This window comes from Passer montanus, unplaced genomic scaffold (genome assembly GCF_014805655.1).
Source record: "Passer montanus isolate IOZ18808 unplaced genomic scaffold, ASM1480565v1 scaffold34, whole genome shotgun sequence".
NCBI lineage: Eukaryota > Metazoa > Chordata > Aves > Passeriformes > Passeridae > Passer > Passer montanus.
In genome coordinates this window covers 6377331-6521509 of record NW_024368152.1, presented here as the reverse complement: position 1 = coordinate 6521509, position 144179 = coordinate 6377331, and the positions used below count along the sequence as shown (strand labels likewise).

The 144179-nt window shown below is 39.0% G+C and overlaps 2 protein-coding genes across 3 annotated transcripts; both read right to left on the bottom strand.

The window, feature by feature from the left end:
- Positions 1-68001: 68001 nt before the first annotated feature.
- On the bottom strand, positions 68002-131051 carry RNF144A (ring finger protein 144A). Of its 2 annotated transcripts, none has more exons than XM_039715570.1 (9): positions 130818-131051; positions 116727-116809; positions 95804-95949; positions 80402-80506; positions 80142-80202; positions 78927-79134; positions 77000-77147; positions 75679-75768; positions 68002-72764 (listed from the first exon to the last, which is right to left on the bottom strand). In XM_039715570.1, exons 3-9 carry the CDS (start codon positions 95936-95938, stop codon positions 72633-72635), a joined length of 879 nt encoding a protein of 292 aa, XP_039571504.1. In that variant the 5' UTR covers positions 95939-95949; positions 116727-116809; positions 130818-131051; the 3' UTR covers positions 68002-72632. The 2 variants fall into 2 exon arrangements, with proteins under 2 accessions (XP_039571504.1, XP_039571505.1); XM_039715571.1 differs by lacking the exon at positions 130818-131051 and adding an exon at positions 126279-126299.
- A 2395-nt stretch (positions 131052-133446) lies between these two features.
- On the bottom strand, positions 133447-140563 carry RSAD2 (radical S-adenosyl methionine domain containing 2). Its single transcript, XM_039715705.1, has 6 exons — positions 139999-140563; positions 139653-139814; positions 138946-139175; positions 137960-138109; positions 136190-136222; positions 133447-135630 (listed from the first exon to the last, which is right to left on the bottom strand). The coding sequence occupies exons 1-6, from the start codon at positions 140321-140323 to the stop codon at positions 135466-135468; spliced, it is 1065 nt and encodes a 354-aa protein (XP_039571639.1). The 5' UTR covers positions 140324-140563; the 3' UTR covers positions 133447-135465.
- Between the last annotated feature and the right edge of the window lie 3616 nt (positions 140564-144179).

Sequence of the window (144179 nt, the reverse complement as noted above, 5' to 3'; positions counted from 1 at the left end):
GAATGTTTCTGTTTGTGTCAGTAAGGGTTTGATATTTTTCTGTTTTAATTTTTATATTTTAATATATGTGTGAGAAAAAATTAGAGTCATGGACTACCATTTCAGTTCCTGCCATGCACCACTTGTCTGAGGGTGATCTGTCTTTAAAAAGGGAAGCAAAGCTATGTGTTTTGCTTGTGTAGGAAAAATTTTGTTTCTAAGTGTACCTATGCAGTCCCATTTGATATGCCCAGTGTACCTGAAACATCCATGTGAGACTATCTGATCCCACAAAAGATGTATAGAAGACTTCTGGACAAGCAGCTGAAGTCTGGGCAGGATTGTGTGAGGTGCTAAAGGAAATAGAATCACACTGATAATTTTCATCTGTTGAAAGAAAAGACTGAGACAAGCACAAAAACTGCACCACAGAAAACCATGAAAAATAGTAACAGAAAGTTGTATTTTCTCCCTTTAAGTCATGGAAAGGAAAAATTCAGCCAGAATCTTTTTAAAATACAGCAATGCAAATGATCAAAGGTTTTATTCATACAGGCACTCTCATGTTTAAATTTTAAGCCCATTTGAAGTCATCTTCTCATCAAGTTAAGCCCATGTACAGGGATTGCCAAGATCACTGTCTTTTCCTGCTGTAACTGCTGACAGCAGGGTTCCATTTGCGTGTACTAGCCCACTGCTGCCTGTCTAAATAGATGCAATTGTCAAATCCCTGTTCATAGTGTTTTTAAAGCAGCAGTGAACATTTAGGCAGGCACATGAACAATTGTGTGCTTACAGGTGAGCTCAAACTCTTTATAATGTGTTCCTAGGGCTGAGAAGAGAGGGGAGGAAAAAAAGGAGAGGTATAGACAGGGAAAACTGGGGCTCGTAATTTAATAATAGAATAACTGAGTCTTGATCTCTACAGCCTTTCATTCACCACCTGTATATGTCTTTTTCCAATTGGAAAAAGTCATTACCTGGTTTCAGAATTTGTGACATGTGGGATAACAACCAATGATAACTTTTTGAAAGTAAAACCAGCTCAGATGGTTTCTTGAGGTTTTGAGCTTTTGTACTGAATTGTATTTTTGCCTGACCTACATGAGGCAGTGCTGAAGAGGTTAAACAAAAGTTGCCCCTTTTTCAAAACTGTGTTAATTAAAAATGCAAAACCCAAAGAAATCGCAGCTGGATAAATAAAAACAGCCCAGATGGTATAGCAACAAACTTCTGGCAGGTCTTGAAGCAGACAGTATTCCTGCATATTTTATTTCCTAGCACAGGCTATCATCAGACGACACCAGTGATGGCTTGGGCACTGCATCAGAACAGGGGGCACTCAGCCTGTCCTGGTGCTAAAGGCAGCACAGTTTCAGAAACACCTGACTACACACCTGGTGTTTGTTCATTGCACAAAGCAAGTCCCCAGATTCCTACTGTAAGTCAACTGTATGTCTCATGACTGAGACCAAATTCCTTTTGGTGATGCTTATAAGTGTTCACATAGGTAAAGTCCTACCTTTCAATATGTCCATGTGTGTTTTATCAGCTCGATCTGAAACGGACTCTGCCAAGGAATGTAGACCTAGTTTGATGAGTTTTAGATCATGTTAATGTATGTAGAACTTTAGCAAATTTCAAATCAGGTTGCACTAACTTTTGAAAAGAAATTGAGTACTACCAATTCCCTATAGATATGTCTGGCCAACTCCTCATATCCTGTAGAGTGGCTCTGCCTAGGTACGGGAGGGGAGAAATGGAGATGTGTTGTTACAGCTGTTGCCTCCTTGAGCTGCTAGCTTCATGAAATTCTAGACATTCAATATCTAAGAACATCTGGACAGAGCTTTTAGGTGAAAAAGAAGTTATATCTGGATAACATGGACACATGGTGACCAAGACCAGGCTCAGGACAGCAGGAATAACATTCATAATTATTTTATATGTTGTGTCTTTTTAAGAGCCTTCTTAATTGGTTAGTCCTGAGAAATCATTCAACGTATCTCATTTGGTTTTCCAACTCCCTGATAAGAAAGCAAATTTCAGAAGTGGAGTAGATATTACATGAATTCTTGTCTGAGAATTAAATGGTTGGGACAGAAAAAAAGTATGTTGGAGGTACAAGAGAGAGAGGAGGAGAAAATATCTTAGTAAGGTTAAAGATATTAGAATGTGTGCAGGAATATAAATTAAAAATAAGTGTGTTTAGAATGGTCATTATTCATCTTCTGGGTGGTCTACATCCTATATTCGTCTTTTCAAATGCACTCTGCTCTTAGTACATGTGGTAAATCCATGGCTAGCACTGCACCAAGTCATTGTGCTCATTACATGCCACCCAAGCTATGCAAAAGCAGCGTGGGAAATGTACAGTTTTTTGTTCTTTTGTTGGAACTGTGGGTTGGATTGTGCTCTCAGACCAGCCCCACTTCAGTGCATGGGTCTCTCTTGCAGCCCCTTGCAAGGGTTCCTCACGGCAGGCAGGGGTTTCTCTGCAGGCTGGAAGGTTTATCCTCCTGTTATGGGGAGCAGAGTGACCTGGGCTTGAGACTATTTCTCCAGCCTTGGGGCAGTCCTTCACAGCCTTTATTTACATTTGATATTTTTTTGAAGATCAGACTCTTTTACTGCCATATAAACTTTAAGCATATTGCTTTATCCACCACAGAAACTCTCTGTAAGATGCATAAGAGGCAGGAAACAATAGTTGCTTCTGGTCATGAGGCACAATGGATTTTTAGGGTTTATAATTAAATAAAGCTTTTGGTGAGGGAAAAGGTCCTGAAAGGCGACATGGCTGTTGCAGACACAAACTTTATTATTGCTATAGCAGAAATTAACGACATCCATTTTGTCTAGGAACTCTGAGATGGCCTTATTCCAAAGATGGCCTCCTGAGCGATTTGGATTAGACTTTGACTTCATGGCCAGATTTTCATGCAATGCAAGTTGTTGTTGTTTTTCTCCTTCTTTTTGTAATAATATATGTGCTGCTCTGGCAGATGTTCTATTTTCACAATTTTTTTTCAAAATCAACACTACTGAGTGATACTGAGATGCTTTGATGGTGTAATCCTGACTGAAAAAGCCTTCTGGCACATTGGATAAAGACTCGTGATATGCATGCTGCTGTGCTACAATAGATATACCACTGCTCAACCTCCTGTTCAGGTTGAGCCCCCACATACTTTTCTCACGTCTTCTCCCGAGCCTCCCATATGGTTTTGGGAACTGCTGAGCTTCATGGGCTGACTCCCACCTTCTGTGGGGCAAACACAGCAGATTGAAGATCCTACTCACACACAGATCCACCCCCCAAGCATGAGCACGAACAGAGACAAACCTGTATTTCAACAAAAAGAAAAAGCAGCTGGCAAGAACATGACAGAATTCTTCCTTCAATAGATTTCCTCCTGCTTTCTTTCCACCCACCCTTTTCTCTTTGGTTGCTTGTCCCTGGATCATTTCCTGCTCCAGGTGGTGTTTCCTTCTATGTAGAGAATTCGAAGACTGGAGTGCCAGCACCCTCACTCCCTGAAGTAATAGCCTGCTCAATGTGCACACATCTGTGTTACTGCCTGTATAGTTAATAGACTTGAGTGAAATTTCCATTCTCTGGCAGATAGATTGGTGGGACTGAATGCTCATCCTGAAAGGGTTTGTTTGCTCTACTTTGATGTGGTAGGATCAGGACTCTCAGTGAGAGGCAGGTGACACATGCTATGTGTTCTAACTAGACATTAATTCCCATGGCAGTGATGACAATGGTTCGTCTCTGGACTGGAAAACTATTAATAGAGACTGGACTCAGTATTGAGCTTAGTCTTTGTCTGAGGCAGAGAACAATGAATTATCACTCAGTTCAGACTGAACATAGATTTCTAATTAACAAGTCATTCACAACTGAATTTTCATTGTAGTATATATGTTTTTATTGCACATATATTTTATATATAGATATATGTATAATACTAGTCTGAGGTATTTCATTATTTCTCTTTTCTTTTCCAATTCTTTACTTTTTTCTTTGGTCCTAATTCTGTTTACTGATATTTGGTTTTGCCTACTAGAATGACATTGACTTTGTTCCTCGAGAAATGTATAACAGTATGCACATAGTGCACTTTTGGAGGAATTTATCAATGGACACAAAAAAGCTGGAAAGGATTTTGCTGACATTTTTCAGATGTAAATAAGGATCACCTGAATGACAGGGTTGAAAAACAGTCTGGGCCCTTGACAGAGGAAGGCAGGCCCTGAGCTCCTGAACCCCTCCCTAGGGGTGAAGGGCTGTGGTTTTTACCTGAACAAAAAGCTGGCACTCAGTTTGCCACTGCTCTTAGCTCCTTCTGTCATTGGGTCTGCTTGTGCATGGGAGTTGTAACTGCACTGGGAGCTAAAGGGGCAGTAAAGGTGGCATTTCAGGAGAGATCTGGGAGGCAGTTACTTGTAGAGGTCTGAGATTACCATTTCCAGAGTAGAATGACATTTTTTTTCCCAGATTGATACCCCTGATGAAGAGCCAGAGCTCCATGGTCAGATTACAAATCCTGGCTGCTCCTTGGAGTGTGCTGGAGTCCTGACTGCTTGTGTAATTTTTTCCTACCAATAGAATCTCTCCTGGGCACAACGATTCCTGTTTATGAAAAATTTAGAAAGGGCAAAGTATTTTCCACAGAGTAGTAGATATTCTTTAAAAACATCTGAAAAAATGTAATTTTACTCAGTGCTGGACTGAATTTTCATAAGCAATAGATTAATTTACTCAGGGAACCACTTTATGTATAAGTACATAAATTGCTGTACAAAATGCAGAAACAGGGTGCAATAATGCATCTTCAAATGTAATGCAAACAGTCCATTTGTAAACCTATTTCTTTAGCTCAAGAAATTAAATGTAAAATTAATTATTCAAGTTCAGAAATAGCATAAACACCACAGTGACACCAGCTAATTGTATGTTATATTTCACAAACATCAGCCAATTTAATATGACTTTCTCACACAAATCTATGTACTGTTTTCTATTGGAATCTCCATAAGTTATTGTGTTTTACCACTTGAGAAGATCTAGAGTTGTTAGAAAATTTTCACTGCTTCTATAAATGCATGAACAATGGGAACTGCTGCCTGCATTCGTTACCTGACAAATCTGAGCAGAGTTCAGTTCATAAGAAAGGGATCAGATTGGAGCTGAACACTCATATTTTCATTTGAAACAAATATAGCTGAAGGACGCAAAGAAGTTTCTGGAGATTTTCAGCACGTTGCAGCATAGGGCCTTTAATGAAATTACAGTGTAAGTATGTCCAGCCAAAAAGAAGGAGTAGTGCAGGTTTAGTAAGGGTAGTGCAATTAAAACTTTAAGACAAATTAGACTTATGCTTTTTTTTTGTATATGTTCTTCACAGGTCACATAAAAACAATTTCACAGTAAATAGAAATTGGTCTGCATAGCTCAAATATATTCAAAGCAGCATTTCACACATCATCCTTGGTAAGAAGTCAGAACAGATTGTGTTTATTCCTGTTATTTGCCTTCAGTTTGTCCAGATGTACTCTACAGGTAAATCTTACTCATTATCAAAGATCTATGAGTCACTGGAAATCACAGACTCATTCTCACCCTGACTTGCACATCATGCAGCCTCTTTAATTTATGAGCACTGCAGAAGAGGAGGATAGCTTCTGGACTGTCTCCTTTTTATGAGCCCTCTGACATCTCAATTTCAGCCTTGCAATGAATATCAAATATCTACTTGTCAAGGTATGTATAGTCTTAAGTCATAGCAAAGTTGGCCTTTGAATGTGTCATGCTGCTATTTTTCCGCCAGAATTTAGCTTGTCGTTGTGTCAACAAAAATAAGCTTAATAAAATTTGCATCTGACTAACTGAAGCAAAAGCTGGTTATGCTTTCAAGTCTGCAAAACAATGTCAGTACAGCTGCCCCCTTAAAGAGAGGTTATTGCCATCAATCAGCTATTGCAAGGGCCTGAGTCCCATAGAGGCCCAGTACTTATTATATTTCTCAGGCATGGTCAGGTCCATGGTCAGATTTCAGTTCCATGCCTGCCAAACTATTAAGGTACAATGCTTTGTTTCCCATAATGCAATCTTTGCCATCACTGGCAAATAGTCATGATTAAAAGTGCATCCATCTAGCTCTTACAAAGTTAAATTATCACATTAATCTGTTACTCTGCCTATATTTGAAATTGTGTACTTATTTTCTTTTGTGTGAGTCATCCTCTATTTAACAAAATGTACAAGAGACATAAAAGTGGTTTGGTAAGCAGTGACAGAAATCATCCTGTGACAAAGCTGTCTATGAGAGAGCTCAGTGCATGTAGAGATAAGCTCAAGTCCCACAGTGAGGATATGTGCTGAGATTGGAGGATGACTAGGACACAGCTTGAGCAAACACTTCATTAGCCATGAATAATAGACGAAGACACTGGACAAAACTGAGTGAAGTGTTTACAAGGAAAGAAAGAAAAAGAGCTGAACTGACAATACCTTGTGGTATTTGTAAAGAGCAAAACAGTGTGCAGAGCTGCACTAGAAACCTAACAGCAGCAAACTCCCCTGATAACCAGCAGCTCAGATACCTTCCTTCTCCAAGCTTACAGGGGATCAAATTTGACTCTCTAAAGATTAGTATAATGGGGCAGCTGACTAATGATTTGATTTTACTGACTTTCTGATGTCCTAACGTACTTTAAAAAAAAACACCAAAAACTTGAAGGGATAAGATCACAATGTAATTCTACAGTGGGACTTGTATTAACTTCATAGTTGTGGTAAGCAAAATAATTGTTCAGAGTTTTTATCTCTAGCTACAGTAATTAAATAATATTTATAATATAAGGAATTACGTAAGTATAATTAAGCATATAAATATATGTATAATATGTAATAAGATTATTCCTAGATCCTACTTGGATGTGTTTGCCATAAACTGTCAGAGTGTCAGAAAGCATGCAAGACTTTGTTAAGCATTTCAGGTATAAAGGAAGTAATCATAAGGGCAGATGATGAAAATAATTTTATTTTTCTTACCTTGTTTTTAACCCACAAAATAAATTTTCTCAATGGATGAGAATGGGATTTTCTAAAATGGGGACTTTTTAAAACAGTTGAGGGTGCATTTTAGGGCTCCTGGTTCACTTGGAAAGTAGACATCAGCCTTTGTGAGACTGTAAAGGGTGATATTTATCTCACTGGTACTTATCATGGGACATAGGATATGACAGGAACTTGGAGTACTTAATAAGAAATGTAATGAAATGAAACTCACATCACCCTTTGAAATGCTGTAGAGAACATTAATGCTCCTTAATTAGTCTGTTATCTTGTTGATGCCTAAGCCATTAGAGTAAAATCTGTGTCTTATATGCCCAGTAAATAAAAGGAAAAATAACTTCATTTAGTGGGTAAAAAAAAAATACATAAAAAAAAGGGAAAACAGAGGTCAAGAATGTTTTGAAAGCCCTGATTCTTGTAAGTACACTTACTGTGGTACAGACAGGGTAGATGTGAATTATTTATGGCCTGATGGTGCAGGATTGCATGTCATTTCATACACCATCAGCCTCAGAAAAATACTCTTAATTAAAAGAAAAAAAGAAAAGCAAGCCATGCCATTAATAAAAAACAAACAACAGAATTTGAAGAGTCCGTGCTGAAATCTGCAAAAGACCACTCAAATTAAAAGCTGGAAGTCTGTGTCCTTCATGTGTCCTGTTATAAGGCAACACATGAGTTGGGGAAGGTATGGAAATGGCAAACTGATAGACAGGAATGTGAAACAGGGATCTGGGGACAGGATATTCATAAAGGTCTGCCTAAATCTAGTCAGGATATTCGTCAGAGTCTTTAGGTGCTAGAGTGGTGTGTTCCTCTTGGAGCAGAACAAAGCATCTAAAGTTACTTTGCAGATGTAAACCTGAAATTGTCTTCTAAAGGGATAAACTTCTTGTTCTCCAAGGAGAAGTGAGAGGGCTCAGCCCAGCTACCCTAGGCCTTGGGAATCCCTGCAACACAACCTAATCACGTCTGCAATAACTGTGCCTCATGTTGAAGCCAGTGTTAAATGACCTTAGAAAACTACTTCAAATCCAAAAATTTAAAATAAAATCACTATGTGTCATCTAGATCATATTAAAAAGAACAGAGTTGCAGAGGACCCATATCCTTGTCTTTTTAGCTTGTCTATTGCACTGTTTTATTATTTTCTTGGTTGATAGCACTGCCTTTTACTAACCTTTTTTAACCTTTGCACACCAAATTTTTTTAACCTTTGGACAGGAAGTTCTCTAAACTGGGTGTCTTTTGTCCGCTTTTGGAAAGAATTTTGGAGGAAATTTAAGAAAAACTAGTTGAGTCTTGGCAAACTTTTGTAAAATGCATTATCTCAGAAAGTACCCTCATTGTAGACAGCAGTGTTTGGGTAGGGCTCAACTTTCATGACATATCAGAAAACATTTTATTGGGACACATCCTGGAACCACCTTTCCAAAGCTGCAGTTCTCTCATTCTCTACAGAGAATTTTGATTAAGCATCTTCCAGCAGACAGTGGGCACCATCCCAGGTTTTCCCCAAGGGTGCATTTCTGAACTGCCACCAAATGGGATGTATCATATCCAGGACTGTAGAAGTAAATATGGAGCAGGGAGTTTCTTCTCTTCCATGATCATCAGTTGTTGCTGTAATAATAAATAAAACAATCCAGGATATGCCCTTTATCTGAGAATAAATGGCTTTATACAGTTTGCATCTATGTGACTTAATGCTCTTTCCCCTGAAAAGAGTGGTCTTGCCTGTGTCTTTTATCCTTGGAACTAGTTATGCCCTAAGCCATTTATGGTGGTTCTCTGACAAAATATTATTTACTGTGAGTGAAACTTATGCAAGTGAGCATGAAAATCATTAAAAAATAGGAAAACTGTGGTTTCAGCAGTCCTCTGTGCTAGTCCTGGGTGGTTTCTCTTGTTAATCTGAATGCAGAGGACTAGGGGGAGTTTTCTGGGAGAAAAATGTCAATCATGAAAAGCTGTCTAGACTGAAAAATGGAATGGAAGATGTGACTGACCAGCCAAGAGTTTTAGGAGACGACAGACTGGAATCTGGACAGAGGGTGAAAAGGTTGAGGCTGCATGGAGGCAGGTCTGACAAGCTGATATGGCAGAGCTGAAAGAGCAAACTGCACTGGCCAGGAAAAGAAATTTACCAAATTTAATGAAATAATTTCTATTCTGGCCCAATATCTTCTGCTTGATCCATACTATAAATATTAGAGAAGTAGAAAAATTTGCTTTTAAACTTTATAACAATAGAAAACTAACTTATTGGAAGCAAGAAGTTCCAATGGATAACACGGATTTCAAAAAAATAAAACTTAAACTTGGATTTCAGATGACACACTGTACATTGTCACACATATTTCTGTTAACAGTAAAGAGGCATCTGCTGCCATTTTCTGCATGGGGGACACTTAAACATTGAAATCAAGTAATTTCTGAAGCTTCTCTTGAGCAGACTCAGTAGACTGATCTCCTCAATTTCACATCATAAACAGAATTTCTAGGTCTCATGCCTCTTCAGCTCCTTCCAATTCACTTTACATCAATTCCTCAGCACTACAGACACCAAAAGTTAATGGTGCATTCCCATGGGCTTTTAGCATGCCATGCAGTGCTGCTTCTTAACATTCCCAGCTCAGCCACAGCAGTGCTCACCCTGAAAGCAGCTTCTTGTTTTAGGGTCTGGGATTAAGCTCTTCTAAGTGCAGAGACACTGCCTTGGAGTGTTGCTTCATCTAAGACTTATGCATTATGGATTCTCCCTCTTCTCTCCACCACATTGTTCTTTGCAGAAATGTACTAAATGTATGAAATCCACTGGCAATTCAAGGGCTGCTCTCTGGTCCCTTTGGGTTTCACTTAAGGAAATGTTATGAACAAGCAATAAAAGACATTTGAACTTGTTTGGTGTGCTAGGTTTGTGTTTAATATCACATGAATTTTATACATGAAGTAGTAAATATCCTTCCTTATTCAAAGGGCAACATTACTGTTAAAACTGAAATATTCTACTTCTGTCAATTTTTATCACTAACTTTTTCAGGAAAAAATCCAAATATTAAAGTTTTAATCTGATAATTTTTGATGTAGAACTTTGACATTTTTCGACCACGAAAATATCCATGACATAATAATGTACTGTAAGCTCTCTTTATAGAATTTTCATTGGAAACCTCATGTTTTTTTCAGCAGAATTGTTCATAAAAATACTGACTAAAGCCTGGACACCTTACAGACATCTCATGCTCTGATATTGAGCCATTTTTCTTTTTTTCTGGATCATTTTATTGACCATGGAGAAAAAAAATAGAAAAAAAAAGAAAAATATAAATATATGTAAAAAATAAACCTGAAAAAATATGCAGTTTAACACCTCTTGTAGCAGAAGTAAAGTACTTTCTAATTCCTAGTATAGGACTGAAGTGTTCCACCATAACATCTCATGTAGCCCTCTTAAGTATGTGAAGAACTCTTAAAGACCTACTGATATTTAAACTATCAGTTTGTTTTAACTTCTGTCTTTGATACCTTGTTTTCTAAAGAATCCAATTTTGTCATCATGAATTATCCCTATGGCAAATATTTCACTATCACCCTTTGTCGTGAATGGATAAAACAAAATAGTTTAACTGCTCTGCTCTGACCTTATCTTTTTGTTTTATATTCAGAGTGATTTAGTGGTTCTACTGACTTTATGAAAAAATGACTTTTTTCTCCTTCATAGTTTTGTTTGCTTGATTTAATGGAAATATTTTCCTCTCTATACTGAAGAACACACACTGCCTCAAACAAACAGGTGCTAACAGGGATGATCAGTCACCTTCTTGAATGACAGTGTATGAAGGTCCAAGGATTGTGGCTACTTTTTTTTTCCTCACCACTTAGAGTAAGCATTTTTTAGTCATATTTTCTACTCCTGATGAAGTGTTGCTCACTGACATGTTACAATTTGGCAACATAATTCTTCACATTGTGTTATTTTTATTTGTGCATCTTTTTACTAATTGCAGGTTAAATACACAGTCTGATGGAGAGGAGGAAAATTCTTTAAGAAGTCTCAGAATTGCAGAAGGAAACCAGGAGGGAAGGCATCTGCAGGGGTTTCTAGTTTAACCACATCTCAAAGCAGGTCTTAAAACTCAGAGCCTTCCCCAGTCAGTTTTTTATTATCTCCAAGGACAAAGATTCTTCTGCTTCTCTAAGTTCCTGTTCCAGTATTTGTTCACCTTCAGAGTTAAAAATCTTCACAGCTTGTATTGAAGGTTGTGCCTGTTGATTCTCAGCCCTCAGCTGCACTTGACACTTTGTATGAAGACAAACCAGCTCAGGTACTTGCAGGATCAAAGAATCAGATTCTGTGATGAATTTGAGAGAAAACAAACAAACAAACAAACATCTTCTTACAAATACCCTGGGTCTCCTTTCAGACTGAATTAACCTATGATCTGGGCTGAATACATTCCAGTGCTGCCATTCCTCTATTAATATTGTCGCAGGCCAGTAGTTTAAGGCCAAGACATCACGATCTGCCAGAAAAAATTCCTTGCTGGAATTTTTTGCTGGGCACTTATTTTACCTAAAATATTCCCAATTTAAACAGGCTTATAGGTTGCCAATATCCAATCCATTAACACATAAAATGAATATTAGCTATTTAGATAACTAAAAAATTCTTAGAGTTGACTTCCAAATTCTGTCTATTTCATTGTATGAGCCATTCTGTTACAAAAAGGAAACCATTTTCTCAGTGTCTTGGAAATTTTACTTTTCAATTTGTGAGTAGTGGAGGGAAAAAAAAGACTGAGAGATCTCATTTCTGGGAGGCAGTTAGTAACCACAGGACATTTCTCCTGAAGGAATTATGAAGAATGGATGATAGCTACTTTGAGATACATCTCAACAAAGGAACTCTTCTAGGGAACACTGGTCTTGGCCTAGACCAGTTCTGGAAAAACAAATAAACAAACAAACAAACAAACATGAGCAAACAAAAAACCCCAACAAAACACCAAAACAAACAAAAAAAACAAAACAAAACAAACAAAAAAAACCCCAAGCCAAATAAAAATGTGCTGCAGAACAAAACCCAGAAAGAAAAAGACATTAAGGAATAATAGAAGTAAAAATGAATATGTGGGAGCCAGAATATGCACAGTGCCTGTGTGGGTGGACAAGCAAGTGGGGATATGCCAACAAGAAAAAGGCTGACATTTCCTATTCTGTAAACTTAAGATATAAACAAACTTTCTGAGGTCTGTTGAAGCTTAGCTTCTCTGACCTTGCTCCTACCAGTGGTGGGGCTAAAAGGGTAATATTTATGGTTTCATGTTCCTGTAAAGAGAAAAGAGAAATATGCTCTTACTGCAGCTCATTTAGTACTCAGTGGATGTTTCCACTCTTTTTACCATTATGATCATTGGAAAAAGATAATAGCAGGATCCTGCTGACTATTGCTAGATCTCATTTTAGGATTAGTGTACTTTGCTATACTCCATATTGAAGAATCTGGTCAACTCCATGAAGAGTTCTTCTGCTCTTCTACTTTCTACCTAAGCAATATCCCCTCAATATTCCCTTCCTCAAGCTCTATGCATTGTCCCATCCCTCCTCTCCATGTGCCTCAGGTCCAGCACACACTCAACCCTCCCTTTTCCAGTTTTTGTTTTGAGCCTGGTTCATCTCCAAAGTACCATTGGATTCATTTCTGCTGAGATCATCTGTCACCTCCTGCCCCCTCACAAGACATCAGTAAATTCTGGGACCATCTCCAACTGCTTATCTAGGAAATAAAATAATTAAGGGCTGCTTCAAGCCTAGGGGTGGCCTAATTTCTTCAGACATATCCTGCTCCCCATCCAGGATAAAGAGCTGAAGTTCCACAGACCGGCTTCTTAGCCCACCACCAGAAAACCTGAAGTAGACAGAAGAGCACACAAGGAACTATCCCTATTTACTGCCTCCATTCCCACCAGCCTCAGTGTGCTGCTCTAAACAATGTTGAATCCTTTAAATCATAATTACAAACTAGTCTGTTCCATACTCCACAGTGACAAGACTGGGATGAAGTAAGGACTTGTGACTGCAAGGTAGGGAAATAACTGACAATAATATCAACAAAGTATCCAAGCAATGTGTTATTTTTAAAGCAATTATTATAGCTGAGAATAACACGAACAATAATAACACTTATGATTGAAAAGACATATGAAACTTGTTCAGCTAAAGTTTTCGTTACAAACTTTTAAGTCATCTAGTTGGAAAGAGATTGAACATTTTAAAGCAACACTGGGATAATTCATATGTTAGTTCAGTAACCTGCGATGCCTCATGGAAACAATCCGACACTCAAAATTTAAGTTCAAAATATGGTAAAACCTACTGTTTTCTAGAGAACCTTTCTTACAGCTCCTGGACAGGAAAATTAATAGGTAGAAAGGTGAACAACAGCACATCATTCTCAGCTGAAAGCACACATGAAAGTCGACCAAGGGCTGAGAGCAGAATGGTGCAAGAGTGACCATGGAGATCACACCGTGCCTCAGGGATCCCGCTGCCTCCAGCCTCACTCCCACACCTCAAGAGAATCCAGAGGTTCCACAGCTGCACAGGGCTATGTGCAGGGTCAGAAGTTGTTTGGCTGAAATATCTGTATCAGCTGTCTGAACACCCACTCCTCCTCCGCCCTGGGACCAGTGATTGGATCAGATGGAAGAAATTTTTCTGCCAGATGTGACCCATGGGCCATGCTTTGAACTGTGCTGATTTAGTTTTACAGTGTTTAGAGCCTAGTTCTCTCCTCAGTAAAGACTAATGAAGATTTGGCTAGTAAGGTCAGACTCTGTGCTCCTGGTTTTTATAGCATACCTATCATTAGGAGTGTTTGGAAAGGAGGAATCTTACCATTATTTTTGTTATAATCCATAGTGGAAATTTTCTAAGTTTCAGATTTACAGACTCTCCACATTCTGTAACTAATTCTAGTAGCTTTAGGGAGTTCCCCAGCTGGGACAAATCCAGGCTCATCTCTGTCTGGAGCATATCCAGGCTCACTTCTACTGGGGGGCCTTGAAGTTTTCCAGCATCCCCAGCCATGATGCAGACCCATTTGGGACTCCTGCCTTCAGGCTGGCCATTCTGTAGTTTACAGAGTTCCCAGGACTTGGGTAGGCCTGCCAGAATCACAGTTTCTGCTGGAATCTTGCCTTGGATTTGGCAAAATTTTATCAAACCCAAGCTGTTTAGAGTGAAATATTTCACACTCAACCAACTGGAATTTTTCAGCAAACTTTGTTTCAGCAGGAAATTTCTGACCAATTCCATCTATTAAGAAAACATGAGGTCCTTAGGAAATGCTATACAGTGCCATCCAAGATACTGAAGTGTTAATTCCTACGAAGAATCTACTGTAACAATATAAGCATCTATTTGGTATCTGGATTTGTTTAATGATCATTGTATGTGCTGTTACAGTCTCCAGAAACAATTAATGTTCAGATGCAGTGGGCTGTTGATTCCTCAGATTTTGCAAAATGATGTTCTCTTGTCCTGGTGGCTGGCAGCTGCATTTGGAACCAAGGAAGCCTCCATTTCAAAGGAATCCACCTATGTGGGTGATACCATAAAGGACTGTGCTGCCATTCAGAAGGACCTCAAAAGGCTGGAGAGACGGGCAGAGAGGAACAGCTTGAAATTTAACAAAGGCAAATGCAGGGCCCTGCACCTGGGGAAAAATAACCTGGAGAAAAATACCCCCAGCACAGGCTGGGGCTGACCTGCTGGGATTCATCTCTGCAGAGAAGGACCTGAGGGTGCTGGTGGACAGCAAACTGTCTGTGATCAGCAGTGCCCTGGACCTGCTGGGATTCATCTCTGCAGAGAAGGACCTGGGGGTGCTGGTGGACACCGAACTGTGAGCAGCAGTGCCAACAAAGCCAATGGTGTCCTGGGGTGCATTAAGATGAGCATTTCTAGCATGCTTGGGGAGATGATCCTGCTCCTCTACACAGCCCCGGTGAGGAACATCTGGAGTGCTGTGTCCAGTTCTGGGCTCCTCAGGATAAGAGAGAGGTGGAGCACGTGCTGTGTCCAGTTCTGGGCTCCTCAGGATAAGAGAGACGTGGAGCTCTCTCCGTGGACTGGAGAGAGTCCAGTGGATGGTGACAAAGATGATTAAGGAACTGGAGCATCTCTCTTATACAGAAAGGCTTAGGGAGTTAGGGAGTGGGCTCTGATTAGCCCTGAGAAGAAACAGCTGAGAGGGGACCTTATCAAAAGTGTTGAAGGCAGGGTGTCAAGAGGGTGGAGACAAATGGTGGTGCCCAAGCAATAGAACAAGAGACAAGGAGCAGAAACAGGCAACCAGCAAAAGGACGAGGAAATGGCCTCAAGCTGCACCAGGGGAGGCTCAGGTTTGACATCAGGAAGAATTTTTTCACTGAAAGGGTGGTTAAGCCCTAGAATGGGATATCCAGGGAGGTGGTGGAGTCACCATCCTTGGAAGTGTTCAGCACATGACTGGATGTGGCACTTAATGCTATGGTTTACTTGCTGTGGTGGTATTCAATCAAAAGTTCAACTTGATGATTGTGGAGATCTTTTCTAACCCTAATGATCTGTGACTCTGAGATTCAATGGAAGTGATACACCTGAACATGAGTAATAACTCTTTACTGTGAGGTTGACTGAGCACTGAAACTGGCTACCCAGACAGGTGGAAGAGTCTCTTTCCCTGGAAATATTAAAAACACATCTGGAGACAATCCTGAGTAATGTGCACTAGGTGATACTGTTGGATCAGAGAGGTTGGACTAGATTGCCTCCAGTGGTCCCTTCCAACCTGACCCATTCTGTGATTCTGAGATGGGATGTTGAAAAACGTGCTTAGTAAACGAACGGGGATGATAGATCAAAGATGGATCAGAAGAGTTATAGGCAGGATAATAACTCCCTCAGCCACTCTCTAGGTGCTGTGCTCCTAGGGGCTTTGGAAGCTCGTCTGCCTGATGAGCAGTTTTACACACTTCTCATTCTCAATAAACTTCACATTCATAAAATGGACTATAACCATGTCCTCAATATCTACGATCTCATGATGACTGAAAACAACCAGCAATATTCAGGTAACAGAATAATAAGAAGAAAGAAGCTGTAGAGAAAACACTATCCCCAGTTTGATGCATTTTTAATCACTATTTTTTCAGTATGAGCACTGAATTTGCAGTATAAATAATGGGGAAAATATGGTCTGTACCTAAACCTTACATGTAGGATTCTTGCTAACATGATAGACATTGTAAAAATATGAAAACATAGTAATAATCTACAGCCTATGTTCTGACTGCATTAAAATCAAGCACTATTGTATAGTAAAAAAAAAATTTAAATACTATTCTTCTTTTATGGATGATGCAATATCTCTTGATATTTACAACACTTATAAAAGGCTAAACAACATACATTAACCATACAATTCGTCTCATCTTTCACCATTCCATTTATTTTATTGTTCCTATAAAACATAATTCTCTGGGCAGTTTAGATGAGTGAAGAGCTGACATACTGCTGGCCCCATATCTCTTCCTTCCATAGCTCCAGACAGATTTGTCTCTGGAGTGGTTGGTCTCAGTATTCCTAGACACTACAGGAAGTTTGTTTTTTTTTTTCAGTTTATCAATGTGCTTTTGTAGCAATCCTCAGAAAAAAAAATCAAAGGAAAACAAATGTTATTGGTTTGCAAAATCAGTTATCTGAATTTGAACTGAGATCTAATAAATGCCATTTATGTTTAGAGTTGGGTTAGAAGTCTAGAAAAGTAGTCAAAATGAAATTTACTACCTGAAGGGTGAGAAGGAATGTAGCAATCCCACATTCTGTTACAGGAAAGATGAAATGCATGAAACAATTGGGAAGGAAAATGAGTTCTGAGATTCCTGGGTTGGTTGGCAGAGGTTACTGTGTGAAGTGGGCAGCTGCTGGAGGTGTTGCTATCCTAGCTTTCCCAAGAAAAACAAGCAGTGGGACCCCAGTCTTTTGCAGTTTGTTGTCCTACATTTTTTCCCTATGCCTAAAGTCAGAAAAGACAGGAAAAAACCCAGCAATATTTAAATGAATAATGGAAAATAAAACATGCCAGATGACAGCAAACACAAGCAATAATGTTTAAAATAGCTGTGGTTATTTCCTCAGTAGAGATAGGACTAGAGTTATATTGCAGTGAACATACCTGGAAAAGTGCTGCATGCTCTTTGTGCCATGCACTGTGATTTCCAGAGAGTTCTTGTCTTTTTAGCTTTTTAGGCTGGTGAGACTTCAGCAGAGAAAAGGAATGATGAAATAGATTGTAACAACCTTTTTTTTTTTCTAAACCAAATTATTCTTTAAGGCCCTGTAAAATAATAGATTGTAACAACCTTTTTTTTTTTTTTTTTCTAAACCAATTTATTCTTTAAGGCCCTGTAAAATGGATTATTCCAGTACTAGGAGTCCATTCCTGACTCCATTTGTTTAGCTGTATAGGCATAATATGTGAATACAACTGTGTTGGAGATTAATTCAAATAATTTATCTGGTGGCTACTGCCAAAACTCTTTCTTTCATGATAAAAATAACCTAGAGAAACGTGACCACAGAATTTGAATGTTTAAAGGCAAAGCAGTCTGTTCTGGGTGGTCTTGCACCTTTGCAGGGCAATCATCAAAAAGCAAATATTTAAGATAAATATTTCAAAAATGATATGCGTATTTTAGTGACAAGTTTTCTTACAGATACCTGTGTATGCAACTGGTGTCACTGTTTTATGCACATTGATAATATTCTAGAAAAATAAAAGGGGTTTGCAGTGGATATACAAAAAAATATACTACAAGATAGCATGGTTCAAAAAAATGCAGCATAATTCAGTGTCTCTCCAGAAGTAATTTGTTCAGAAATTTTGAAGTAGTAAAACCTTGTACAAGTAAAGACTACTGCTACAAATTATCCCAGTGTCTCTTGTTAAGTCTGACATGGTTTTGGGCCAGCTGATTTAGACAATGCCTAACCAGACTTTCTAAGAATTTTACTGCATTTTTTTAAGTTTGCTTTGTTGCTGATGTTTTTTCCTTCAGTGAATGAGATAGTGCCATGCAAAAGTTCTGGTCATTGAAATGACAGAAGACCTTCAGATTATTTCAAAACCACATTTCATCCTTATCCAGCATTTTTGTTCAACATTCACAAATATCTCTCCTTTGACCAGAAGTATCCTGCAAGTTCATCTTCTAGACAGCCATGCCAGGTGTAAAAGAAAACCCTAAAGAGCTTTAAATGAGACTTCTGCCTTTATGGAGCATACCAAGGTCATGAAACTATATATCCTTTATTAAAACTCTTCTCTATTCCCATAGGGAAGAGCTTATCTTCTCTGGGCATGGGGGAATGGTGGAGAATTGAATATTTGTTGAGCCATGCTGAAAGCCTGGGTAGCTCTTGGTCTTTCAAAGAATTATCAAGATCTTTCCCCAGAATGGAGAAACAAAACCCAGAAACTCAAAATGAAACAAACACACCCCCCCCCCAAAAAAAAAAAAACACCCCCCCCCCCCAAAAAAAAAAAAAAACAAAACCAAAACCAAACAGCAACAAAAACCCAAACAGCAACAAAAAAAATTAATTTAAAACCACACTGAAAAAAAAAATAAAAAAAAACAAGGCAAAAAAGCCCAAAACAAACCAAAACCACACCAAAACTCTAATGGTTGTCTGGGACCCAGCTTAATGGATCCTCCATATGGTTAAATAAGGCATCCACAAGGCCAATATTCCAACAGGGCTACACATCAGCGCAGTTTGATGTGCTCTTAGGCTGCTGCAGAAATTACTGTGGATCAGGAATTCAGTCAGACATTTCCCTGGCCATCCTGTGGTATATCAGGTCTAGGCATTGACACAGAGGCCAGGTCTGCAGAATAAATTCTGGCTTACCATAGTTAGTTAGGTGTTGTGACGAAGTGTGACTGTCAGAATTGTGGCAATACAAAGTGCTAGCATAGACATGTTTTTCTAGCAAAAAGCTTTTCATGTGCCTAAACGGTGTCTTTAATTTAGAAAAGAGGGCACAAACTCAGTCAGCAAAATCATAGTTTTGCCAGTCTAAAATATATGGCTTCACATTCTTTCTGAGGATATATATCAGGTGGGATGGTAGGAAGCTTTCCAAAAGCAGACCTTTGCTTCATTTGTAAACATTTTTATTAGAAAATGAATATGTCTCAAAGATTTGGTTTGTGTCATTTCTCCAAAGTCAGGAAAATTCATTAGATCAACATTTGTTTGAAATTTGACTTTCCATCTCCTTCTACCTCATATATTATCTGTGAAATGTGGATTAGAGTATTCTCTTGCTTGACAGGAGTGTTGTACATATGTTTATTGAAAAAAAGGAGTTTCTCAGGTACCTTAAGCTCACCGAGCTTTTTTTGGAAATAGAAACACTTTTTTTTTTTCAAGTTCTATGGGAAAATACACTTTTTAACAAGTATTTTTTGACTCAGAGGCTTCCAAATTTCCAGCCATTTTAAGAAAAGAGAAGGATGGTGGGTTCAGGAATCTGACATGTCAAGATGATGTATCATTTTTTACTTATTATAAACAATGAAAAGAAAAGAAAAATCTGTTCCAAACTTGGATAAAGATTCAAAGAACACAATGTTACCTTCATTTAGCTACCATCCCAGGGAAAATCTGAAACTCCATTGCTTTCTGACTACAGCTTGACTAAATATTAACAGAAGAAAGCATACCTAAAATAGTTAGAAAAGTTTCTATAATTTATTCGTAAGATGCATCAAAATCAGGAAAACAGATATTTGAAAATCATGGCACATGAAGAAAGAATGTGTTTGCACCGTAAAATAAGAACAAAGAAATGGTAAATCAAGACTTGGTCTTGCCTCTGGCAAACACCAGAGTTTCTGAAATCCAGACCAGGTCCTGGGCTTTAGGTGGTTACACAGATAGCAGCATCATTATGCTCCTGCCACATGAAAGGTTGTGCAACTGGGAGATTAGAGATGCAGTTGACCACATAAGTACTTTCTCAAGTCCTATTTTATTGGTGTTTTAAGCTGAAGACACTGAACAGATTAGGTATTGATAAAGAAATACCCCACCACTAACCAATTAATACCTTGCCTGCTGCAGTGTAGGTAGCAGTCACTCCTGCTCAGCCTCAGCCAGCTGCAGTAGTCACGGCTCATCCCATGAGCCATGGCAGTGCTGCAGTGTGTATTCTTACCCTGACCCTTTTAAAAGGCAAAACATGCTTGCTTATTTTTGGTTTAAGCTGTATAATCTGGCCATACTCCAACTCAGTTAAAAAGTGTATGCAGTAAGATTTAGGGTGACTAAGCTAATCAACATTACCTAGTAAGACAATGAATTTGCTCATGGACTCATCCTTTATTTCTGTTATATTGGTTTCTATAGTCACAAAATTTCCACCAGGCATTCTGTAGACTGGTGGGTAGGAACACTTGTGTTTACTGTGGTGTAAGAGTTAGACACCAGAATACAAAGAGCCTAAGTCCAGCTCAGGCAATTCTGTTCCTTTCATTAATATCAACATGTTTTTCATGAACATCTAGGAAGGATAAGACACCAGGGCATGGACTGAATTATTTATAAACATTGACATTATATTCAGCATATAAATTCTCAAGTCAGATTTTCTATTTCAGACATTTTATTTCCTGACAATTATCAGACTGAATTTGTCTCTTTAGGGACTTATTCACACCTTTGGTCTCTTATAATTTTAAAGTGCACATAAAGGTATTTCCATTTGCATCAATTTAATTTACAGATGTTGCCTTACAGTAGCATTAAGTGTTCCTATTTTGTTTAATATCAAAATCATGGGGTTTCACACTAAGAGAATCAAATATTCCTTGTGAATATATTCCTTCCCAGTCCTTTCATGAAAATGAAATAGTAAAAATGGTGATTGAAGAGAACAGATTCAAGACCATGTTACGAACTGTCACGTTATATTTCCTGAACTATGTTTCATTGGATGACCTTCAGGACTATTAGCAAAGTGATTTCAAAAGTTTTCAGATTGCTTTAGTGGATATGCCATTCAACTGATGTTAACATTTTAATATATTGAATTTATTGTGATATAAACACCCTAGAGTTTTTTCTCATGAAAAAAACTAAAGAACAGATAATCAAATTATGTTGGCATGCTGCCACTTTCAGTACCATGACCATGTTATGTCAAGGCATTTGGATGACAGTAGATCTTTTAATGCAAGGTAGCTTTCTGTTTATAGCTACAGTAAAAAATATGTTTTGAGGAAGGAAGGAACAAAGTTCTGTAGCACTTAAGCAAGAGCAATAGACCACTGACAGTAGTGTGCCTTTGGATACACAGTGAATTATCCTTGGCCAAGGGCCAAACACCCATCCAGCTTCTCCCTCATTCCCCTTCCTTAGCAGAACAGGAACAAAAATAGGATGAAAAAGCTTATGGTTTGAGATAGTCAGGAAGACCCCTTACCCACTATTTTGGTGGACAAAACAAATTGTTCTCTGAGAAATTAATTTTATTTATTAATTACAAGTGAATTGGGTAGTAAATAACAAAACCCTCAAAATTTAGAACACTGCTTTTCCTCCCCCTTTTTCTAGGCTCATCTCTACTTCACTAGTATTTTAATTCCCTTTAATTCTTTTATATTTTTTATCTTTTCCTTCTGCTTTATTTTTAAATGACATATTTTTCTTTCTTGCTTCTTACCCTACACTTATTATATTTTTAAATAGACAGCAGTGTAACCTTACTTCTGCAATCGTTTTAGACAGAATTATTTTATACCATTCTTATTTTCCCTCAGGCATCAAAAATACCAAAACAGAGAAAAGTGCTTGTTCTGTGAAACTTTTTGTTGTTATTTCTAGAGCTGGTCTAAAAATAGAAATAATTTTCAGTGAAAAAATATTTCTGAAGAGTATTCTGCTTTTTAAAGATTCAAACCCTTTTCCAAAACACCATAAAAGTGATAAAAATAGCAAATAAATTCAATGCAAAATGTGACAGATTAGTGTTGTTAAAATTCAGTGAAACCTCTCTGACATGCAGAAGTAATCTCTGTGAAACACCGCTGTGAAATACTGCTTCCAAAGCTATTCTGAATATATTTTATATCTACTGCAGAATTTAATTTGTATCCCCAAAACATTGGTAAGTTCAGCGGGATTGTTCTTATACCACAGCAATTTCAGTTTCAGTAAAGAACAGATATTTTTTAGTCTGATGAACTTATCCATGTGAGCTTGCATCACTTGATAATTGATGCTTAAAAGGAGGTTTGTAACACTATGGACAATTGTCCATAGAAATTGGTTCATTTACTTCTGGAGTATCCTATCAATTGTACATTACAGTGAAATTTTTATTATCTATAACTTTGCTTTCAAAGTTACCCCAGCTACTTCATTTTTTCCATTGCTACCCTATATCTAGAATTATTTTCTTATATTTAATGGCAAATCCTGCTATGTTAACCAGTTTTAGGAAATATTTTGAGGTTTTCTATCACTGCAGTGACACCTGGTGTTGAAAGCAAAGTTGTTAATAGCTCAAAGGTATAGGAGAATCCATTTCATAACATGTATTGTCTTAAACCCACTCATGTGTCTGACTTTTCAGAGCCTTCTAACTTGAAAGAGAAGGAAAGGGAGAGGGGGTAGGAGCAGAAAAGCAAGGGGGGAGGAGGGAAGAGCAGAAAGGGAAAGGAAGGAAGGAAGGAAGGAAGGAAGGAAGATAGCATTTTCACAGGTGTTAAATTATACTTATCAGTTGCTGCATGGATAAGATTTCTCCCCAACAAATAATAAAAAGAATTTGGTTTAAATCTGGTGTCCCTTGGTCATGGTCTAATATAGAAAAATATTGTCAAATAACTCTACTACACTAAAGACTGATTCAGACATTAGCACGGTTGCCAGGGTTAATTTTTCAACCTCACAATAGCAACTTCTCAAATTGATTTGATTTAGAAAAGCCCAAGGTGTCTGTGATAATAAATCAAACAGAGAAGTGAAATATCGCTGTATACTTTTCTTTTTCCTGAAGAGAAACACTGACTTTAAAAAAAAGGGAAATTAAAGCATTCCTTTATATGTCTGTGTATGTTGTATATACATATGTTTCTGTTTCAACTGAAGAAATGCAGTTCTGCGATTGAATATAGAGAAATGCTTCAATAAAGTCTAAGTGTAATATACAATCAATGGATTTAAATCCATATATACAGTTTTCTCTGTAACAGAATTCCTCTGTGCTAGCATACATAAAATATGAGCATCTCTAATAAACAGCAGCTGGAGTATATAGCAAGCTGGATCTTTGTGTGGAATATCTTTAAGGTGTTTTTGGCACAACTTCCAGGACTGTCTTGACCAACACTTTCCCAGATGTGTAGGATTATGGGATATATCTTCTGGAATCTCTCAGGAAAGCACTTTAATTCACAGCCACACCTGGGCTGAATATTGCAATCAGCTCCCATTTTCCACTTACAATTTTCCTTCCTCGTTCATTTTAATTTCTCTGTTTTCTCCCTTATCACTTAATATATTTTCCTCATTATTGGCATCTGGGCTGTGTGTTCTAACACAAACACCGAAAGACCAAATCAAGATTAAAAAAAAAAAGAGCAAAAATATTCCCATTTCAGATGGAAGAGCAGATGGAGCTCTTGGCACTTCAGAGGATTCAAATTGACCCTCTGCACTAAGCTCAGGGAAGACAGACTGTCACTGCTGACTGGAAAACACTAAAGAGACCTGTTTTCCCATTGAATATACAGTAGCATTTTCTAATTCTTTAGCTTTAAGCTGTGCATGGCCATGAAAGAGCAGCTGAGGGTTTTTTGGTTTTTTTGTTAGATTAGACTCTTTCATATCTCACGGATGCTCTTCTCTTACTTTTTATGTTGAAATGATTGTCCTGAATTTTGAGATGAAAATTTCATTCTACATTTTTTATCAAGTGCCTGAGAGAGGCTGTGATTAAGTGGTGACTACACCCTGCTCCTCCCCATGCTTTCTTGATAGTTTTAGAAGTCGCATCACAATCATCCAAGGATTAAAACACTCTGAACAGAAAGGGCTAAAAGCTCAGGTGGTGCAAAAGAATTCAGCTCTGCACAGAGCAGTCTATTATCTGGCCTGAAATCTCAAAGCTGGCCTATGAACATTCAGGGAATAATTATCTTTCCCAGGTACTATGTACTATGATGGTTGCCTATTGTCAGTATTAACACACTGAGCTTTTAATGAGCTTTTTGAATACTTTATGCTATTCCATTGGTTATAGCAGTGTTTTATTACACTGATGCAAAATACTCAGTATAAAATGTAATAATTTATTAATTTTTTTCTAAATTATATAACTGCAATTTGAACATCTTTTTTTTTTCTTTTCTTTTTTTTTTTTTTTTTTGTTTTTTTTTTTTTTTTTTCCCCTGAGGAGAAGAACAGAGTTATACTTTGGCTAAAATTTTTCTGAAGAAATAAGGCAAACATAAGCAGTATAAATCTTAATGTAATATATATCCCCTTTAAAGGCATCAAAGTCTCAGCTAAATTTAGAAGCTGGAAAACAGACACAAATCAGATCCTTTCAAAATGCTCAGGTAACAGATTATGACAGAGCCTGAGACTTCTTGGAGATATCTCCTACTTTGGTATCTTCACATTATTCCTTATTTGATAAAACTGTGTCCATTATATCAAATATGCCAGTACCTGAAGGGAACTTACAGGAAATATGGGCAAGACTATTGACAAGGGCATCTAGTGACAGGACAAGGGGGGATGGCTTCAAACTGAAGGACAATAGGTTTAGATGAGATACTAGGAAAAAATTCTTTACTGTGAGGATATAAGACACTGGAACAAGTTGCCCAAGGATGCCACATCTCTTGAGTGTTCAAGAGCATGTTGGATGGGGCTCTGAGCAACCTGGTCTAGTGGAAGATGTCCCAGACCATGGCAAGGGAGTTGGAACTAGATATCTCCATGGTTTTAGTGGAAGATGTCCCAGACCATGGCAAGGGAGTTGGAACTAGATATTTCCATGGTTCCCTTCCAACCCAAACCATCCGATGATTCTATGATTATTTTTGTGCAGTCACATTCAGGAAAAAATCTGTCCAAGAAGTAAACAGGTGTTTTGAAATTATTTATGTGAACAGAATGTTATCTTTGGTGCTTGACCAGACTGCCTTTGTTTCCCTAAGCCAGAGGAATGGGCAGGGGAGTAAGCTCCTCTACAGGTTCTGAAAAAGTAGCATGCTGTCAATATTTTAGAAAGGATATTCCATGATTTGAGCTAGATCCTGAACTGGGTGCAAGTTACTGTATTCAAGATACTACTTTTCTGCGGAATTTTTATGAAAAATTTTAAGGAGAAGGTAGTCTCCGAAAGACATGATAAGGCTCCTCTCCTCCCTCCATGGGAGAGAACGTTACCCAGGAGATGCCAAGAATCCTCTTTCCAGACACGGATCACAGAACCTTTCACTTTGTCCACTTTCTTTGTTTTCTGTAATGGAAGTCTAAATAATCACTGAGATTATTATCGCTGAGATTATTATCACTGAGAACTCTGACAAAAAGCCACCAATTCCACCTTATCTGCCATTTTTCATTATGCCATTGTGGATGTATTGCAAAGAGGTCTTATATTTGATGGCAGTACTTCCTCTGGCAGGAGCTGCAGAGCCACATCATACAGAGCCCCCGCCATGAAAGATGCCGATATAACCTAAAACGTGCTGAGATCCCTCATGATTTATTTAAATCCAAAATTAAAAGTCAGAGCTGTACAGAAATATCTCATCATATTTTGCTGAAACTAGGATAATAAAGAAAAATCCTTTGCTCTACAAAGTGCATAGCAAACTAAATGTGGCTCTTTTGCTAATGCAGTTTTAGTTGTCCCACTCTACCTCAATTTTTAAATTAATTCATTTTTTTCATGTAGCCTTATTTTTCTCTATAAAACTGGCAAAAACAGATTAGCTTCAAAAAGCATTTCTCTTTTAAATAGTTATTTTTCATTTTTAACGGCAAGTAGAAACATCTGAAATTATGAACATCATTCGCCACTCAAATACAGTTTTGTGCCAAGTTTTGGTAGAAAGAAAATTTTCAGCTGAGTGACAAACCAATAAATATGTAGGCTTAGAGTAGCTCTTCTGAGAAACTGAACTTCAAATAGTAACTTTATAATACTAACAAAAATGTGCTAATTTTTATGCTTATTTTTCTTACTTAGTTTGTTCCTGATGGTTAGGAAGTTGATTGTTCATTTTTCTACTGCCATTCACACCAGCTGCTATAAAGCAGATATAAAAATACTCCCAGTGCAGATCTTGACCGTAGATCACTGTACCTAGACCCAGCTGCAGATGGATGGAGCAGCTGGTCCAGAGAGGTGCTGTTCCTGACTCCCACACACACTTGGTCATGATGCATGAACAGCACAGTTGCTCCCCAGCCACAATTCCCATTCAGTCACAGATTTATGAAGTAATGAGCCGCCTACCAGCAAAAAACAAAACCAGCAGCTCTCCAGCACACTTTAAACAAACACCCAAGAATATTCCATAATTATAAATAACTGCAACACAGCCATCAGACGAATTACTAAAACTTTTTTACAAAACTTGTTAAATGGGAAACAAATAGAGTAGAGTGAGGAAAGAAGGAAATATGCCTATGTTGGGAGATGGCAACATAAAAATTGGCAATTATTTTTCAGGATATTTTATCTTTTTTTGTAACATCAGTGTGATGGTTGATGGGGCTGCTTTGCAATGATTTATTAATATTTCATGTAGTCTGGTTATTTAATAATTATAATGTAGACATGCCAGCTTACCCTGACTTCAGCTATAAGAGAAGCACAAAGAATGGTATGAGATAAGGTATGGATTCTGTAGTAAATGCCAATATTCTGCAAAGGGACAATAGGCAGTCTACATCTTGTGAGGATGCAAAGTCCTGGCTCCAAAGCAATTAACATTGTTTTTCACTAGCTTGGGTATAAGGGACCATCAAGGATTAGTGGCCAAATGGAAATAATCTCTCAGAAGGGAGGTGGGAATTTCTTGTGAGGTGTTCCTACACAGTCCCTTTTTGCGGCATGTGTGCAAAACAGACCTGTGCAATCCACAGTTTGAGATGATGGGGGTTTTGGTAAGGAGGGCATGGAGGGGGCTTGCTGCTCTAAAATTATTTTCTTCTTGCTGTTTTGCTTCCAGTTTTAAACTATTAATTCAAGAAAAATAGTTACTGCAGCTGCCAAAGCTGTGAAGTTTTTAAGTTCTTGGGCCGAGTATCTCCCAGCTGTATGCTGATACTGTGTAAAGAAATCATGCTGGTGGAAGATACACTTCTCTCCCCATGTCTAATTCTAGGGTTTCCTTGTGAAAAAAATCCAGGAACAAACAGAAGAAACTGAGTGCATAATCTGAGCACCAGTGTTCAGCCTTGACCTGGGCACTGCAGTTCCCAGAGATGAGCTGTGCTGCAGACACTGCTTCCTTTCATCAGCCACCATAGCCTCGAGTAGACAAGAACTACACTTGCACATTCAGTTTGATCTGATGGATGAGTGCAGTGAATCTGTAGAAAATAACTGTATATTACACATTAGACAAAGACCAGGAATATGAACCTGAGAGTTAAAGTTTTAAACCACTTATTTGTAAAAATATTTACATAACAAATATGTAGCCTGCAGTACACCTTTCAGAAACCTAATTTTACTTGACTTTGCTTAGTATTATTTAGCTGTAAAGAACCCCACCTCCTGTATACTATTTGTTCTTGCAGAAGCAATACTGAGGTGTATTATTTATTTTGTTTTCTACCAATTTTTCTGGAAAAAAACACCACTGACCTTAAGGCTTAAAAACAGAACAGTAACAATGGCTGATTTTATTTGATGTCAATTACCTTTGAAAGGGCAGGTTCAATTCTTTATGTCTCTCTTCTTCAATGAGCATAAGTAATTCAATGACTGGTCCTGTATCAGCAGGGAAATGGCTACATTATCTAATAGCCCTCTTCCATCTCTAACTTGTAAGATCCTATCAATGTCAATAGTTGAATTGTGTGACAAGGCTAACGTATTTACAGAAAACCCAAAAAAATGGAAAAAATAAAATCTAGACTGAGGAACTCTCCAATTTTACTAAGATAATATGTTGATTTCTTTTTACCAGGCAAAGATTTTTTTTCTTCTCAATAGCTCTCATTATTGACTTTGTCCTCTTTTTTTTCTTTTTTTTTTTTTGGAGACCTCTTATATGAATAGAATCCCAGAAGAAATTAACCATAGCCATATATAAACTGATCAGTTTAGCAATGCATGACAGCAAGGGCTTGTATGCACAGAGACTGAAGGGAATTTGGGACAAAAGTCCAAACTGTGACCTTCCCAGGTACTAACATTTAGGAATTGAGAGTATGCACTACCCTAGAGAAACCTGGAATGAAGTTCTTCTCTGATCTTTGCCTTCTCACACAGAATTAATTGTCCTTGCTCATTCCATTAACACTTTATTTCACTGATGTCTAGCCAATGCAGTAGCAGAGGAAACATAAGGGCTTTTAGGCAGCCTGGGCTACCTATACCTAGGCAGAAGAGAGTGATTTCATAAGGGGATTCCATTCTCCAATTTCTCCTCACAGCACAAAAGAGTTGAAACCAGCACGTTCATTTTAGAAGTAACAGTTGGAAAAGTCTACTTTTTGTAGCACTCACGTAAAGTGTACTCTTTGATATAAAGGAAGTTCCACCAATAACTCAACATGGTCATACAGAATTGTAAAACAAAAACAAATACAGAAAGACCTTCTTTGCTTGCTGGGAAGTTTAATTTTATTTCCAACAAGAATGGTTGCTCAGCAGAAATTGTATTTCCAAAGTCCACTTCCAATATCATGATGTGAATGAAATCTAAAATGTGATTAAAAATTCAGTTTGCTGTCCTGTGGCCTCTCTGATCTCAAGCACAGTGAAAGATATCCGTCCACAAACACAGCATACTTCATACTTCTTTTGTTGGTTTTCTGAAGTGTTAACTCAAACTCTGTGACTTTTTCCATAGTTTCATGTGCTGCTCTGAGTGCTAAAATGAACCTCAGCATAATTTTCTGTGAAGTTCTTTTGGAGTTTATTTTAGAGGCATGAATTTCAGAGTCATTTATTTTACAGGCCTTTCCCCTGGATCCATTTGGTCCAGAGGAAAGCTTGTTAGCATTATGGCATTTCTGAACCTGCCTTCCCACATCTCCTGAGCAATATGTGTGCTCTGCTTTTTGGGGTGCAGTGCCATTTTCCACTGCCTTTGAAGAATGCCTTTTTGTACTGTAGTGGCTCATCTGCCTAATAATAGGAAATTGCTATATAATCATTAACCGATCAATATCTGGTAAAGTAAACCTGAAATAAAGAAAACCAGATGCTGTTTTCTGTGTTTAATGAAAAAGGCTTATGCATCCTCATGCTGTATTGTCTGTTCTTTCTTGGGTTTGGACCTTCTGTACCAGACAGAGGTATTTGCCACATAATCCATGTATTTGAATGCTGTTTACAGATTACAGGCCCTGGCAAGTGTGCTGATGAGCACAACCTTTGAGGAAAGGGAAGCAGGACACCTGAGAGCTGCAGATCCTAGAATGCAACTGCTCACCTGCCCTGTCATCCCCTGGAGGCATATGAAAACTTCTACTCTTAACAAGAAGCCAGAACATTTCACTTTCTTCAAAATTTCACAACTAGGTGAAGAGGAATAAATATCACCCCATCACCAGTGCACTTTAATTATTTCATTCTGCTGTGGGAACAAAAATGCATCATTAAAAGTTTTCCAGACAGAAACAGTTTCTGACACATCCAGAGTGAATGGCAGCTCTTCATGGCTGAATACAATAACTACTTAACCCAAAGGGCTGATAGTAAATGTGAAATGGTGGGATGATTTCTGCATAAATGGGGAACACAAGCTAAAACTTTTTTCAGAGAGGGCAAATCACATTAGAGATAGCATTGACATGGCCAAAAATCAAGACGCAAGGATATTTTTAAAGGTATTTGACCCCATTTTACTGGTATAACTCACGTGATTTCCCTCTTAAGACAGATTTTATAACCTCATTGAAATAATTCTCCTATGGCAACCAAGGCTTCAACAGGGCCATTATTCTCTGTGTGTGACCCAGTCACCACTGGAGGGAAGGTATTACCCCAAAGAGGCAGGGATAGCAGCAGGAATAGAAGCTGTCACAGCCTTACTTCAGCACTGAGAGTGTTACTCTAGTGCAGGAGGGCACAAGGGATTCAATCCACTGCTATGACTTCCAGCAGTGAGCTGCAAAGTCATATAGATATTCTAAAATTAGTGCCTTTGCTATCAGAACTGTATTGAAAACCACACCTCCACCCTCTCCCTTATTGTCCTATAGGAAACCAACACCTTTCCTCTCAGGGGAAGTCTATCTACATGACTTTGACCCACCTTAAGATGAGTCAGATCAAAGGTTCATCCAGTTTAGTAACTTGACATACAGTGAGCAGCCAGGAAAGAATAAAAGGAAGTCACATGTAGAGGGATCCCTGCCTGGCTATGCCCCTCTAGTTTCTGATAATCTAGATGCATTGACTTTGATTAAATGAAATACACAACTTCTTTCTGTTGTAATGCAAAGTCATAGTTTTTATTTTCAGCTTTTTGTTTGCTGGCTAGTTTTTAATCTTCTGACAGTCAATTTCACTGTTTTCCCTCATTGTTCTTTGTCTTACTGTGGTCCACAGGTACAAGTGTGACAATTTTCCAACTATGCCAGCTGCTCTAATTAAAGATACAGTGTCTCTTCCTGTAAAATTTGCTTTGCATTGGCTGCTTTCTAGTCCTTGTATTCTAAGATATAATTACTCAATGTATTATGTATACGTATTAGTCAAAAAATCCATGGTTTTATACACCTTATCATATTTTCTTCCTACTGCTCTTCTCTGGATGAAGAGTCCAGGTCTAGCCTCAATTCTAATGGAAATGAGAAGAAGGATTTACTGGTATAGCAGCTGAGACTCTTTGTCAAGCTACTCAAGAACACTTCAACAAAGTACTTATTCTTGGAATATGTCAGTTAGTAGAAACTTAGTATTTTTCCAGGAACATTCCAGTCTTAAAAAATCTTTAGTAAGAGTTTTCTTTAGTCAGTTAGGTTTTCTGGCCAAACTGAAAGTAGAAATGAGGAAATAAGTGCACAACTATTAGCTGCTGGGATGTAACAAGGTGGAAATGTAAACATCATTCAATCTATCTTCAGAACCACAGTGCTTTTACAGAGTTAAAGAAATGATCACTGGATTAAGTAATTTGCAATAAGTCCAGGTCAAAGAAGGAACCAGCAGGATGGTATAATGAACCAACAAATTTTCACACTTCTGGTATTACTCTAAACACTCTGACACAATGCACTCCTTTCTCCATCACCCTACAGCTCTTTTACCAAAACTAGCAACATAAAGAGCTCTCAAATTGCAAAGTAAAAATAAATTATTATCCATTTTCATGTAGTTCTACACAGACTGTGTGTTGCTGCCCAAGAAACACAAAATTGCTCTGAAATTATGACAGAAAGGAAAATCATTCACCAGAACCGAGGAACTTGCCTTTGCCACTGAATAGTGGCTTAAGCTGCATTGGACACCAGGCTCCATCTTTGGTGAAATTTGCTCCAATATTTTGCCTTTAAAGAGAGCAGGGTAAGAACAAATCCATCATTTCTCATTTGAGAAGCTAAAGATGGAGGCATCTAAGGGTTATTTCTGGTGAAAGGCAGCTTTTGGATTGTATACCACAGTTCTCAGATACTCAGCATGTTGCTGCTTGTTTTGTATGAAGTCAGCTGTAGTACTAGTGAGCATCAAGAATGACATAGCTAACATTTCGTTTCTTGGCTCAGTTAACAATTGCAGAGTAGATGCTGCTGACTGTGAAAAGTAGGGAGTGAAGTATTTATGCATGGAACTCAGTCCTGAGTAGATGTTTTACTTAACTTTAAAAAGTTTCAAGATTTTCTTCTTTTGCCAGCTTTAATACTGATATAATTTCCAAACAACCAAGGCTGATCCTTCCAAGTGCTCAATTTCCTCAGCAGCAGCTGAATTCCACATTAAGCTGGTGTGTGAATACAGTGCCAACCAGAGCAATGCAAAGACACCACCTAGAGTTGTACAACAACATTAACAGTGCTCCAGCTCCTAACAGCAAGGCAGGCTGATACAACTCTTTCAGCCCTGGATGTGATGTGGGTAACCCCAGAGCAATGGGTAATTTCTTTAACCCACCAGCCTGAAGATATAGTGAAAAAGAAGTATTTTTTGAAAAAGCACCTCTTTTCTTTTTTTGGCTGCATGTAATTATCTTTCAGATTGGAATAGTTTTCTTTCCCATTCTACTGCTAGAAAGCAAGTGAGCTTTCAGTGAGGGTGAAGAAAAGTGGAAAAAAATCAGTGAAGAATCAGTGTTCTTTACTATTTAAGCACCATGTATGAATACAGCTCGGAAAAATGTATCTTTGACAGGTGGAAGAGATAGACTTACTTGTGTTGATATAGCTATATGAGAAAGGAGCTAAATGATCACTTTTCCCTGCCATTCAGTATCCATGCTGGGAAGAGAGCTTATTATCTCTATGACAATTACTCTCCTGTGCATTGCAATACAGGGAGTAGTTCAGCTAAAGCATGTTGTCTCTGCTGAGCTAAAAATGACAAATTTCACAAACTCATATTCAATGTCAGCTTCTCCTTTGTTCTTCAATTTTTGTGATCCACAAGATTAATCTCCTGGTTAAATCACTTAAAAGCTACGGTACTTACAGCTTTATTGTTTTCACATTATCCAGCACATCAAAATCCGAGCCAAAACACAACCACCCAGGCCAAATTTTTGAATGGGTGTGTCTAGGAACAAGTTTTTCTTTGTGAATAAGGAAGCATTTATATAAGGTTTTGATTAAGAGTGAATACTGTATAGCTAGTGACAAAAATACTAAATTTGTAGTGACTCTTTGAGCAAAATGTTTCCTGTTCTGTGCTGCATTGATGACTAAAGTGAGGAAATATGGTTTGTACTCTTATTTTATCTACACCATGTTTTGTTGTCCATAGTTTTTCATGTTGCAATGGGTTCACACAAATCCAGGGTCAGGGGAAGAAAGCTCTAGAGTGATGGATGTTAAAAATATACCATGAAGAACTGTCAAAGATAAAAAAAAATTAATGACATATGTAATAAAAAACCCTAAACCCCTCCAGAAAACAAATGAGAGAACAAGCAAACAAAAAAGCTCAAGGAAAGAACTGTGTAGAATGATTTTTTTTTATCAGAACTTTGTAAAATATACTTATATATACAAAAATATTTGTTCAAGCTGCTGAAAAGATTCATTTCTTCAAGACCCAGAGATTTAAGGGGTTTTTTGAGGATAATACAACTGATTTTCACTATGACATATATAAAACACTTATAATTCCAGTCTTAATTCAATTTTCTCAGTCTAGTTAAAAAATTTCTCTCTGTATTCTGAAATCAAATGTTTCCATAGAATTAGAGGCTCTGTAGAAGGCCAGGTAGATTAGATTCCCCAGATTCTCTTCGTCTAAAAAATCAGATATCTTCTCAAAGCAAGTGAACAAGCTAGTACATAAAAATTACCTTAAACTGACTTTTTTATTCAGTTTTTAGCTGCATTTTGCTGTATTTTGCTGCATTTTCTTTTGAGGTTTGTCCTACATTCTCTCCTGTATTTAAGAGCTCAGCAGCCCCAGCACTGCCTGCAGCTGCCAGATGGAGGAAAGTCCTGGTCCAAACCCTCTCTCTGCCCCAGACTTCTGCAGAGATCTGGCATTATTTTCTGTCTGTGACTCCAGTGGTTATCTCTGAAATGGAGCTGCCTTCATGCAGGGGTTTGCATGCACACACCCAACTTCCTCACGGGCACTCTGCAGCTCTCCAGAGGCTCTAGGAAACACGAGAGCACCAGGCAGCTTTCCTTCCCAGGCAGCATGTCTTTGTGCCAGTGTTCATGAGACCCCTGCACACAGCTGATCGGGTACCAACCCATCTGATCAAGGTTCTGGATGGCCCCTTGGGAAGGAAACACCACTGGCAAAAGGCTTCTTCCAGTTCTGCAGAGGAACAGGTTGATGCCTCCTGATTGCATGTGCTATTGCTTTTACAAAAGAAAGCAAAATGTGAAATTCCAGGCACTTCTGTGTTAGGAGAGACACAAAAGAAGCAGAAGGAATAAATGTAGCTGTAGGGGATACAGCTATCCTCTTTCCACTAAACATGTCTGCAGAAAAACACTTGAGATAAGCCTCATTATCTTTCTGTAGACACCTTGCTAACACAGGTGGGAGGCTCTTAGGTAACTAGCAGATGAAGGGTTTGCTCAAGGTCAAGCAGAATCTGTCAAAGGCACTGTTTAACCCAGGGAAAGAACATATATTGAAAGCCTCCCACAGATAATAAAACTCTTTTTCTCTTTTCAAAATGCAAATTTCCTCAGAGAATGAGTTTTTTTCTTTTTGTTCAGTTTTTCCATACAAGTCATCAACAAATATTTGATTTTTTTAATTGTGATTTTTTAAGACCCTGCATTTTTCATGTCTTTCCAGTGTTTTGTGTGGACAATATTGCATCTCTCTTAGCTGTAGTTGGTGCCAGTTGTGGAATCTGGAAATACTGATTTCCAGACCCTTGTACTTAAGTATTTCATTTTATGTTTCAGTATTTCAAAAATACTATGGCTAGGGAAAAAAAAGAAATAAAAGAAAGAAAAGGAAAGGAAAAAAAAGAGAAAAGAAAAAAAAGAAAGAAAACTCCCAAAATATAGCTCCAAGTGATCTGCACAAAGCAAACAGAAATGTAGATGCTGGATTGTGTCCAGGACTCCTGGTTTCCTGCGACACTTACAAGACAAAAGTTAGGGCAGAATGCTGCAAAAAGATACCATGCTTTTCCAGCACTGATAGGCTTTCCACATCTGCAATGCCACAGCTATAGAACTCCTTTTCAGACCAGAATTATCTCTCTTGCAGGCTGTACTGCCTGGATTTGCAGGGCCATAAATCAAGGCTGTAGTCTGGCAATCAGGAGAGGAAAGAGCTTTTAAACAAACATTTTTTTAAAAATGTATTTTTTTTAAAAAGTAATTACAATTAACTTTTAAATCTTTCTGATATTTTGTTTGGTAGTTTGAGAGTTTTTTCCCCCCTTCCCATATTACTTTTTTGTAGCAGGCAGTGGGTTTGTTCCATGAGAGCTGCTGGAATAGGGATTATAGGGGAAAGACAAGCGTGCCTTCAGAGATGACATTTTTAATTAATAGCTGAGGATAGTCTAGGAGCAAAGGTAGGCTAGAATGAAAATCTGGATTTAAATATTGTTGAGCTGGGACCAGCTCATGCAAAAACTTCAGGTATAGAACCTTCAGAAGCAGGTCAACCAATACAGCAGAACTGTTTTCAAATAATCTGGTTTGAGACAGATCTAAAATAAGCAGGTTGATCTTACATCTCATTCCTTGATCCTTGTGTTTCTTATCCCCGTATTAATGGCCAGGCGGTATTTCTGCTCTTCTTCCTTGATTATAATTTTTCTTGTGTAAAAAAAGTTAAGGGTTTCTCAGGAGGAGAAAAAATATATGTGCCTTTTAGGTAGGGTGCTCCTGCTTTTCTGACGGATTGAAGCGAAAAAAAATTTTTGTCATAGTTGGAAACCTGAACATGAATGCCAGCAGGAATGCAGTTGAAGTGCTACAGCACCATCTCCTGGAAGTTAGACATTTCTGTATTTCTAGACCCAATTTAATGCACAGTCACACAGAGGTGAAATTTACCTTGGGGCTAATTTAATACATTTCTCTTCACAAAAATGTTTTAACAAAACATGGAGTGAGTAAAAACAATTCCCATGTCCTACAATATTTTCAGGTAATTTTTTCTGTATATGGGTTTGCTGCCATCAGGCACTACTTAGTCCTTAAATTCAAACATTTGAAGCTAAATCATGAGAAAAGGGACTCATATAATTTGACAGTAAATTTAGTTAGGGATTGTCCTTCAACTAAAAATTTTTAGGTTGGTTTTTAGAAATTTATCTTGAGCTAATAATAAAAATATCAAGCTAATTCTTTTAAAAAGTATCTAATTCTGGGGGGAAAAAAGCACTAAAAGTAGTATTTAAATTTTTGAGAGTTTACATTATTGATTTCTGCTGTCCTAGAATCAGCTTTATAATTCAGTAGCATAATCTTCAAAAAAAAAGTGATAGTGTGTATGTATTTTAAAAAATTATGCAAGTGTTATATCCTTTTGCTATGAGGATTTTTGATGATTTCCTCCCAAATATCTACTGAATTTTTTTAGCTGATCACAGTACCTCCAGGCAAGTTTTTTACCAAACCCAGAGGTTTTCCTCCCTGTTAAGAGAACAATTTCCCACTGTGGCTGAGGCTATGACTCCCTGAGTAAATGTCCTGCTTTGTCACCTGTTCTGGCCTGGAGCCTGTCCCCGGTGTGAATGGCCCACAGCTGCTCCCAGGTCCTGGTCAGCATCTCCCGGAGCTCCTGCTGGGATGGGGCAGAGCAGGAGCTGCAGTCTAAGGAGCCCTGACTGAGGCAATCCACAAACAGGGTTTGGCAGGTCAGCTCTGTTTTCTCGTTCAGGTGTTTTGTGTTGGGACTAAATCTTCTCTTACCCTGTTTTTGTCCCATACGCATTTTTTCTACAGAGAGGTAGTCCCTGCTTTTGGAAAAGTGATGTCCAGCAATACCAACTCAGAGAGCCCTGGAAAGTGGTTTCCTTTGCTACAACTCAGTTCAGCAATACTGATAAGCATAACAGGCACTCATAGAGCTCAATAGGCTTCAAGCCAATTTGCACCACTCGTGCACCACTGCTCAGACATATTTTGGCTTTTTTTACACTGAATTCTTCCCTCTTTTCTGCCTGCTCTCTGCAAGAAGCCGTGTCTTGTTGAGACACATCCAGAAACAGCTTATGTTTCTGCCGTGTTCACATTTCTGTTTTAAATTTACAGTGTGAAATGTCTCAGCCGAGTTTGGCAGCCGGGGCAGCTCGCTGCATCCCCGGCGCTCCGCTCCCGGCGCCTCCAGGCTCCCCGGGGCGGCCCCAGCGCCGGGCTCCGAGCACGGCACGAACCCCGCAGCGGCTGCCAAAGCCGGGGACAAGCCCGGCTGCTCCCGGCTGCCATCGGCAGCTCCTCTGCTGTGCCGCACGTTCCCGCTGCGGAGCGAGGCAACGCGGCACCTGCCCTCCTGGAGCGCGTCCTCGCTGCTCTGGCTCACTTCCCTGTGCCAAACTGCAGCAATCCAATCTGGGTGCACCCCCTTGGGAGCATCAGATCCGCCCTGAATGGCGTGAGAGAGACCCCTCAGAGTGTCCCAGGAGGAAAGGCTTCAAATTCTGCACCGAGCACCGCTGATCCCATCTACTTTCACCGAGAGAGGATCCCAAACAAGGCACACTAAAGGTTAATGCAACAGTGCTTTCAGCGTGGAAAGTATACTCCTGTACGGATGAATCGTGAAAAAATCACATTTAGAGATAGCATTTAGCATAGGGCTTTTCCAAAATTATTCCACTCACGAGTGAATCATGGCTAAACACTGAACTGTTTCATATTACAAAAACAGAACCATAAAAAAAAATAAGATCTGTAGAAATTTCAAAACCCTACTGCTGTGAGTTCAGTTGTACTTTCTAATTATATCTTATCTATGCCTTGAATGTATAAATATATAATATAAATATATACATACTATACATCTAATCATCAATCAACCTCTTCCACAGATTCACTAAATTCTACTTTTTTTTAATTTCAGTAAGCTTCCACAGTGTCTGAACTGAATGTCTTCTGTATTTCTTCAATTCCCTTGTTGTTCAGAATATCCCTACTGGATGTGAAAAACAGATTATCCTTTTGATCTCTGCATTAGCTCTTTACATTCTTGAAGCTTTTGTTGTTCTCTTTTCTTTCAGGATTCTCTTCTTCAGGTTGCCCTGCCCTCCCCTCCCTTTTAGCTATATATGACAGCATTTCCTCATTACTCATGCTCTTTAGACCTCTAATTCAGCTTCCAGACTCTCCAGAAGGTCCACTTAATTCTTGCAGTGCAGTACTCAGAGCTGTGCTACTCAGCAATAGCTGTAATGGTCCAAATAAGTCCTGAACAGTAAGCAGAAAACTTCAGTTAGCAGTACTTATTTCTGCCTTGTTTCCTGTGGTTTGGGTTAGGTTTTCTTTTTAGATATAAAGATATCACCTTTCTTTTATGTTCTTGTGGTATTTTGTCATCAAGTGTACGTTCTGTTTTATTATATTGTTCAAAATTTCAAAACGGATAAAAGTGCACCCTTCACTTGGAAATCCAGTCTTTTTTGCATGTAAGTTCTTCAAAGTCAAAACACTCTCATCCTTGAAACACAGACTGGGGTCATGCCAAATGCATTCAAGATTGACTTTGCCACGAACGTTACGGTCCAACAAGAAGACAGAAACCAAATGGGCTGAGAATTTTGTTCCATTTGGAACAACAGCAAAACACAGTTGGCCTGAGCTTCTATCCATCACACCTGGTTCAGAGGACTTCTAAGCTAAAGAGTCATGCCGGCATCAGCTGTAGATTACATTTTTTTTTTATTATTCTTGTGAAATTTCAGGAGAAAGAATGTTGAAACACTGCATGTGTAACATATCAAAACCACCTGGACATATGTTGCTTCAACTATTGACATTACATCATGACAACTGAAATAGCATTGCATAAATCATTCCAATACCCTTCACGAGGGCCATCAATAATTTTTAAGTGTTCACAACCCTGAAGTGTAAGATAAAAAAGATAGTGTTGCTACTTTGGATGTAGGCATGCACTACACTTAACCACAGCATTTTTAATAAACTCTCCATAATGAGAAAGTACATAGTGACATGGTGATGGTCTTGATTTATACCTCAGTTACCTCTGACAATTTTAATATCTTATCTTAAAGCAACTTTACTTGTACTGCTTCTCATTCTCTACTTTCTCATAATTGTAAAATGGACTTACTTAAAGATAGAGTTTGAAAATTGCTTCCGGAGCAGAAATACATGAGAAACATGGAAACATGTTGCTTTTATTTTCACATCCATGTAATCAAGATTACGAAAATTAAAGTTTTCCTTTAAAGACTAAAGTTTTTCTTTAAACTTAAACAAGTAGTATTATTAACTTTTCAGCCCACTATTTGCCTATTTCAGGAATAGCAGAACAGGTATTACACAGTAAATGTTGTAAAAATCTTTCAATTTGAAACAGACTTGTAAAGGGCTTTGGACTATCTAATAGAAGATATCAGGAAGAATATTATCTTTTAGATATATAGTGAGGAACAATATTAAAATAAAAATTACATATCGTTTTATTTGTAGTTTATTTCCCCTTTCTCCTTTGACTTGAAATTCAGTTCCCAGTTGGAAACTTGTTCCCAAACCAGAGAGCCTTGCTGGCCATGGACAAACCCAAGAGCACACACAGATCCATAACTCCAGGTGCCGCATTTAGGCCACCACTGTGTCATCTGATTCAGGGAGGGAGGGGCTGGCCCTGCTTTATTCTGTGTGCAGCTGCAGGTTGCTGTGCCAAGCAGCAGGGACAGGTATTTCTCCTCAAAAGCCTAGTCTCTCTTATGGATTTAAGGGATCAGGAGATGGGAGAAAAGCAAAAAGGATGCTGGAAAAAGCACTGCAGCTAATGAGAGGAAAGGTGATGAAATTCATTGTGAGAGCTGAAAAGAAACATTATATATGTTTTATATCTATATAAACACAAATATATATCTATATATACACACAAACATATATATATATATATATATAACGGATGCTGGAAAAAGCACTGCAGCTAATGAGAGGAAAGGTGATGAAAGTCATTGTGAGAGCTGAAAAGAAACATTATATATGTTTTATATATATATATATATAAACACAAATACACACACACACACACACACACACAGACACATATATATAAAAAACACTAGGAGTTAGTGCTAGGGTTTGGAAAGAGCCCAAATATCCCAGATTCCACAAGGCTCCAAAGGGAGCAGAGATCTTGGGAAACCTTGAAAAATACATCTTCCAGGAACAGGTGTTCCATGCTGGCTCATCCCACCTCCCTCCCCTCCCAACCAGGTAACCCACACCTCCACCCTTCTGTGAGTGGGAAATGTATGAGAACTGTCCCTAGAGAAATGAAGCAGCAGAACGAATTGGATGGAGGAGGAGGAGGACAAAGAGCCTGTTAGTCACCTTGTGCTGAAGGTGACAGTGAGGAACAGGAATTTTTATTTGTATAGGCAGTAAATCCAGGCTGAATTCACAGGAAGGTCAGCTTTGAGTTATCTGCCCTGCAAATTTATGGCGGGGGGGGGAAGGGGTGGGGGGAGGGAACAAACTTGAACACTTAGGAAGAAAAAGTAAAACAAGGAAAGGTAAAGGTGAAAACTGCACATAACCAGATGACAGGAAAAGTGAAGCAAAAAAAAACTTGTAAGTAAATTACAAATTAGGGGTCAAAGTAAATGAAGAAAAACCAGAAGAGGATAAAATTGTAAAATTCAAAGGAAGGACAGTGCACCCCTGCTAAAAACAATGCTTCATTAGGACTGGTGAGAGTTTCAGGGAACCTGAAGAGTGTCAATGACACAAAGATGACATATTATGTCAAATTAAAGACACATTAAAAATTGCATTAAGCATAGAAGAAAAACTGAAATTTGAAAAAATATAGCTGCTGAAACAAGATAGAGAGCAGGTACAGGAGCAGTTGCTTTTAAAAGCTGAGATAATGCTGCCATTTTATCAGATTCAGGGAAATCCAGGGAAATTCCTGTTCCCTATCTCTTCCTGAGTAGAAAGCCAGAGATCTGATAGGACAGGCACAAGAAAAGTGAGGTTGTATCTGAAATTGTACTTAGAATGCAAATGTATATGAGAGAGAAGGCACCATATTGAGGGTGTGGTAAAAGTCTAAAGTTTAAGAAAACCAAAACAGCAACCATTTCTGGAGTTAAAATTCCACTTTTCCCCCCTGCTTCCTATGAATAACATTTAACTAGAATAATAACAGCTATTCTGGTCCTTTAACCAACTTTATGTTGAAACCACTGATAGCTCTGCAATAACCAAAGATTTTAAAACCCCTGTCAGACTTAAACAGAAGAAAATATAATAACTCTCATCACAAAGGAAAACATGTCAGCAGGAAAAAGAAAGCAGGAGAGTGAACTGCATCTTGTTCTGGAAAATCTCTCATACCATGGGCATAACTCTGCGTTGCTATAGAAAAATAGTCACACAACAAGCTGGAAAATAAGGTTTGCCACTTTTCTACCCTGTTTTTTGCAATCTCTCCACATCTTTCTCTATCATCACATCTCCAGCATTTAGTGATGGATGAAAGACCCATGAGGACTTTTTAGAAACTGAGATTTTAAGAACCTTTTAAAGTACTCTGCTGAGTTTAATGACTGAAATAATAATAGCCCTAATTTTATGCCACATTTTTAGTAATAGTTCTCAGAATATTTTCTTGAATAGATATGTTCATTTTTTTTCTATCAACAATTAAGTAACACCTGATTCACAGGTGGTTCTTCTTTAAAGGACTTTTCTTTTAAAGTATTATATATAATGACATAATATGAAAATACAATAGCAACTGACTAACTATCAGTTTGCTCTGAATGTAATTGAAATTAGTATAAAATATCCCATTAACTGCAATGGCTTATATCAGACTCAGTTGCAGCTTTCCTTTCAATCCCTTTTCATGTCCCCTGCAAAAAGCTATTGACCTTGACTTGTTTAGTTTGTGTCAAAAAAGGTGTCAACATAGGGGAGTTCTGCTGTTCCCCTGGAAATACTGGAGGGTGGAATGCTGCTGAGCTCAGTGGAGAAGTCAGTGCCAGAGATAAATGGGGCTCTGGTCAACCCATTGTACTTAAGCGTAGAGGTTTAATCCAGACTGTTGGTCTGGTCTTAACTTGTGGCTCAGAGGCAGCAGCTGTGGGGGTTAGCTACCATGGAGAAATGCTGATTAGTAAAATGTGACTAAAAACCTCTTCAGAATATCATCTGACATTTCGATTCAAATTTCAGTTTCATTTTTGAAGTATTAAATCAGGGACTTAATTAGAAGCCCCCTTTCCCATAGAAAGGTTGGGATCACTGAAACAGCAACAGATGGCAGCAAGAGAGAACTTCATAAGGAAATTGGAATAAACCAACAGTTTACATGCTATGGAAAAGAAGGCCATGTGACTTCTTCCTGCTAGAGCTGTCTCAGCAGCCAGCTCTTCCTCCACCTGCCCTCAGGGGAGCTATGACCAGACTAGGATGCCAACTGTAGATGTTTTTACCTGGGCCACAGTCTGGATTTTCAGGGAATGTGGTTTATAGCAGAATCCAGAAAGCCAGGAAGTGCAATTTCCTAGAAATCAAATGGAAGAACTACAGGAAGAGAGGATGGGCTGAGAAATATGAGGGAAAGCAAAAACTTCATAGATGTACTAGACATGGAAACTCCAAGAACAAAGAAACTGAGGTCTGCAGAAGCCCCAGCAAAAGGAACACATTTCTCCACAGGGAGAAAGTTGGCTGTGACCTACTCTTGCTGGCAGATGGAGCTTCAGCCTCAGTTGGCAATCTATTAGGCTTTAAAAAAAAGTAGTAAACTGTCTTGGCAATGAGAGGAAAACCAACTGCATTGCTGAAGGAAGAAAAACCACATGCTCTGACAGCTTAGTAGTTCATGACCCCTGCTCACAAAAGAAACTGAAGGGTGACAGTGGTTGGTGAGTCACTTCTCTGCGTAGCAGAGACATCAGTTTGTTGGTATGACCTAATGCTTATGGAGAGGCTTTGCCCAAACCAGAGCTACTGCACAAGCTTGCCAAGGCTCGTTCAGCCCTCTGACACCTCCTCCACATGGCTCAGTCACTTCAGAGCTAATGCCACTGCTCTAGGAACAAGCAAGGGAAAACCATAAAAACCAGCAGGGATCCTGAAGCGATGGCGAGAGAATTGGAGCCTCAGCTGGTGTTCTTATCAATCCCATCAGAGAGGGTAAAAGCCCAAGCAAGGACAGACACATCCTGGAGATAAATGTATGGCTGTACAGATGGTGAGGCTCAGAGTACTTGGGTTTCCTGAAGGGGGAGGCTGTATTCATAATAGGGTCATAAGAGGGATGAGAAGGAAATGACTGAATCAGTTGTAGATTTGTGTGAAGTATTTTGCCTTATATGATGCAGGATGCACATGTTCGCTCTGAGATCTGGAGAGGGGAGGGAGACAGACCTGTTAAAATTCCCCAGGGTAATAACAGAAGGAGGAAAGGGCATCTTTGAAAAAGAAATAAAACAGGATGCAGAGAATGCAAAGCAGGGTGTGTTTAAATTTATTTTAGTCTTTTCACAGTTAGGTATCAAATTTAAACTAGTCATGTAGGCTAGTATTGCAATCAGACCCTTTTACCTGCCCTAGGCTGTGATTTTATGATGGGAAGAGCTGACTCTGAAGGAGTTTGTTTCTCTACAAGGACTCTGAATGAAACCTAGATAACTGAATACCTAAGATAGCTAGAAAATCAGAATAAAATATTATCTCTTTCACAGATCTGAGTGGAATCCAAATCTCTTCTTGACTCAAATCTGATCAAAAAGGAAAACATAACTGAAAATAAGGAGGGGCAGGTCAATTGAGGGAGAATGAGCAGGGAAGTGGTAGAATTGATACATCTCAGAAATGAGGGAGGAGAGAACACTGGAAAAACAGGACAGTGAGCTTCAAGATATGAGACTTTCATAACTTAGTGAACTGAACCCATTAGGAAACACAACTATAGGAAAGAGTCTAAGGGAGTTGCAGCTGGCAGTTTCTTAAATAAGACACAAAAAAGATGAACGGCAAAGTAAGCATGAGGAAGAGCGGCCATTGCAGGGCTTGATTTAACATTTTTTTCAGCAGCATTGGAAACAGAAGAGAAATCTTTCACTACCTCACAAGTTCCTTTTTCTCTTGTTTCTCAATTTCCCATGAACGGTAATGAAAAATATTCTTTATATGTTCCTCAGATTCTCCTTGAAAGAAAATGAAAGAACATAATAGCAAGATGCTTTAGCTACCTCTTCAGTATTCCATTCTCAAGAAAGAAATTAATATAAAATACAAACTGGTCAAATTCTCTATGAGAAGCATGACAAATGACATAAATGTGAAGAGCCAATGGCAGAAAGAACAAAAAAAAAATCTCAGTATACTTTTCTCAAAAAAAAAAAAGAAAAAAAGAAAAAAGAAAAATAACAATATTAAAGCATTCCAATTCCACAATTTTTTTAAGTAGTAAGATCTACTCTTCTGCTTAATGGAAAGGGAAGGTTAATGACATGTTGCCAATGGATCTGAAGAGATTCATGCGTTTCTAGCTTTAGTCTTCACTAACTGAGATTAGATACCTCACACAATTAGCATCAATGTCAAAGGAGTATGAAGACCGCTGGCATAAAAAAAGAGCATCTTGGAGGCTATCTAAATATGTTAACTGCTTTCAAATAATTTAATACTCTCTTTAAATTCTCCTTAGGGAAATTAGGACACTGTCTAGGGCAATGCCAGAATATGTAGTCATGGAGGATAGCTGGGCTCCAGAAGACACAAGAGAAAAAGCAGAATGTAATGTGTATAAAAAGGAGAAAAGTAGTCCTCAGTCATTTACAAACCAGTGGAGCTTCACTTTCACTGTACAATGACCTGGGATAAATAAATATAAAGAAAAAGGTTATATAAGTATTTGACGCATAGATTAGTAAAGAAGAAACACTGTTGAATCCATTGAAAGACCTTTGATGGCAGAATAAAGGGGTATGTGGATAGGAAAGAAGAAATAATCAAGTATGACATGGTTGTGTTTCTTTAAGGTTTGACTGTCTTCTATCCCAATTCTATAAGCAGGTTGGGAATATATGGTTAAAAATATAAATGCAACATCAAGATGGGAAGATGCATGAGGATGGCTTCTACAAGGTTCTGTGGATAGTCTGGTAGTCTCTAGATGAACATTTAAATTATTTAAATATTAAATAATTTGGACAGGTTAACAGAAACATGTTTTTTGAAATCTGAGGCTGTACAATCCTGTAACGGTAAATGTAGTAGACAGCAACATTAGAACTCAAAATTACTTTGATAAATTGAATATATTCTTGATGTCAAGATGGCATTAGACATCAAGAATATATTGTTTGCAGGTGAGATGAAGTCTAAATGGCATTTAGATAAGTAAATAACATGCTATAAATGGGACACAATTTAACAAGGCTGTGTGCAAAACATGGCACTGTGAGAGATAAAAAAAGTGAAGTACAAATACATCACTAACTCAACTGGCTACAGGTAAAGCACTTGAGGCTACAGTGGATAACACAGCCCATACACTGATGATTCAAATAAAGTGTGACTTCAGACAGATCTCCATTCTAAATGTACTTCTGAAAAATAGGACACTTTTGGAGAGGGTCCAGAAGTCACTGATAGCTCTGATCAAAAATCTGAAACCTAGAAGACCTGGCAAGAAGATTTGAACTCATTGTGTTGGGATTTTTGTTGGGGTTTTTTTAAGTGCAAACAGAAGTGAGGGAGAGACTTAAAAGTAATTTTCAACTACACCAAAGTTTATTGAAAAGGGGGAAGGAAGTTTTGGCATTAGCTGTTCCGAATTTTATTCTCATGTACACTGGAGACAGAACAAATACTACTACATTGCAACAGAAGAAACTTTCACAGTTTTCTCACTGTAAGGAGAAGGAAATTCCAGATTGTTTTGTCAAAGATGATTACAGTATCCTCAAAGTCTGTTGGCCAAGTTAAGCAAATTTAGGTACTATACACAATAACAAGAGAGGGAGAGAAGGAGGAATTTTGCATTAGGTCTAGACATTTTGGGTTACTTCTTTTAGGCTTTTTCCTCCATACTTTCTTTGAATCTATATTCTTAGACAATAAAATTATTCAGAGCAATATTAACCTCTTTTTGGTGCTTCAATCCTGCTGCCAGTTTCTGGAAATTGTATCCATTTTGAGAAAGATGAATGTGGAGAAGAGAATACAATAGTCATGGCACTGGGATTACAAACTGCTCTGGAAGGGTGCAAGATCTGTGGTGGACATCACTGCTACTCTTTTGGGAAACTTCATCTCACTTGCAAACGAGACTCACTGCACAGCATAAAGTTATCCCAAAGGAACTGAGCCATCCATGGCCCTAGATTTAGGGAGGTATTTTTAGATACTCTGGGTTTAGTCTACAAATAATCTAAAATGCTTGGAAGACAAGTTTTATGACAGATTCATATTTTAGAGTATGGCACAAAATTAGTCCACTTGAGGGGTGAAAAAGACACAAACCATTCCTTATCACTCAGGTAGAGCATCATTGCTTATCTTCAGGTTATGTGCTAGAGACAAGAAGAATTTGTGTTGCTTTCTTGATTTAATAAAGGCTGATGTCTTGTTCTGTAGGAGGAATAAATAAACACAGGTGGTCTCCTTTATGATGAATAAAACCCCAAAACAACAACTTGAATTTCCTTTCTCATTATCATGAAACTGTCTTATATCTCTATGGTCTTTAATGCATATCTTAATCCTACAATTTCAACCTTACTTTCAAGTCAAATTTAATTTTTCTTATGCATGTATGGGAAGAATTAGTATTTTGTGGATATGTGCTCGAAGAAAAAGATATCTAAAAAAAAGTAAAAGAAAAAAAGGCCGAGAAGACATTTTATTTTTATAGACAATCTATAATTTTATAAAATTCTTTCTAACACCTAGCTGGCCTCATCCATTTCTATTTGTTCACTAGCTGAGGAGGAAAACTCAAATAAAAATAAGCCTTCAGCAACACTGTTAAGTAGAGGATTTTTTTTTTCTGATTTCACATAAAATATGGGAGTCATAAGCCTTATAGACCTACCTGGTGAATGCTTATTATCAATTCTACCTAAAGCAAATTTATCATTCAGGAACTAGTGAAAAAGAAAATCTGATCAATTGAAGACAGACAATTTTTTTAACATATATTTCATTATATATTGAAAGTTTAAAGAAACTGAATGTTAGAAAACTTTTCAGGGGACAAAGATTCTTATGTATTTGTCCTATAAAAACACATAAGGTTTAGTCTAGGGTGAGTTGGGAAATGATTGTGTTCATCCAGCTTTTACAATGTCATAAGAAAAATGCTCCACACCATTGTTGGTCATCGCAGATGAGAATGTCTTGCTTTTTGAGAGCGCTGTGTGATGAACACTGGTTCACTTAAATGTTGTTTCTTCCTCTAGAGGGCTGAAAAAACAGACTTCAGCTACTCTTCTCCCTGGTAAAGATTTTGAGTGTGAATAATCAATGCCAGTAAAACCAAGGTAACAGAACAAGCTAAGCTGAAAATTTATTTTGAAGTTTTCCTGCTCACAGGAGCAGCATAATGCTAAAGACCACAGATTAGTGTGACTGAGCAAAGTTTGTGCAGTTTACTACACAAAGGGAAATGAAAGGAAAACAGGAAAACATGAGGATGATAGAATTTTGTAGTATATCTATTGGATACAGTGCTCTGTACCAAAAAAAAAAAAAAAAAAAAGACAAGCATTACTTGGGCACTTGAGAGAGTGTGTGGAATAATAGGACAGTAAATCCATTCATTGGTGTCTCTCAGGCATTCAATGACCAATGTCAGTGTTTCTAGAAGTTTGTTGAATGCATTAAGCATAGGTTTCTTCCAGGTTTCTTGTATATCTGACTCAAAACTAAGGTAAAATTCTGAACAAATTAAGAAACTCTGGGCACCTCCACCCACAGAATCACATTCCCACAAAATGACAAAATTGTTGAAATTCAAAGGCATCTCTGGAGCTCACCTAGTACCTCCCGCTCAAAGCAGAGTCAGCTAAGAGCAGGTTTCCCAGGACAGTGTTCTTTCAGACATTAGGTGGACATGGCACAGCCTTTCAGGGCACTCTATTATGGTGTTAAACCAGCCTCACATTAAAAAAAGGTTTTTCCCGATGTTTAAATACAATAATCAGTATTTCAGCTTGTGACATTGCCTCTTGTAGTCTCACTAGATACCCCTGAGAAGAGTCTGCCTGTGTCTTTTGATCAGGTGTTTATACACATTGACAAGTTTCCCCCTAAAAATTGTCTTCTCTGGGATGAATCAAGCTTTACTCATATGTCAGATGCTCCTCTTCCTTCATCATCTTTGTGGTCTTTCCCTGGATCTGCTGCAGTATGAACATATCTGTCCTGGTCTGGTCCAGAGTGTACTTGTAGTCTAGAACTGAACAAAGCTCTCCACATATTCAGAGCTCAGTGGAGGGGAAGGGTGACTTTCCCTGACTTGCTGGTACTGCAGCCCCTGATTCAGGCCAGGACAATGTTGATTTTTGCTGTGAGGGCATATTGCTGGCTTATGGTCAACTTGGTGTACAAGGGTGTCCCCAGGGCTGCCTCTGCAGAGCTGCTTTCCTGCTGGCTGGCCCCTAGCGTGTCCTGAGGCACTGGGCCACTCCCTTGGCATTTCCCTTTGTTGAGCTTTATGAGATTCTTGCTGGACCATTTCTCAAGCTACCTGAGGTCTCTCATTGCAGGGCAAGCACCTGGATGTGTCAGTGTGTTAACCCTAACCCCACTCCTCACAGTTTGGTAATGACATGGATACAAGCTGACACCATGCACAGCACTGATGATTCTTCTTTACACACACAGAGAAACACACAAACATCCATATGATGCACTGGAATATATAAACAAGTGTGTAAGCATTGGACTGGATGAACATAGTAGCTTCCTTACAACTGAAGTACTCTATTACTCTATTTTATAGATAAAAATGTGTTATACATACACACACTGATAGTTATACATGAGGTGTACTAGAAAAATTCATGGGGTATGAGTAGCTTTTAGGCAGATGACTGTCATTTAGAGCACATTTTGGAATGTGTCAGTCTCATCCATAAGTCACAGATTTATGATGGTGGACAGTGAGCCACCCCAAATCTGATCACCAGAATGTGCCAAGCACAGCACAGGGGTGGCACACACCAACACTCTCCTGGATCTGCCAGCTCTTCAGAAGGGTGGAGATTGTTGTACCTACACAATATCAGGGTTCACTGAAGCACACACTGTCTGTTATCCTGCTGAATGAAATATGCCCACCTCGGCAGCAAATCATGGAGAAGATGGCATTAAAATGCCTCTTTGTCTCCACCCAGTGCAAAACTCCTTTTAAAAATTCTCTATGCTGCAAGAACTGTGCTAACTGTTATATTCAAAATTCAGAAGTTAGTTGCATTTTGATGAGCATTTTAAACAATTTAATTAAATGGTGCCTAAAGGAGAGCTGACATTCTTAAATGTCCTTTAATAGGACATTCCAACCAATGCCAAATCTAGAAAACAAGCTGTATTTAATGTCTTTAACAAAAGGCTTTGGATGTCATAGCCACAGCAGGAAGTAAAACCTGGATTTAGAGAGAAGCAAGCTGATGCTTAGATTGAAATAGATTTAGATATGAGATTTAGGCAGAGTGGACAGAAAAAGATGTAGATGAGTAGACACAGTGCAGAGATGGAGAGATGAAGAGATAGATACAGCAGATAGATTCTCATGAAATAGTCTTTCCGTGTTTGGTGTGCAGCTGCATAGCACCTGCCTGACATTTACAGCAGATAGCTTTTATTCATTTCATGGGATATTCATCAAAATGTGGTTGAGAGATGGAGAAAATTCCAAGTATGTGTCATCACTTTACTGGTTTGTGCAGCTGTTTCCTAAAGCACACAATGATGTTGTGTTGTTAAGGAAATACACTGTCACCCTGCTGAACAAATAAAGCATTTAGTTTATTGAGTAACATTACAATAATGATGGGAGATAATAGACTAAAAATACTGTTTATTCAGTAAGAATGGACAAAAACTTTACTGTCCATGAAAGAATCACTTCATGTACGGAAAATAAAAATTGTGTTATTTATTTAAGCTACCTTTTTAACAGTACTGGTGCAAAATACTTCCTGACATAAGCTTTGATCAAGGATAAGAACCAGCAAACATCCTTAGTGGCAGAACTCATCAGACTAGAGCTCAAACTGGAACCAGACAGGGCACTGTATCTATCACATGTAACAGCAAATATTATGCTGGAAAATACATAAAGCTGAGATAGATGAGAGATGGGGAGTGGGATGGGTGCTGTGTTTTTGTTGGGATATTGAATTAATAAATTTCTGATCATAACAAAGGCTCATGTTACTCTTTCCTGGGAATAAGCCTGTATTGATTTTACAACACTTTTTATAGGATGCTAAATATTTCTCAAAACCTGATGCTTTCAGAAATATTTATTTAACATATTTCTGATGAGGACGGTGTGTCAGCCAAATCACCTGAGACAGTTACACAGGACTAGGCTGTTAATTGTATGAGACTCTGTTACACAGGCAAATCTAGTCCAAAATCATAGCATTTTCTTCTGTCCTATTTTGTTTCTTTCAATTTTGCAACTGTTGCAGGAAAAGAAGGGGGAAAAAAAAGAAGAAAGAAAAAGAAAAAATAATAGAGAAAAAAAAGAAGAAAAAAAAGGAAAAAAGAAAAACAAGAAAAAGAAAGAAAGAAAAAAAAAGAAAAAGAAAAAGAAAAAGAAAAAGAAAAAGAGAAAAAAGACAAAAATAAGTCTGTCATAATATTTCTTTGAGAGAGGCAGTTGGGGCCAATTCTATTGTCACTGTTTCAACTGTAATAGATTTTTCATATGTTTCTTATGTTTGAGCTTATGTTTTGGGGCTCCTATTTGATTTAAGCAAACATTCATTAAAAAGTTCAGGGAAAAAGTACAAGTATTTTGTGTTTTGCATGCAAGACTGTCTGTTGGTCTAGACTGGATCAAAATCAGACTCAATTTCAAGCAAGCTCCCTTTCATATGCTTCACCTGCTTCATCCTGAAGCTGTCACCACCTTCCCACACATTTTCCCCTCTGGGATATTCCCCAGAGAACACCTCACCCCTCACTGCCCCTCAGCAGCTCAGCAGTGCTACTGCAGAGCCAGTGATAAACCACCCCTGGGCTGGGGAAAGCAATGAGGACAATCCTGGGGTACACACAACCCACTCCATGGCTGTGGGACAAAAGCAAAGGCAACATTTTATGGGCCCAGGATTGCCCAGCAAACCAGCATGAGCTCCCCTCACATGGCCAGAGGAGTGCAAAGACAGGGAGGACACAACACTGTGCCGTGCTAGACCTGTCTGCTGGAGCAAGGGACTGGAATGGTGCTGGGAGCCAAGAGAAATAAAAGAGGAAAGCTTCTACAAACGAGAGAGACTGAGGGAAATAGTGTTCCATAGATTTATGGGTCTTTTTACTAATTCATTGGAAATCTAAAAAGAAAAATTCTCTGTGAACAAGTAGCTGCAGAGGTCTGGATGCTGAACTACTGACGTAAGCCCTCAGGACAGTCCCTGCAATCAGCTATGGTGACACACAGTTACTGAGCCGGCCCAGGCCATCTGTGGTGGCAGCTGAAGCAGGAGCTGGGATGCACGGCTGTAATTCATGGAGAAAGTTTCAGAGCTCCCTGAGATCCCTCCCTGTTCTAGTTGTGGCAGCAACCACTGCAACCACAAGCTTTTCTGACTTGAGCACTCAGTAGCATCCTCTCAAGTAAAAGGAAAGTCAATTCAGTTCATAATGCAAACTGTCTCCTGAAGCCTCCCGGAGTTAAGTAAAGAACTCACAAGTGTTGGAACATTTTAGGCTTTGTCCTTTAGAACAAAGTTGTTAAACTATGACCTCATGGTGCCTCTATCTTGGCCTAGATCCCAAGGCAACTGAAGTCAACTCCTATTGACTTCAGTGGGCTTTGGAACAAGCCCTCTTCCACTTCAGCATAAGGCTATTTTAAATTAATCAAGACAGCCTCACTGGAATTTGTTTTGGCCTTTAAAAATGGAGTGTACTGTTGCTCTGGAACTGAAGGTCTCATCACGATGCTTGGCTATGATATCAGGATGGAAGCAGAGATAATAGCCCTTTTCTTGCATCAAGCTGCTCCTGCTGGAGCTGCTCTTTTCTTGTTTCTTGTTGCTAAAATAGCAGTGCTATTATTTGCTTTATTGGTCTCATCTTTGGGGATTTGGAAATCCCTTCTAGGGCAGGCAACCCGCATGCACACACACACATGCCCCCAGACCCTCCCACCCACACAGGCACACACCAGTCATGCATGCTCATTTGTGCTTGTATTTGTGCAGAGGTATTTTAACTTCTTTTAACTTCATTGTCTGCAATTCACTGGTTACATATTCAAAGTAATTTATTTTTACTTATGTATAATCCAGGACAGATTTCCCAGAAGAATCCATTATCATATTGCTATACACAAGCACTTTTTCCATTTCTTAAACATGTAACAAAACAACTATGTACTATTTTTTGTGCTCAAGGGATTTTTTTTTACTTTATTTCCATTAGTGTTCATAGTGTGTTGTCCTCCCTTAAATAATAAAAAAAATATCTAGTAACATATACAGAACATATTGATTAAAAAAAGGGAAAAAAGAAGGCAAAATTTGAGAGATTTCATTTTCTGCTATGCTACTAGAGAGCAGTCTCCTCCACAATCTAAAAAAGAAAACCAAATCAAATTGGGTTTTTCAGCCATATTTCTATCACATTATGATGTGTTACAAGCAGTGTTAATTTGTATTTCAGATTGTAATTAATGGTTGTTGTTGACTGTCATATGTATAAAAAAAGAAAATCTAATTTCATAAGTAAAACATAAAACTGAAGAATGATCTCTGACTTGATATTTCAAAATGTGAATAACTTCTTAGGTTATTATATTTTATAATATCTGTGTCATAAGAAATCAAGGAATTATAGAATATATTGAGTTGGAGGGGACCCACAAGATCATCAAGTCCAACTCATGTCCCCACACAGCACTATCCCCAAGAGTCACACCATGTGTCCCAGAGCATTGTCCAAATGCTTCTGGAGCTCTGTCAGGCTAGGTGCTGTGACCACTTCCCTGAGGAGCCTGTTCCAGTGCCCAAACACCCTCTGGGGAAGAACCTTTCCCTGATATTCAATCTAAACCTCTCCTGGTGCAGCTTTACCACATTGTATTTTTCTAAATCAGAATGAGAACAATCTTCAACATGCTACAATTTCTACCAAAATTAATTACAATTTTGAGCTGCCTCTGAACAGTGAGAAGGTCAGAAGACCTGTGTTTCAAGCCAAAAGGTTTTTATCTTCCTTGATATTAATAGAACTCATAAAAGGAAATATGACGAGCTTTCACTGAGCTTTGTGGATGTAAGTCACCACAGAAATGGAAAGTATTGTTATTAAAAAGAAAAACAGTGATTTCAGGCCCTGAGCCAAAATGAGCCAGGATATGGAAAGAGCCACATCCAAAGCCCTCTGGAGTTAATCAAAGTCTTTCCATTGCTTGCTGTGGAACTTTATTCAAATTGTGAATTTCTCATGGTGACATCTGTGCATCCTTCAGTGATGGATGTGGTGAAACAGTGCTGGAGACGATCACAGATAGATGCCATTACTGCAAAATGACAATTTCCTGGCTTTGTGTAGCATTTCTTCAGTTTTTCATGCCATTCTTTGGATGTCATCATTCATCTGTTTCCCATGACTCTTTTCTGTTTCCTACTTTGATTTAATTCTCTCCTTTTTTTTTTCTTTTCACAAGGTAAAGTAATGACATATACAATTGGATGTAAAACATCATTCTGGAATATGATAAGTCACACTCTATACTTTCTGTTTTACTCTGTAGCATTTGAAATACAATACAATACAGGTAAGGGTGGAAATGAAGTACAGTATTGCATTTGTGACTACCTGAGGAATAACACCATCACTTCTTTCTCATGTGAGATGAAATTACAACAAGTTTTCATGCCACTTCTCCATGTGTGAGTTCTGATGTCATCTTACATTAGAAATATGCAGGAAAAGTGAAAGTGCAGTTATTTCCTTGCTTTCCATTTCATAGGAAAACACATTGATATGATTTTGTTCCATTGCTTTGGGACTAGGGGAGAGTTTAGGTCCAGTTTAGGTCTCCTAAACATGTGCAAAGTTATGTGAGTTCAACTTGTTCAAGTCATAGCTAGCCCAAAGGAACCGAGAAAGTGTACAATACACACCTAGAAAACAGCACATTATCAATGTGTGGCGATGTTATCTCCACTTTGATCTACACCAACTGGGAGCAGGAGCAACTTGGGTTTGTGCATTGAGAATGTGTAGGTCTAGAAAGGGGCTCTAGATTGCAGAAACACCATGGTATGGCAGGCTTTTAAAGATGATTCCACTCCAGCAAAATAATAAGAAAACAAAGAGAGTAGAGATCTAGCCCATTGACTTCCCAAATAAGTCTGATGTGGAGAATATCACTGCCTGCTATTTCTTTCCCCTCATAAAAAGCTTTTTTTAAGCACTGCAGCTGATACCTGCAAAACACAGAAGTCTCATCCCCAACCAAAGTATTTCATTCTATTTTAAGTCTAGTCAGCCTGGTAGAGCTGGTGTGCCAAAGTGTCCCACTGTGTGGTTATCAAAAAGAAAATAAGGTTATTGAATGTGTCTGCATCATATCTTGCCATCTGGACAAGAAAACTTGGTTTGACACAGGCCTTTGAAACAAGGCTTTCCTTTACCATTGTTCTTTCCTGAATACCCTTTTCTCTGTCTTTTGTCTCTTGAGCTCTCTTCATTCCCAAATGTATGTTGAAACTATTTCAAAGTCAGATATTTTTCCGTCTTAGTGTCTTTTCTCAAAGCCTCTATACAACTCAGAAATCTGAAAATCTTTAGCCTGTTCTTGGGTTTCACTGGTTCTGCAATTATTAAACTTTTGTTTCACTTCATTGGCCTTTTTTGCAAGATAAAGCCACTGTTTACCCATCCACTACAGACAGAACATGCCTCAACCATTCAACATCTTGCTCTGAGAAAAGAAAAGCAGTTCAGGTATTGCAGGATAGCCTGACACAGTGGGAAAAGGTGATAGGAAATGATAACAAACCCCTGCCAGGAGAATTTTGAGATACTCTTTGATTTAGTCATGTAAGGTACCTATTTTTAAATTACTCCATAATTATTGATTCATAACTTGGAAAACTTATAGCTGACTTCCTGTACATGGAGAGGGCCTATGAGAGAGCTGGAGAGGCACTTTTCACAAGGGCATGTAGTGCTAGGACAAGGGGTAGGGGCTTCAAACTGAGAGTAGGTTTAGATTAGGTGTTAGGAAGAAATTATTTACTGTAAGAGTGGTGAGACACTGGAACTGGTTGCCCAGAGAAGCTGTGGATGCCCCATCCCTGAAAGTGTTCCAGGCCAAGGGGGGGGGGGCTCTGAGCAACCTGGTCTAGTGGACTATGTGCCTGCCCATGGCAGGGGGGTTGGAACAGGATGATCTTTAATGCCCTTTCCAACACAAACCACTCTATGACTCTGTGATTCTGTAAGATTACTGTTTGGGTTCTCAGGGGCTGCAAAGCTGCAGATGAAAAGAATTGGCTGAGGGGTGACCAGTCTTCAGGTGGAAACTCAACATCTATCTGGATTTTAAAAGAAATGCCCAAACAGAAGAGGGCTGATGATATCCCTTCCACTTGTCATACATATGTTCCCTGTGCAGGCAGGAGCTGGGGTGTACTCTCCAGACATCTCATTCGCTCAACTCAGATTCTGGTGAGGGATGTTGCAGAACCTTTCTCAAATGCCACATATACTTCAGTAGCCTTGTAGGCCACTAATTATAGAATCCCCAGACCAAGTGACTAAAATAGAAACTATTTTCTTTTTCATTTTGATCCCCAGAACCTTTCACTTTGAGTTAGGAAGGGACTTAGAGCACAAAATACAAGATTAAGAAAAAAAAAAAAAAAAAAAAAAAAAAAACAAAAAAACCCAACAATATTTCGTCCTAGGTCTTACTACTCCAGAAAAAATATCATTGGTCATGGCCTTCAGATTTAGGATATTATGCTTTCAAACAAAAGTGAATATAAGACACAAGCAAGACTCAATTTCAGCCAAAATACATTAAGAGGTAAGACATGCTAAAAATGCAATAATAGCAACAGTAAAAGGAATTTAGTTTGACCTGCATTTTTCTGAACTTCATTTTCATTATAAAATATTATTTTGGAATATCAGGCTGCCCAGCCTGCTTAACTAGTGTTAAGCAAGTCTTATAAAGTCACACCATACAAAGAATTATTATTTAGGATTTTTCAATAAGAAAACATCAAAGCATTCATCCTTCACTGGGATTTTTTTATTTTTGAACTGATGAATTGCTCTAAAAACAAAGATCAGTCAGAAACAATAAACCAGAGGGGACTATAGACTACATATAAGTATTCAAAGTGAAGACATATGGCTTCTGGCACCAGTGTTCTGCAGTTATGCTGGAAGAGAGAATGGAAAGAAGGAATATTACCCAAAATTGTATTGATTTAAAACATGAATGTCCTGATATGGATCTTCTAATATGTGTCTACACCTGGATTTATGAAGCAGTGAACTGCTATGTGGAAAAGGTACAACTGCAAACTTGGTAGATATGAACAACTATAAACAGAAGAGTCACCAAGATGGCCCCATATGTTTTAGGTGAGTTTAAGCAAGTGTCCCCCACAGATAACTCAGATGACTGTTTCTAATCACAGTTCAGAACAGGCACAAAAGCTTAACTATTTGCATTTTTACTCTTAATCAAATTCACTTTGAGTTTCCTATGTATGTTTGTATCAAGTTCACTGTTTTAATTTCTCCACTGTCAGGTACTTCCCTAAGGAATTCAATTGCTGAAATACAGAGCATGTGCAACATGCTGTTTGCATTTCCCCCCCCACCCAAAAATAACGCTTGAAAACAGCAAGTCTATCCTGTCAGCTCAGAAACTAAAAACAACCTCTGTAGCAGGCAGTCAGGAACATAACCCTCTAACCAGTTCCACAAAAACAAACATACAGAACTTCTCAGAAACAAATTTATCTCAGGAAGCTTAAGCAGCTAAAACTTATTCATCTCAGACTGTAATTTTACAGTGACTTCAGTGATACTTCCAAGGGGCTGCCAAATGTACATGTGGAAAAGTATCCCACAAACTCCACTGTTGATTCTTGGGAAGAGAAAAACCTTCTGTCAGGCTTGCCTGGGCTGTGGGAAACCACCCCTATGGTTCTTCAACAGCAGTGGACTGAGAGAGGGAACGTTTAAACTCATCTCACTTTTCTCAGATACCAACCTAGACACAAGTCTAAAACTTCCATAACTTGTGAGATAAGCCTCTTCTGGAGGGAACTGTTTCTTTCTGTTGGATGTAATGGGAGTCTTTGCTGTGTAGCTCTAATTCACAGACATCCAGTTTGGGTGAGACAAAAAACGTGAGAATCAGTGAGAAACTCAGTTTTGGGCTCCTCGTTACAGCTCTGTGAAAGGAATGAATGAATAATTTTGCAGAATTTAGTAATTAAGCCCACCAAATGTAAATGCTAGAAATTTGCATGTATGCATGTAAAAAGAAGAGAGATTTTGAAGAAATAAGGCTGTCTTGTAAATCTCTATTTCTTTTGGACACATTTTCACTTTTGCTATTTATATCCTAGCTCCCAGACTAAAGTGGGATGGAAACTTGCTGTGTTACTGCAAGGTTTTGTTGCATGTTTTGCCACCACTACTAGAGCCATCGCTGTTGTTTGATGTAGATTCCTTTACTGTTTTTAAAAATCAGAAGTTTCTCCAAGATACTTAATTATTTGGTAGTTTCATAGAAAAAAAAGTAAAACGAAGATAAGATGCTGAATAATATAAAACAAATTACTTCTGTATTTACCTTTTGCGTTGATTTCTCGAGTGTTCACAGTATTTGCTTCCAACACTGAATACAACAGAATGTTCTTAGAAAGAAGGGGTGGGAAAATCAGGGTCAGAAACTACAAAGGTGGAATACAAGTGTATTTCTTTGGAAAGGTGTCAGGTACTATCAGCAAGGCCAGCAAAGATTGCCACCTAAACTTCTAGTTTACAAAAGACAGCAGTTTCCAGCCCTGTCCCCTGAGGGGTTTGACCCTTTCATCAGTAGCACATTGTTTGGTTGAGAATGGTGTCTCTGGCTCCCACCAACTTCCTACTAGGATTGCTTAACCTCTAACTTGGGCAGGAAAAATACTGACTGGAAAAATACCCTTGAAAGGGTGCCAGTCTCTGATATCAGTCCACCTTCTGCCAAGGTCAAATTCCTCTCAATTTCCAAACTTTTTTCATTTAGTATTATTCCCTGTGTTTGAGAAGAATTTCCCATGGATGACTTTGGAACTGCTTCATCATTCTTTATACTGATCTAACTCTCATTAAATGTTAAGCCATAAGAAGCTAAAATTACAGTATTAGAAGGTTGGGCCCTTGAACTTGCCCAGTATGATGATGAAAAGTGACTCTCTTCAGTGACCCTGGAGTGCTGAAGGAAGGGAAGTCAGTCTGTGCTCAGCCAGGTGGGAGTGCTGCTGCCGTCAAGGGAAGTGTCCTGCCAGCAGTCCTGCCTTGAGAAGATATGCATAGCAGAAGTAAACTAACCTTGATATGCACTTTTCTACACAGACAGTCTATTAAACACAGGAGAATATTTTTTTACACAGGTATTCTATGTGTGTCTTTTCACATAAATGTTTTGCACTCTTGATTTGCACATGGTGTTTTTTTTCTCCTTTCACTTCTATTTGCATGATGGGCTTGTGCGGTGGTTTGGGGTTTTTTAATTACACTACTGCGTGTTTCCTTTCTTTTATTAAGTACAGCATCCTCTTGTACTCTGCTGGACAATTCTCCCCTTATACTTTAAGCTTTTGTCCTTGCCCCCACATGAATCTGCTTTGCCAAGTTTTCAGCTGACATAACATTGTTCATATCCAGGAAGTTACTGAGCTCCTACTGCTTTCCCACTTCTGTTTAATTATGGATTAAACAGACAGCCTCTCTTCAGCTGCCTGCAAGGTCTCACTCTTTTGCTAGCTGGGACCACGTTTTTCAGAAGTGGCAGTTTTGGGAGCATTATGAGAAAGGGTTTACAGGTACACATCAGGACTTTTGATTGCTGCTGACTTGTCAGTCAGTATGGAAAAAAGCTAGGTTTTATTATCACCATGTATAAAAGAAACAGAGTAATTTAAAACAATATCCAAAATAAATGGCAATAGTAATTTGTAGAACTCTCTGAAAACATGCTAGAGCAATTCAGATCTTAGAGATCCTCCCGTACAACCTGTAATCAGTGCTGGCTGCAGGCAGTGCAGATTCAAAACACTGAAAGAGAGCCACAGTAAGAGAGCCACAAGGAAAGCACTACTTCTCATAATAATGTAGACTAGTAAATCTGGTTGTTTCCTTGTCTCTTACCTACTCTCCTTTAGCCTCACAAACTTCTCCAGAAACCTCAAACAGAAGTGGTGTCACATACCAGAATAGTTTCATTCTGCATCTTGGGGAAGCATCTACACCCCCAAAATTTCTGTTGAACTGAGCAGTTTTCCGTTTTCAAAAAATATGAGTTCACCTCTTTGATGCTCCATATGTGGACCTGAAGAATCAGGAAATGTGCCTGACTTGTCTCTCCCATCTGGTAAGTGGATCAATTCCTCAACACTGCATGGAGGACATGTCAAGTCGTTGTTCAGTGCTTGTTGCTACTTCTCCCCCATGTTCTTTCTCAGTTGTTGCAATGAGTTAGCTGTTGTTCTGACAGAAATTAGTCACAATATTCAGAGGTTATTTATGCAATACCACTGATCCCTGATGCCAGTCTGGGAGGGCATTAGCCTCTGGAATTTCCAGTCATCAGCACATATTGTGCAATAGCTCCAGAAATTGTGTTGAGATCCCAAAGGTAAATAAGTGTGGAGAAACTTAAGATCAAAGTGTGCTCTGAGTAGCTCTCACTGCATGCAAAGGCTTGAACAACACTGATGTTCACAAGCTGCAGGACTGCTGAGAGCCTAACTTCTGTGGGTTATTAGCCCAGTTAAAGATCTAAGATCTCTTTTACTCTTCACTAAGTCAAGAACTAAATGCATTGTGACATTTGAATATAGGTTGTTGGTTTTTTTTCCCCTCCCAGATAGATATATTTTTGCATGCCAATAATAAAAGCATTTCCCTTTCTCATAAAAAAAAGAAAGAAAGGAAAAAAAAAAAGAGAGAATATTCTGTTTAGTCAAAGGTAGGTTGTTTCTGGGTACCTTATCAGACTGATTTGGCATAAAGAAACTAAGCTGCATGCAAAATATTTTGTACAAAACAAAGAATAAAATTCAACACTTTGTTGTCTCTACTATTTATTCCAAAATCCTACTTCTGGAGATTGTGCTGTATCTCAGATTTCATTTGTTTTGGGATTTTTATAAAACATTGGTTCAGATGATCATAGTGAATGAAAACTTGTAGACATGGATGTTTATCACTCAAAAGACAAAAAAGATGGGCATAGATAATCCAGAACCTCCATATTTTTATTAATGCCTTTAAACCTCCCATGATTTTCCAGAAGCTGCCTCATAAATGGGTCGCTCACACATCACATGGGAACTATTTCTGCATTATGCAGAACAGAGGCTGAAGGAATCTGCTGCAGGCTTTCTCAGTCTGCATTTGGTCCTTCACAGGATGTACAGGATGCCTGCAGGTGGAAGTGCAAAATAGACTTGCTGGTACAGATGTGCAGATTTGCCAGAGCTGGCAAACCAGAGATGGCTTTCCAGATGTAAGAATTCTATCTAATGGTTAAAAATTGAATTTGTTCCTCTCTATGTAAAAACTATACAATACATGACTCCTTGGCAATGCAGAGCAGAAAAGAAAAATTAATTTAGTACTTTGAATGAGGAAGTAAAACATTTGTTAGGCTGGAAAGTCTAACTGAATTTTTATTGAGTTCCCTTTGTGTATCATCAAGGGATCTTTCAGGTTAAGACATCACCATATCAAAGCAGGTACTGAGCATTTCTCAGGTGAAACACATTCTCATATCTGATTAATAAGTCATAAATAAAATCCTTTTAGGGAAATTGTTAACAGTAATAGTTGTAGAGCTGTTCCTGTTAAAAAGTGCATATTTTGTTTTACTCTTAAAATTTATTGAAGTTTAACAAGATCTGTTTCACTTAATCACTTACTACCTCTTCCTGCTTCTCTCTTCCAATATTCTTTGTCTCATCTCTCTGTAATAGTTCAATTTTCATTGGCAGCTTGCTACATATTCAAATTAGTGACCACAAGATCTTTACCAGATGAAGAAAAATCCGTAGTAGCAAAGAGCACCTCTGATATTGCTTTGTCAAAAATAAATTAGGAGGCCAGGCTAAATCAAACATAATATAAGTAGAGCCCATCTTGCCTGGATTATAATTAATTTTGAATTCCTCCTGTTGCCATGACACCATGCATGAAAAGAAATAAGCCAGGCATTGTGCAGTACTCAAGAGCTTGTTGAAATTTTGGGGTTTGCTTCTTATGTTTAAAATAGGAAGAAAATAGTGAAACAAAAGCCAGCAATAACACAAGAGATGTTTTTCTCTCTGTGAGGTGGGAGAGAGGTACATGCCACATATCTTTTGAAATTTTGCATGTTGAAGGGAATAATAATGAATTTGAGATATTTGCTTAAATTTCCTGATTCTACTCCTGACAAATCAAGTGATTATCACATTTTCTAATCTTTGTGGACTACCTTCATTTAATATTCCTCTGTGGCCACCCCCTCCCAGCTGCTTCAGGGGCAGCAATTAGCCTGTGCACCACACACAACCCACACACTCTTCACACAAACCTTATGTTGAGCCTTCAGTAGCTCTTCAGAGAAGCCCGGAGAGAACGAGTTGTTCAGGTGGAAAAACCTATTGTACACAAAGGACATACAGGATACTCTAGAGAGGAATTATTTTTTTCTGTTGCAACCTCATGTTGCACTGCTTTTACGGCTTTTAAAGAGATTATGATACTTTATTGTTAACAGAAAAAGATGTTCTTCTCCCTACTGACATCTTGAGTGCTCCTTGTATCCAGAAGCTTTGTTTGTAGTGCTTCACATGTGGTTGAACACTCAGATAGATAAAACTCTACAAAGCCCTTCCACTGGAGCATTGTTAGTTGTTTTATTGGCAAATCCCACCTGACACAGCCTCCTGAGCAAAAGGAATGTGACTGTTGCTTGAAGAAACACCACAATCATTTCCGTGGGACTGCTGCCCATATCTGTTTGGAGATGGCCATCTCTGAGCTGAGACAATCATGACCATTGCTAGGGAGTGCTCCATGGTGCTGTGAGCTGCATGAAAAGGGCAGGCAGGTAGCTCTCAGCTGCTTTGCTGGCACTGCACAGCAGCTAGAGCTCCTCTGCAAGCTCCATATTTGAGTTGGAGTAAGGAAAGTCATAGTCTATCCAGCTGAGAGCAGAGTTATAACCTTACTGAGCTGTGTTGACAGGCTGCACATCTGAGGTTGCTGTCAAAAACTTTACAGACTTCAAGTACTGCATGTCCTGAAGGGTCATTAAGGTATCCTGTGATTCAAAACAAACGTTGCTGCAACCTCGAGCATTTCTGTTTCCTTTCCCTCACAGCCACAGCTTTTCCCTGCAGCTTCTGGCCAGACGCTGTGGCTCAGACAGCATTTTCTCAGGCTTAATGTTAAAAGCTATGAAAGAGAGATGGCTGTGCCCAACAGAACTCTTTAGGTTTAAGGAGCCCTGGGATGTCTCTAGAAGGACAAAGGATGTTGCTTGCAGGTGCTGTAGCTTTTCACATTCAGTTTATTTCCACAGCACAATGACAGAGAAAATATCTGGGTTAATTCTCTCAGTCTTAGGGCACAGGAGAAGCTGAGTCAGAGGGTCAGCTCTCACACAAGGCACTCACATTTTAACTCAGTCACAACCTTCCTCTGCCTCCCTTACCAAGTCTTAGTTGTCAGGAAATGCTAGCACTTGACTGCAGAACCTGCAATGCAGCACATCCTGAGATCACAAGTGAAATGATAAAAATTGCTGGTAAGGATGATTGCACTGAGTACCAATGTACATTTTAGTCACAGAATAGGTAGAGGGGACAGAGAGAATGGTACAATTTCTCACAGCCTCTCCCTTCTGCTGTTCTGGATGTCTCTGCTTTCTGATTCCAGTTGTGGGAAACAGCAAGACAGCACACCCCCTCCCCAATTTGTATCTTTCAAGGGCTATTTTTCAATTCTCTGTACCTAGAAACACTACCCTGCTCCTGGGAAGCCAGGAAAAGCTGCAAGGAACGCTGAAAGGCTGGAGGCATCCTGCACTCTGAAGATTCTCAGTCTGTAGCCCCCTGATTGGTGTTGAAGGCTGGGAAAATTTGCTGAACATAATGCATGGATTTGTTGGGAGGAAAGTGTTAGTGGTCTGGTAAGAGACACTGTGTTACCCCAATCCCCTAATTGCTCTGCTTCACCTGAGAAAATTTCAATATTCTGAAAAAGAAAAACTGATTCAGCTCAAAAACATGCTCCAAACACATCCCTAACAGGCTGTAATTGGCATGAACTCCAGGAGTCCTTGGAATTCTGTCAGGAAGATGGTAGCAACCAGGACTGCACATTATATCTTTTTAAAAAAACTTAAAGTTTGTGTTAGTATTGGCAGGACCCTGAAACAAACCTCTAGTCTACAAAAAATATGAGAAACCAACTTTTCACTTTGCTCTACTCAGATGTACTTGGTGGCTGGGCAGGGGTAGGAAGACATATGAACTTTGGAATCCATATAAATAGAGAGGTAAAGGCAGAAGGACTCACAACAGCTTCCCCGTTACACCTAGCCTCCCGTGCCAAACATGTTGACTGCTGAATGGATGGCTGGAGTTATTGTTTAGACAGTTGCATTGTTTCTGCTGAACATCTGTATTAAGGAACACAGATACAACAGCAGGCGTGGGTAGGAAGAGAGAAAATAATTTGGATGAGCTACAATATCCGTCCATTATAAAATATAGAGAAGATGCAGTGTTTTAGCCAAATCTTACTCTTTTTGTAACCAAACTATTTTAGTGTTCCCCCCTCTTCTCCCAGTGAAATCAGTGTTTTTTGAACTTGGCATTTTGAAAGAGACCTCTGCTTTGCACGTCTCATTTTACATTTGTAGACTGGAACATCTCTATATCTGCTTTTGAAATTTCAACACTTGGGCTTTTTCCCTGTCGGAAAAGGTTTATACACCCTCAGAGAAGAGGAGCAATAATGTATGTTAATATCAGAGACTAGAACAGCCCCAGCAGTGTGAGCAGGCCCATCATAACATCGTTATTTTTAGCCCTATCTTTGCAATTAGCTCTGCAGAGGCTTTGAAACACAGACTTTACAAGCTGGAGGTAGAAATGTGGCTCCCGGGATTCCTCCCGAAGGCGGCCCCCGCGGAGCTGCGCTGGTCGGCGGCTGCTCCCTGCCGGCTGCCGGCGGCACCGCTCGCTGCCCGAACCCCTCCCGGGGGCTCTGCTGGGGCAGCGGCAAGGGTTTATCCTATTCCAGCTCAGGAATCCCTCAGACGACCTGTGCCCCTCGTAGCAGTTACATGGGACTTCAACAAAATGAGTCCACTAAGGCATGAAAACAAAGAAACGCTGCACTCTGCTCATCAGCCGAGGCAATTTTAAATGCAATTTTGCACAAGCTCATGCATTTCTCCTGCGGCCAACGCTTAAAATGACAGTGGCATTCCCAAAATACAGTAAGACCTCAGGATTTTGTGGCAGCCCAAGTATTTCTGTCACCCACCAAAACATCATTTTGAGGGAGAAAAGAGGAAAAATAAAATGTGTGCTTGTTTGTAACTGTTCTCAAGAATAACATACAGCAGTGAGATCTCAGGAATGGCTGAGCCAAAATCTTTAATTTAGACTGGTATGAGGAGGTCTGGCCTACAGAACCTGCTAAATGATTGCATTTCCTACAAAATTGTGCCATATAATTTCTTCTTCCTGTAGTCATCTATGAGTACACAGACCAGAAGACACATTTGACATTAAAGGAGATGCTGTGTATAAAAATAAACTACACGTCATCTAGACACAGATATATAGATCCAGATTTTACAATACTGCACTGAATTAGGACACCTACAATTTACTCCCAGGGTCTCTCTTTATTTGGCTTACAGTGTTTACTACATTTTTGGCTTTAAAACCCAAATGAAAAAAAAGCAAGGAACATGGAAATAAATTCACAGATAGCACACACAAGTTGACATTGTTCTCTCTGTGACACACCACAAAAGAACAGGAATTTTTTAAGTGCATTTCCATTGCTTGCATGTGTGAGTTGGTTTGTATGATTTACAGCATCTAAACATTTTGTATGAGGCACATGTGTTAAGTTATGGTCATCACACACAGAGCCATCTGGAAATACAAAGTAACCTGGTTCTGATTTGCTCCACCAAGTTCTGCTCTGGTGTCTGAAATCGGTCCTTGTGATAAGGCACTCTATGACTGCTGTCCTCAGTTTTAGCCATGTAAAAGTTACATGCCTGGACAAGTTTAGACTTCTGCAATCAAAGCATATGATTTGATTGCAGAAAAAGCATCTTCTTAGTTACATGCCTGGACAAGTTTAGACTTCTGCAATCAAAGCATATGGGAAAAAAATACCCCACACCTGAGAAGCAGCTTGAGGCTAAAAAAGGCGATTTGTCTAGACAACAACCTTAGTAAAAGCAGTATAGGATGGGAAGGGAGATGTCCCAAAAACTCAGGAGATGTGTCTTTGCATCAACTACCACCAGTTGAGGCTAGACACACATATGTCAAGACGCCTCATACTTAAGTGATATCAGATACTACAGGTTGAATCTTGGTTCCCAGAGCACAGAATCTGGGTAGCAAAAGCTTCCTTGTACCAAATAACCTTATCTGTCATTCTCAAAATCATTGGTTTCAATATATCGTTCATAAAATAAGTCCTGATATAGATGTAGTGCTGTCAGGTCAAGTACCTATGGCACAAAATCTCTTATGAGGAACTTCCCACCTGATCTTCAAATAAACAAAAAAAACCAAAAAAAACCCAAAAAAACCCCAACAACAACAACAAAAAAAAAAAAAGAAGAAAGGTGCCTTGTGGATGCTGTGGATGCAGTGCTCACAAGCTGATAGTGGCAATTTTTTCTAGCACTGTCCCCCATGTGTGTGTGCGTACACAATACCAATTCCATTAGTACCATTGCAACTACCAGAATGCTAGAAATGGCACAAGGATTTCATGCTATGCAATTCCCTTGTCTCAATCTTTCAGTTCTTACAGGACAGTTAATTACATGATTTTGAGCAGAACTCTTCCATCCAATGCCCAGATACACTTCAGGGGTTTTTCTGGGGCTGCAGCCCCCCCTAACAGAACTTACTAGTATGGATGTGATTCAGCTCTGGCATCTGAATGATCATGGACACTGTTTACTAGAACATGCATGTGCTCTAACTTTGCCACTTGAGAATTCAACTCAAATTTTCTAATTTTAGACAGATGATTGTTACTCCACCTAATTTCTGCAGTGCTTGATTCTCTGATGAAGACTTGCTGTGCAGAAACCCAGTCACACAGCTGAAAGGCACAGGTTAGAAAATCCTTCTATAGCAAGGGAGGCTGAACCTGGTAGAGAAATAGAGGGACTGCCCAGAAGCTAAAGGTCACAAAACCACACAGTTATTGCACATGACTGAGAAGTAATCCTACTCTCCAAGAGAAAACTGTAACACAAAACATCTGTTCATTGGAAGCAACACAATGTGGGAGCAGCAGAAGCAAGCAGAAAGATCATTATTAACAATACCTGCTCCTAGAAGAGGTCAAAACACCTTATGGCTTTTAGACACTGTTTTCTGCCCAATTAATTGAACAAAATATCTAACTTGCTCTTACCTCTATGGAGAAAAAATATGCTCCATGAAAATGAAAGAATTAGTTAGTAGCACCTACTACATGGCCTTTTCTAAAGCTGTCAAGTAGAAAGAACATATATCCATATTCTTTATGCACACCATTTTCTTGAAGAAATTGTGCCTGTGCTCTTTTTACAGGTAAGACAAATTGTATCCTAACAAATGAGAAATAAACTCTGGGAACTAAAGAAAAGTGCAAAGTGCTTGTTGATGGAGTCAAGAACATGAGAATTCATTACCAAGTGTAAGAGATTAAATTATGCTCAGCTATTCAGGAGACTGGGCTTTACTTTTAAGTTTCTCTTCCACACCAACAAGGGGGAGTACCAGCTGCTCACAGACACTTGCACCGGACCTAAACCCACGGAGCAAGAACATACACACACCTCAGAGTGATCCCTGGGGCAGCACGTTCACCTGCCAAGAGCAGCCATCCGTGGACTACAACTGGAGCCGGATTAAGGATCCAGCTGTGCATCAAATTAGTTCTAGAGATATTCAGATTCCCTCTTCTAGTTAAGCTGGGAGATGATGAATCAGAAACCACAATTATGTCCAGAATTGTGGCAGGAGGTCTCCAGGCCACAGGCTGTGCTTTCTCCAAAAGCCTGAGAGGCAGAGAAGCACAGGGAAAAGTCACTATGAAGAATCACAGGAAACACATTCATTTAAAATATCTATTGAAATTACAAATTAAACTCTCCAATATGATTCAAAGTACAAAACACCACATTAAAAGGCATTCAACAGCTCCTTTATACATCACAGTGTTAGTGGCACAAAATGCACTTACATTTCAAATACATCAACAGAACTATTTTTACACTGGTCAAATACATTATTTATACATATGCATGACTTCTTCATGCTTATCCCTATACAAGTTTAAAATACATCATAATAAAATGATCAAGAAAGGTTCAGTTATGTACCATGTACCTGTACCTAATGTTCCTGGAATTCTTGTAAGATATACACAAATCAAAGCAATAATGAAGACCACAGGGCTCTAAACACAAACAGCATGCCTTACTTAGTACAAGTGCATTAGCAATTAAGGGCTGATACAGGCTTTTTTGATGTCCTTAGTATCACTGTCATCAACAACTGTAATTTACTTGTTTTCCTCAGGCTTTTAGATTATGTACATGAAATGTACAAACTTTGGTTTTAAAAAAGCAAACCTGCAAAAAGGTTTATGCATGCTGCACCTCACTGGAATGATAATGGCCTGCATTAAAAATATTTATTCCTATACAGTAAAAGGTCTACAGATGAAATGCACAGAACTTCATTCAAATCTTTCCTGCCCATAACAATTTTTAAAATAAAACACTTCGTATTTTTCTCACCTATGGATATTTTATCCTGTCAGCTCCATAAATGAGAGGTATTCACTAATTTTGATTGTTTTCTGCATGTCAGGAGCTCAGCTGTAAACTGCGAGTTGATTCAGTCTGCTTTTATTTGGGATTTTTGCCTAATTTATGCACCAGAGTATCTGAAGAAAGATCGTGCTTCTTAGTATGTGGGGGAAAGTATCCTAAATTCTTGACATGCTAAAGTCAGTAGTAGGAGGCTTCAGGATGAATGCCAACATGAATAAAACTGAAATATTAACATAAAACTACAGTAATCTTTTATATATAATTGTTTATCATTCACAATCTTTTCAAGAGCCTCAAAACCAATGAATTTGTCCTCACAGCTCTCCTGAGGTAAACACTGGTCCATTCACTTAAAAGATGGTTAAATTGAGATAAAAGGCGGTAAGTGACTTGGCCAATGTCACAGGGCAAAACCCAACACTACCACCATGGAAGATGAAGTGGGCTGTGCTCCTGATCTCTCTCAGGACTGGCTCCAGCCCAGCTAATGGCAAGGCTAGGGAGATGCACAGCCTCTGGAGTGGGTTCACACTCCCGAGATGAGACACCACATGACACCCCAGAAGAACATGCAGATGATGTACTGGTACAAACTCCATTAAACAGCATTTATGAACAGATCATTCACTCAAGAGCTGGACTTGATCCTTGTGGGTCCTTTCAAATCAGAATATTCTATGATTCTGTGTGAATACAAACCCCCTAAATAATAGCATAACCATAAAAATGCAGCAGAAATCATGCTGTGATACTTATTTTTCTGGTGCAAATCCAAAAAGCCATAGCTGCTGTAACAGATTTTAATTTGAAAATACAAAGAAACAAACATTCTTTTTCCCATGGCAGGGGGTTTAAATGTCAGAGCTTAAAATTATGTATTTACAATTGAGTTTTTGGGGTATTAAATGTCACAGTATCAACATAAGCTGTAACATAAAAGCACCTTGATATATCACCATGAAAAGTTGCTACTTTGGAACCAAATCAGCATTAAAAATAATAACAGTAATAATAATAATATTAACAACCATAAAAACAAGCAAAAAAAATCCCCGAGAATACAGATGGAATGACATTTAGCAAACCTGAAAAGACTGGGTATTTGGTAAATATATGTAGGCATATAGTCTATTCCAACAGCTGGGATGTGAAACAAGAACTGTGTCATAAAAATCACCAGTAGCAATTCAAGTATGTTGAGATCAAAGATACACTGACACAGTTTTCTGATTGCATATAATGTTAGCTGTGAGTATCAATTATAAATTATAATTTTAAAATTTCTGTATTTGCAAAGAACTTATCTTTCTTTTTGCTTTTAAATCTGGAAATTCATTAATTCCAACATAGATTATTAACTGGCCGCACAGCACTTTGGAAAAGTCAAGCTTTGCTGTATTTCAACATACGTTCTCTAAGAAAGGCACAGAGAAAATAAACCTCCTCACACCAGGACACTCAATACTGTTCACAGGCCAGTGAATCTCTCCTGTTCACTATGATCCCAGTAGGAGAATTCGTCATCAGTCACAGCCACAATACAGCAAAACCCCTCAGTGCTCCAGCTAGAAATTTAATAACCCATGAAGTCTTTACATCCTATTGTCCAGGTTTTTCTCCAGTCAAACAGGAGTACAGGGCCAGGGAGGAAGGGCCATAGCTCAAGCTAACCTTCAGGAAGCTGTCCTTTGCAGAAGGGTTTCCACTAATTCTAGACAGTGAAGGTATGACTCAGGATAACTCAGGTGCATGGCTTGGGATCCCTCTGGGAAATGGACTGAGCTGATGCCAGAAGGAGAGAAGCAGCTCCCTGCCTGCTGAACTCAGCAGTGCTTCACACATGCCTGGAAGCTGGCAAACAGGGATCAAATGCACTACCAGGCTTCCCTACAGGTATTTTTGAACAATTAAGCAATTTTTAATAACCAAGATAGCCAAAATACTGAAGATACTCAGATAACAAAAGATCTGAACTGTGCATTGCCATAAACAATCTGAAGATATCATGAGTTCAGATTTGCTGGAAACAAGCTATCCTTTTTATTCACATTACAGAGAATGTGAATAACTCATTAAAATCAAACCAAGTAAGTGAATTGCAGACAATCTATGAGAGTTAAAATCTATGGTTTGATACAGTTTGAATTTGGTTAGCACTAAACTTGGAAGATAAGGGAGAAGAATAGTTTTATAAAAAGAAATTGGCCTTTTCAAAATTGTGCCCTACAATATTTTTATTTAACAAATACACAGTGTAAACCAAAAGCCAATAAAGAGTAATTTTTTGATGGCTGAGCTATGAAAACATTCCCAGCCTGTGACAGCAGCCAGAAGCAGATACATTTAAGGATCTTAAGACATTTTCAGTGTAAAGTTATCCTGGCTTCAAGATATTCATCCATGTCAATACATTGCTAATGGCAGAAATAAATGATGAAGAAAAAATGCAATAAAACTTCAGTCCTCAAGCCAATCAAAAGAATGTTTTCCTTCATATTACAGACATACACAAATGCTTCACATTTAATGGCAAGAAGTTATTAGTCAAATTCTTGTTGGCTTTAAAATAGAGCAAAATGTTTTTCAAAACAAAATTTCTAAAGAGAAACCTCAATGATGTAGTATGTTGAATAGCACACTTTACTACCCTGAAAACAGAGCACTGAATTATGAAAAACTATCAAGTGATTAGTTTTCAAATAAAAACTTATTTTGTCACAGTATTGTTATTAGCACAATACACCACATATTATACAATACTATCTCTGAAAATGGGCTAAGTAGTTTATAAATGCAAAGCACAACTTCCACAAATATCCCAGGCATTTTCATATTAACTACATGGATAACCATGATGTATTTTTGTATTTAAAAGGAAAGACTCATTGATAACTCAAAAGTCTGCTAAACAGTAAAGTTAGTCCTGTATTTTTTATTAATTGTCCTAAAGACAGAAGCAAGCTATTCTGAATTTCCAAAATAATTCAATAGCACAGCTATTTACACATTTGGTTTAAATAGGATTTTATATATATATATATCTATGTATCTATAAAAAAGATTAAGATACCTGGATTAAAAGTTACATAGCCCTATAAGTGTAGCAGAACCCTAAACAATAGCAAAAAATAATTCAGAAAAACACTAGTGGTCCAGGGGTAAGCAATACCATCACTGTATTTTTAAAAGAAACTTGATTAAATAGCAGGTTTGTGTCACCACTCAACCTTACAGCTTCATCAATTAATTTTAAAATGTAGCTTTTAATCAAACAAATTTCTTATAAGACTTTATAAAATTTGTGGAAGGCAACAGGACCAACTTTGTCTCTCTGATCCTCCCCAAATTTCAAGAAAGGCATAGGATGGCCTATATGCACCTTACTAATTTTGTTATACTTGGAAAAAATAGGTACTAAAAAGGACTTTGTGATGGCTTTAACAAAATCAGATGCGTAATAAAGTCACACAAAGTAGACTATCAGATTTAAATGACAGTCAACTCAAACATATGCAGGAATAAGACACCAAATTTGGAAGCAAACAGATATGCAGAAGTTTGTAGGCTTTCTCAGCTTGGTTTGCTGATGTCATTCAGTAGAGTCCCCAGTCCACCAGCAGGGCAGCACCAACCTTTTGCATTATTTTTAGCAGTATCATCTCTTAATTTCAGATAGCTACCCTGGTCTGTGGTCTCCCTTTAGCACAAAACTTGCCTTCTATTACTCTCCTTGTCTGTTATCAAGTCATCTGTACAACAGTAGTAACAACAGTTCCTGGAATCAAGACTGTGTCAACAAAAAGCAGAATGGGGCAAGTAAGGCTACAGCAATGTAAGTGCAAGAGGGAAACATAACAGCAACAGTGAAATCAAAACATGTTGTGATGAGTCCAATCTTCTCTCAGTCTAGGTAGGTAGAGGGTCATCATCTCCTTTATTACATTTGCACTTGCAGCACAGAACAAATGGTGTAGCAAGTAGAAGGAAAGGGGAGGCCACCAAAAGTAGAAGACCAAATCCTGCAAAAATGCCTACCACCTGTAAGAGAAAGGGATAGCATTGTATCAGGGACAGCATTGCCTAGATTCTGTGTCTGCTACACCATTGCATCATCTGTGTTCATCAAAAAGACCTCAGCAAATGCCACTGACCTTATCAGAGCCAGAACTCCCCATGTGTATACTACAGTCAGCTCCTGTGACCAGACGTGAGTGAAAGTAGTGTAAATGTTCATGTCTTATGGCTCCTGTCAGAACTGTGCCACAGAACTCTGCTTCACCACACAAGGAGATGCAGATGGCTATTTGCCTTTTTGAATTTTCTTATATCTCAAACAACTAATGAAGCAAATCACTACTTCTTTTCTTGATCAAACCTAAATACTAAATATTGAAATGAAGGCTAAAAAAGACTTCCACTTTCAGGTGCTCCCTTTTTTCTGAAGAAAGCTTCAAGAAGAATTAGTCAAGGTGTTGGAGGTATTCAGAGAGTCTGGGAAGAACCCCACAATGCCCCACCAGCATGCACTCAATCTTGGGAATTTCAATCACAGATTACTAACACCATGGACTATAGGAGGACGCTGCATAGGCAATGGCTTTTTGCAGTCAGACCTGAGCTCATGCTGCTGCTTCAGGGCACATGATCTAACTCTTAGTGCATCTTTTTCATTGACTTTCTCTTTCCCAGCATGAGACTTACTAACTGGTCAGTGTGACAAAGCAGTTAATTTCTACAGAGCTTAAATTTGGAAAATTATTTAAGAAACATTCAAGTTGAGCTTCATCGCCTGAGAAAGTTTCCCATTTGCCACGGGCAACTGTAAGAGTGATGCTGCAATGATATGCCCACAAATTATTTAAGAAAATAATTTAGATTTATTCATATGAGAGTGTCTGTGAATAATTTTGAATAATGATGGCAGGAGTGGAGTGCTAATGCAATAGCAAAACCTCACAGCAGAAGGCAAAATGAAATTAGAGGGCAGCACTCATTAAGGATTCTTCTAGTCAGGGCTAGATACGCCACTTCAATTAGCTGGCAAATATTAAATTAGCCACGGCACAGCACTTTTGCTGGCCCCGGATAACCGGGTGTCACGATCTGGCGCTCGGCTGTGGGGCTGGGCAGCCGCGGGAGATGGCGCTGTGGGACAGCGCTCCAGCGGGACCGGCATCCCGGCTGCTGCTCCCGGCCACGGGGAGCCCCTGCGGCCTCGCCCGAGCCATTCCAGCCCAGCAGCAACCCCTTTTCCAGCTTCAGAGGTGGGCACGTTTCATAACCCATTCTCTTTTTTCGGTGGTGCTGGCAATCTGATGCAACTTCTACAAATCTTTGCATTTGTTTCCCAGAAACTAAAGTTAAATTCTTGTCTTTAAAAAACAGGAGCTGCACCACTGCCACGGTGCTCTTTGCAACCCATACTGAGTGCACTGGTCAGACAGAGCCAAGCTAGAAGCTAGCAATTCCATGGACCAGACTGACTCTGGTAATTAATATAAAACATCTATTTACACCCTCCTTTCAACCTCAATATGCCATCAAAGAAATCAAGTTTCAGTTATTTTGTTTTGCTCTTTTTATTTTTTGGTGTGGTTTTGCATGTGTGTGTATGTGTGTTCTTTTTCTTTAAGTAAAGCTGTCTGCTGACTATTACTTAACTTACTTTTTCCTTGGTTCTTTTTTTTCTGAAGAAATTGCTGCCCTACTAGGCATCAAGCCATTTTCTCTGGCCAAAGCAAATATTTTTTTAAACCCACAAACAACAAACCAAAGACTCACCTCAATTTGCTTTGGATAAATCTAAGAAGAACCTTAACAACTTACTCAAAGCTAACATAAGGAAACAATTGCAGTGTTGATTTGGCTTCAGTGGGTTTAGCAGAATTACATCCTGACTAGTAGTGAATTATCACCTTCTTTCTCAATAATAGCCAGATCAAACATTCCATATATCAAGCATATTTGCACGAACTGCAGTGGCTTAGAACAGATGCTAAATATCAGATTAATCACCTCATACTACAGGTTTAACAAGTAAACTTCTTGTATCCACACACTTCCTGAGATACCATTGGCTAATCCAAGCAAAAGCCAGTCCACAGCTCAAGACACCCAGTGGTGTGGGTGAGAGGGGCAAGATCCTTCTCCTTTTATTTCAGTTTCGCTGTTTATCCAGACTTGATGATTATTCTATAAACTTGGAGTTTATGCTCACACAGAAAGAAATCTCAGCTTCAAGAAAAGTACCTCATCTCAAGCTAAGGTAGGTTTTTCTAGGCACACAGTTAATTTAGAAAGAGATGACTCAGATATGCAGATGTCCCCCTATCTCTGAAGTGACTGTAAAGGCGGTAGATTGGACCAAGTCACACATTAGCATTTATACTGCATGCATCAAAGTGCTGCAGAGAGCTCCTTTATTACTAGCATTCTTGCTGAGTCTAGCAACACTGAATCTAGACTACATAAGGTATTCCCACACTCTCTGCAATTGTCAGTTTGAATCTGTGTTTGAAACTACTGATAAACCTTCAGGGTTCTTTCTATCCAACCAACAGGAAAGAGTCAGATAGAGACCATAGCAAGATAATGTCTGTATTCAGGTTAATTCATTTCCAGTTCTGGATCCAGAGCTAAACATGCCTTGCAGGAAGAGCTTCCTTGTAAATAATACTGACAGTGGCAACCTAGTTTATCCTCCAAGTTCAGTGAGAACAATCTGAACTGGCATTGAACTGGCTCTGCAAACATACCTTTTCTGGTTCTCAGTGGCATTTTGCCAAGGAGAACCTTCTCTAGGAGAACTAATTGTTTACTCCAAGCTACTGCCCTCTTTTTATCTGCTACAAAAATCAGTTACCATTTGGCACAGAATTTATCCTAAGGAGTTAAAATGAGGAACTATGACATTAGCAGGCCTGTAGAGAGCTTTCAAAGATCTGAGCTTTACCTGTGTCCTGTGCCAGATAACAGATGCCCTGGAGTGCCCCAGCTTGTTTCGACAAGGTCCTTTGTCGTAATGTATAAGGAGAAAATCATCCTACAAATATTAAATGAGAAAGTAGGCAATAAACAGAAGTTCAAGTTACAAAACACTATATCCTGACAACTTAAACCCAGGAATCACACAGGAAGATAAAAGCAAGTGGATATGGCCATGTTCAACCTTTCGAAAGTGCTTTGTTTATAGTTAGGTGTCTTCACAAGCAGGTTTGTTTGGTGTGTGTTATAGATATATAACAAATTTTTCTCCCAAGCTGCATATTTAAATGCTAGCATGAAGTATAGCAAGAGAATCCAAGAAGGTAAGCTGACCACTGCATTTATTTTACACACATATAGCAAGGGCAAAGGAAAATCAGTACTTGTGCTGGAGTCTTCCCAAAGCTGGTTCCTTTATCTAGCTGAAGAACAGAATGACAGATTTTTGAGCTATTACATCCCTATCAATTCTGTCAGCCTCTCACAAACCAGACAAGATAGCAGGCCTAGTTCTAAGGCAACACTGCTTTTGCATCTGTGAGAGCGTGCGAGAAGCCTGTGACTTCAGGATTGTTAGTAAAGTATTCAAATGGAACAACCACAAGATTTGAATAGTTGGAGTAGCTCTCAGGAACCTAATTTCCTTTGCTATTGTTAACAAAGTTATAAAGTAAAACTGATGACATGGAAACAGATGTTGTGTATTGTATATACTCTGATCCGTGGGCATGATAACAGGCTGATTTTAAAAAGTATAAACATATGAGAGTAGCAGCTTATAGACCAATAAATTCCTGCTGTTGGGAGAACATTGTATTCTTTCTCCTATGTCAGATCTATTTCTTGTCCCACAGAATACAATGAATGGTAAACAAATTAGACTGCTAGTGACATACCACATCTAGTTTGTTAAACATCCTCAGACTAAGAGCATTGCTAATCTCATACTGTAATGCCTTCAAGAAAGCCAACATTGAAAAGTCAGCAATGGAAAAAAAAAAGCAACACCCTTCCCCATGTTAGGTGCCATGTAAAGATTGTAAACAAATTACTGTCATAAGATTTTACTTTTCAATAATTATTTACTGACTCAGACCAAATGCTAAATTCACACAGGTCAGACAAGTAAAACAGAGGATACAAATCCTATCAAATTCTCAGCACCAGCTCTGGTGTGTTATGGCCAGAAGCTAGTGAGCTATTTATTTAATTGATTAAAGAGACAGCTGGATAGCAAAGCAATGAACTTTTAAGCTTCTGAGAGCCAAGAGTGTGTGGCATGTACTCACATCAAGAGATTCCAGACAGTACCAGCAAAAGGCATGCTTGCAATTCTTACACATCATTTGGGCACAGCCTTCATCTCGTTCAATGTAAACTTTACACTTTGGACAGCGTTTGATTGGAGCATCATCATCTTCCATTTTGAAAACTGAACTGTGGGAGAGAGTGAGAAATTAGTAAAATGCATGATCATGTCAGTTTAGAAAAGAATGTTTAAGAACTGTGCTATGAAGGCAAGCCTGCTTTTTTTGTTTTTAAAAAAAAAGAAATTACTAGAGATTCAGGAGTTCAAGTGATTTTATTATTCCAATATTATGCCTGTACTCTACTTTTCAAATATATCTCTAGAAATAGCTGTTTAATGACTACAGTGTCTACATAAAAGCTAGGATATTTTCTTTACCATGTAAAAACCAGCTTTTTTGTTATGTAATGATACTAACTGATATTAAACAGTTTTCTTCTGTAATGTACCAGATGAGCAGCAGGTAGCTCACACCTAAATATTTTGTACATCTAGATTATTTTCCTTTTCTCTCCTTTCTTTCTCAGATGAAGAAACAATCCCTTGATTGCACAATAACCCCAGATCACATCCCTTTAGACTGGGGTACCAGGGACAGAGAACTTGTCTGTGCCCTCCTTAAGGATCCTCCTAGGAGTTTCCCTCCAATCAAGAACAATAAGGTTTTGCCACATGTTGTTCTTTCAGTTAAACTTTGTCTTTGTTGACAGACTCCTAATAAGCCACTGCTCATGAGTTAGAGTTGCCACTGACTGTTCTTGCACAAGTATGCAAAACCACAGATATCCCCTGATATAATGGGCACAACACAGAGGAATGTTGAAACAGTGGAACAATTTTTATTTCTCTTGTGTAGATTTCTACTATATGGATGTTTTATGCTCACTAAGAACTCAAATGTAAATCCTGCGGCTACTGCCACTGTGAGATACCAGAATGACCGATGGAGAATCAACAATTTGCTGCAAAACAGGACTGATGACTGATTGATTTGCCCAATAGCAGGGTAAAAGGACACACACTAATTATTAACACTAGGGGTGACTGTACTAGAAAAAAATGCTTTGTATACATAAAATGTATATGAAACTCCTAATGCTGCTAACAGGCCCATTATGCTCCAGAATAATGAAAAAACAATTTTTACTTTTACTCGGTGGAGTAAAAAAAAAAAAGCATGGGATAAAAACTAAAAGCAACCAAAATACTAAGCAAAAGTAGATAAAGTTTGTTACCTTGCCATGAAATTTAGCAACCTTCAGTTCTTGTCATGCACACACAAATGCATGTGCCAAAGCTAGTCTATTTGATCAGGAACTCATCATGACAGCATCCTAGCTAGTGATCTGTTACAGCAAAACTTGAAAGAAGACAAGGTACGAGTAACTAAGTCCAAGGTTGGACAGGGCTTTAATGATGTCTTGGAGTGCAACACAATCTTTGAAAAAGCTCAGACATCAAGTGGAACACATGCACAATGGTCTTTCTTCAGTGGCTGCAGTTTACCACCAGAGACCACTTGAAACAGAACTTAAGATCATGTGGCAAATGTGCAGCAGAGGGGATGATTGACAGGGTATCCTAAAAATCACTGTCTGGCATTATGTTAGCGACTCTCACATTGTCCAGGAGAGCAGCAGTAACAAGATCATCTCTCAGGGGAAGCTGATGAGCTGCCTGGATGTCATATTTTCCCCAATGGGGCAAAAGGCCAAAAGCTCAAGCAGCTCTTTTGTGCTTTGCTGGGAATTCTGGCAAAAATTCTGCCAAGAGCTGCTCAGTTTTAGAATACAGCATTAAAAGAACAGGAACAACTAAGTGAAGGAATCAGCTTTAGAACAAAACCTCAGGAAAATGCCTCTTTGAGTTTTTAGCTTCTAAATACTTAATCTTTTGTAATATCTTACCTTGTTTCTCCTGGAAGAAAAGAGATTGGCATGCTCTCTTGACAGCCTTGACCTGGATGCCAATTAGATTTGCAAGCAGAGCAGAACTCAATGTCACACACTTTGCACTGGACCAGCTGAGGGTCCTGTGGGCTTGATTCCTGGAGCTGACAAACTGCCTGGCACGTAGAGGATGGACACCAAGTCCGGCATGGATCCAAAAGCACTTCTGCAAAGGGACATAAAAGAACCAGATTCAAAGGCAGATACAAGATCAGCCTTCCATAACAATGCATTTCAGCTGAGGTTGACTGGCAGGGCATTTGAAGACACAAATTTTCAAAAGGAGCTTTTTCATTTATATGACTCACATTGACACAAATCTGGCCTGCTTTGCAAACAGGCACCAAACCAAAGTGAGTTTCATGAGTCTCAATTAATTGCCAACTTTCATTCACTGAACTAAACTTGTTCTGATAATGAGATGCATTTTTTCAGTTGTATTTGAAATTAAATACCGTGTATACTGTGCAGTTAAACCCACCAGAAAGTGTTTTTACAATATCTTGCCCAGTAGGAACCTATTTCAAGTTGACCTCTATCCTAATGTAACCACATGATTAACAACAGCGTAAGCCACACTTTTATCTCTTTCTTGGATGCTCCTTACAGATAATTAATTTCATGTTTCAAAGCCCAGTGAAGGCAATAAAAACTTACCAATGATTGCAGTGGTTTCTAGATTGACTCCTGCCCCCAGCAAAACTTTACTGTAAATTCTCTATGGCCACACCATTCCACATCTCCACAGGCACACAGTCAGCTTATGTTCTCTTAATGTGTTTGTATCATTACACACATGCTCATTAATTCTGTACCAAATGCTGACCCAGGAGATAATCTTGGCTCTGTGAAACAGGTCAGTATTTCTCTCCAGCCCCTACAATACTAGTAGTCAACTTAAACAGCAAAGCTCAAAATAGAAGTCACTCCCTCAGTTATTTAGGAATGTAATACATAGCAATTTTCTTTCCTTAGTTTATACCCAGAGTGCTGCAGTTCTGGGAATCATGTAGGCAAGAACAGAAGCAATTACTTTTTAGGTTTTGGGGTTTTTCTTTCTGATGACCAACCAATTAACGCACAATGCTACTGCAAGAACATATGCATAGATTCCGATTTATAGGATTGCTCTGGAACAAACCCATTCTCACAGCCTTCAATGGGTAATGTTACCTCTTTCAAACTGTAGTTTCTTATACCTTTGCATGATTTCTGATGCAACCATGCACTCAATCTGTTGAAAAAAGGAAAAGAAGAAAAAATTCCAATTAGGAACAGTAATGATCTAGAAATTTTAAACACACAGAGTATTTAACCTTTGAAGAATTAATAAAAACCTATGTTGTCAACAACGAAGATGTAACATAGAAAGCAGGACAGATTTAAACATCCTGTAAGGAAAAGAAAACACCCTCTTTGCAGGAAGAGTGTACCTCATTTTCTTGCAGATGACCTCGCTTTGGGCAGGCAGCATCAGGGCAGCTGATTGCTGTTTCTAGACCTTCTTTGATCAGAAGTTCCACATACTGTTTTAGGCACTGTAAGAGAGCCAAACACTGAGTTAACTATTCTGCCAAGGTTTAATCACTCAGTATTTTAACAGCTTTAGACTGAAAATCTGAAGAACTTAAACTTTTAAAAAACAGGCACTACTGTGTCTGTTTTACAGCCATGAGCCACATTCATAGCTTTTGCCACAGTTATACCTTTATGTAGAAAACAGAAAGTTCATTTCCTCATCAAAATCATAGAATAATTTGGGTTGAAAAAAACTTCTAAGACCACTTAAACCAAAATTAACCAAATAGTTCTTCATCAATTTAAAATATGCAGCAAATTTAAAAAAATAACAGCAGGGAAAGAACAAATCAAAGAGGATGCAGAGGCAGAAAAAACAATAAAACACCTCCATGATACCATTACATTAACCACACTCTAGAGAAATTTGTGTGACTGGAAGCCACAACATATCTTAGTAAGCAGTAATTCCCCACAGACAGACATCTGTCAAGCATAGTAGAACACAAAGGGAGTTGACTATCTTGACATCTATTCTTGGAAAATAACTATTTGAACTTCATGGTAAAAGAAGTAACTTTTCCACAAAAAGGAAAAATGTGAGAATTAGGACTCCCTGAAGAACTATAGTTTCCATGGGCACCAAATAATAAATATTGGTAATACTAATAATTTTCTCCCCTAGCAACCACAGCATTTTACCCAACTCATAAATGCAAATGCAGCCTCTAGCACAGCAGTGCACAGCATGGCTGTCAACAAAGCAGAGAAGAAATGTGTATATTTTTGACCAAGGGCAAATTAAGATTAAAACTTGTTATTGATGACCAGCAACTCCCTTCCACCTCCATCCTTCCTACATCAAGCTGAGAGCTAATGCATAGGTGTCTATTGGGAAGACGGGAGTGATGAAGAGACCCTGCTCTCTGCTGCTACCATGCAGCTTCTACCAGCCCACTGCTACACAGAAAGAGCAGATGAGGGTCTGCTTCCCAGTGGATGGGGCAGCCTGTGATGTTCTCACCCTGCCTCTGTGCTCAGCTGGCACAAGCAAACTGGAAATAATCACACAATGAGGTCCCTAACTCTGTTTGCAGATGTGTGAATAGTGATGCTAGACCATCAGTAGAGTAAAATGAAGATATGACACCAGCTCAGCATACAGCTGTGTGGGAGGCAAGAAGGATTACACACTCTGCAGCAAACTGGCAAAACAAGGATTTCAGCTACCATTGCTAGACATTGCTAAAGGTATTCAGCTGCTGACTAACCACCAGCCTCGGAAAGCAAAGGGCTGCACTGACTGTGGCAAGGCTGGTGTGCCTAACTTCAGATCAGAGCACAAAACTGCTTCTCCCAAACTGTTCTAGTTGGTTTGGGGGAGGGACGGACACCCCAGGCAGTCCCCGGAGGTCCCCCTTGGCTGTGAGTTCGCTGGTAGCAGCAGGCAGGCAAGGAGGCTCCACATGGCTTTTGAGGGTACTAATTAAATGAGGGTTTATTGGGGGAGGGAAGGGACAGGAGAGGAGGAGAAGGGCCAAGAGGGAGACTGATCTCCCCCGCACAACTTAAGAGGGAAAAATCAAAGTGGGTGCAGAATCAGACTTGTGCCAATGGGTTTACAGATACATGATGGTTCAGGGCAGGACCACAGGCTTAGAATATACCATACATTTTGGAGGGGTGAGACAGAGCATACCATTTAAATAAAATACAACATTACACCAAACTGCTTATTCCTTCACCCTGTGCAATAAAATAGCCCATCAACAAGCACCGTTCAGCCTAACCCTCAGGCATGCGGCTTGTAGCTGTAAAGTTCAGACTTCAAACCTCTTCTCTTTCTCTTCTGCCTCTCCATTTGTCTATACAGCTCCTTTCAGACACCTCTATTAACAAAGTATTTTAGATTTTACCTCTCATAGCTTGATTGCGGCAAAGACTGTACTTCCTGCCCACACAATCTCAGCTGCTCTGGTCCACAGCATTTCTGGTGGCAAGTTGCCACCACCTTGATAGCACGACAAATCATTTCTGCTAGAGCTCCCTTTCTCTGTGTCTCCCACACATTAGGGAAAGCAGGTCAATTTTTTGGAAGAGAAAAACAGAGATCAGATAATTGATATTTATAAAATTTTTAATTGTGCAAAGAAATCCATGTATGACAGACCACACATAGTCTTTGTCTTCCCCAGTAGGGGTTTAATGAGGACAACTGTTTCTTTAGTAGATGCTGACTTGCAGAAGGTTTCCAAGCCTTCACTTGGAGCTCTGCAGGGCAGATGCTGGAACACTTTAGGAGAACCCATATTACTAACCCCAACAGGCTGAGCTCTGCAAGACCCAGACCCCAGGCTGTGTGCCTTGGCAAGCTGTGATTTCAGCTGTAGTGAGGTATTAGTGCTGCTATAATGACACCGCTGGCTCTTCCCTTTCCTCTCCATTTGCAGATGCCAAGTGTGGATTAAAACAAAAATGCATACATTTTTAATGCCAGCACTTAGCACTTATAGAAAGTACTTTTCAAGCTGAATGAGCTTTGCTATCATTAATCATTAATGTGACTAATTCTCCTCCTCAGCCTGTTTAGGACTATTGCCAAAGCCTACTCGATTTGCTTCCCTTTCCTCTCATTTTCCAAGAAACTACACACTTCATTCCTGTCATGAGCAGTGTTCATGGCCTTTCCCTTCCCCTTAATGGGGCATTGGCTGCTGCCTTCTCAAAATCAGCACAACCAAGTGCACTTCTCATGCTTCACCTTCTGAGAAATGCCTCAAGTCCTCAAAATGTTGCTGGAAAATCGGTAGAGGATAAAACACACTATCCACTCAAGACTCCCCTGAGACTTCTTAGGTGGAGAAAGATGAACCCAAAGCAGTTGCAAGAGAATTTGATGCACAGGGTACCTGTGGCTTCTCTTGAGGGCAGGCACAAGACATGCAATTTGTATAAGATTGGCTACAGTACCAGAAATGCAGTAGCATGCAAGCAACAAAACAAAGCAGGATAAGGTATTCAGTCATATACTATGAAAAATTAATTGTAAAACAATTACAAAAAGATGACAAAATTTTGTAAATTTTCTATGCAACTTGATTCAATGCTGGAAGAAATTATTTTCATAGTCCTTCCATTAAGGCAATAAAGTACTCTATAGCATGAACAAAAAAGTGTGAGTGTAGGTTGCCCCAAACAACATTCAAAATGAAGTCTATTACATAACTTTTCTCAGAGAAAACAGCAGCTAAAATTAGATACCTAAGACATGAGATTGGAGTAAGGTTATAAGAGCATACTGACATGTATTAAACTAATATGCTGAGGAACATATTCATTATTCCTCTAAGGGATGTGTGTCAGAAGAGGCCAGTTAGCTCCCCTGAGCACTACTCTTGTATTGTTCCCTGTGCTCACATGCTCCTTGTGCATCCCTGCTCTGTCCCCTTTCCATCCCTGCTGTCCTTTCTGACGCGTGCATAACTTTTTCTGTCACCTGGTAACCTGTGAATCCTGGAGGCATTTTCTGTCCCCATGACAAAGAGCAGAAGCATATCCATTTTTAGGAGTTTTGGCCCAGATCCATTCCGTCACAAAGAAAACTGAGACCCCAATTCAGCAGCAGTTTTACTATAAGCTGCCTATATAAATTGGGAACACGTTTTTCTGTTGCCTCAGAGACAGATGACTAATAAGGGAATGACTTTCTGAAGCTGCCAAGCCCAGTGTAGTATTTAAAGCTCTGCAAGATGTGTTGTATTTCTAACCTCTACACATCAAGGATTGTGCCACACAGGAAGGTATGCACGACCACTGATATGCCATGGCTTTAGAGCTTCATATTTTTTTGTTTAATGTTCTAAAGACCAACATATCCTATATAGGACTCAAAATGCTTTTTTTTTTGCCTAATTTCAAAACCACAACACAATTTTCCTCTCCTGCATTTAGCTTTAACAAACCTGCACAGGCCACAGCAAAATTTTTGGATTTTCTTTTTCTTTTAGAAGAATTCCAGGAATAATCATGCTTAGTTCTGATGTTGGTGCTTTGATTTATTTCTCCTGACATCAAAGCCCAAATAAACCCCACCATAATTCCAAAAAAGGAATCTTGACTTTCACTGTTTACATGGTGGGGGGCGACACTTATCTACCATCTACTTTGACAGAAAAAATGTGTTCACTTGGTGCCTGAGGTCATTTTACAATACAAAATGCAAGTAATTAAAAACACTTGGAGATGATTTGGGAAAGTTATAACTAATTTATTTTTAAGAACATGTTATTGCTACTATTGCAATAGGAATATTGCAAGGAAACAACAACTGCTTTTTCAAGATGTCACCTATTATTTGAGTTAGACAGACAAAAAGATTATCCTGAATGATTTTCTTAACAGCTGATAGGTGGAATTTGTTCAAATTAGTGACTTAGACTTCTGACTACACTAATGCTGTGAAGCAAGTGCCAAATCAAATGGGAAATTTTTAAATCAGTCCATGGATTTGGAAAGGCCAAAAACACATGACAAGAGCAAAGTATATCACTATATCATCTGATTTATTTCTTAAACCTTCAGATGTATTTTAGTGCTGGCACTAGGCCACAGCCATCACCATAAGAAGTGAGCACTACATGCAGAATCATCACATGCTGGTATTGGAAAACAATTTTTAAAAAACCAAAACACATGCACCGATAAAATTAAAAGGGGGGAAAATAAAAAGAAGAAATCTAGCATTTACCAAGTACTAAAAAAGAAAGGGAATTAGTTTTTTACAATGTATTTAGTAGCAATAAATATTAAAGGTAGGCAAAGGCAGTTGCTATTGTGCACAAATATTAACCTTGGAGATAACCCTGCACTTTGGGCAGACAATCACTAGGAATTTACACTGCACTTCAGAAACACAAGGAAGGGCTGACATGCTTTTTCAACAAGGGAGATTTTTTAAAGCCCTAGCTGAAAATATTTTCAAATGGGATAATTATTAACATGTAGACTAAATTGCTGGTCTCAAATTCCATATCATCTGCAAACCAGGATTAGACAAACATCTAAAAATATACATAAATACACACACACATAATTACATAAACTTGCATTCGACCACATGAAGAGTCAGGAAAAGCTGGTTGGTATTTTGTGATCCACATTACAAGTGATATCAGGATAGGTACATGCAAAGATTCCTTGGGGCATTAAATTCTTGGGTAAGATGATTCTTCTGTATGAAGAATATGAAAGGATATTGAGTGAGAAGCACTTATTTTGTGTCTTGTAGCTAAAAATCTACAGTTTGGTCTGTGGGTCACTTTTATGCTAACATAATACTAAGCCAAAGCTCAAAATTCATGTGATGGGGCTACACAGACAACCAAAACTACTACAGCATCAACTCCATTTGGTAGTACTTTTATGCTCTACATACTGGGAATTTTTCTTTACATTGCTTTAAAATGAATTCTAAGAAGGTGATATCTTTTCTTTCCATAAGACAGGGCAATACCAAGGTTATTCTTCTGCTCTGTGCAAATTCCCCATAGCTAATTCTGCAGTCAGTCTGGTGAATAGGTAGAATTTATACTCATAGACAAACTGCCTGTAAATCTTTTGGGTAATATGATGCAATGTCCTATTTTAGGTTCAGATTAAAACAGTGCAGTGATGTAGTGTGCAATCACTGGGGCAGGGGGAGACAGAATGTTTGAAAGTGAGTGAATTTCTTTCACTACAAAGAAAAAATCTGAATGTCTGTGTCTCAGGTGAAGACTAATACTCTTGAAAAAATAGCTCACTTCCTTTTGTCCAAATAGCAAATTCACTCTGAATGTCATTCTCTAGAAATATTTTCCATTTAGACAAACCTGAAAAATTTCAAGAAGAAAAACTCCCCTAAAACAAGCAGCCTGCATCTGGGGTGTTCTCTGAAGAAGGAAGAATGATACAAGGCTAGAACCTTCCCTATTCCTGAAAGGGAGATTCTTGTAGCCACATATAACTATCATATGCTACCTTTTAAAATATTTTAGTGCATACTTCTTAAAGTAACAGGATTACTTATGTGGTATTAGGAATAAATCACAGAATCCTAGCATGGCTTAGGTTGGGACATACCTTACAGATCATATAGTTCCAACCCTTTTGCCATAGGCAGTGACACTTTCTACTAGACCAGGTTTCTCAGAGCTCTATCCAAAGTGGCCTTGAACACTTCCAGAGATGGGGTATGCACAACTTCTCTGGGTAACCTGTCCAGTGCCTCACCACCATCATTGTAAAGAATTCCATCCCAGTATCTAAACCAACTCTTTTTCAGTTTGAAGCCATTCCAATTCCCACTTGTCCAATCACTACATGCCTTTATAAATAAAGCCCCTCCAATTTTCTTGTACAGCCTCCTAGTTGGACTCCCTGTAGCAAACCCCACCATAAAGTTACCTGTCCCTGCCCTCCCTTTAATCCTGACCCATAAGCTTTCAGTCATCTCCTTATCAATCCCCAAGTGTAGCTCCACACCCTCCAGCTGGTTACTGGCATACAGAGTGACACCTCCATTTCTTCTGCTTGTCCTTCCTAAAGAGCCTGTATCCTTCCATTTCAACACTCCAGTCATAAGGGCAATATTATTTAAACTTGGTGTTCTGCAGAAAAAGAAAACTACTTTCTGAGAAGTTTCCACGGTACACTTACCGTATACAAGAAAACATATGCAAGAAAAGAAAGAGAATGGTAGGTTCCTCAGAGAGGTTTTAAGCTTCTTTCAAATTTACTACATGGCCTTTTTGTGTAAAGTAGTTATAATCCTGCCTCAAATCTATTGTTGTTTAATATCAGGCTCAACTTGAAACCACTCTTGCACTACTGCTCCAGTGTGCCTAATTCTCTACAGCAGACCTACAGCCCAGCTTTTTAATATCAATCTAATCCTACTTAGTTGACGAGCGACTTACTGGAAAATATCTATGTACACTTAATCACAGAGATCTGTTTGAGGCATATGCCTGACTGTGGGAGTGATTTTTCTTCTTTACTAGATAAACTGTCAGCTATACTGACCAAATCTGCAAGCACAAGCTACATTCAACTTCACAAGCCACCTAGATCTGAGACAGATGTACATTAGAAGTGTTTAATGTTCGTGGCAATACTTTGAACTTAAATAATTTCCACTTCTACAGACATCTTTTCAGAAACAATTATCTACTTGCAAAGACATCTTCACTATTAGAACTCAAATTTTTATTAACCCTAATTTATCATCTTAAGAATAAATCACAGGAAGAACAAATTCACTTATCTTGACATGCAGTACTTCAAATCTGAAAGCAGTAACAGAGAACTGTCTTCCATGTTTATCCTTTATATCCTTTGTTTTGTTACAGAGACAGAAATTCTGCTACACAAGCATACCAACCCTTGACTACAAGAGAAGAACCTGCAAGGCACTCCAGAGCTCCACAACAGGGAAACACCTAGAGCCTTATGCTGTGAACAAGAAGGTACACACTGAGAGAGTCTTTGGCCAGGACCAGGGAGAGATAACATCCCAGCTGATACATGTTTTTCCCAAAGTGGAAAGCAATTTCAAAGACCCCTGCTTGACAGGTTTCCTGCCTCTATCCTCCTGATACTTGGCCCATTTTAAAGATACTTTTTATTTGAAATTGTCTAGGGTAAATGCCTCTTTTTTCCACCATGCTGTCAATGTTTAAAGACTCCATCAGCTGTTCTGTAGCCCAGTTATAGACCATATTGTCAGTCTAAGCAAAATCACATCATCTTCCCTGTGGATGATTGCCAAACAGGATGAGAGCTGGGAAAGATAAACACAACCCATGTGCTTCCATGTTTGAGGACAAACCATCCAAGCATTCTTTCCTGAGCTATAAAAATGATTGTTGTCCAAGAGTCCTTGTGCTCCCAGCAGCTGGTGTAATCTTAGTATGGGGACTGGCCACATCCTGGCAGGAGCAGGCATTCACCCATTGCAAATTCTGCTGTTGGAGCAGTGATGGCTGTTGATTCCTCCTGTGGACAGCAGAGTAGATTTTGCTGCCTTGGTCCTACCTCTGTCCAAATGTCTTCTGACAGTACACCCAAATATCACAGCAGTCCCTGGTACATGCTTCTTAATGAGTGCAAACAACAGCTCACAGACAAAATGTTTATATCAGGGATGAGGTGCATCACCCCTCTGAATCCAGCCTCCAAATTTCTCCCCATGAGACTGTGCCAGCTTGAGCACAGGGAACAGCACCATCAGGCCATCAGTCAACAAATGATGAAGTAAGGCAAGAAATGTATTATCAAGAAAGCAGAAAGAGAAGCCCTGATGACTACTTCAGCTTGAGAAATGTCAGGACATGGCAAATAGCCTTTGAGACACAGCAATCAGTGGCTGCAGAAATCACAACACCAAGAAACCAGAACTAAAAGCACTGGAAAAACAAGTGCCTTTCTCCAGCTGAGTATCTTGAAAGAGAAAGCAACACAGACTAACAGCTGCCCAGCCTTTGAAGTGGTGGGCTTTTTTTTTATATACACTTTTATGGCTGTGTACTTTAATATTTATAGAAGTTGAACAATTTTTCTTCAGAGGAATTAATCACAGCAGTAGACAGCAAAAAATGGCCAAATGACACAAGGATAACACCTTGTGATACCTCTTCATCTTTGAATAGGTATTCCAAGCAGATGTACATGTAAACCTTCTTCATTACGAATATTTATCCCTCCATTACTTTGCACAAGCTTTTTGTTCTCACTTATTTATGGCTGCAGTTTGTAAAAACACAAGGTAAACTTTACAAAAATTAATTTATATTCAAATGTCAACATATGTGGGATGAATATCAAGTATTCAGATGGAAAAAAATACCACAAAAAATTCCATCTTATATGCTTGAGAAAAGTTTATTCTATATCAGAGCAGAAATAGCAATTCTGAGTGGGAGGAAAATACACCTGCAACAAACAAAGGGTTTTGCATGTGAGAAGGGAAGGGCCTATGCAAACCAAAATGAGATCGTTTTCCTAACAGCCTAATGAAGACAGGTAACACTAATCTCATTTAGTGAGATCACACAGGAGAGGAGAGCTGAAGGCTCTGGATCAAGTTTAGTTTTCACCCATGGTTCTGCAGTACCTGCTTATTAAAGCAGGGAGTTCTGCCACCCCACCACCTACAAGACAAGTAAGAACACAGCCAGCCATGTGAACTGCTATGCAAACACACAGTGACCTCTAACCATGAAGTCTCTACTGATATATCACATGTCCAGATTAGTACCAGTTCTCTGCTAAGGTTGGGGTATGAGCACAAGCAGCAAGCTCTAAGCTTTGATGGTGGGAAACAAACATTACAGCTACTAAGAAGGACCTTGAACTCTGTAAAACCTCACAAGCTATTAGGTTTCCCCCTCCCTCCTGTCTCCAAGCAAGTGAGGCATTTCCTTTGGTAGCGGCGAGGAACAGCCTGGTGTCAGCACAGTGCTGCCCTGCTAAGGTAGGCTTCTTTTGGCAAGCAGAGACAAACTACACAGGAACAGGAAGGCAGCCAAGGTCTGTTTCCATCCACGTTGCTCTCGGTGTCTGCCTTGCCCTGGGGAAGAAGAGGCTGATGCTGCCTCTGCCTCATTTGGAATGAGGGATAACACTAAGTAAATCACTTTCTGTCCTTCTACTCAGAGAAGCTCCATGTGCTTCTGGTCAAGCATGACAACAAGAAAAAAAAAAAGTGGTGCCTGATACCATTTATAGACAGGATAATTGCCTTGATGATCATCAGCCTATAAGGAAGCTCAAATAGCAGAATGATTAAAATTAAGAAGGTCTGTATAACCAGTCATGATTAGGCAAATTCATTAATCCTGTTTAAAAATGACTAGTGAAAACAGAAGTCTGTCACTATCCTACTGTCAACCTACTTGGGATAGAATACAACAAACTTAGAGGGACCCCTAAAGGTCCAGGTAAGATTAACCAGTTGGCTCAAGTGCTTAAGGTAGAGCTTAGGGCAAGAATCAGAGTATGAGTATCTACGAAGCAGGGCTAGTTTCAAACACCAAGTGGATCCACATGTGCTATCTGACCAAAAAGAAAGCACAAAACAAAGCAGAAGGCAGGTCTTAACCTTAGTTTTGTTATTTTGTAACTGTTGGTAGACCTCTCCTTCATGTATTGGACTACAGTTTCTTTTTCTATCAGAAACAAGGTAGACTACAGAGGAGTAATCAAATTTTTTCATCAAAGACAAGTTTTGTCACATGCTTCATATTTCTTCTAGACATTTGCTTGCTTGGACTGCTTACTTGACAGACTATGGTTTTAAATTTGATAAAGTAAGCAATGAATCCACTGGTACCAGAAAGACCAGTAGTGCATAACACCTTGAAGGGAACTAAATAATCTAATGAGAGGTCAAAAGGAGCTTAGCCTGTCTTGAGTCATAGTGGCATCACTGCACTTGAGTGCAGTGATAGTGGCACTATCACTGAATAATAGTGGCATCACTGCACTTGGAACACATTGACACATCTATGTGTGTGTTTTATATATATATATAAATTATACAGTATTTATGCACACAGATGTACATGTAAATCCTGAACCAGAAAACACTCAAGCAGCTAACTGCTTGACTTCCATGCAATAATATCAACTGCAAAAAACCTTTTGTAACTTCAGCACATATACAGTTGGTAACACATCCTACCCATTAAGATGCACGTTAATTTCATCACTGATAACAAAAGAACCTGAATTTCAGACAGGAATTGGAGAAAATTGCTCCCTGCTTACCTCCCATAATCCCCTTGAAAAAGCGAAGGCTAAGTAGTAAGTGAAAAAATTTAGTGCGGCAAATAATACCAAAAAAAAAAAGAAAAGAAAAAGTGGTGTTTTGTGCTTTACTCTCTCCTTCTCAGAGTGTAAAGATTTCTGAAGAAAACATGGAAAAACAATTACTTCTTTGAGGCAAGCAACTGCTAAGTGACTGTCTAAGTATATATCAAGATTATTTGCTATATACTCTGTGCTAATTAAGTGGGGAAAAATTTTATTAAAAGATATTTAGGTGTTTTGGTCCAAAATTACACAAGCACACTCAAGACTGGTCCTGTTGTTAACATGACTCTAAGAGAGATACTGGTTTGCCCCTTGGTAATACTCAGAAAAAACAAAAAGCTAACAGCAGGTTAGCTTGTTTTTCTCTCTATTCTTTAGACTTATGTTTCTCTGGTACCTCAAGCAATCCAACAATGGATTTGCTTGATGTACCAGAGAAAACATATACTCATAACATTCCTAATGGATGAGATATACAAAACTTGAGAGCTCACAGCATTGTCTGGGCATTAATGATCACAATGATAAAAAAAAAATGGAGTATTGTACTAACTGGCAAAATAATACTATGGGAAATTGTAGTGCCTGTGCCTTATCAGCAGAGGAGTGGCAGTCTGCTCTATTTAATCCATGCACAGCTCTGCCAGAAAGCAAATGGAAACAGTGTCCCCATTCTATCTTTCTGAATAGAAATGCTGTGCTACTGTACAAGTATCAGGAAGAGAAAATCCTTCATGGTATCTTTATTACGGCACTTCTATGATTATAAAGATTCAAGACTTGCAGACAGAAATATAGAATTGAAAAACCTGTACATTGATTCAAATGCTGCCAACATACCAGTAGTACTGCACTTGAAAGATCTCTTTGTAATACATAACTCATGTTGTTTCAGCTTGCTGTGATTTAGACAGAAGTGCTAGAGCTAGTGGTAAAGCTGCAGTAAACGTAGGGACATTGTGTGGACATTCCTTTTTGTTTTTTGCTCATATTCCTGGAAAAATCACTGTTAATGCACAAAAAAGGAGCCTGAACAAAACTGCATATTGGTCTAACAAGAACAAAACAGAGATGAACTGGATCTACTGTACACAGACTCCATGCAAAATCTTGAGTCAAAAGGCGACTCTTTTTGATTGTTTGGCCATTTACAAAGCACAGTTCATAGACAGTGTCCCTGGTGTTTCTGGAAATCATTGCTGGAGGAACACCAGTGGAGAATTCTGCATGTCTGTCACACTCTTCCTTAATGACTGTCAATAGGCCAAACAATCTTGCTAGACTCATTTCTTTAGCAATTTATCAACTTTCAGGCTGACCCAAAGGTAGAGATGAAGGCATTGGGTTTCAGGTGAAGGCCTGGGCTGTAACAGGTTTATAGCTACTGCCTCTTGCATTTATTTGGTTTGATTCTTAATACTTCCCTCACCATCATCAAGGAAAGCAAGGGTAATACTATCTGTTAATTCATGGGAAAGCTTAAGGACAAAAAATTTTTTCAGGGCACTCAAATGTCACTGTATAAAGCTTATTAGTGGCAAACAAGAGGCAGACAAACCACAAAACTTTATTTAAACAGGACAAAGCTGAACGAACTATTCAAGACAATCAAATACAAGTAGTAAAAACTGGCTTATGATTCCACCTGAACAGAGTTCAAAATGCAAACTCCATGTCATCAGTCAGATTACTATATCAGCTGCTAAGAACAGGTTATCGCTAAAGGTTACATATCTGATGTATGTAAGTGTTTATATCTTTCAAAACAGCTGTAAGAGTCAGCAACCACATTCTAACCAAAAGTCAGAAGATCAGGGATGGCAGTAAACATTGAAAGAAACAAAATGAAGATGAAAAAATGTATTTGGTAACCCAATCCTTCCGCTGCTATGGAAATGTTACTGAAAACTGACATTTAAATATTATCTGCATTCAGGGAGAAAAACAACACTCCACTGTAAGCACTAGAAGAGAAGAATCTCCATGGAGCCTATTATTTCATATGTTTTTGCATGCTTGAGCAACATTTCTTTCACAGTAGTTCTATGTCTACAAGCCAGGACATTCTACCTATTCCATTGGCTGCCTCCTACATCTTCAATAACCACCAGGAAAAATGAAATCTACTATTAAAAAATTGGTAGTATTTCCATGAAGAAAAATAAAATGAACTAAAATCCTTGCTCTTAAGTATTAAAAACATATACCAAAAAAACTTTTCAGGGAAGAATTTTTTAAATTAAAAAAAAAAAAGTCACCCAATCCCATGTCTGAGTCTATAATACCGTATCATAAACTCTTGGGAAATTAAAGTCTGAGCATCATGTATCTCACAAGTTATATTCTTACTGATAATACTCAAATTTTTCCTTTGCTGAACCATCATTACAAGGTTTTTGGTGTAATTGTACCCATTGCAATATTTAATGAACTAAAATTTTAATTTAAATTCAGTATTAGGGATGGAAACTGACTAGTTTCCTCTGTTCCTAAACTAGCAATATTTATTAACTGTGATGGTGATGTTCTTTGTCAAATACTACACATGTTCCCCAGTGTTTTGTATTTAACTGACAAGATTCTTGTTATTCTGGATAGGCATTTGTACAATATGGTAATGGAAGCCTGTTTTGTGACTGTAATTATGATACGGAGAAATTAGAATCTGTAATACATTCAGTACTCCTCTAGTTACAAGTGTGTGCATGGCTATGCTGGGTACTATTGAAAGGCATTTAAAGAACAATGCAATCATCAGGCACCGTCAACATAGGATCAAAAAGAGAAAGATTGTTTAACTAATTTGATAACCTTCTAATACAAGGTCACCTGCCTGGAATTAAGGATTAGGCAGTGGATGTAGTTTCTCTGGATTTTAGTGAAGTTTTCAATACTGTCCCTTCTCAGCACCCTTCTGCACAAGCTGTCCAGTTGCAAGATGAGCTGAGTGCAAAACTGGGCTCCAAGGGTTGTAGTGAATGGAACTACATTTGCTTGGCAACCAGTCACCAGCACTGTTCCTCAAAGTTCAGCTCTAGTGTCAGTTGTGTTCAATGTGTTTATCAACTGTTTGGGCCCAAAAGTCAAATGTACCATTAGCACATTTGATGATGATACAGAACTGGAAACCTGCTACTGATTCTGTTGGGGGGTAAGATGCCTTACAGAGGGACCTAGATAAATAGGAGCAGGGAAATTATTAATGGCATGAAATTTAGCAAGTTGAATTGCCAGTTTCTGCACCTGGTATGGAGTAATGCCAGGCACATGTGTGAATTAGGAGAGGAGAGGCTGGAGAGCAGCCCTGCAGAAAGGCATCTGGGGTGCTGGTGACAGGAGGCTCCGTGTGAGCCAGCAGTGGCCAGCAGCCAGGAGGGCAAAGCCCATCCTGGGATCACCAAACCCAGCATCGCCAGCTGGTCAAAAGAGGTGATTGTCCTGCTGTGTTCAGAGCTGGTGCAGCCTCACCATCAGCATGGGTGGAGTTCTGGGGCCCCACCACTTCAGGATGGGAAGGTCCTTGGATGCATCTCCAGAGGACAACAAAGCTGGTGAAAGGGCTGGAAAGAGTGTCCTGTGAGGAGCAGCTGATAACTTTAGGTTTGTCTAATTAGGAGAGAATGAGACTGAGGGGTGACCTCATTGCTCTCTAAAGCTTCTTGAGGAAGAAAAGTAGAAAGGGAGGTGCTGAGCTCTTCTCCCTGGTATCCATTCACAAGACACATGGAAATGGTTCAAAGCTGCACAAGGCAAGGTTCAGACTGGACATCAGGAAGCATTTCTTTACAGAGAGGGTGACCAAACATTGGAACAGGCTTCCTAGAGCAGCGTTTATGGGGCATTTGGACAATGCCTTTTAACACCATACTTTAGCTTTTAATGAGCCATGATGTGGCCAGGTAGTTGGACCACAGATCATGGCTGAAGTAATCCCTTTCAACTGAAAGACTCTATTGTCTTCTAAAGTTAAAAAAAAAACCAAAAAAAACAACCAAACACCTCAGCACCCAACAAAATCCCAATCAATCCTAAAACTACCCCAGTAGTCTTTGATATTCAATTAATTGTGGGCATGACTCCACTAAGGTCTCTAACATCTCTGAAAGAAAGTGAAAATTTCATCAGTTCTCCCATGCAGTCCAACTCATTAGAAGATGTCTTTCATAAGATGTCTTTTATATAGCAAAACCACCCCCAGATCCAAGCCACTGACTGATAAAAGGGAAAGTGTGAATAACCTTGGTAAGCAGATAACTATACAGAATACTTAAGTGCTGATTTTTTTTTTTTATTGCAGGTAAACAAATGTTTACTTCCCAGCTTTTGTGTCAAGTACATAGCAACAGTATTTATTTCCACTGCAAGGTCAATACTTCAGGGCAAGTCCCCCCCAGCAGAAACACTCTATTTCTGCAGTGAAACTTATGTCTTGGTTTTTTGCTATCTAAAAAAGAACACAAACTCACCAGGGTACAGAAGATGCATTGGCATTGTGCTATTGTTGTCATCTGCTCCACGGGGTATTCACCAAGGCAGAGCTTACAGGACACTAATGGATCAAGTACCAAGTCCCAGGTAGGCCTGTATCTTGCTGTAGTCATTGCAGAGCAGTCTGAAGAACAGCACAAAAAGTAAAGATATTCCATTATTTCCTTATGTTGATAGTCAGTACATTTCTGCCATTGAAAATCACATTGTCATCTATTGCCTGTTGAGTATGTTTTTTCCAATGACCTAACTAACTAGCAATAGTTAACTTGACAGTGGCAGCAATTGCATTCCCTTGTATATCCCCTGCCTGACAGAACTTGCATATAGAAAGCAGAAGGAAAAATAACCCCACACACAATACACTAAACATATGAAGACAAGCAGGAATACCCTTAGGTCACAGGCTTTTGTCACACATTACAAACAAAAATCTCATTTCCAATTCCTGTGATTTTCATCACTAGTTACAACCTTGACTCACAAACATCAAAATTTTCTCATGATGTTCCTTAACCTCAGCTACCCAGGCAAAACTCAAAAGGTCTTTCATAAGCCAGGCATTTATTATGCCCTTTTCCAGCATGATGATATTTCAACTGACAGAGCCAGATATTTTTGTTCCCAGGAGCATGACAGATCAATCAGTTTGCTGTTAATTTTAGCAAGAACAATAAATATTTTGAATACACTGCAAATTTTAGCCTGCAATTTCCTCCAACCCTTTCAATATGCTGAGACCACAACTTTGTTGTAGCAACAACCATCTGGGGCAAATAAGAGCACAAAGTGAGCTATAAGAAGAGGCTAAAATAACCTATATATCACCCTCAAGACAGTGATAGGATAGGATCATGCAGAGCATCTTTATCCTAGGCTTCAGGGCCCAGATGGTGTGTTGTCAACTGACTAAGCAAAAAGAAAAAAAAAACTCACATGTAAGAAATGTATTCCCAAAGAGAAAAGCTAATTTATGAATTTTACATGAAGAAAAACAAAACAAAAACCCACACACTCCCCCAAAACATCAAGGGTAACTTATGGAGTACATCAAATTTTAACAACATATTTACTAGTAATGTTTTATCACTGTGACATTGACCTTCCAAGCATAGAAAATTCACATCCCAAGCTGCTGAAAAGTTCACATTATCATGCCTTTCTCCTTCCCAAAATTAGATGGCTCCTTACCATCTTTACACCAGCAGTTACATTACTCAAATCACGGCTACAGTTCTTTTGGGGTTTGTCTTTTTTTTCATCCTTTTTTCCTCTCTGCTACTCCTTGCAGGACCTGCTAATTTTTAAGTCATATCCGTGAACTTTGCAAGCCTGCAGAACCACAACTAACTAATGCTTACTAGACTGCATTTAGGCAAATGCTCAAGAAAAGCGTGCTTTTTGTCCCCCAAGAAATCACATGCAGACTTCACAAACATTTCTTTTAAGTCCAAGTCTTGGATATTCAATTAATTGTGGGCATGATTCTACCAAGGTCCCTAACATTTCTGAAACAATGAAGATTTTGTCAGCCCTCCCATTCAGTCCAACTCATTAGAAGATGCTTTTTGTGATGTACGTAAGTACCACCAAAAGATTTTTTTCCTAGTGCAGTCAACAGAGAGAAGTGGGGAGAGAATAACAGTTAAGCAACCCCATTTCCAGGGCTGCTCTATAGCACTTCCTCTGAAAGCCCACACACAAACTCAACACTGTTTCAAATGGAACAACCCCACAGAACAGCACATGAATAATGGCTCCACCTCACAAAACACAACTTGTGCTGTGCAGTCTTTTCTGAGACCTCAATGTGAAAGTCTGACACAGTGATATAAATGAAACCCCATGATTTCTAAGGTTACTAGATCGCTTCTGTACTTCAACACTACTTTTTCACTTCACACACAAATTACTAACAAAACCAATTTTCTTCTTCCAAACTTTGGTTTATCTGACATATACAGACATATTCATGAGGTATTTGAGAAGTAGTGACCAAGCACATTTGAACTGTCTGCTGTTAGTTATTTTCTTGTTCTGCCTAGTATATTGCATATCTGATGCTTATGGTTGCAAGCAGACGAAACCAGGAAATGAACAACAAAGAACAGATTATGTTAAAAATGCACTTGCATACAGGAGGCAGACCAAAATCATAGCAAATTTTATGGCTAAGTGTAGAATCTGACACAATTCAGACTAAAGCTCACCAAATGTATGGCATGACTCAATTCAGAAAAAAAAAATTCTATATGTATTCAGCATGGGTCGATAAGTGACAAGAAAAAAATATCAAGCTTTCAGCCCCAAGACTTAGCCCCATTTTCTAGGATATTCAATAGAGGCTTACTGGTATCACTGTGGTAATTCCACTTTTGCAGAATGACTATACTGCAATAACACCTCACTGACACATATTTCTCCTCTTTGTCTTTTGCAAAGCAAGAATGAATCGAATTAAAATGCCTTTCAAGTTGGCTTTCAATAGACGAGCAGAGATCAGCTGCCCCATACAGCTGACATGTAATCCATGCTGAATTCAGCCATGGTGATAACTGGGCAAAATGTGAATTCAGCTTCAAATACTAGCAGAGCCATTCCTGCTCTTCCCTCTTTGCAAAACACTTCCTTTTAACAAAGAAGTTTTTCATTGTTTATGGGGCAAAGAGAGGATACAATGTCACTGAAGCCATTAAAGCAAGGACCAAGAAATTTGCCACCTAGCCTGAAAAGTTTTGTACAAAAAGCGTCCACACCCCACTGGATCACTTCTCCTGGGTACCCTGTAAAGGAACAGAGAATGAAGCTTTTCAATGCATGGACTAGGTCTTGTTTCATCATCATCCAGTACACTGCTGCGACTAAATAATAAGCTTCTCTGTTTACATCACAACACTTTTAGAAGCTTAAAAAATAAAGCATAAAACCAAACAACAAACTTGTAAGAGAAAATTAGAAAAACAAACACTTTCTTTCAAAACCAGATCAAAACTCCTACTGTTTCACAACTGTGGCCTCTTACAGCTTCAGAATGTATTCTCATGCTTTCTAGTGATGTGCAATACTTCAGGGAGAATGCTAAGTAATTGCAAGAAAGACAAGGTAACTAAAAGGATTTCTAGAGGAACAAGATATTGAAAAATATCTTGGTGTGTCATTGTGTTGAATGACAGCACTAGTTACACAAATAGCCAGTAGAAAATTTCACCCCATGGTTTGGCTATTTACTAGGAAGTCCCAAGAAATAATGCTAGTGAAGGTACAGTTCAACAGACCCCAGCACACTAAACATACATAGTTCACTGGAGATTGTGTTGCTTGCCAAACTCAGTCCAAACATCAATATTGACAGCAGATACACCAAATCAGACTTAGAGGCACAGAAAATCAGAAGAGAAGCTGGTCATCAGTTCAAATTCCCAGTTCTACTGCAGCCAAGGTCAATCTCATTTATGTATTTTTTGCTGAATGTGGTCCGCATCTGGTAATACTGAATTTGTAAGATAAATGGCAAGATAGCAAGTGATTTTTTGGGACAGCATCCCAAAGCAAACTGGAAGTCAGAAGCATAGGAAATAGCTTTAGTAAGAGTTTGTTCAGAGCAGTCTTGTCATAAATATTTAACAACCTGACTAACGAGTGTTTAATTCTTCGACCATATGCATGTCCACACTGAAAGGGAACCTCTGCACAAAGAGAGAGAAGGGACTGAAGTCTTCTTACTGTAATAACACAATATATATGAATGTGACTCTTAGGCACTCCCAGAGATGTGTGTGGAATGAAAAGGAAACTTTCATTATTTCTGAAGAATTAATGAATTAAGTGAACATGAACTGTATTTCTGAACAGTAATCCCTTAGCTTCTGGTCCACCTACACAGACTACATTTTCTAGTGAGAACAAGTGGCTGGTAACATCTGGTAAGTCAAGAATAGAACAGGCCTCAGAGAGTTGCAGAAAACAGTGAAGTAAAAATACTGTGACTTCTATGAAAGCAGAAAAAATGCAACTTTCTTACATAAAAGTCATTCTAGAAATCATAAAACAATATGATTCTTCTTATAGCATGCTAGTCAAGTATTTCACAGCATTGTACATTTAAATTGCAATTGCATCATCAACACTTAGGATACATGACTGCCTATGTGAGAAGAGTGACTAGAAAATAGGGATGAATAGAAGTCATGTGCAGCACACTAGCTGGTGGGTCTTTTCCACCAAGGAAGACTCAAAATAGAGATCTCAGCAGAATCTCAATTTCAGCTTTAGGTCAGGGATGAGTTTAATTTCTAAATTAAAGGCTTCAGTCCCCACTCCCACCAGACAGACAGTTAATCAGGTACACTTAAGTCATCTGCCTTAAGGAGTTAACTTAATCTGAATTTATTGGCATGATGAAAAGCAGCTCTTTTAGAAATCAAAAGAAGGGACTTAAATGGGACTTAAAATTTGGTCTCAATGTTTCTTTATCAAAATAACTCCAATTAAAGTAATACTAGATGGGCTACTAGATGAAATCAGACATCTGCTATAGTACAGTTTTAGTATTGTGTATAAGTATTTATAGATTTAAAAAATATAGAATACAGACTACATTTCCTCCTATATAAAATCAAACACATCTACTAGTACAATTGTAATTTTTTTAATATATGAAGTATGTTTCTACACTACACATTCATACCACTAATATTTATAAAAATATCAATTTGTATAAAAACCTACATATTTTTACTTATGTGGAAGAAGCCCACAGATGCCTGAAAGTGCAGTCATCTGTAGAAAGGCTACTACACTGCACTCTGGAACTGACACTGCCTACCACTTCTTTTAAGTCAATATTTTTGACTTAGAGCCTTCCTCTGCAGCCAAGCTGTGGCTCATTGCACATGATCCCACAGCCACAGGCCGTACCCTCAGGGCAGCAGGGACTACTCCCCATGATCCAGGCTGAAGGGCATTCAGCAACAGTCATGGAGCTTGCATTATTTGCTACCCCTCTGTCAGAGCTAGAACATGATGCCATTTTTCATTGCTCCTAGGCTTTTCCAAAGATCTTCAAAAGGATCATATGAAAGAAGCCTACATGACATAATTGACCACTTTGCAAATGTTTTGTGTTGGTGGTACCAGTTTTTATTATGCAACTATATCACAGATAAGGTCATTTTAAAGTTACTTCATATAGCAAATTAATTATTACATCCACCCACCAGATAGCTTTTACAATAACATAAACTGGCAGGCAGACTTCCTATCTCTCACTTATCAGTCACCATTAGTTACTGGCATCTATCACTGCAGTAGCTGTGTCTCCAAGTCTTCATCTTCACAGAACTGCCTGGTAAAGCAGAATCGCTCTCTGATAAGTGTCAGTCACACTAACACAAGGCTGATTTACATGGATGTTTAGGGATCACTAACTTCAGTTCTGATGCCTGCCTTCCTTATGTTCTTAAATCCTGTCAGCCTGGCAAATGCCTACCTAAGTCTCCAGACTCATTCATAAATCTGATCCACAATCAACTGCACAAGTCCAGCCGATAGGCATCATCCTTTGAATTCCAGAGAATCCCACTAAAGCCACATTCTTTATTCCAGCAGTATAACAGGCTGCTGTTTATAGGCATAACTCTTTTCTACATGTACTCAACTTCAACTTAGAGTAGTGCAGAAAGTCACGTCAGCACATTGTCTAGTGTGAACTCTTCAGACCTAGCCTTTAAGCCCCTACACAGACTAACCACCAACTTCAACCTCTCCCAGTTTTTATCTTCAAGCTGTTCCAAGGCCCAAGCCCAGAAGAGATAAAAGACCATGTATAAAACCTTTAGAACACTGTCAGCAACTTCAGCTTCACAGACAATAAAGCACATGGGAAACAAGCTCATACTTTGAGTTGAAACAATTGTTCTAGGGACTTCAGTCCACTCATGAATGGCCACTATGTTTCATTGCTTTACCTCCCTGACTGATAAAATCCTGTATTTTAAATATTTATAGATGTATCATATATACACACACACATATGTATTTTCTTTATCAAAATAACTCCAATTAAAGTAATACTAGATGGGCTACTAGATGAAATCAGACATCTGCTATAGTACAGTTTTAGTATTGTGTATAAGTATTTATAGATTTAAAAAATATAGAATACAGACTACATTTCCTCCTATATAAAATCAAACACATCTACTAGTACAATTGTAATTTTTTTAATATATGAAGTATGTTTCTACACTACACATTCATACCACTAATATTTATAAAAATATCAATTTGTATAAAAACCTGCATATTTTTACTTATGTGGAAGAAGCCCACAGATGCCTGAAGTGCAGTCATCTGTAGAAAGGCTACTACACTGCACTCTGGAACTGACACTGCCTACCACTTCTTTTAAGTCAATATTTTTGACTTAGAGCCTTCCTCTGCAGCCAAGCTGTACCCTCAGGGCAGCAGGGACTACTGCCCATGATCCATGCTGAAGGGCATTCAGCAACAGTCATGGAGCTTGCATTATTTGCTACCCCTCTGTCAGAGCTAGGACATGATGCCATTTTTCATTGCTCCTAGGCTTTTCCAAAGATCTTCAAAAGGATCATATGAAAGAAGCCTACATGACATAATTGACCACTTTGCAAATGTTTTGTGTTGGTGGTACCAGTTTTTATTATGCAACTATATCACAGATAAGGTCATTTTAAAGTTACTTCATATAGCAAATTAATTATTACATCCACCCACCAGATAGCTTTTACAATAACATAAACTGGCAGGCAGACTTCCTATCTCTCACTTATCAGTCACCATTAGTTACTGGCATCTATCACTGCAGTAGCTGTGTCTCCAAGTCTTCATCTTCACAGAACTGCCTGGTAAAGCAGAATCGCTCTCTGATAAGTGTCAGTCACACTAACACAAGGCTGATTTACATGGATGTTTAGGGATCACTAACTTCAGTTCTGATGCCTGCCTTCCTTATGTTCTTAAATCCTGTCAGCCTGGCAAATGCCTACCTAAGTCTCCAGACTCATTCATAAATCTGATCCACAATCAACTGCACAAGTCCAGCCGATAGGCATCATCCTTTGAATTCCAGAGAATCCCACTAAAGCCACATTCTTTATTCCAGCAGTATAACAGGCTGCTGTTTATAGGCATAACTCTTTTCTACATGTACTCAACTTCAACTTAGAGTAGTGCAGAAAGTCACGTCAGCACATTGTCTAGTGTGAACTCTTCAGACCTAGCCTTTAAGCCCCTACACAGACTAACCACCAACTTCAACCTCTCCCGGTTTTTATCTTCAAGCTGTTCCAAGGCCCAAGCCCAGAAGAGATAAAAGACCATGTATAAAACCTTTAGAACACTGTCAGCAACTTCAGCTTCACAGACAATAAAGCACATGGGAAACAAGCTCATACTTTGAGTTGAAACAATTGTTCTAGGGACTTTAGTCCACTCATGAGTGGCCACTATGTTTCATTGCTTTACCTCCCTGACTGATAAAATCCTGTATTTTAAATATTTATAGATGTATCATATATACACACACACATATGTATATGTATATTTGTGTACAGATATAGCTGTATAAACATATACATATATAAAGATTACATTGAAACATTCCAAAAAAAGAAGGAATGTGTCTTGTCACTGATAAAAGGTATCTGAGCAGTAACATTGAGTGCAAAACAAAATAAACATAGTGGATTGTTTCAGGGGCAAATCACTGTTAGGGCATGTAAAAGAGGAAGAAAAAAATAAAACCTCCACACCAATTTCTTTGCTAAATACCTGGGTAAATTTTTTTCTTGTTTGTTTTCTAGAGAAATTAGAATACTATATATGGCAACCACCCCTGTCAAAACTTTGGTTTGATTACTGCACAGACCATTAATGATTTTAAAGATTAGAAAAGCAATGGATAGTTTCTAGATCTATGGCTATGAGAACACTGCCTATCAAATATATGGATGGGTAGAAAGGAAAAGATATTATCGCAACAAACACAGAAAACAGATTGTTAAAATTCCTTCAAAAGAATCTAAAAATAGACATGCCATAAGCTGTCCATGCAGAAGTGCCCCAGAGAGCTAGATCCTTGCACATATTCCAAAAAATACAGTCAGTGAATGTGACAGAACCAAAGACTTTCCTGACCTTGCATTTTTCTATGTTTGTCACCAGCGCTGGTGCCACTGTGGCTTCTTGTAGCACTGCCAAACAGCAGCAACCTGAAATAAACTGGGTGAGGCTGTTACTCAGATCCTGTAGGCAAGGGTGAAAACATTTCAAAGAAAAAAAGAAAATCACTTAATTTCATGTGAAAGAAACTGTAGATGGGAAAGGCAAACGGGAAGAAGGGAAAGAACTGGAAGAGTCAAAGGTAAGAAAAAAGAAATGTAATAAAAAGAAAAATGGTGTAATAAGTAAGACAATTGAAAACATAGGAAACACAGGAGAATTCTCAAGAAAATAGCTGAAATAAATGAACTTCCCAACTCGTCCCAGAAGTAGTGTACTTCTGTGCAGAGTAAACAACAAATGGAATCCCACTGCAATATCACCCAAACATTCAATATTCCCAAAAGATGATATGAACAAAAGGACAGGTGTGTAGCTACTAAAGAACATTGCTCAGAATTCATGTGTCTAATCAGTGTTTTCTATTCAAGAGACTATAAAAGCATTGGAGCAGCAGATGACCTCAGGCAAAAGCTGGGAAGGCCTTGCATGATGCCATTTCTCAGTACTGGAGTCCTAGATCCTCTGCACACCTCAGAGCCCTTTCAGCAGCCAGAGGCACAAGGCTTAAGATGATTTGAAACAGTGAGATCAAGATGATACACCTTTTAAAAGACTCCTCATCTCTGCTGGATTGGAAAACTCCATCCTACATAATAGGGGAGAAAAGCCTTGACACTGTAGAACTGGTTTTGCAGATGGATCTAAAACTGGCACGAGTGCAACACATTTTGGTCTGGAGAGAACAAGCCTGCCTGTCTCATTTTCAGAGTCATGAACCTATTAGAGCCTTAGAGACTTCCACAAACTTTACTACAGTGAACCACTGCCTTTAAATACTGGGGCCAATACCAAGGCACCACCTGTGAATTACTGTGTATCGATATAGGTGTATAAAATATAATATACAAAATATATACAAAAGTGAGAGAGGTCACAGGTTAAATCACTAACAGTCAAAATGATTAAGCTCTGAGTATTTTAGAGAAGGGAACATCAGCTGCACACAGGTCTTAAAGTGAGGCAAGATGAAGCCAACCTAAACCAGACTGATCTTAAAAGTCAGTTGTAACCTAAGCACAACTGCAAAAACCCCTCAATGTACTCTGGCATTCAGAAGTGACTTGAGACCAAACAGTGTCCTAGCTTGTAAAGGCCACAGTAATAAGAAGGGCATAGGCAATTCCACTGCTTTCTAGCAAGCACCTTATTATTTTCCAGAAATTCCCAGACCACCACAAAAATAACTGCTTTGCTATGTCTTTCCTCCCATCCCTTATATTTCCCCATGTTTTTATTTTCTCTTCCCCAACTCTTTTCCCCTCCACCCCCTTTCTTGTTTCCTCCTATTCTTTCCCTCCTCTCTGCTTACAAGAATTGATGAATTAATGCATTCTGGGCTGTCTCCACACAAGCAATAAATCAGTAAGAAGCAGTTTGAAGTTTTGACACACCACAAGCTTTTTCCTTCTCCACAGTTGACTCTCCCAGAAAAGTAAGAGCTATGTTTACACAAAGCCCAAATAACACCAAGTTTGAGCTCAGTAAGAGATTTCTTCCTGGGGGGAAAGAGAAAAGCCTTAGAAGCTTCAAGCTAGAAACCACATTTAAACTGAAAATATGAGCAAGGATAATGGAGCCTTAGTTCTGACTAAGACATTTGGACCACCTCTCAAAAGGAAATCAAAACTCTTTCACTTGCAACTATGACAAAATGCATGCTTAAGGCATGCTGTATTTCTATTGTGTTTCACAAGTCTCAGATGAGGAACAGAATACCTGGGATTGAAAAACCCACCACAAACCCTCTCCAGGTGTCACTGGCATACTAACAGTGGAGCTCAGGTTTGAACAACAGCTCCTGCAGTAGTTGTAAGACACCACATATCTAAGCATCATCCCTTCCTAGGCTAGATTTGAAATACAAAGCAGATATGCTGCTGGCTGAAAGCAGCATTCAGAGTGGGGTGAAGTATGGTTAACTTCCATGTAGCTCTCTGTTCTTTTGACTCAGTAACAATTACAAAATTCCAGGTAGGTATTGGTAAGAGACAGCATCTTTCACAGCTCTCAGTATGGACAAGTTCCTGGTCTCATGTCCCACATCTACCCCTCAGAGATTAAAGGTTTCCCTTGCTCTGAAGGGTTATCTTCCATAAACAGTATTAAGAGGAAGAACCAAGAGAGCATATTTAATCAATAGGAGTAGAAAGCATGTATTGCCAAAACACAGCACAATCCAGTTCTTCACTCCTACTGTCCTACTAGGCAACTGGCTGCTCCTTTCCTCTCTGGTAAAGGGGCATTTTGCCTCTAAGAACAGTGCTACAAAATTTAATTATATTTTGGTCTATGTTAATATCTCAGCCATGCTAGCTTGACAAATAAAGTGGTGTTTGTTTCCAAGTTTCATCTTGCACATCTAGAATTCCATGTTCCAACTATGTGTCTCCATGTCTTTGTATGACAGCCAGCACATGCCTGTACACAGATATGCCACTCACATGGGCCAGGGAACTTAAAGACAGATGTTTAATATACAACAGCACTTGGATTAGGGACAGATGCTTAGTTTCTCTCTAAGTGATGGTCTGGTGAAGTCACTTAGCACAGGCCTTGCAAGAACTTCAACAAACACATTCAAGGGAAAGTTCTTATGCCAGTGTGAACCACTAAGTCTGCATGCACAAAAAAAAAATAAAATCTGATGATTAGAACATCACCTGAGTTATAAGGAGCAATTGATAACCTCTTCTGTCCCAAACCTACTGCATAACTGAACAGCTCATGCAGCTTAGTCACACAGACAGTTCAGATGGTACCTACCACACCACATGGGCTGAGCAGAGGATGGGGGATGAGTATTGCATTAGCTGCCTGAGTACACGTTTTCCTGCACTTCTCCCTCTGCAGAGAATTAACACGTAACAGTACTCCCAGGGGTATAATATATTAGTCTCAACATCAGCTCCAGCTCTAATTCTTCACAGTAATATTACTGTTGCACAGTAATGCTTCCAGCTTTGTTGCTGTTTTTTCCTCCCTCTCTATCTTAAACAACATTTGCAGTACAACACACATATATAACCCTTGTTGACTGCAGAAAGCAGCAGCACATGGCAGAGACCGTGCCTAACGCCTCTGCAACCACACAGGCAGAGATACCGAAACCAAAGGCTGAAGTACTGAGGCATGTAGAGATAACTGAAAACAACAGGGAAGAGAAAAAGAGCACCACAGTGATGGACACTCCTTCAGGGTTCCTCTTTTCTAGGTAACAAATGCAGTAAATTACAGACCTCTTGATTTTGAGAACACGTGCAGAGAAATTCTTTTGGGAAATATCCTTTGTACCACTTGGTACACTTAAGGACAGCTCAAAAGTCTATAGGTGTTGGTCTCTGGTTTATTACTTCTAGTTTGCATTTAGTTTTCTCCTGTTACCCATTAATAATTGTAGCAAATTAAGATTAAAAATTAAATTCTGGCACTTGAACTATAGTTTCCTTCCTCATTTACAACAAAATGTTAAGAACAAGCTTCCGGAAGTTCTACAGTGGCAAATCACTTTCCTTAATTCATTTAGTAAATATAAGAGGCAGTAGTCAGGAACTGATGCACAGAAGGTTCCACCTGAACATGAGGAAGAACTTCTTTACTGTGGTGGCAAATCACTTTCCTTAATTCATTTAGTAAAGATAAGAGGCAGTAGGCAGAAACTGATGCACAGAAGGTTCCACCTGAATATGAGGAAGAACTTCTTTACTGTGGATGTAACTGCAGAGGAACAGGTTTCCCAGAAAAACCTGGAGAAATTCAATAACTGTCTGAACACAAACCTGTGCTGTGTGCTGCAGGATGACCCTGCTTGACCAAAGAGGTAGGACTGGATGATCTGCTGTGGTCCCTTCCAGCCTGACCCACTCTTATTTCAACCTTTGGGATTTTAAACCTTTACTATTATGGAAGACCTGGCTTTTGAGTCTGCACAAACAGAAGAGATGTCAAAAGTTATTCAAGGAATATACCAATAGAATAAGCTATCAAAAACATCATTTAAATAAAGCTTTTCTAACACGGAGTTAGCAAAATCAATTTGAATTGCAATAAAAATATAAATAAGAAAGGATGCTACCTTACTGTAGCATTACACTACATAGCACTGTACTGCTATGAAGAGAAAGCTGAAGGTACTTAAGTCAATCCTTACATCTTCTACATACTCCCATACTTCATCCTGTTGAAGAGGGAACACCTCAGGTACCAATGGTGCAGGCATTAATACCTAGTGCACCAGAGTACTTAACTCTGCTGTAGATTTGGTATGCAGTGAATGTGGCAGCCTACTCAAGAGAGGAATTGCCTGCTACCATTTTGCATCATCTCCTAGCGCACCTAGACCATACTAACCCCTTCCCCAAATTAACAGAGATGTTGCAACTGACAGTCCTGGTGCTCAGGACACACTCCATGCTGAACATCCACTGGAGCACTTTTGGGTTTTGTATCTGTACAAACCACCCGTATCCTGCTCCATCTGTAACTTTTATGTGCTCATGCACATGGGCATGAAGGATGCTGAAACACAGCCCCCACTGCACATCTTGTGGGTCATAGTGCTGACCTGCTTAGTAGCAGAAAGCACTCTGGGCACACAGATGGAAAACACCTACTTACTCTTCAGTTTCCCAGCAGAGAGATCTAGTTTGTTGTATAAAGCAACTGAAATTTGCATAGACTTATTCTGGCAAGGAGAAAAGCATTTTTAGGGCAGCTTAGGCTGCAGTGGCTATTATTCTAGCGGTTTATAAAGAAAAACTTTAAAAACAAAAAGTCAAAGAGCTTTTTCAGAGAGTCCTGATGGTTTTCAGAAGAAGTGAAAATTATCAGAATTAAGTAATTTTATTTCCTAAAGAAGGAAATAAAATAAAGCAGTGATACTTATATTTAAAGCATTTACATACACAATATTTTCCCTAAGCCACTTCATAAAATGAGCTCCTTCCACAGGTAAAAATGATCAGCCTATGTCCATTACCAAAAAGGTAACTAAAAAGGTAAGCAAAGCTTGTCCCACAAAAACAATATCCAGGAAAAGGCTAAGAGTTCTTTGAAAACATGCTTCTCCTTATGTAAAATAACTATGTCAAGCCTTTTACCTTGGACATTGGTTATGTCTGCAAAAAACCTTTTCAGGACCTCAGAACAGTCCCGAACAGTTTATTAACAGAAATCAACTGCAAATTCCTCTGTGGGGAAATGATTCTCTTATGTTTGCACAGTGCACACTGCAGTGGGCCAGAGGTTTACATCAACACGAACAAGCTGTAAGACAATTCAACTAATATTAGTAGCCTTGGTACTAAATCCTCTGCCTCAGAAAACATGACTAGCTCAGTTTAGTGAGCAACCATCTTCTGCAGAGCCATCTGGGCCTCAGGAAGTATTCTGATACAGTATTTGTCTGAGCAGTTCTGATTCCTGTAGCTTCCATACCTTTGTATGCAGCCCAAAAAAAGCAGACCAATCAAGTCAACATTGAAATAAGGAATAAAGAAAAAAAAAAAAAAAGCACCTTTTTATCTTAATAAGTTATGACTAAAAGACTGAATTTAAAAATGGTAGGCAAGGGTACTCTACACTTTCCAGAGGTCAAGTGTACATTTCAGATAGTAGGAAACTTTCCAAGTTCAACTCATGCTCCCCCAAACCAAACAAGACACAAACCACAGAAGCCTGCCCTCTTTCCAGCTGCTGGGAAGATCACAGATGAGGTTGGGACCATAATGAACAACCAAGTAACATGGCACACACACCACCACCCACCTCTTCAAACATACTTCTCTATTTAAAGGGAATCCATTCTACTGAAAACAATATATATTTAAGTTCTTTAGTTGTTACTTTTTCCTATTTACTTTAATGGTCAAAGTGGTTTATGTTCAGGACATTGTGAAAAAACAGCCAGAGGTCTGACATACTGGTTTAAAATAGACATTTAGAAAGGAATTGCTGAAGGAGCTCTAAACCAAACAGCACGGATTACAACCCACTGTTTAAAATTAGGTTTTGTGGTTGGTTTTTAGATATTCCTAGTAACAAACTCAATCTGACTGCTCTTTCTTGGCTGAAGTTATTGCACCTAGCAATCTAGGAGGCCAGTAACAAATTTCCTTTTAAATATGGCTATTAATGTTCCTAAATATAGTCTACCACATGACTGACCTGTGTAACAGGCCTTACTTAAGTCATTCTCTAGGTTTTGATGGGTTTGGTTTTTTTTACCAAAGACAGTAAATGCTTGACTAGGACTTAAAAATTTGACACGTTATTGGGATTAAATAATATGTCAATATTAAAACTATGCATTAAAAAAAAAAGCTTTCAGGAAGGAACTAAACCTGGAACATGTTGCATGTTTAATGACAAGAGCCTACCACCAAAGAACAACTGTTCTTTGAACAGAACAACTGTTAAACCACCAAAGGTATCCCACATTTCTTTTCTGAAATCCTTGGGTAAATCCTACATTGTCTACTAACAGACTATTTTGTCCTAGTTAATTGGCAAAGGCAGCCCTTGAGTTTCTTTCCAGCAGGAAACCAATTAAATAGATGCAAGAGCAAAGCAGTGCTACTTTAAAAAACAAACAAGAGGGAAGAGCACAGGAGCTGGCTGCTGCTTCTCCAAAAGAGCTGGAGCAAGCCATTCCTTTAAAAAAGGGAGACACAAAGCAGTTCATCTCCTTTATAATGGTGAGCACAGATGGGAGCAAGAGCATCGCAACTTGAACCAAGGTGCTTGGTGGCCTTCAGAACTCACTATGCTGGGAAAGGCTAGAGCAGAGCAGTGCAGGAAGACCCTATAATGCAACAGAATAAATTCAGGGTTTTTTTCAGCCGCATCAAACTCTATTCTAGATGGAGAATAGGAAGGACTTAGCATCAGACATAGGGGATCAGCTATAAGCCAAGGCAGTGCTACATAAACTCTAAACCCATGAAGTCTAATAGCTGAAGTCATGCAGTTGAATTAATGGGGAGTTTGGGAATATGACTGACAAAACAATTAGGTCAGTAACCACCAGCACTTCATAACCTATCTGTACTTGAAAAGAACAAAAAACCCCAAACCCCACTAAAGAAAGCTCAAGGGAGACAGTGAAAATGAGAAGGATATGTAGACCAGGAGTCATCCAAATATTAGATTTAAAACATATAACGTAGAAGTTGAACACATGGGGCTTCTAAACATGTGGTTGTTGGAAATTAATAAAAGTAACCAACTGTTTGTAAAAATAGCTAAAAATCATTTAAGAAATATAAAAAAATTGAAGCACTCTAAAAGGAACAAATTATGGACACAGAGAAATGGCACTAGAGTAAGAATTCGGATTGCTGGGCAGAGACCCCTTCATCCAGGTATTGAACAGCAATACAGCCTCTCATACTTGGGCACAACATTTTAATACTGAGCAACAAACTGAACTTAACTTCTAACCACAGACCTGAATCACCTGAGCTGGCTTGAAGAGTATGCTACAATACCTGCTAGTGACCTGAAATAACCAGAGGTCTGGGTTCTTGCAAAGACAGCAGTGGTCAGAGAGCTACCAGATGGAAAAAGCAGGCAAAGTGGTATGTAGTGCATAAGACAATATAATTATCCTGTGACACAGACCGTTTGTGCTCTCTCCTGCCTTCCCTACTAACACTCAAAATGAAATGTTTTCTTCTGTGGAGACTGGTTTTGCTGTTTGGTTAAAGAAAGCGATGTTGAAAAGTAGCTGTTGAGCTTGGAACAGAAAGCACTGAGGTTTGAGAGGGCTCCCAAACGCTTGGAGAAGTTCTTTCCATACCCCCTGAGAAAACCAGCTTGCTTGTGCAGCTCAGCTTATGCCTGACAGAACAGCTACCAATCTGCTTCCTCCCCACCCCTGAACTCAAGGCTTGACAGAAATGGCAACCAGCACCTCAGTTTATAAGAGAAACATTAAAAGGACTGCTAAATAATATGGCAAGTGGTGAAACCAGCCTTTTACCATGACAGAAAAGGAAAGGGATGAAGTGGGCGATTTCCCTCTCCGAGATCCAGATCTCTCCAGCAGTTTCATTCCCATTGGCAGTTCTTATTCTGCAGTGTTACTTCAAGCCAACCAGCAAATTTCATACAAAAGTGAAACTGGATTGAGAAATGCAAAATGCAAGCCAGAAGAAAGCAGAAAGAGCTGAATTTGTAAATGCTAGGGATAGGAGGAAGATTTAATAATACTGACATGACACAGAACACAAAAAGAGCTATCAATTCTTGTTAGGATCAATACCTTACAAGGAGAATGGAAAACTGAGGAGAGAAAATTAGAGGCTCCACTGTAATGTCTGACTCTAGGGACAAGAAAATTTTCAAGTACTGCTTTAATGGAGTTGTGTACATTGCATTCAAAAAAAAATAGAAAAAGTAGAAGAAAGCTTGTGAAAGCTTAGGAACTGACAGTTACACAGCAATAAGATTCTTTTGCACAAGACAAAAAATTGCTGCAAGGTGTGCAGTGGTCACTTAAATTTATAAAGGTCAAAATACACAACAGTAGACAAGTGTCTTGACTTGTGCCTCTTTCCCCGCTTCATACACTACCAGTACATTCCAGCACATTTAATACTTTGTACATCTGCAGTAGTCTGTGTCCCTTATTTCCTTTCTCACACAGTAAGCTGGAGAAAATTAACCATCCACAACATCACTAACTCTTGCAATCCCTTCTTAACAGAAAGGTGATCAATTTTACAGAACCTGGAATAAACTGCAAAAAGCCAATGTCACATATACATAGTATCCATGTAAAAAGTAAACATTCACAGCCAGACTTAGTCTACAAACTTCAAAAGAGGTGGGAAATAACTCCTAATCAGGTTTTGGCATATGGTACAACCCCAAAATGTTCCTATGTTAGAAGCTAATGCTGGTTTTAAAAGCCTGCCTACAACAACAAAATTACAAAAATATAGGGGAAAAAAACCTGCAACATTTGAAACAAAGCCTCAGAAATGCAATCTACAGCTATTTATTTCAATAGGATGCTAAGTTCTTCTGCAGCACTAGAGGAGCATTCAAAACTAAGAATTAAAAGCAATGAAGGCTGAAAAGGCCATGCCTGGTCAGAACCACTTCCATGTCGATCAGAGCTAGCCACAGACCAAACACATAAACAACCAGGTAAACAAAGGAACACAGATGGATTAAGAATGAGCAGAGAATTTACTTTTAAAAATTTTGCGTACTGATAAATATTTCCCACCTTCAAACCCTTCTTTATTAGTTGAGAAGTTTTTTTATGACTAAGGCAAATAGATACATTTAGTTTTCCATCTTGTTTCATTAACCATAATTAAAAATAAATTTTATTTTGTGGCTGACATTACAGAAAGAATTACATTGTGAAGCTGACAAGGTCATTCTTTATGTCACAGGCTGAAAAAACACTTGGACTTTTGTAGACAGATATTTACATCTTTATCAAATTTTATTTTAGTTACCAGCTTCCTGTGTTGGACTGAGCCAAGTAGTCTCTTTGGCTACTGCTATAAGACATAAAATAATAATTATGATTATGATAAGAATTCAAATTATTACTATATCACTAGATCTTGATCACACACTTGTCACTAAATTATGGTACAATGATTCAGTTTATATAGGTCTCAACTGCCATTAAGGTTACAGACAGCTACTTACAAAACATCTTTATCTGAAGCAAAGCCAAAATATTTTGATTGTTTCCCTCCACAGTGAAATGAAACATATAACTATTTTAAGGTTATAAGCAATGAAACAGAAATTATCAACTCTAATAGAAAATCTGACAATTTCAAGCCAACACTAGATCATTAGAGAAGAATTTTGCATTTTACTGGCAAACTCTGACTTTCTCCATCTGCTCCCTTCTCTCCCTATTAATGAGCAGGAGCAAGCTTTGAAAGCACGTCTAAAGAAGATGAGAAGAGCACAAGCCTCTTTAGATGCTTAGGAAAGATCAATGAGCTGTCCCCCTGTGTTCACTATCACACAGACAGGAGTAGCAGGATCTTGCCTGCCAGACGAGGAAAATCATAGGGCAACACTTCTCTGCTTTGTATTAATCATCTGAGCTATGTATGGTATGTTCTTGTTCTTTACACAAATACCTCATGATCATCTGTATGCCACAAATATTTTCCAATACAGATCTCTGCCAGGACATGCTCCATTTCAGTAATCCCTTAGAGCCATTTCAGTGAAATAGGGTTGGCAGGCAGCACAAAGATTCAAGAACTCAAGGCACACTTTAACCATGTACGTTCACAAGATGTCAGAGCTGGTCTCACACTGATTGAAGGCCAGGAAAGATCATACAAGTTCACAGTTGTTTGACTTTGCCAGAACATATCACACTCAACTTATGTTTCCACGTGTTTGAGAAAATGAAAAAAAAGACTGACCAGTTATGCATGCTTTTCCAAGACAATGGACACAGCTCCTGAGAGTACGTTACTCATGTTTTTTCTCTCATGTTTCAGAAAATGGGATATGGTGCCTGGAGAAGTTTGAGGATCTTTAGAGACACCTCAGCAGAAAACTAAATAAAAGCAAGGTGAGAACAGAACAAGCTGCACTGATGAAAGAACACAGTGATGAACGGGTTCATTCACCACTGAATGGTGAAGGAAGGGAGAGAGAGAGGCTGAGGGACCTTGGCTCATGTAGCTTCCCACAAGATCAAGAGCTGTGGTCACTCCCTGAATACCCATGATGCAGGGTAAAGCACATCACTAAGTGGGAGAGGAACTATTTCAAGAAATCATTGACCCCAAGGACAGACATGCATAAACTTGCCATTTCTCACTTCTTATGAGGATTTTCTTCCTATTTCTAAGTATCAGGAATCAATGATATGTTTCTAGCACAGTTTTCTAAAAGTAAGGAAAATGCTGATTACTTGTAAACTGAAAGTTTATAGAAGTAATTAACTATAGCACTGTGAGGGACCAAAAAAATCAACTTTTTTTTAAGCAAGGGATATGAAAGACAGTAGCAGACATCCTGGTTTCAAAATAAATGTTATCTCTCTTCTTCCCCCCTCCCATTTAGATTTTCTGCTTATAAAAGACATGGAAATACAGACCTTTCCACTTAGTACTAAAAAATGGAGCAGAAAAAAAACAGATGAAAAATATTTAAACTAGTTATAGAACTAAGAAATACACTTAGTACTAAAAAATGGAGCAGAAAAAAAACATTTAAACTAGTTATAGAACTAAGAAATATTTCTTTATATTAAGATATGTTACTCAAGCAGAGCATACAGACTGTTACATTAAACCTTCAATACTTAAATATAAGCCAATGAGGGTATGATTATATTTTCACAATAGGTTCTTCCTGTAGTCAAAAGCAATCAAGTAAGAACAACATTACACTTTGAGAACTAAGCTAAGAAAATGAGTTTCAAAGAAAAGGAGGGAAAAATATTGTACAATTTGCTAGTCCACAAGTACAACTTTTTAGTACTATTTCCAGAAAATGAATGTGTGCAAAAGCAGCATTACTTGAAAAATGGAAAGCTACCAACAGCAAGTCACAAGCTCAAGCAAATAAAAAATCTAAAAATGCCATTAGTTCTGCATATAGCCATATATTAGAGGAAGCATAATGCAGATCTTGCAGCTGTAGTGATATTCTCAGGATGACCTTTTCCAAACCACAGAGAAACAGGTTTTCATTATTTAAACACAAGTTCTGCTACCTTCTAAAAGATCTGAAGCTAAATATGTGCTATGTTTTTTGTTTGACTGGAGATACATTTACCAATTATACCAATAATTTGCTATCGAGTACATAGCTACAATTCTGTATCTCAAAAAGGAAATCACTTTATTATCTCTCTCCCTTATTTGTGGTATGAAGTGTGTGGGACATATGGAATACACAGGAAATGGAACTATTAAATAAAAAAAAACTTTGCTATCGAGTACATAGCTACAATTCTGTATCTCAAAAAGGAAATCACTTTATCTCTCTCCCTTATTTGTGGTATTAAGTGTGTGGGACATATGGAATACACAGGAAATGGAACTATTAAATAAAAAAAAACATATATGAAAGCACAACAGGCTCTGTTATAGAGATGAAGATAGATATATTTTTATACATGTGTATATACATACACACATATATATGCTATGTAGAGATTTAAAAATGAAAACCTAGTGAGTCCATTTTCGGTGGTACCATTAAACTGTGCTTTGAGGATTACTGTCAAACAAGTCTCTGTGACTTGGATTTTGCTAGGAAGCTAATTAGAATGCAGATTAGAATTAGAGACTACATTTCTTTGGTAAATGAACCAACCCTTTTCATGGTAGAGCCCCATAATTAAAAGCAAACTTTGACAAATTCCCTCCTCTTATACTACCCCAGGCTATGCGGCTTCCACTTTTATGGGGAACCACAAGAGCAATTCCAAAGACTGTAAAACTCATTTCTGAGGCGTATTTTTCACCTCCCATGGCTTCTGTTGTCATAATAGTCCTATGAAAGCTGCACTGAAAATTGCATCTGCCTGTGCCCCAGCCAAGTGTTATCAAGATGGTCAAGGCAAACACCTACCACAACAATCTCTCCGTTGTCAGTCACAGGGATCCCATGAGAAAGCACCAACCAGTCTACAATTCTGATAGTGTCAGACAAGCCTGAAAGACAAAAGATAAGGGTTACACTTTATTTTCACTGACCATATAAAACAAGAACTGAGGGTTCCATTTTGCCAAGCAGCTTTTAAAATTGTGTGATAGCACAGTCTTAGACAAAATTTTGTGGTGGACTTGGCAGTGCTGGGTTAACAGCTGGACTTGATGATCTTAGGTCTTTTTCAACTAAACAATTGTATGATTCTATGAATTCAGAAAACAGCAACTGGCAGGAGTCCTACTTTCACTGCAAGCTATTTCCCATTTTTCAGATCTATCCACTAGTGTTTTTTTCTCAGAAATAAACTATCAGCTGAGTTTCTTTCCAACAAATACTCAAAACTTATTTACTCAAGCTGAGTATGTAGATTTTAAACATAAAACCTGTCTTTTGCTATCAAATATAAAAAAGCTTGGAATAAGTTTATAGCCAAACACAGAAAATTCTCATCTTCCTTATTCATCTTAAGTTTTTAACATCATGCTACTTAAAAATATTTGTAATTATTGAAGTATGCCTTAATATTTGAAATTCCTAAAAATAAGTATTTTTACATTCTCATCCTCCACTGATTTCCATTTAGAGAGAGATGTGATATGGGAAAAATATCTACCATACTTCTAGAAAAAACAAACAGTAATTACTGTTACTCAGGCAACCAATGCTCAAAAAAAGCTCAGATACATGTACTCCAAAATTCTAGGCTACTGATCAGTTATTCAGCCAACAGCTCTGCCACCAAAACAAGGTTCCCCCCGCACTTCTTCCACATCCTCTGCACTTCAACCTTCCTCTCCTACTTCTTTAAAACAAATCTTGCTAGAAAACTAAGAAAACTGACAAAAAAATGTTATTGCCCTCTTCCTAAATTATCTTGACATTTCAGGAGGAAAATAAAAATTTATTTTCATTATGGTCTATCTACTTGTAAAATAAGAAAATTATTTCCTGTACCTTGGGGTCAGAAGGTCCATGGGATGTATTAGATTGTTAACCTGAACACCACAAATTATTACACATTTTCCGAGTACCCTGACAGCAAGATAAGTAGCTTTTACATGGATAACAAATACTGCCTAGGCACACAACCTGCCTTGGGCTGGAAACATCCAGAGATTCACCACTTTCTCTGGTGGCAGGAAGGGCAATTTACTGGTTTGAAGAGCTACAGCTGTTCACCTTTCCATGTAGCTCTTCAGACAGTGTTTCTAGTTATGTTTATCAGACTCTAAATGGGAGGAGAAAAATAAATTTTAAAAGGAAAGAATTGAGTACAACACACTTTCTTGTCAAGGCAGCTAAGGTGTTCAGTCTCTTGTACAGTCAGGGTATGGTTAGTGCTTAAGTTGCTTTCAAACTCATTTCCTAGAGCTCTACCACAGATGCTTTTCATCTCTTCTGCCAGCTCTCTTTAGCACACAACTTGTCCTGGGCCAACACTCAGTCACTGCAACAGCTTCATCTGACTTCTGCATCTCCTAATCTCTTTCTTCCTCTTAAAACCTTGCCCTTGCCCAGACCTTGCTCAGCACTTCACTAACCGCTCTCCCAGCGCTGCCTTCCTGGAGCCCTCTCTCCCACTTCTATCTTGCAAAGGAGGGAGGCATCCCAAGGAAACAAATAGTTCTTTATCAGCAGTGTTTGTCACTCCTCCTGTTTGCTCCTGGGCAATCTCTTCCAACCACAAAAACCCTCTCTACAGAAGGACCTCACAGATTTACCTCCTACTCCAAGTCTCCCTCTCTCCCCTTATCCAAACTAAAAATTTCAACCCTTCTCTCTGACATTTCCTTGGAGTTATCCAGCTATTAGTTTAAGCTCTATACAGATGGACAAACCAATTATCTCCCTTCCCAAGACTTTCCCAAGAGGCTCTTCTTAAATAGCCAGCATCCTGCCAGTCCCCCAGCCTGCAGCCTGATCATTATATTCAACAAGAAGCTGTACATCTAAATCCTGTAGAAAGAACATGCATACAATGTACATAAAATGCAGTCTTTTTTGTGATCCCTTAGACAGATAAAATGGTTGTCCTTGTTTATAGAATGGTATCCTTTCATCCTGAAAGATCTTCCTCCTTTTCTCAGGCTTCAACCAAATGAATCCAACTTCAAGAATTTCTGAAAGGACACAAGCAATGGTCATCTCCTGCACATGCTGCTGGGCTATTTGAACTCATTATTTAATTCATGTGAACTGCCCCTCAAATGCTTTTCCCATAATTTTAATAACTTTCTCAGTCTTCTTAGCCTTTTTCTTGATCATTTTTTACTAATGTTTTATCCTGCATCAGCAACTAAGCAATTTATCTCACAAAAAATGACCTGACTAATCAATCCGTTCAACATTTTTTAGCATTTATCTTTGGATGACATGAAGTCTTTTTTAAAATTATCTGGACAGGAATCCAGTAACTACAAATAAAAATGCAGGTGGAAAAAAAGCAGTTGCTCACACTCCACCCTTTCCATATTATATCACTTCCAGGAATTTTTTCACCACTAATAATTATTATGGTTCTTTCTATCCACCTGAAGGTTTTCAAAAGACCTTTTAAAGATGTAAAAACTAGGATCAGATACAGAATTTGAGCATTATTGTCATTAGTAACACCTCTGTCATGCCAGGAAAAAAATGCTTATTTTATAAATCACATCAACCAAGGATTAAATTAGTCCTATCTTCCCTTCCTATAGCAGCACACTGATACCTTAAGTCCTGTATCCAGCTGGATCCCTACACTTTTGCAGAGCTGCTGTTCTCCACGATGCAGTCCCTCATGCTTCATGTCTGGAAAACTTTTCACCAAGAAATCTGAACAGCTACATCCTGTATACATACCTTTGGTTTTACTCATCAAAAAGAAATAAATCATTCTTTGCAGCTACTTACTTATTATTACATTCTGGTAAACAGCGTAATTGAATGCTTTTTCTTTTTTTTTAAAGTGTCTGTCTTAGAAATGAAAATGTTAAATGGCATCTTGCCTAGGCCAAGTCCTGGAACATTGTGATTCTCAGTTTATTTCCCACAGACACCTATCTACTTGTTTATATTTTTACAGCTGGCTGCTGCTCCATTCACCTGACAGGCTTTTGCTGATGTGCTGTAATGGTTTCTCAACAAGCAAACTGTATTGTACAGAGCCACAAGCTGACAGGCAGAAGAATTAAAAAACCTGTGTCAGCCCCAGCACAGGACCAGTGGCAGATGCAGAAAGAAAGGTTGTGGGATCTACTCTATATTTGTGTGACAGCCCATGGGTCATCTGTTGGGTTTTTTTTTTGTGTCAGCCAAGAGTAGCCAGGAGGCACAAACGGCCATGAACTCATCTCTCTGCACTTCATCCTGTCAGAGCTTATGATGCAGCTCACAGCCTGGCAGCCACAGGGTCCAAGGACAAACGCTAAAGGGCACACAGGAAAGAGGATGAGGTTTGACAGGTTATATGCACAAGAAGGAATTGCAGCTTTGAATTCTCACTTTACTTACAGCGGTGACAACTTGTGATTATGCAAAACATATCCTCAGCACCCTCCTTAGCTCTGTCAGGAGACAGCATTTCATACAGTCCTACACTGTCAGCCCTAGTCACAGGGGGAAGGGAGGGAAAGATGAGATCCCTCAGCAGCACCAGCTCCCACAGCAGCCAGGGACACAACATATTTTTCAAAGAGAAATTCTGCTGTGCAAGAACGGCCCAAAAAAAATTGAAGCTCTGTGCCAAGGAAACACAGAGCTACATCCTGGAAACTTAAGCAAAATTTAAGCGTATAGCATAGAGTAGAGAGAAGCCCTTATGAACTCTGGGTAAAGCTCCTTGCTGCACAGTGCCAGCTTAGGTATGCTGTTGCTCAAGCCAGGAGGTGAAATTCCCATGGATTCCCTGAAGCAGAGTAGGAAGCTACCCACCTGCCACAGTCCCTCCCCTCCCTCCCTCTGGTTTACATATCCCACACCATTTTCTCTTGGCAAGCAATATTCAGGTTAGCACAGCTGAACAGCTATTTGACTGGCTGGTTCCCAACAGTGAGGTGCTTTTCATCAGATCAGATGTGGGAAGCTCTTTAAAGGCTTTTTAGAGAAAGCAGCTACATGATTTCATGAAGACAGAAAAGCTCAAAGCACAGTGATAAAAGGCATTTTAATAGATCCATTCATACTAATACAGCAGATACTGTATGCTGAAAACAGGGAAATTTAAGACATTTCTAGCATGATAGGCCAGAAGATTTAATTGCTAGCTTTGCTTTGAACTTGACTGCTATTACTACTCTACTAACTCTTGGATGCACTTCTAAAGAAGCTCTGTCATTTTAGATTATTTTTTTAAGAGATGGTTGTATTTAACTATGAGGTTTATTATAATATATATAATAGAAAAGCACACAGAACTGAGTCTTTGTGAGAAGACAATTCGCCACCACATACACACTGGCTTATTAAAAACCTGGAATGGAAAATGTCTTCCCTGTATTTCTTTTTCTTTCCAGTGAAGAAAAAACAATCAAAACCTATGGTTAAAATAATGAAATCACAATTACATATTTCTTTTACCACACAAGCTTTTCTAAGCCTTCCAGAAGATCCCCAAATGTAGTAATGTTGACTAAATATTGTATGTTTTCCTATAAAAAGGTAGAGGTAGGCATATCACACCATTTCTAAAAATATTTTAAAAAAAAATGCTTTTTCCACATGGCTAGTCTAATTTCCTAGGGAAAAATATTAAAATAATTTGACTATAATGGGGATCTGAGTGAGGTGTAAAAGCAGTTTAAATTCTGCAACTTTCTCAATTGTATGAGAAAATAAACCCATTTTTAATTCCCTCATTAGCAAATATTTTTAAAGTTATTGTTCATTTACAAGTACTAGAGAGAAATTAAACTGAAAAAGGTTCTAAGGTTCAGTCTGACCTAGAAATCAACACAGACTTAACCTGACCTCATTTTTTCAGTCAATCACAAATGGACCAAAGAAGTTGCCTGTAATCACAAATACATTGAAACACAAGGTATTTGAATGAAAGAAAAAGAAATAAAGGGAAATACTCTTTCCTTTTGAAGACTGTAGATTCGCATTGCTTCCCTCTTGAAAATTGACCACACAGGAGATGTACTGGGTGTAGAGAAACACACCAGGCAGCTCCTTCCAGGCTACAAAGTGGCCCCACGGCACAGGAAGAGGCACAGATGTAAACTGAGGTACAGCTGCATTTTGCATAGGCTAAGCCAGATGGACTGACTTGGCAATGGCTCCATCACTGCGACTGGCAGTGAGCTGCACAGCCAAAATAAAGGCAAAACAGGAGACAAGAAGAAATTGATATAACAGCATTATCCCAAAGCATATACTCCCTGTGACCCTGGAACTTTTGGGGATAATTTCCATATGCCTGTTGGATGAGAGTTGTTTCAAGGTGACTGTCAGTACTCTTCTAGATCTTGTGCCATATCAGACATTTCCCAAAGGCACTCTTGTCAGCTAAGAAAGGACTATGGTTCTTGGATGGAAAAGGGAATTACATATGCAAATTATCTTCAGTTTTCTGCCCCAAGTTTCCCATGGAGTCTCAAAACTAAGTCAACTAACCAACATCCCCCCTCCTAACACACACAGGAGAAAACTGGTACAGTGTGTGAAAAGAGGGAAAAGATCCAAATAGGAATTATCATGAAGGAAAATACAGTTCCACATACAGAGCACACAGCCACTTCCCTGCATGCTCATTTATGATAAGACATGCAATGCTGCAATTCATAACACCAGAGCAGACAAAGGCCCTCTCAATCTGGCTGTCTTCATGGCTAAAACCAGACAACCCTCTGAGAGGATTCTGGAATAACTCACATCTTTCCCATCATACAGCACTGCTCGTTCACTGGCAGGCACATTAAGCCTTCACACATTAAAAGTTCATACAGTTTAAGCTGTACCATCAGGTGGCCAACATCTGGTCATTTTGGGACAGACTGCCCCAAAGCCACTCTTTGCATCTGCATACTTTGCATTTGTGGTACTTTCCTGGAATAGATGATATCTACAAAAGCACACTGCATTGAGAGGAAAATCACTGTGTTTACATAATTGTTTTCTGAGGAATTCATATCTTTTTTTCTTTGAAAGTTTCATTATACTCCGTAACTGTTAACATCCAAAGAAAATGTCAACATTCAAATCCACCAAATATTTTTGGAAATAATTTATGCAAAGTATTTGTATTTCAAAATATCCTCATCTCCTTATTTCCACGTACTGAATGGCTGCTGAATACGACAAAGAATATGGAGAAGAAACTGGAGAAGGCTTTTTGTATTATTATGAAAAGTAACTTGTTTTAAAGCAATATGAAAGTATTTCCAGTATATTCAGGAAAAAAATATCTCTGCTAAATGAGGGAATCTTTTCTGATCCCTGCAGACTTTCCAACACTGTAGGTATGTAATAGTTTTAAATGTTGGGAGCTACCTCAATTAAAGTCAATTTGGCACTTAGACTCCTGAAGAACATAATGATGCAAATCACAGAAGGTTCTGTTACAAAGCCCTTTTGAGCATTCAATAAATGCATTAAAGCATGATGTGCTTTACCTGATGCACATATTCAAAAATTAAGTGTCTGTATAAAAAAGGAACACACGTCTTGAAAATTATTCTTTACTTTCTTTTTACAGCATTTACTGTTTTCAGGTATTGGAGTTCTACAGATTTTCACTGAATGAAAAAGAATCAAAGCCTGATGAATACCTGGGAACATTCTCATTGAGGAGCCTCCAGTTTTCTCCTAGTCAAGCACTGAAACAGCTGGACAGCAAACACAAAGACTTTAGCTAATATGAAATACCTAAACTTAGGTCTACAGCTCCCAGAAAGAGCATTTCCTACACATTTCTAGGAAGACCTAACTGCTAGTGGACAGATACTAACCTTCTGCAGCCTTTCAGCCATTTCCAACAGCTTGGACACATACTGACTTTCATTTAAGCATGCTTGTATTAAGTTCCTTTGACTGTAAAGATTATTTTTTTGGACAGATACTAACCTTCTGCAGCCTTTCAGCCATTTCCAACAGCTTGGACACATACTGACTTTCATTTAAGCATATTAAGTTCCTTTGACTCTAAATATTATTTTTTTAAAGAGAATTATTTCCTCTCTTTCCTGTAAAGCTCGAATTCTTCATAACCAGTAGGGCTGAGTAAGTCCCACATTAAGGCGATCACACGGAAACCCTCTTGGTATTAAGAAAACAAATGGATTTTCACATTAGTTGAGATGATTTTGATAGGACATCCTTATGTGCACATATTGTTTTACCCTGCAACTCTCCAGGTTATAGTTTTAGTAACATCCTGTCCAGCACAGCACAAAAAATGGTTTTGTTTTGCAGGGGTTTTAGTGGTTTTTTTTTCCCCCTCCAAAAATAGCACCATCTTTGCCCTTCCACAGTTCAAGATCAGAATCGGTTGACAGCAGAGTGAAAATACACTGTCATTTCAATGAAAAGGATGGGCTCAGGGTCATGGAGTGAGAAATGAAACTGCACAAGAAAAAATCCTAAGGCGAAAGGGAAAAAGCAGAGATCCTCACTGCCCTTGCAGCAATCCCTTCTGAAGCTGCCACTAACAGCAGTGTTGCCAGCCAGCAAAAAGGTACATCACTATTATTAGAACAATGAAGAGGCACAATGTTTTGACTCTTCCATATACTGGCAGCTGTGTTGAATCATCCCATCCAAAAGCAACTATTCCTATCAATAACAGTTACAAGGACTTGCCTGTGTTGGTCTGAAGTCCAATACAGTAGAATCACAGAGGACAGGAAGCAAAATCAAACCAAAGAAATACCCAAAAAAACCCATGCAGACCTTTTAGAAAAGACAGTGCAAAACAGTAAACTTGCCAAAAAAGAGCAGCCCATGAAAACACATTAATCTGTGACTATAAGAAAGTTTCACAGCAGTAGTCTAAATTGAAAAACAGGGAACACAGTCAAACATTATATTTCATTCAAATCTGTGAAGTTCACCTTTCTAAGGAGCTAGTGGAAATGTGAAGTGACTGATTCAAATATTTAGCACTGACAGTTTGCCAAAAAGATATCACATTCTTTGGATTTGAGTTGTCTGTGAATTCATCATGCCTTGATTTTTGCCTAAATATGTAACATGAACTGAAATTAGAACTACCCTGTTGCTCCCACTGAAGTGAGATTTTATTTTTAAGACAATGACAAGCTAGAACAAAAGAGAACAAAAGACCGATAAATGGCCTATCACACTCCTACTGACTCTACAGATGCAAAGGGGTTAAGACAGTAAAACCTCTAAGAACTATCATGTTCCAGCCTCAATAAAAGTCAGTGGTAAAACCTTTAAGAATGGATTTTCAGACATAAATCCATGCAAAGTAAACGGCCAGTGCTGCTGCTCCAGTGGGACATCCCATCATGCAAGAAAGGAGATAGGTGACTTGACACTGCATCTTCTGAACACCACCACAGCTGATGCCCAGTGACAGCAGCAGTTTGATGGAGCCAAGCTGTTTGCTTCAACAAGCAGCCGGGGTGAAAAACTACAGTGCAGAGAAGGATGAACTCACACTGCAGAGAATGGCTCCCTCAGAGTCACAAGGATCCAAAGTACGGGGCTCAACCAAACACACAGAGCAAAGCCACCAACAGCATGGAGAGGTGTCAGGGTCAGCAGCACTGCTTTGAGCAAGCTTCACACAGCACCAATTCTTCCAGCACAACCTTCTCCAAGGCTGTCACATCACATGGTAAAGAAAAACAAACAAGCTTGTAACCTTGAGATAAACTTACATCCTGCAGGTGAGTATGAATGGATGAGCATCCACAAACTTTGAAGGTTTTAAGTGCTTACTACTGATGCTACATACTGCACCCTTAGGAAGCAGCTGGCTTCAGCTCCTGTAGCAGCTACAAGGTTCACCATCATGTTGTGCTTAACCTGTATCAGTTTCACTTCTCAGTGATTAACAGGAAGAGCGAACTGCTCTGTTTTACCTGAGGCGCAAAGCTTATGAGGTCAGCTCAGTGTTTGGAGCAAGCCAGAGTCCAGCAGGCTCCAAGTGTCGTCCTGAGGATCAATGAGACCAAACAATAAGATGGAATAATCATCAAGAGCCCATTTGAGCTGGCACATGCACCTACAGCTGTGGCTGAAGTTATCCTACCTCTCACAGCTTTTCAGTAACACTGAGACCTAATGAATACTGTCACATCTTTGCTAGAAAGCTAGACACACACACAACCAGGAAACAGTAACTGACACCAGCAAAACCTGGTACTTTAAAGTAAAGAGACATCACCAGCAAACCTTTCAAAATACAAGTTGTCAATAAATATCAGAAGTACAAGGAAAAAAAAGCAGGAAGCTCTAATAAAAGTTGGGAACCTGGTTTGGTTGGTTTTAAATATGGTCTGCCTTTCCACAAATCTAACATACCTTATACACCCTCAATATGTTTCTTTTGGTCAGCATTTTTTCCACTAAAGAATAGACAGTACACATCAAAGGTAAAAGTAATGCATAATTAATCTAAGAAAGTAGGTGTAGGTGTCCTCTCCTCTAGGCTCCAACTGCATGACAGGAAATACATTATTCATGAAGGAAGATGATGGTACAACATTAATCAAGTCATCATGACAAGGCAAACAAAGACCACAAGATGTATTCAACAGATAGCAGCATGCAAAAGTGATCAGCTAACTGAAAGGTTCACACAGAGTCTGTTTACAGAAAACAAACACTGAGGAGAAATACAGAAATAAGACTGAACTGTTTCAGTTTGCATCCTATTAAGTCTTGTTCCATTTGGGGAACAATCTTTATATGATACAACGGCAAAGAAAGTTTCTGGGTGTCTAAAGAGCTGCTAATACAAAGTAAAATTTATAAAAGAAAATAGTTAAAATAATTATTTTAAAAAACAGGAATTCACATAAGCAGGGTATGTATGAAGAATAATAATAAAATAAAATGTTTTTAAAAACCAGTTAATCTTTCCTTTCTCATCATACACTTTTTGCCATATTATAAAGCTACTTGGGGCTAAAGACTAAACACTTGCTCTTCTTCATATTCAAAACTGTTGCAAAAATACTCAGAAATTAATGAAAAGTATAATTTGAAACAGTGTCAAAAATAGGAACACAGTGTAAGTTGATTTGTAAGCAACTGGGGCAGTAAAACCCAGTTTCCTAGAATGTGTGTCAAAGTTGCAGGAAGAGTTCAGATTTCAATCTGTCCTTCAGCAGGCATCTTTCCATCTGCCGAGGCTACCTACTGCCAGAAAAGGTGCAGGTTTATTGGACATAAGCTACCAACCTCTCACAAATGCAATTGGAATTGTTCAAAAGGTTTAGATATTAAAAGCAAACATGAAAGTCAGACAGTCACAGAGTTGCACACAATCTATTTTCTAAAAAAAAAAAAGATATATATATATATATGTACTGACTGCACATAGTTTGGTCTTGAACTTGAAGTTTCTGCTACAAGGCTGCACTGGTCAGAGCCTGACCACACAAGTCGCAGAGCATTGCTCTCATTCTGTCGGGATGGATGTATTTCTTAATATGGAATAGAGAGATGAAGGGAAGACTGCAGTAATAGAAGGAAACCCAGACTTAAAAAACATTCATTTTCCTCCTAAGAGGACAAATGCTGTCTGAAGCATCAGGCCCAGAAAAATACAGCTGCTTTACAGAATGCAGCAAGACCCCTCCTATCACCCCAGGGAGGGGGCATTTCAGGAACAGACTCTGCTCACCCATACCACCACAGGCATCCTGTGTGGTCACTGCAGGAAGACAGCCCTGACTGAAAACATTGTGCAGGAAGACAGCAGGCAACCACTTCCGATGCTTCTGTCAGACCTGCCCCCATCGGAGAAATGAAAAGTAAAACAGGTATATTTATATGCATACATTGCATAGAACGTTCTATATACAGACACATAAAAATGTATATATAGAAGGAAATTAATACCTCTGAGATTATAAAACCCACACACAGATCCTCATCAGTGATCAAACATGAAGCAAATCAACTGGTGAACAACGACAGAAATAACAAGCATAGGAAGAAGCTGATCGTGTACCTGATTATCAAGGGCTAATAATGGATTTTTGCCTCAATATATTTTACTAATTCCTTTTCATATTTCTCGTATTTCATGTTTCTGGCTAAATATGAGAGTCCTCTGCAAGGACTGGATGTGTAGAACAGTATACAATTCTTATGCTGCATATGATCTATTTAGTAGAGAGTAGAGTTGAGACAAAGGCAGGTCAGCTGAAACTGTCTCCAAGAATCATAGTGATAGCTTTCATAACTTGTAATTCATACTGTTATAGGAAATAACCCAAATACTCCAGAAACAGAACTGTCAGTAAAATTTCCAAGTGAAAATCAAGAATAAAGACTCCAAAACTATGGAATCTGGTTGTTCACAAGCAAAGCAGTGATCAGTGTAAATAAAGCTGAACATTTGTAAGTAATGAAAAAATTACACCTGAACCTGGTAAGTTAGAACTTTATTTTCCAGACAACCTGCAAGACCCATCCACATTCTCAAGTATTTTAGACGATCCATTGGACATCATGAAGAAGAAAATGTTTGTATTTAATAAGCTTTAGTGTATTTTTTCAATCACAAGTCATTTCCAATCAATATAAAGAGGATGAAGTGGAATTCAACTGTCATAGTGATACCTGAAGGTTAACAGCAAGGTGTTTCAATGCAACAAGCTACCACTCACTTGATATTCTATGAATGAAAAGGTGAAAATATGGCTATAATAAGGAAATAACAGTCGTGCCAAGACTAGAACAATCTGGCAAGATATTCTGTCTTCACAGTAAATAAAAAGTTACCACTTTTACCAGTGATTCACTTTCTCTGTTCCTCTTTGTCTTCAGCCTTTTAGAAAAGACACTTAATGGTATTACCATTACCATAAGCGGCATCATCAGCAAACAACCAAGCTATTTGAAAATCCATTTTAGACTATCTTTGCTGGCTCCAGCATTTGCTGACTGCATATGCAGAAAAACTGTAAGCATTTCTGATTCCACTTGATTAGGAAATACAAAAAACATATCACTTTGCAGCAAGCAGACAGAAGTGCAAGTCTATTTTCAACTGCTCCTTCCTCCCAGCCATCAGAAGTGAAAAACAGACATTATCATTATGATCTTTTTGTCTGATCTCCTTCAAAATGAATTTTATGAGCTTGTTTCCGCAAAGCGATACAGAAAAGGATTGTGCCTTATAAAAAGAACAGCTGACCACAGCCTAGGTTGGACACAGCAGAATCACTATGCCACTCAAAAGAAGTGGTGGGTTAGTTTGTAATTGTCTTCCATTTCCTTTTTGCAACTCAAGATGTAAAAAGGAACACAATGAAAAGTAAGTCTTCTAATTAATCCACAGACTACTAACTCAATTGCATAACTATGGATACTAATCCACAGGAAACATGGTGATAAGTATAACAGGTTCCAGTTCCCCTGCTGCATCAGGTCTCTAAGAGAGAGAAAAGGTCTGTGCTCGCCGACCAGGCTGCAGGATGATCAGAGCCATTATTTGTCCTGAATCAGCACTGGGAGGGCAAATGCAAGTTTTCTGCCAGGCTGTGAGCGCATTCTTGTAAATACAGCAGATACACTGAAGCCATTCATACCCACTGTATGACACTGCAGCCAAAACTCATGTTTAAGACAGCAGCTTTGTCCTTTGGCTTAACTGAAAGAAAAGTTGTCAGAAGTTATAAAAAAACCCCACGTGAAATCTGACAAGTACTTGGAATATGGTATTGGGGGGGAAAAAAAAAAAAAAAAAACAACCCACACTTAAAATTAAAGAACTTCTGCAACTATGTAGTCTTTTTTCCCCTACAAATTATTGCCTTGAAACACTGAATCAGGCAAAAAAACTCGCCAGTCTGTAAGTGTTACTTCTAATAGTGTAAAAGTGTTAACTCTAAAAACTGTGCTTCAAGGGCAAAAATCTACAATAACTGCAGACAACACATTATTTGATCTAGCAGTTCCTAGTATATGAATCATGGTGAATTAGATATGAGGGGAAATCAACCCTGTTTTACATAAAGGATGGCTTATTCAAAGTAGTTATATCAAACTGAAACACCTATCATTGTACTATTATTTCAATCACAAATTATTTTCCCCCTTGTAATACACAGAGAGCACAAGAGGACAATGATAATGAGACATAATGGTCAGGGAAAGGGGGGAGTAAAAAAATAAAACTTCATCCCAGGGGGCAAAGATGGTCATGGGGAAAATCCTGTCTTTTTCAAGACACTCCTAAACAAAAGGAACTATTTTCCCTCCTATCACTACTCTTCTCATTTGATCTCGCTTCTCTTGGGTATTTAACAAGCATCATGTCAGGACACCTTGATACCTCACTGCCAGGAAAACATAATCTAAGTTATCCCACATTATAAAGTCCCATTAAAGAATAAACTAACCATTTTCATTAAAAGGCACAAATCTCCCCTGCACTGTAGTACAACCCCACACACTCTTTTAACCCCTCAATCACTAGCCTCTGATGCCTGTGAGAGAAGCACATACAAGCAGACAAGCCAGCCACCAGAAGTTTAACCTACTGATGTAATCTCTCCAGTAGCACTCTGCCCAAGAACATGTAACTTCAGCTTAGCCACTCCTGGGCCAGCACTGATAAGCTAATGTGAAATGAAGCAATCCATTTCCCAATGTAAACAGTTGTTTGGCTACACGGGGAACAATATAAACAAACGGATCTATTTATAAATCATCATTTATGCTTGTTATAGAACAGGAATATTATGTTCCAGGGCAGAAGTGACAGTATTTCCAAGAACACAGCAAAAAATTCAAAGAGCTGGTATCTTCTTCTATCAGCCTGCCCTGCCGACACTCCCTGTTCCAGTACTATAGAAGCAATAAACACATGATGTAGAGCCTGACCTGTTTAGGAACCCTTGATCCAGCGGGTGGCAAGACAACCTCATTAACGCACCTATGGGTTCTTCCAACAGCTCAAACAAAGTCAACGGCAACATCACTTCAGCTCCGGGAAGGAAAACCCGAGCCTTGCTCCTACTCCTTCCAGCCCTTCAACCCAAACGATCCGGTTTCTCCCAGGCTGCCCGCTCCGCTCGCACTGCGAGCCTGGCTGGGGGTGGCACTCCACAGACCCCTGCACTCATTATTTCCCCCTCCCCGAAGAATGGCTACCGCACTCCAGAGCGCTGGGCTCTTTCGAGACGTCTTCGCTCGTTTATAGAAGCCCCAAGACAGAGCACACTCGGGGCGAGCTGCCGCTGTCATTACGCCCCCGACGCGGCGCTCCGCCGGCGGCCGCGCTTCCCGCCGCGCAGCCCGGCGCCGCTCCCGGCACAGCGCCCTGCCGCCCGCGGGCGGGCGCCATTAACGGCCGCGCTCGCGCCGCCGCCCACTTTGAAGCGGCCGCGCCGCGCCAGGCTCAGCGGCGCCCCCTGGCGGCGGCGGGAGGGCGCGGGGATCCCGGGATTTCCCGCTTGGCAGCGCCGCCGGCCCGGGCGTGCCGAGCCGAGCCGAGCCGCCGGTTCTACCGTGAGGCTTTTCGTCTGCTTGAAGCAATAGCACTTCGGGTTGCCTGGGCGTGATGGGCCCAGCAAGTCCGTCAGCGGCAGGGAGAACAACGGGGCTGGTTGTGCCGAGGAGGCGGGGGGCTTGTCCTGCCTGCCAGGGAAGGAAGGAGGGGAAGGCACGGGAACCATGACTGTTCTGCGGGAGCTGTCTCTGTTGGTGGCTGTGCGGAGTGTCACCATTCGGGGGCCGGTGCTCCTGCGGCGGGCAGGAGCGGGGAGGCGAACGGGAGAACGGGAGAACGGGAGCGGTCTGGCGGACTCACCGGGCACAGCCCAGCAGCCGCCCCGCCGTGACACGCACAGCGCAGCAGCCCCGGCACGGGGCCCGCAGCATCTCGCTGCGGCACGGTGCTGGGCCCCGCACCACCGCAGTGTGCGGGGGAATGGCGGGGGGGTGGGTAAAACGCTAAGCATCCTCTCACTCACGGCCAAATACTGTGAAAAGCTCGATTTGAGGTTGTCTAGTACAAGAGTTTACACCGAGCCTGAAGATGGAAGATGAGTTTGAGAAGCTGCTTGTCTTCAGTCTTCTAAATAGACTGTCTTTTCTCTCTTATTTACCATAACAGAAGATAATCTTATTTTTGTTCTCGGATATTTATGGATAGCTGTGCTTTTCGTGTCGGCTGTCATCTGAACAGCACAAGGTATTTGAACTGTCTTCTCCCGGCACAGAGCAGTCCACTCAGGCTTGTAACAAGTGCCTTTCATCACGAGGAGAATCACCACCATTGTTCTCCATGTCGGCCTCGATGCTGCCCTTGGCACCGTGCAACAGCCCCCCTGCTAAATGCAGACTCAGTGCATCCAGAATTACAGATCTCTTGTGAATGCAGACACACATTCTGCTGGTATGGCTTGTATTACAGAAAAAAAAATACAGACAAACTTAGGAAAATAGAAACATTTATTGAAAGGTGCAACACATTCATGAAATACATAGCACTAATTATGTAACACTATTAGTCCAAAACTGTTCATTTGTAACATTCAAATATATCAGGATCCTTCACACTGAAAAAGAGGACATCCTAAAGTGCATCTTAAATGAAAATTTTACCCAAGGTACAATCACAATTTCATCAGAAGTCATCCTCCCAAACACTCGTTCTCTACGGTTTTTTTACAAATAGAAACAATTGTATAATGATAGTAGAATGCAGTGTTAGTTCCTTCCCAATTCAGTATCTGTAGCAACTGCTTAGCTGCAATACTATGATATTATACACAAAGATACAATTAAGCATATCTGCGCTTATAAGACTTGAATTTAATCCTGACTTTTCAGGATCACAACACACCTGTAATCACTGAGCCTGGGAGTAACCCCATTGAATTCTATTTAATTTTTCTAGTCCTATACTGAAAGGTAGCACCTACTATGGAATGAAAGCCCAAAGTCCACTTTTGGTCCAATATCGACTGTGTTTATAATTTTTTTTAATAAACTAGATTCATCAACTCTAGCCAAATTTTTGTTGTTTTACATGACAATAAATTTTGCATATAGAAATACCAATAGTTGTTCATTAACTTAAATTACTCTCAAACTGTAATGTGAGATTCCTCATTTCCAATGTACAAACTCAATTTCCTTTGAAAAGGAGTATCCCACAGAGCAGAAACCTTTTACTAATTATGTATGGTAATAGGAGGTGATGTGAAATCCCTAACATTTTAAGAAGGTAGCACATAGAACCTTCTAACAAAAGCCATCTAAAATGTCTGTGCATTATTTACTGGATTTTGACATTTTCAGCTCCTTCTTGTTTCTCCTGCAGTTTCCTCTGTAGGCACAGAGGAAGCAAAAGAATAGCCATTTGTAGGGCAAAATGCAAAGAAAAGAATGGCAGGATTTCTGGGTCTGAACAGGAGTTTGTGTACCTCATATCTGTGTGCTGTGCTACAGCTGGCATTTTCTGCAGAAGCTGCAGGGTGGTAGATATTTTGGTGCATTGATGCACTAAATCTTTCCCCATCCTGGGACTGAGACAACAACAAAGGAAAATGCTTTTTTTTCTATCAACATGGTGTAGGTACTGAGGAAGATACTACATTTTATATTTGAGCAGGGGAAGTCAAACCCCAGTTGCATAAATTTGCACTGCCCATAGAGCCAGGGAGAACTCCAGCCAAGGTCAGTGAAATAGCTGCCAAAAGACTGTGGGGTTACTGTGTGTGGGCCACATTTTAAATGTCACTTAGTGTTAATACAAGGAAAAAAATACTGAAATATCAGTGTCTAGGAAGTGTTGTGATTGCAAAATGCAAAATACAAAGGGACAAAAGAGCACCACTGAGTATATTTACAGTTAGGATATTAAAAATAAAAACTGAAGGAATTACAAAATGGAACCATTTTCACAGAGTATTCATAGGAGCACTTTCCTTTACACAGAAGTAATAGCTCCTACTTAAGCATTTTCCCCCTTCAAATTTGAAGATGCATTAAGTGAATGCAAAACATTTCTTTCAAAAACTTCTTTAAAAAATCAACTAGCATTTCCAAAAAAATTGAGTAAGGTGTCATTTTCTCTATGTGGTATATTTAATGCATGCTGGCTCCCAACTGCTGCAAATATTTAAATGTGTGAGACAGTCCAGACATTGAGTTTAGCACAGGATGAATGAGTAGTGTCATCTCACTTTTGCTCTGTGCAGTGCCTATCCCTGTGCCCTTCAGACAGAGGGAGGATGGGACTAGTAAAATTTGAAAACATGCAATTATAAAGCCATAACACTTGCCAGAAAACCAAGAATGAGGGCAGTATATTAGATTATTTTTCAGGTTTTGGGGATTTTTTTTTTGTATTTTATATTGATGCTATGTGCTCTTAAAATCAAAGGTAGCTCTCACAAAACCAAATTAGTTTCATTTAAAGTCTGCAGTTTTATAACCAGCAAGCTAATTAGTTACTGAGACAAACAACTTTTAAAATAAGGTTGCTTGATATATGAACATTGCTGTTTGTAGTTCCATGGCTTAGCAAGATAAAAAGCTAGTATGCAACAGAAGATATATGTTGGGTTGTTCTGCATGGTATTAATTAGTTTAAGAAGGAATATTCATCAGAACTATATGCCCACAGTTCAAAAATAGTTTAAAATAATAAATCAATATTTGCAGATAAAAGGAAAATTGAGATACTAATAAAATGAAAACAATGTTTCCCTGCAAATATTTGTTAGAACAAATATTTGAAGGGCATTTCCAATGTGAAATATCATGTTGATTATCATCAGGTAAAATGTACCTCTAGGTTTTAGGATGGATGAATATAATATTTTTTCATGACTAAAAATATGTTTTCACAGAAAATTACATGGCTCAACATTCTTGCAAATATCATGTGTGTATACAGAGGAGAGGGAAAAGACGCTGTTACAATTAAGTTTTAAAGAATAAAAACTGCCCGTTTTTTCACCTTGATTTCATTTTAGATACATTATTACTTCAAGATTCCTGGATTCTGACCCTCTATTACCCCTGAAAAAAGCAGAAGGTGCTTCCAGAGGTCTGCCAGCTGGCCCTCCAGTGATCTACCCGGGAACTGCAATCTATTTTGCCCTGAGAAACAGGCAGAATGTGTTCCCTGATAAGAATTTTGACTTCTCCATCATTACAGCTGTTTAGAATGAATTCGAGTTTGGAGTGGTTTTTTGCTTGTTATCTGGCATGCACACTCATGTAGTATTTCATAAAAATAGTTTGCCTTTTAGTCCTTCGTGCAATGGACTAGAAAGTTTATTTCAGAGAACTGTTCATGTGAAAGCTCTGAAAGTATTTGGTCACGCTCAAGAAAGTAATAGACAATGTAATCTGCATTTAAAGAGCATGTAACATATTCACATGTAGAGTTATACTGAACATCAGTCTGTGTAAAATACCAAGTGTAATTAAAAGCATTAGATACAAGTATACACTCACCTATAAAGATATACCTATTTTTACAGAATGCACTGCCCTAACACGGTATATTGAGTCACCAGTCCAGTTTCATATCGGCTTTACTCCACACATACTTTCCTCCTCTTTTTAGGAACATCTTCTCATCAAATCCACTGAATTTTATAGCTGCTTCTACACCAACATCCAGGATAGACTTGGAAGGTTCTTTCCGTCCATTTCTACAGTTTAAAAAACGCATCTGGAACGTAAGATGGATAAGATCATAAGATGTTAGAAAGTCAATTTGCAAAAGCTTAATTTTTCTACAGATTTAAGCAAGTTGCACTGCAATAGCACCAAAACCTATGTAAGTGCATAAAGAGGTTAACTCCAGTCCTTAGAAGGCTCAGAAACTCATGGTTAGACATGTGACATATCTTAGCAGCAACAAAGCAATATCATAATTCTTGAAGATTAAATGTTGTCACTTCAGTTACATGTAAACTAAGTGGGCACTCTGAAACTTAACTTTTGAGTTCTGCATTTTTGTATTAAAGAAAAAAAGCAAAGATGTCCTGCAAAAGTAGACATCTACACCTTAAGATTTGTGATGCAAGGATTATGTGTGCAGGCTGATAGCAACACCTCCTTAGATCATACTATATTGTACTTCACAACATATCTGATGGGCATAAATCACATCTGTTGTACTACATGGTAAAATTGTTTTATAGAATGCAGAGTAAATTAACTGGCTATCACTGTTGTATGCATACATATATTAGCATACAAATACCATGTATCAAAAAAAGACTTACATATTCATCCAGAATGAGGTATGAATCCCTCATCTGTAATAGATCAAAAGAAAAAACTAAATTAATGTACAAGTCAAAATTCCATTCCACTGAAAATGAAGGACAAAACAAAACAACAATTCATTGAAGGTCTGATACAAATCTTTGAAACAGTTGCTGTATCACCACTATTTCAGTGAGCTTGGATGAAATTTATAGACATAAATGACAGAATTACTAGAAAAACTTTATGTATGAATAAACCAGTTATTCCTGGAATATTGCCTCTCCAGTGTCTAAGTGAAATGTGGGTGCCCAACTGCACAAAGGTGTTCTCAATAATATCCAAGTTTTCTATTAACTTCTACACCAGAAGAACTTAAGAGTTTTGCATGCTGGAATGATTATGCCATTTTCCAAACAAATGACATGACCATTTTAACTGGAATGTCTAATTATAACCCCACCAAACAAAGGTGTTCTGCTGGCTCAAAGGTGAAAAAGCTCTCAGGTCTCCACAAAGACATATGCCAACAGCTGAAATAAGACAGGCTTGCTTAGCTAAATGGACATCTCCTAAATCCTCCTTAAAATTCTCTGGGTAGCTGGAGCTTGCTGCTGTATAGAACAGGAAATCTGATTAATTTGGTGTTCATCTTTCACACAGGTTTACCAGAAATCAAAAACAGTCTTCTGGAACCAAATCTACCATGGGCAGCCTTTTTTGTAGGGTTTCTACTATGAAAAAAGAAAAAGAAAAAGAAAAAGAAAAAGAAAAAGAAAAAGAAAAAGAAAAAGAAAAAAGAAAAAGTAGAAACAGTTCTGTGTTCTCACCTTAACCCCTTCTCTGATGAGTGCTCCCTCTCACCAAATGCTTTAAATGCATAGCTTCACTTTTAGATCTTACATAGCAAAGGCAACCCAGTCTGCTCACTTGACCTCTACATATATTAAGAAGTAAACTGTAAATGGAGTCCTTATCTTTGGAGAGGAAAAGGAACACAAGATGGGAGATTTAACACATTCCTGAAATTGGTTCAAATTGCTATTTCTTCACTTAATTCATAAACTTTCCTAACAGTGAGTCTTCTAACTCCCCTCGTCCCATCTTTAGGGTCTGTAGGCATTTACAAAATAGCTTGAGCTCCATCTTAGGCACCAAACTCCTTCAGTGTGGTTATGTAAGCTGGATGGCAGCTGATCAAGTTAACTGGTAGGCTCTGCAGAAGCACAAGGAGTCTTCTCCTGAATAAAGAGCCTGAGTGTGCAATCCAAGAGAGTTCAGACAGAAAATGTTAAAAATGCAACTTTATTGTGAGAGGGATTACCCAAAAGTACAATTAGTTGGGTACTGTGGAACAGTACCCAATATAATGCTGGTTGGGTTGCTGTCTTATTCTTGTAGGTTGATGACACTGGCATAATGTGACATCACAGTCAATCTCCATTAGGAAACTACACTTAAACTAGAAAGTGTGTTTACATTAACTCTGAAATTTTCAGGATCTTGTGCCCAAGTCAGAAAGAGTACTCCTATTTGTGTCCACAGGACTGCGAACAATGAGTTTTTCCTCTTCTGCTAATAACTTTGTTGTCAATGAAAAGCCTTAAAGAAAATTAAAAATCTTGGCTTCCACCATAACTAAAGCAGTCACTGATAAAGTTGTACTGAACCTCTTCTAAGCCACTACTAATAGGGAAAGCATTAATTGCCATGAAAGTTTCTTGTTCCTTTCAAATATTCTAGCATTATTTAAAAATAAAGTTACAAAGGGACAGTTTCATTTTTACCTTCTGATTAGATTCAGGTACCAAGCAGGAAACATCTTTGTGGCGATCCAAGAACCGATCGAAGTCTTCATCACTGATAACAAATTTTTCTGCTTCTCTTAGAGCATCCTCACCACTGTTCTCCCCTTCAATAAGCAGGCACTGAAACACCTGGACAAAGAAATCACCTGGTTAAGACTTTATGTTTTCACTTGCCTTGAGGATAAGAGACTTCGGTCTCAGTAAAAATATCTCTAATTTTTCTGTCAGTGGAGCCAACATGACACAACTTGTGAATACTCCACAAAGGGCATGGTGCAGTCTATTTTTTCTAAATTAACATTACAGAGTTGTAAATGTTATAAATTATGATTTTCCTTACTATCTGAGATTTCACTTACAGTGTTTTTTGGTTTTGTTTTTTTGTTGTTTTTTTTTTCTGAGTCATTCTGTGTCTATAGCAATATCCATGAGACAAATAATGAGAAATTATTCCACAAATTCTCCCATATTTATGTCACATTATATCTATCCATTTTCAAACTTATTTCTAGTAAGAAAATAATAATACATGTACACTAACCTCTAATACTCTGTAAAAGTAAATTAATATACACTTATATCTTGTTAACAATCTATTGATTTTAATGTATCATTGTTTAGTAATCTTTCCTAATTTTCTCTACACCATAACATATATTCACATGTTAAAGGCTTTCTGTGTTAATTTTAATATACTAAAACATCCTGGATCTACACACACTGAAATAGTAATTTTCTGTACATAACACAACCAAAAAAATATTCTTGACCTACTGGGCTCCATTTAAGTGCAGAATGAGATACAACCTATCTCAGCACCATGCAAAATTGACAGGAATGCTCCTAACACCAGCCCAAGCTGGAGCTGAAGGTAAGACTCAGGTCAATAGAGGATCAGACAACTCCAGGACTTCATTATTGCTTTTCTTTGAAAAGGAAACATGTGGTATATATTACTTTCTTACCTTCCAGCGCACAGGGTTGAGTGCCTTGATCTGCTCATTCATATCTTCCTCAACATTAAATCTGTTGATGACTGAATTTATTTTAAAAGCAACAGCATACTCTCGGCACCACTGCCTCAGTTTATGCAGATTTTCCACATGGTTCTTCTTTCCTTGACGACGGCCAATTAAAACGTTGACATCCTCATCAAAACTATCACATGAAATTGCCAGAATATCTAAATATTCACCTGAAAACAAGTTTTAAAAAATTGATTAATATCCAGTCAATCAGTTAAAAGCTGTCAGGACTCTGCTTACTTTCACTTCCCTGTCATCTGTCACCAAATGCCTTGTAAATGCAGTTCTGTAAATTCATCCCATCAACCACAAAAGCCACATCAACAGCAGCATAAAAAACATACAGTTTGTCTGTGTCTGTCCCTAGCATTTATGGAAACAGGTGGAACATATGGAAACACTTGGTATAATGGTGTAATAATTGTTTTATTACACCATTATACCAAAAAGGTTTTGTGATGTAATGCCTATCTTTACAAGAGATAATCAACACTGTTTCACTGGTATTTACATCTGGGTTGCATTTACTATAAATGAAGCACTAAGAAACCATCTCCCACCTGCCCCAAGCCCATCCATGGGTGAGGCTGCCCCTTGGAGGCTCCCCAGCCCTGCCAGTTTAGTTGTGCCCAGTGCTCCCTCCTTACCATACTTCTCGAACCACTGCTTTCTGATCAGGCTGCCATTGCTAACAATGCTGACACTTGGGAGCTCCAACTCCTGCTTGCAAAACTGGACCAGTTTGCCTACGAATTCGCCTCTGTCCTGAAGAAACGGTTCTCCTCCCGAGAAATTGATTTTCTCCATTCCTAGAGAAGGACCAAAGAAAGATGCTATGAACCTCTGCTGCCCGTCGCCTGCTCCTGTTCAATGTTATCAGTGTCCCACGGCAGCGGGACAAGGGACATCCCCGGGATAACTTTTTCCACGGCACTTGGTCCAGTGGGGTCCCCCTTCCCCGGTTCCTTCCGGATCCACCTCCCCGGGACTCACCTCCTTCCTTGAGCATCGCCAGCCCCCGCTTGGCCTCCTCCAGGGGCAGCACGAAGGAGGTTTTGGCCGTGTGGAAGCAGAAGCCGCACTTGTAGTTGCACTGCCGGGTGAAGTGGTAATTGACACTGGTGGGCGTCGGGGGAGCCTCGTCCCCTTCCTGCTCCCGCTGCGGCCGGGGGGGCGAGTCCCGCCAGCCGGGCAGGGACAGGGACAGGGACAGGGAAAAGGGAGCCAGGCTCCAGCACAGCGCGCCCAGGCGCCCTCGCAGCGCCGCCAGCACCGCCCGCCCGACGGACAGCAGCCGGGCCAGCAGGGCCAGTTGCATGGCTCGGCTCGGCTCGGCTCGGCTCGGCTCGGCTCGGCTCGGCTCGGCTCGGCTCGGACCCGGCGGGATGCGATGCGCTTTTGGACCCGCCTGGGAACAGTTCCACCGGACTTGATTCGGCTGGAGTCAGTTCGGCTGGTCTCGGTTCAGCTCAATCCGACCCGGCTCGGCTCGGCTCGGCTCGGCTCGCAAGCTGCAGAGGTGTCCGGCGCTCCGCACTTAAATGCTCCCCTCCCCGCCCGTCCCGCCCCGCCGTGCAGGACCGCGGGGAACAACTCGGTTTCGTTTTCCCTTCTTCCAGAAGCGAAACTTGGCACCGAGACGCGGTATTTTCCTTCTGCCGCCTGCCCCACCCGTGACTCCAGAGTCCCCACGCTCCAGAGCCGCCTCTCGGGCACGGCCAGCGCGGAACCCGCCGGCTGCCCGGCGCTGGGAGCAGGTTCGAGCACCTCGGGGTTTGAGTGGGTCTAGCACCTAGGACTCCTTTTGGTGTGTGAAGTCTCAGTGACTTTGGCTCTTGTCATTAAACTCGTGTAGCAGGGGGAAAATTGAGCTTGTATAACTGCACTGTACCTTTGTCAGGCATTCAAGAGCTCCTTTAAGTTTAAACAGTTTTGCATAGAAGAGCAACCCAAGTGAGGGAGCTTGATGACTTCAGATTACATGAAAAGAAAGTAATTGCAGGTTCTTTAATTCTTGGTCTCCAATAATGCTCCTCAAGCAAAGCTACCAAGTTGAGCACATGGTTAGCCTTAACAGCAGGAACAGTTGGCAGCCTGAGGTGAGACATTGGTGGCTGCCCACTCACCTGGAGTGACCAGGAGAGAGGTAACACCAGGAGAGACCAGGACAAAGCTGGCAGTTTCCATATTCCTCAATTCATTGGTAGTACAACAGGTACTACCAATGATGGAGGAATATGGAAACTGCTGATGGAGAAGGAGCCCCTCCATGATAACACCAGTTGCTATCTTTAGTCCTCCGGCGTGTCCAGACACACCAACAGGATTGTCACAATTTTTCAGCCTGACTTTGTCTTCAGTCAGTCTGTCCTCACTCTTACCTGGGCTGTTTAATGTTGCCACTACTGCCAAGGTACAGCCATACTCAAATCTTAACACCTTCCACCTGCATGTTGTCAATGGCCTAAAATGGAGCTTCCCTCACTTCCACTGACCACACAGAACTGTTGATGTAGCCAAGCAGCCTTGCCCTCATGTTCCCTTCTTTTTATTTCCCTTTTTCCCCCCTGCAAAAAAAGGGTTAGAACTATCTTCATCCTGTGCAATTTTTATGGGAAGCAGAACCTGTTGCGAATAAGAAGTGTTAATTAGGCCTGTCATTGGCTATTGTCAAATTCCTGTTATCTTTCCTTCACTTTCCTGGAGGTGATCTACTGGCTGAATAATGTCTGGATCAGCAAAAAACGTTTGAACAGTTTTTATTGTTTGAACAGTTTTTATTGTTGTCTCTATCAGCTGTTTCTTGCTGGAGCAGGCTCATACTAGCAGGGCAGGATGAGAAACTTCTTGCTGTGTCTGGCTCCAGTAATGCCCCCTCACAAAGGTATTGCTGCAGTATGATGTGAAACATCTCACTTCTGAGGCTTTCCAAAATGGTCTCAGAGGCTGTCGGCAGAGATTATTCCAGCAGGAGTTAATTATGTGCCCTTCCACTTCCTTGAGGTTTATGTAAGACACAAGATTAAGGATAAAAACAGACTATTCTAATAAATAAAGAGTTTGTAGATCGCAAACTTGAAAATATTATTGGAAAGGGAGGTGGACAAGACAATGCAAATTTAAACTGAAATCTGACATTGGAGTTGCTCATTGGCAGTTTCAATGTTTCAATTAATTTGGAGAATTCTGATGTGCCCTGTTTCCTTCTCACTCCATACATCCCTTCAGTTGCATGGTAGGAACCCTATTTCATTTGTTACCTTCTCTGGCCCCAATTCAAATTCCTTTCTGTCCTCGTTCATATCCCTTGTTCATGTCAATGCAGGTGCAGGAACTACAGCCTTTCTCTCTTCTTTGAGGTGGAACGCTCATGACTAGCCCTGAGCTTGTTGGCTAGTACCTCAGCTGGCCAGAAAAATTAGGTTCAAAATACTTAATTTCAAAAGTTGGTAAAGATCCTTGATGATTATCAATTTCTCTCAACACAAAAATTACATCTGATACCCAAAGACTCCAAAGACATGTCAGAAAAATATTGCTCAATAAATCAGAAAATTAAAACATTAGCATTTTTGGGCTGCTTTTCTTTGAAAACACAGATCTCTGTTTCAAGGAACAAAACATGCAGAGAACTTTGCACCCAAGCATACTCAAGGTTTCCTGTTCTTTGAAATTCTATCAGCTCTTTCTTAGAAAAATGGAAATTATAGCTCTTTTTACTTTTTGCCTCAACTAAGTATGTTTTCTCTGCTTTACTGTAAAGCCTCTCAAAGTAAACCCAAACCAGGATGTGCTCCCTACATATACATAAGTCCCAGCAGCATCAAGAAGGACACTCATGTTTTACATCCCAAACTGTCTTAGCTCACAAGCTCTATGGTGAGGCCTCAAGAAAACACAAACGTGCATTTTTATGCACAAGCTTTGAATCTACAAGAAATATTGCAAGCAAGAACTAAAATGAAATTTTCTGTCCTGATGCCTTCTGGAAGAACTTCAGATAAGCAAGCATAAATATTCTTTGAAAATTGTAGGAAGTATGATTTCTTCCTCTAGCTTCCTCCAGAAGCCATCTTACAGTGGCACGATGGAGTCCCAGTAATAAAAATGTTTCTGTTTTCCAAATCTGTATCTAAAAACCCTTTAAAGATTAATTTAATTTTTCAAAAATTACTGAATAATGTTATTAATGGTGTACTAGATAATAAATAAGTATACTACTAGCATGGAATCCAATTGGATAAACATAGATAATGCTCTTGTGCTTATTTGCTAGGAAAGCAAAACCTTTAAAACAACTATATAATATTTATTGAACTAATGCAATTTTATATTTGAAATAAATGTATTGCTTTCTCCAGAGTGGCCATTTGGCAGTTTCAGTCAAACAGTATTTTGTTAGGCAAACCAAACTACTGATACGAACCAGTAACATAAAAAAGGTTAAAGGAGGAGTCATATCACATCACCTGGGAGGACCAGAAATGGTCCAAGGACAACCAGGCAACTCATGCAAATCATGCAATGGCAGATGCAGTTTTAGCATTTGGTAAATGTATTACTTCTTGCTCGAGTCTCATCTGGAAACTGTCTCTTTCTCATTGCATCTGCAGCACTATAAATGCAAATCTGTCAAGGACCTTGTACTTTGAGTGACTCAGCTCTCCTTGGGATGAAAAAATCCAAGGGTAAATTACCAAACAGAAAGCTCAAACCCACATGCAATTAAGTTAGGAAAGACGTATGAAACACACAATATGAATATACATACAGATTAGACACATTTGAAAGAAGTCCACTATGGGCCCTTAATAATGTATATGTGATTTCCCATTCAGGATGTATTAAAAAGATTGCTTATATGATGTAGGAAAAGATCATAGACTTTCAGAATGATAGAATACCAGGTTGGAAGGGACCTCAAGGATAGTTTCTTGACAAAAGTATGTTGAGAGAAGGATCCTTCTGCATCATTTCCATGGCCTTCCTCAAACATCTGGCAGTGGCCACAGTCATGGGCAGAAGAGGAATCTCTCTTGTCCTGACACTATACTGACTTGTATATTCTTATGGTCTTATCTCCAAATCTTTTTCTTTCCTGGAGGGAAAGAATTCCAATTAGTATTCTTTAAAGTTTATTCTGCATTAAAAGAGCAGTTTTATTTGCATATATT

Coding starts and splice junctions, on each gene's coding strand:
- RSAD2 (XM_039715705.1), bottom strand. CDS start 140,323: ATGCAACTGGCCCTGCTGGCCCGGCTGCTGTCCGTCGGGCGGGCGGTG. Junction 139,176..139,652: donor GCAGTGGTTCGAGAAGTATG/GTAAGGAGGGAG, acceptor ACTTGTTTTCAG/GTGAATATTTAGATATTCTG. Junction 138,110..138,945: donor TCAACCCTGTGCGCTGGAAG/GTAAGAAAGTAA, acceptor TTCTTTGTCCAG/GTGTTTCAGTGCCTGCTTAT.
- RNF144A (XM_039715570.1), bottom strand. CDS start 95,938: ATGACTACAGCAAGATACAGGCCTACCTGGGACTTGGTACTTGATCCA. Junction 80,507..95,803: donor AATGCATCTTCTGTACCCTG/GTGAGTTTGTGT, acceptor GCTCTCTTACAG/TGCCTAAAACAGTATGTGGA. Junction 77,148..78,926: donor TTTCTTCCAGGAGAAACAAG/GTAAGATATTAC, acceptor TCTCTCCCACAG/TTCAGTTTTCAAAATGGAAG.